Source organism: Ruditapes philippinarum, unplaced genomic scaffold (genome assembly GCF_026571515.1).
Source record: "Ruditapes philippinarum isolate M1 unplaced genomic scaffold, ASM2657151v2 ctg2424_1_1_1_1, whole genome shotgun sequence".
Taxonomy (NCBI): domain Eukaryota; kingdom Metazoa; phylum Mollusca; class Bivalvia; order Venerida; family Veneridae; genus Ruditapes; species Ruditapes philippinarum.
In genome coordinates, this window is record NW_026861130.1 from 219,204 (window position 1) to 336,497 (window position 117,294).

Genomic DNA, 117,294 nt, shown 5'->3' on the forward strand with positions numbered 1-117,294 from the left:
CAACTATACATGCTAACTAACATTCTTGTAGTTTCATGGCTCTATGTCAAATATTTTTTGAGCTATGTGTGACACATGAGAACAGAGGGAAGGACCGACGGATGAACCTGGCACGGTAACTTTTTATCTAAATGCCCACAAAAAGGACAATTATAAGTTTAAAGGGAGATAATTCTGAAAGTATTGACACTAGTAATAAACCTTGGCATATTATTATGATTTTGGAGTTAAATTTATAAATTCATTAATAAAATCTTCAAAAATATTTATTAACACAACCTATAATTCTGGAAATATTTGTGTTAAATATTGAATCTGTCATACTTTATGTTGGGTGATGATTCAAAACTTATATTTCAAGTTCAAAGGGGATGGGGATGGGATTATTTGAGTTCTGAACCATGGTCACTTATGGTGTAGTTGATGATAAGAGACATATATTTTAAGTAGATCCCTAATAATTTACAGAAGTTGGAGTAAAAAAAAAAGTATTTTTAAAGGAAATTCTATTATCAAAGGGAGACAATTCTGGAAAAATTGCTTCTACAGATGTCACATTTGATGTGGTTGATGATTAGGAACATATACTTGATGTTTGAGGTAAATACCTTAAGAAGTATAGAAGTTGTACAAAAACTAAAATCAGAAATATGGACAAAGACATGCCGTTGCGAGTAAGACAACTGATCATATAGTCTAGCTTAGAACCCAAAACATTCTTTATAAATGGATCCTATTTTAAAGGTGTTTTTACAGAGAGAGAAAAAGCTGTGATATACTTCTAATTTTACTTCTTAACAATACCACTATTAGCAATACAAACACAACATAACCACTGCATTAAATAATTACATAATTCTGTTATACATGTTTAGCATGTAATTCATTGAACATTCCAAAGCACAATATTTTCTATATTGTTGAAAACTGTAAAATCAATTATCGCTCTACAATCTTATGTGGCTTTCCTGTTACAGCAGAAATTTAAACTGACAAAAATAACAAATACACCAGATAAATCTTAATAACTTGTTTTATATGAGCCATGTCTAGTCATTCAAATTTTGATTTAATGTCCCTTACCTTGTGTAAACACAAAAAGAAATAGTTCCATTATAAGGATGTCTTCAAAAAAAGTAAGAAATAGTGACAGTAACCATAATTATATTTATACATCGAACAAGTGTTTGTAATTTTGATATCTATAGTTAATCTCATGTCCTTCATAAATTCATTCTAATTTGTATTTTCACAATGAAATTCATTTGATATAATTCATCTGGATTATTAATACCTTACATCTTCTAATAATGATATTTGCTGAGAAAATCCTTTCATTATAATTATCTATGATACTAATTCTTTGCAAGCATCTTGAATAGTTGCATATTTATAAGTGAAGCCGCTCTCAAGTGTTCTTGATGGTTTTACTTTTTGTCCTTGTAACACCACCATAGCTCTTTCAGGTCCAAACGCAAATTTCATATAAAATTCTGGCACAAAGCCAAAAGCCGGTCTTCTACATGCTGCAGCAAAAGCTTGTGTAAATTCTGCATTTTTAACAAGATCTGGTGCCACTCCATTCAACACTCCTGAGACACTGTCAGTTTTTATAGCATATGTTATCAATTCTGCCATGTCATCAACATGTATCCAAGGCAACCACTGCTGTCCTGAGCCAATTTTTTGTCCACCAAATAATTTAAATACTGGCCTCAACATCTCAATCATTCCTCCATCCTTCCCGAGTATGACACCTGAATCAAAGATGATAGAAGCACTTATATTATGATAAAACAGACATCAGCAGGAAGGAAAGCAAAATGCTTCACTTCTTTCAAAAACATAAAACAACAAGTTATTGCTAAGATCATTACTTTCAACTCTTTTACAAGATAAACTTGAAAGAATGAAGAAACATAAATGTTATAAAATGAATACATACAAGAACGAGCAGTGATCACATGTGTTACCTCATGATAGCCTTAACTCGGCAAATAAATCATTCAACCTAAAAACCTGTGTAATATGCACAAAGATGACCTATCAATCAATCCTGTAAAGTTTCATTTAAATTGCATAAGTGTTATTACAGGAATAGTCCAGACAAATTCCAAAATTAAAATCATGTTTGTTTGATTGGCTTTTATGTCATACTGACAGAGAATAGGTCATATGGGGATGTTCCTGCTTTACTGGTGAAGGAAGACCTCATGTGCCCTTCCATGCATTATTTCAGGCACAAACAGGTACCTGAGTAGAACCACCGACGTTCTGTAAGCTAGCTGGATAGCTTCCTCGCATGAAAGAATCCAAAGTCCCTTTCTGGATTTGAACCCACAGCGGTGAGGGGCAAGTGGTTTGAAGTCAACGACCCTAAACATTCGGCCACGGATGCCCAATTAAAATCAAGAAAGGGCAAAAAATTGACAACAGACTTGGTAGACACCCATAAGAAGATGTTTCATGCTAAACATCTAAGTTCTAGCTCATTGGGTTTTTTAAAAGAAGATTTTTTAAGTTTTTACTATACACAAAGAGTTAAAAACAATGACACCCCTGGGGCAGGGCCAGTTTTGATCCCCGGGCTTTTATTTGAACAAACTTTGTAGATATTTACTGAAAGATGTTTCATGCTTAATATCTAAACTCTAGCTATTTGGGTTTTTTCAAAGAAGATTTTTAAGTGTTTGCTATACACAAAAAAGGAAAATCAATGACCCCCGGGGCAGGGCCAATTTTGACCCCAGGGCTTTTATCTGAACAATCTTTGTAGACACTGATTAGAAGATGTTTCATGCTTAATATCTAAACTCTAGCTTTATGGGTTTTTTCAAAGAAGATTTTAAAGTTTTTGCCATACACATATAAGGAAAATCAATGACCCCCGGGGCGGGGCCAATTTTGACCCCAGGGCTTTTATTTGAACAAATTTGGTAGACACCCATTAGAACATGTTTCATGCTAAATATCTTAGCTCTAGCTCTTTGGGTTCTTTAAAAGAAGATTTTTTAAGTTTTTACTATATGCATATAGGGAAAATCAATGACCCGCTGGGGCGGGGCCAATTTTGACCCCAGGGCTTTTATTTGAACAAACTTGGTAGACACTCACTAGAAGATGTTTCATGCCAAATATCTTAGCTCTAGCTCTTTGGGTTCTTTAAAAGAAGATTTTTAAAAGTTTTTACTATATGCATATAGGGAAAATCAATGACCCCCTGGGGCGGGGCCAATTTTGACCCCAGGGCTTTTATTTGAACAAACTTGGTAGACACTCACTAGTAGATGTTTCATGCCAAATATCTAAGCTCTAGCTCTTAGGGTTGTTTAAAAGAAGATATTTAAAGATTTTTCTTTCGGTTGCCATGGCAACCAGAGTTCTGCATGGAATTAAATTCTTTGAACAATTTTTAAAGGTGACCACCAAAGGAACATTCCTGTGAAGTTTGGATGAAATTAGCTCAGTGGTTTATGAGGAGATGTCATTTAAAGCAAAAGTTTACGGACGGACGGCCGGACGCCGGACGAAAAGCGATCACAAAAGCTCACCCTGTCACTTTGTGACAGGTGAGCTAAAAATCAATCAATCGAAAAATGTTGATGAGATGCACAACTAGACATGGTACTGATCATTCTTGTTAAGTTTTGATGAAATTGCACTGGGACAGTAATTTATGAGGAGTAGTCAAGAAAAACTTCTGTGTAGCTGGTAAACAAAAATCACCTTTTTTAATCAAGGGCAATAACTCAGCCAAAAATCAATACAGCGAAAAACTTGTGTATTATGCACAAGTACTTGACCTACCAATTAATCCTGTAAAGTTTCATTGAAATTGCATAACACAGTGTATATCCAGTAACACTCAGTGGAATGTGAAAAAAAGGCACGATTTGTGCATTTAGTAATGCAGAAATTGTGCAAGAAATGATTCGTCTAAAGCAGGTTTTCCTAGCACCGGTGTCAACAGTATCCTGTCTGATATGCATGAAAAAGTGATCTGATGTTTATGTATGTCAAGGTAAATCTGATTTTGTAGTACATACATGTACTAAGAGATATCACATAACAGTTTCTCCCTCACACCTACCAGATCTAATTATAACTCTTCTTGTCGGAACATTATCTGGTAAATCACCAGCTCTCTCCCACTCCAGTGCTAACTTTCCTAACCAATCATTTCCTGGTTCAGTAACTGCTTCTGTGTATTCCGCTGTCTTACTGGGCGGATAAATACCTAAAATACAAATATCATAAATGTCTTTGCCCATATACATAGTGTATTGATAAATAAGTTGTGGTGAAAGTTGACTTTAATGGTAGTACTAATTAAATATTATAATAAGGGTCAAGGTCACATTATTTAGATATATTGTGTTGAAAGTATATAGCAGATATAAAGGATAAAATGTCAGACTTCTTACTGAATCTTGAAATGCTTAAGAAACAAACAGAAAATTTGCCATCAAATGCCGATAATTATATATTTACTCCAGAGTGAAGTGAGGAATATAAGGAAAGAGCAAGAAGATAAAATCAACCAACAAACCTTACCAGCCTCTAAACCAATACAGAGCAATGAAACCTCAGTTACAGAGACAACCCAAGATTCATACATCAACATGCAAGACATGAAAGTACAAACTGGTGAGCAAAACACAGAAAAACAGAAAACCAACACCAATAGGCAGTTAAAAACCCAGCAAGGTATGAAACAAGTATTGATCCTTGGTGACTCTGTGACTAAAGGATTACGTAAAGACAAAATGAGCACAAATTCAACAATAGTAGATATCAAATCCCACCGTGGGGCAACTGTTAAAAGCATGCAGGCAGCTATAACTGACCCAAAAATGCAACCCAAAACAATTAAGAATGCAGATATAGTCATCATACATGCTGGTATAAACAATATATCAAATGCAGACAAACCAACTGATATCTGTGAGGAGTTTCTTAATCTTACTCATGCACTTCAAGGAATCAACTCAAAGGCAAAAGTAATGATTTCGTCAGTTCTACCAAAGAAAAGAGACCTTACTGAAAACATATCTGTCACCAATAACCTTCTGAAAAACATGTGTACAGAAAAAGGATTCATATTTATTGACAATGACAGTATAATGATAAAGGATGGAAAAGTGAATCAAACTCTCTTCTATGATGAAGTCCATCTTAACACTGAAGGATCAATTGTATTAGGGAAACAACTTAACAAAGCTATACGCACATCCCTTGGATTGCAACAGAACTCATCACGGAAACCCGTAAATTTTCAGAAGGCTCAACATCACCAAAAACTGGATCCAAACCGAAATTACAATACACGAAACAGGGGCTTTCCAGCAACACCAAGATATTGGCCATGGAATCCCTGGATGCATCCAAAGTGGTAGCTGACACTGTCAAATATTTCAAAGAAAGTGATAATACTACACATGAAATTGTATCAAATAATATTCAATACAGTGTATATAATGTAGATAACATCAATATGAAAAGGAACAGTACTGAAAAAAATAGTGATAATTACACAGATCCAAACCCCAACCAATCAGATGTCAATACCGATTCACCACAAGCTGATATGATGCTTAAAGACGTAAAATTTGACAGAAATGGCATTAACTTTATGCATCTGAACATACATTATCTTTATCCAAAGTTTAGTGAAATTCAATTCTTAATTAATAAATTTCCAAATATTGACATACTAGGACTGCAAGAAACTTTCCTTAGTGACAAATTTTCAAACAATGAAATCCATTTAAATAATTATCAACTTTTCAGACGTGATAGAGAGTCTAACGGGGGTGGAATAGTTTTATATGTAAAGTCAAACCTACCATGTGAACTAAGAGCTGATCTTGATTCTAGTGATATTGAGGCTATATGGGTACAAATGAAACTTGACAAACAAAAACCCTTTATTGTAGGATACATTTATAGGCCCCCATCATCGCCAGCTTCTTGGAATGACCAGATTGAAAATATTTTAGATACACTTTATGTTGAAAATAAAGAAATTATTCTATTAGGAGACTTAAACTACAATTTTATAAATTTAAGCCCACTTAATTCTAAATGGAAAAAAATAATCAATACTTTCAACTTACAACAACTTATAACACAACCCACTAGAGTCACACAAACAACGTCTTCCATTATAGACCACATATACACCAAATCACCAATCATCCACAGAATATAAGCTACACAGTTGTTCCAGTAATGTCTATTAGTGACCACTACCCTATTTGTTTTACAAGGAAAACTAATGCAAAAATCAAAAAAGGCCCATTACATATAACTATAAACTACAGGTATTTAAAAAAATTCAATGCAGAAAACTTTTTAGTTGACTTATCAAATCAACCATGGTCATTAATTGATGTGTTTACAGAACCTGATGATGCCCTTGACACTTTCTACGATTTATTTCTAAAATTTTTTGATTTACATGCTCCGTATAAACAAAAAAGGGTAAAACGCAAAAACCAAAATGAATGGTTCACAGATGAAATAGCTAATGCAATAAAAGAACGAGACTTTGCAAAAAAGAGAAATAACATTGAGGAATTTAAATACTGGAGATCGCAAGTCAAGGTGCTTTCTCACAGATCAAAAAAAAGAATTCTTTAATCAAGAGATATCTTCAAACAACAAAAATCCTAAAAAGCTATGGAAAAATTTAAAAGACTTGAGTGGAAAAGCTGAAAACCACCAAACTAATTACATTAATGACGACAGTGGAAATCCAGTCTATGACCCTAAACAGACATCAGAAATTTTTAATACATTTTTTTCAAATTTATTCAAAAACGCAGAAAATATTACAAAACTAACAAGTGCAAATGAATACAAACTCAAAGAAATGTTAAACAGCAAAATTGACCAAAATACACCAAAATTTGATATTCCACCTATAGATCCAAGTTAAGTCAAACAAGCATTAGATTCTCTTGATGTTACAAAGGCTACTGGACTTGATGGCATTAGTGCTAAATTTCTAAAAACTGCATCCCCTGTTATATGTAGACCAATTTCTACTATTATCAATTTGAGTATATCAACAGGTAAATTTCCTGAAAAATTAAAACAGTCTAAGGTCACACCATTCTTCAAACAAGGACACAAATCAGATAAGAATAATTATAGACCTATATCTGTTCTTCCAATACTTTCTAAAATATTTGAAAAACATGTGTCTGATCATTTAAAACAATTCCTAGAATTGTATAATTTCATTTTCAACACCCAATCAGGATTTAGAACAAAACATTCATGTGAAACTGCATTGACAAATATTGTTGACAACTGGATTAAGGCAATAAATGATGGAAAGCTAATTGGCACAATCTTTCTTGACTTGTCAAAGGCATTTGACCTTGTAAATCATAAGTTACTCATCCAAAAACTTTATTACTATCATATTTCTTCTGGTGCAATTACCTGGTTTACATCATATCTTGAAAATAGAACACAGAAGGTCACTGTATCTGGCAACCTATCAAAATCAGCAACAGTCATATCAGGGGTACCTCAAGGATCTGTCCTTGGACCTCTGCTTTTCATCATGTACATAAATGATCTACCACTCCATTTGAAAACCTCAGAGGCAGATCTTTTTGCTGATGACACTACTCTCACAGCATCAGGTCTCTCTACACAAGATTTACATAATAAACTTCAAACTGACCTTGACAATATTAATCTATGGTGCAAACAAAATGCAATGATGCTAAATGCCCAGAAAACAAAAGCAATGAACCTGTCATCCAATAGAAATAAACAACAATTACAACCATTACATCTGCAAGAACATGAAATTGAATTTTCTGAGACAGAAAAGTTACTAGGTATTCATGTTGACAATAATCTTAAGTGGAAAACCCAAGTAGACAAGACATTAAAGAAATGCAATACACAGTTGTACCTTCTTCTCCGAATTAAACAATACCTTGATGTAAATGCAAGAAAACTGTTCTTTAATGCTTATATCTTACCACATTTAGATTATTGTTGTACAGTCTGGGGGAATTGTAACAATGAACAGATTTTGGATATCATAAAATTTCAGAAAAGAGCTGCAAGAATCATTCTTGACAAAAGCTACGATGCTCCATCTGCTGAGTTATTTAATGAATTAAATTGGATAAAATTTGATGAAAGAATAAGATACAAAAAAGCTGTCATTATGTATAAATCTTTAAACAATGCCTCATTTCCACAGTACATGAAAAACAAATTTCAATTTATTCATCAAAGACATGAGCATAACCTTAGGTCAGCAAAAAACTCAGATTTATTTGTGCCACAACCTAAAAAAGAAATTTTTAGAAAATCTCTGACATATTCAGGCCCTAATCTATGGAACAATATCCCTTATTCTATTCGTAAATCTGAAACTATTAGAAAATTCCAAGCTTCCTATATCAGTTGGAATTTCACATAAGTACCTTGGTCTTGCATAGATTAAGTATTAATAATATATGTACATGCATTGTGTTTTGAATATGTATTTTGTTTGAATGTACATTGTTTTTGTTGTGTTTTCATGTATATATTATGCATTTTGTGTCTTCATGTATGTTATTTGAAAATTTTGCTGTATAACCATTATGTAAATTATGTATATTTTATGTATATTTATGTTTTGAGGCCCACATGGAAGATTGGGAAACCAAATGTGTAGCCTCAGTAAATAAAGACTTTACTTACTTACTTACTTACTTACTTACCTACTAAAGTATAAAAGCTTGTAGTGTGTTCATAGCTTTCATCAAAATTTAAGCTGTCATCAGATACACATTAAAACAGATAATTTTGTGAAATTCTACTTATAAGCACATTGTCTTACTTAAAAGCTTCTCATATATAAACAAGCATAATTCTTCATTGAATATATTCCTCAAAGTGTGATATAAATAACTTGATTGAAGATATTTAGTTTTTTGTACCTCAAAATATGAATGAAAATGACAAATTTTCACTTATAATGATACCATGTCTGTAAAATTGAGCAGAGTTTTATAAGTATATGAAATCCTATAAGATATACTTGTAATGACATTAAAACATTATTATGACACTGTGGTGAGGCATTCAAGTTTGAATATTGGTCATCTGCGGTCAAAAACTAGGTCACACAGCCCAAATATGGAAAGTCTTGTTTACACTTGTACTATTTCAGATGCAGATATAAATGTTATGATATTAATTCAAGATTAAGAACTTATATTCACTTTTTATTCATAGTTAACTTGTTCCTAATAATCATGTGAGTGGTATAAGGGCTATTAAAGCCCTCTTTGTTTGTTTGGTTTTATGATGCACTAGAATACCGGTAGGAAAGATGATTTTGTCAAACCTCGGGTGTAACAAACTCCAAAGCAACACCAGGGTCAAAACCACCTTGCCTGCCAGAGCTAAGAGATGCATAGACTCCATATAAGATGTTGCCTACTACAATCACGCAGGGATAAATGGTGGCTGCAATTCAAATGCCTCAAACATTAAAGGCAACCCCTCAGCCAAAATGGGCTCATGGCCAAATGGTCAATATCCAAGTACAAAAATCTATCAAAGCAATTAAATATTTGGCATGATTAAAAATTTAAAAAAAAAAGAAGATATTTCTAAGTTGTAACTCAATAGCACGCAAACGTTGTCTGTTTATGTGAATAATTCACTTTATGCCAAGACTAGCACTTCAGTATTTAGACCAGATACAGTAGACTAATATTATAAATCCCTATTTTAGAGTTACAAAGGGTAATAACATCAACAAGAGAGCATCAAGGCCTTTGTTTGTTCACCTGGGTCTCAGTGTTTCAAGTTAATATAAACATATATACATTCTTATAAAAATGAAGTAGATCCAAATAAAACAGTGACTTCTAGAAGGATTGCATGGTCTGTCTTGCACAGATTTGACATTGCGACCTAGTTTTGACCAAAGGTTACCAAGTTTTAATCTTGTATAAACTAAATACTTTTTACACATATACATTTACATACCAACTCCTGACATGGTAACAAATGACTCTGGTTTCTTCTCGGCTTCTTTGATAGCATTAGCCAGAATTTTTGATGTGCCAACTCTACTCTTCCAGATCTCATCCACATATTTTTTATCTGAGTACCTTTATAAATAGGAAAAATTATGTTGTATATTTACTTTTACTGGTTTTGTTTTTCTTAGCAGTCAAATAATCATTACTAATCTGCTCACCTTTGATTTGATCAAAGTTGATATATGACTATATAAAATACCTTTCAGTGCTAGGCTTAAAAATTAAAAATGTTTGAAGTGTCATGTGTGGAAATTATAATTTACTAATGTAGATTTTACACACTTTGATGAGTAATGGTAATCTAACCATTTAAATGTGAATTGTATATTATGATACTTGTAAAATATTTGTAATATAGTTCTTTTTAAGTGTGACCATTTACATGTTTTGTAAGTTTTATTGAATGTGCATTTTTATCATATAATTATGTACATAATTACACATTGTATTGGATGAGACCTAATTATACTAATATGTATTGGCTGACTTTACAGTTGTGTTTTCAGATAACTCCTACCAGTTTTCAACTAGACTTTGCAATCTCAGAAATCGTCTGTAAGTAAGTCTACTGTTTTCCTAGCAGTGTCTGGCCCCAAATTGCACTTTTTAACAAATAAAACAAGCAATTATCATAGTATTGCAAGCAATCCATAAGTCCGATACCGGTTAGAACCCCAGCAACATTCTGATTTCAATTTTACCAGTGAATAAATGACACGAATGAATTTAAATCCTTTGAGTTCTAAGTTTGTCTATTTCACAGTAATGTGTTAAGTTTCCCTGCCTAGTAAGGAAATTATGTTTATACAACCTTGTCATATTATTACGATGTGGGATTTTAAAGTAAATCCTATAAGGAATGAAGAAGTTGGAGTAAAAAATACCAATTTCTCAAAAAAAATCTAAGTTCAAGGGGGACATAATTCTGGAAATAGTCTTGCTAAAGTATTTAACCTTCTCAAAAATGTTGAGTGATAATAAGAAACATATATATATGAAGTTTGAAGTAGATACATTAGGAAATAAAGAAGTTATTTAAAAAAGACGTTTTTTTTCATAAAAATTCTAAGTTCAAGGGAGGTAATACTGATAATTTTTGTGCTAGAGTTGTAAACCTTGTCACATATGATGTGGTTGATGACCAGAAACTTATATTTAAAGTTTGAAGTAAACACCTTAAGAAATAAAGAACTTTTAGTGAAAAAGCTGAAAAATTTAAATCAGAAATCTTGAAATTCAGGCTATTTGTTGCCATAATAACCAGAATTTTTAACATACGAAGAAAAGAAAAAGATGTGCATAATCTGCAGACTGCCATCTATCCATATTTCAAGTTTCATAAAAATATTTTCAGTACTTCGAGTTATCACTGGATCCAGTTTATGTGTTAAATTTGCCATATTTTCAGACTATTTGTTGCCATAGCAACCAGAATTTTCAACATAGGAAGAAAAGAAAAAGACGTGCATAATCTCCATACTGCCATCTATCCATATATCAAGTTTCATAAAAATATTTTCAGTACTTTTTGCGTTATCGCGGGATCCAGTTTTGTGGACGGACGGACTGACAGACAGACGGTTAAACCGGTAGGGGACAATAAAAATCTGTCTATGGACGAGTACAAAACTTTGACAGATCAAACTTAGGTACCTGTCCAGCTCTAAGATAACTTTAAACAACAGACAAATCTTTAAAACATACAGTTGCATAGAAAACAGATGTCTCTCTGATTTAATGAAGTAACATAGATCCCCTACCGGTTTTGTTTGTTTGGGTTTTTTCGTCACATCGACACAGTATAGGTCGTATCGAGATGTTCCAGCTTTACTGGTGGAGGAAAACCTCAGGTGCCCTTCCGTGCATTATTTCAGGCACGAACGGGCACCTGAGTAGAACCACCGACGTTCCGTACGCTAGCTGGATAGCTTCCTTACATGAAAGCATCCCCTACTGGTAAAAATAGACCATACTGGACGAAAATTAGTAAGGGCCAGAAAAATGCTATGGGCCGGAACTGCTAGGAATCCAGTAGAGCAATTTTTAGAAATACTTGTATAATGAAGCAAATATTAATTGCACAAAATGACTCAATTTGGTGAAGTTTCTTAATAATTTAATTATGAAAGCAATTTAAAATAGACTGGTACATGCCTTAATTGGATACTTATTGGTCACTTCGTATAGCTGAGTAAGCACATTGTGTTGTGGTATTAAAAATCCAGTCTTGTATACATTCAGTGTTAGTAATCAGTATCATAAAGGTCAGGTTGTGTTAATCTGCTGAAAACCTCTGCAATATATCTTTATTTTCAGTCTGGTAGTGTTACTTTAAAACTGCATGCCTCCAGATGAGCCGAAACATTTAAAGAAAATTTAATTTGAGGAAAATGTGCTAAAATTTTAAGAAAAGTAAAATGTTTCAAGATTCAAGTAATGATTTACATGTTAAATGCGATTAAGGGCTGATTTTGCAGTATTTATCACCATATTGCTATTGTGTGACTAATGTAGAAAGAGCTAATTTTGCTTATTTTGACCTCTTTTTGGAAATTTATGTGGATTGCAAGAACTGTTGGCAATGTGTAAATTATTTTCTATTTTCACTTCACAATATTTTACTTTTAAATACATTTTTTAAATTTTCATGAAAATTAGCATGAATCTGGTGGCATGCTGCTTTAACTTATAATTCAAGTCATAAGAATACATTACAATTAAAATAAGACAATTATTTTAATCTTTTGATATTCTACCACAAATTTCTAGTATACAAAGTTTTGTGTTACTCTATGCCAATTAAGAGTTTGACATGTGAGACTGTTTATTTAAGTGGGCTACACTGACTGACAAAATTACATGCCATATTCAAAATATTTAAAAGAAACTGAAAGTATTGAACAAATTTTCAATATTTATTTATGTATATAATGTTTATATTTATATACATATTTTTTTTTAAATTTGGAATCATGAGTTTAAGATCAACAAAAACTTGCTATTAAATGCTATTTGAAAGAAAATTTTATGCCAGTAAAATTGAATGGTTTCACAGTATTTCAAATCAGCCCATGAATGATAATATCTTGAAACAGATAGGACCTATTCTATTATTCACTTATATGACTGAACATACAAGTGTGACCTTGTCCTTTGTGCTGCTGATACAACACACAGTTATCTTGTTGAAACACATTTATGTCAAGTTATTTAACAAGAGCTGTCGGTAGGACAGCAACGCTCGACTATTCTTAGTGCTTGATAGTAAACAAGAACTGTCGGAGGACAGTAAAGCTCGACTATTCGAAAATTTGTCACAAGGGTGTTTCATTGAGTATAATAATGCTTACCTATATGAATACATAAAATTGTCCGAAAAGGTACAAACTCTTCAAGTTTCAATACATTCCCTTCAGTAGTTATGGAGATACAAGCTTACATACAAAAACTTAACCAAGATTTTCTAAGTCGAAAAAGGGGCATAATTATGAAATAAAACAATTCAGAGTTATGGGACTTGTACCAATCACCTTAGATAATCAAAGAGACCAAGTGTGTGAAGTTTCAATCCATTCCCTTCAGTAGTTATGGAGATACCAGCTTACACGCAAAAACTTAACCAAAAATTTCTAAGTCGAAAAAGGGGCATAATTATGTTAAAAAGCAAATCCGAGTTATGGGACTTGTGCCAATCATCTAAGATAATCAGAGAGAACAAGTGTGTGAAGTTTCAATCCATTACCTTCAGTAGTTATGGAGATACCAGCTTACATGCAAAAACTTAACCAAGAATTTCTAAGTCAAAAAAGGGGCATAATTATGTAAAAAAGCAAATCAGAGTTATGGGACTTGTGCCAATTATCTTAGATAATCACAGAGAACAAGTGTGTGAAGTTTCAATCCATTCCCTTCAGTAGTTATGGAGATACCAGCTTACACGCAAAAACTTAACCAAGAATTACTAAGTCGAAAAAGAGGCATAATTATGTAAAAAAGCAAATCAGAGTTATGGTACTTGTGCCAATTGTCTTAGATAAACACAGAGAACAAGTGTGTGAAGTTTCAATCAATTCCCTTCAGTAGTTATGGAGATAACAGCTTACATACACAAACTTAACTAAGAATTTCTAAGTCGAAAAAGGGGCATAATTATGAAAAAAAGCAAACCAGAGTTATGGAACTTGTGCCAATCATCTTAGATAATCACAGAGAACAAGTGTGTGAAGTTTCAATCCATTCCCTTCAGTAGTTATGGAGATACCAGCTTACATACAAAAACTTAACCAAGAATTTCTAAGTCGAAAAAGGGGCATAATTATGAAAAAAAGCAAATCAGAGTTATGGGACTTGTGCCAATCATCTTAGATAATCACAGAGAACAAGTGTGTGAAGTTTCAATCCATTCCCTTCAGTAGTTATGGAGATACCAGCTTACATACAAAAACTTAACCAAGATTTTCTAAGTCGAAAAAGGGGCATAATTATGAAATAAAACAATTCAGAGTTATGGGACTTGTGCCAAACATCTTAGATAATCACAGAGAACAAGTTTGTGAAGTTTCAATCCATTCCCTTCAGTAGTTATGGAGATACCAGCTTACATACAAAAACTTAACCACAGGGACGCCGACGCCGACTGCATTAGCTCGATTATTCTGCGAATAGTCGAGCTAAAAAATGCTTGATACAGTTACCTCCTCCTGTTTACAGGTTGGGGTCATGATGGTGAACAAGTGTGCAAAGTTTCAAAGCCATATGTCAATGGACTTTGAAAATATTTGAACTATTACAAAAACTTTAACGTAAATTCTAAGTCGAAAAAGGGGCATAATTCTGTCAAAATGCTTGATAGAGTTACCTCCTCCTGTCTACAGGTTGGGGTCATGATGGTGAACAAGTGTGCAAAGTTTCAAAGCCATATGTCAATGGACTTTGAAAATATTTGAACTATTACAAAAACTTTAACATAAGTGGTTACGCCGACGCCGACGCGGACGCCGACGCTCGGGTGACTGCAATAGCTCTACTTATTCTTATCAAATAGTCGAGCTAAAAATCCATCCAGGAATGACAGAACGGTTGACCTTTCACCACAATCAAATTGCACTTTCAGGGCCTTTTTACCTATAGGGCTGCTTCCCCAAAGAAAATTTCTTTGAAATCATGCAGTTTTCCCCAAAAATTGAATTTGCATTTAGTTTTTTCTTCCCCTTTTGCAAATATACCATGTAATTTTTCCCCAAAATTAAGGGCTGGGCTGCTTCCCCAAACTGTGAAAAAAAGCCCTGACTTTTATAAAAATTTCATAAATGACTTTGAACTTTTAAAAAAAAAACTTTGAGCAAGGATACCTGATTTTTGTGTGACATGTTGTCATCATGTCTAACACATTTATACTAAGTTATTTTACAAATCATCCAGGAATAACAATATTACTGACTCGACATGGCCAACAATTGTCAATAAGCTGTTAATAAAATGGCATTTCATGATTTGATATTTTTGTGCGTGACATATCTTTATCATATTCAACACATTTATGCCAAATTATTTTAAAATCCATTCTGGAATGACAGAATTAGTGACCAAAAACCCACCATCAATGAACTTTTATGAAAATTTCTTTCAAGTCAAAGTGTGACCTTAACCTTTGAACTACAGACCCTGGTCTTGCTTGCGACAAATCATCTCAATGTGCTTCACAGTTATGCAAATTATTTCAAAATCCATCAATATATCACCACAGTTATGGTCCAGACAAAATGTAAACAGATACACAAACAAAAAGATGGAGAGACAATTCTAAAACTATATGCCACACTGCCCTTTGGGGCATCATAATTATCTAAATGGTAAGAATAGAATAAATACCTTTTCAACATATTGAGAATGTTTTCACCAGCAACATTTACCACTGCTTTACAATCATTTGGTAGTCCATTCCTTTCCACTTCTGACTAAAAATAGATTAAACTAAAAGTATAAATAACTGAGAAAAAAAAAACAACATGTAATATGACTGCTTTTTATATTATTATTACAAACACTAAACATTTAAAGTGATATAATTGCCTTCATTTGTGAAATTAACTTACTTTTCTATAAATTATTAAGTGGTCATTGTTTTTTCAAGGGTTGTATTTTTTTAATAGAAAAAAATCTTAAATGGTGCAGTCAACAGCATATAGTGTGGTGGTGAAACTGCACATAATTATATGTAGGTAAAACTGGCTTTAATTAGCGCTATATATAAGGACAGTCCTTATTTCTTTGTCGGCATTCAGAGGGTTTATATAGACACATGTTACTTGAGGAAATAAATAAGAACTATTTTGATGTATCTTTCATACCCATGTTATTTGACCTTTTGCTGCCTGCCTTGAAATTATTGTCACATCATATCCATTATTTTTCAAAACTTTGGTCAAATGTTTGCCGACAAATCCTCTACCTCCTCCTGAAAACATAGTATGTACAAAAGATGATTTTGTGAAAACTTACATTTATTTTATATTCTATATGAACAATTGAACATGAATCTTTTTTTTTAGATTTGAGCATTTCGCTCCTCATCCTTAACATGGTTATAAATTATTGTGTCAAAGTCAAACAATAAAATATCTATATTACAATATTGAAAATAACAGTATCTGTTGTACATATGACAAAAGAATTAAGGTATAGAATATATATCAGTATCAGTGTAAGAAATTAGGATTTGAATCGACTAGGCTGGTCGGACTACCAGATTGGAATATTCACTAGCCCAAAAGACATTTCACTAGCACGATTCATTTGTTCAAAACAGTTGTTTATATTGCCTATGAAAATACAGTAGCCTGGTCGGGCTTTTTACTGTGAAAAGTTGGTAGCCCCAGGCAAAATTAGTAGTCGGGGGCTATAGGACTACTGCTAATTTCGAACACTGCTCAGTATCATTCAACTTTTATAATTGGTGACTTATTTTGAATACATTTTTTTCAAAAGTGATAAACTGCTTTAATATATAAACTGAAGACAGAGGAGGAGTAAGAGAAAGCACCTAATAGGTTGATATTAAATATAAATTAATAAAGTCTACTAGTTTTGATCATTACAATTAATTAAATTGATCTTCATCAGGACCAATATAAGACAACTTTATGATATAATATATTGAAACAAAATTGTGATGTTACGATGATGTATATTGAATTTAAAATTAATGCATGATCCGCCTCCTCTCAAACCTCAGTCCGCCCTGTCTTGATCTTCTGTCCACCCCCAGTGCCGTTGCCTGACAAATGGCGCTCTGTCTCTAAATCTTACATGATGCAAGTTTACACTTTTAATAGTCAAAATATATTGACGTGCCAAGCTAGATATTTTCGTTCTGGGTCAGAATCTTGCTTCTAGACAATATATAACCCAGGCACAAAATCGCACAATTTTATCTTGTCGTGCAGTACAATAAGCTGGACTAGATTACACTTATGAACTGCATTAATCAGTTGTTAATGCAATTTTTATGAAACAAGTATTATATTTTTCTGCATCCAGTCGAATTCAAGAGGTAAAAAATTGAGCCTCCCAGTTGGGATTTAATTGGACTATAAGGATGCAGAATCCTGCATCCTGTAAATATCTGCCCAAGTACGAGTACGAAAGTTTGATGGGCGAACATAATCCTATTAGAGTGAGTTATGCAACACTCAAAATAAGTAATGGCACTGCAAAAGCCTTAAATACTAGAACAATAAATAACATTGAAATATTTTTAAATGTATGTGAACTTATAATTACCAATTAAAACAGTCATGATTTTAGCATTTCATTTAAACCGGCTTATCCTTACACTCGGTAATCCCCGGTTCTGTCCGCCTTATTCCGTAAGGTGGTTAGTATGGTTCCTGACATGATATCTGAATGCCAGCCTCTTACAATTTAGAAAATATATTGGGCAGGGAACCAGTTAAATTACGTATATTTCCGGTATATGACGTCATGGCAAATTTCCAGTTTGTTGACAATTTAGCTTGACATAAAATACTGCAAACAGTTAATTACCTGGGTCCTACTAAACACTGCTAAGGACTGCTAAGGACCGCTAAGGACTGCTAAGGAGCCACAAAGGACTACTAAAGAGGCACAAAGGACCTTCAAATACCTCCTAGGCCATTCTTATATTACATGGTATTATTTTTAGTGGAAAAAAAATTATAATTTTAAGAAAAAATATGATTTTGGTGAAAATTTTATGAGTTGTCGGACCGCTAAGGACTGCTCAGATACATAAAAGACTGCTAGGGAGGCACAAAGGACCTTAAAATACCTCCTAGAACATTCTTATAATATATGGTAGTAAGTTAATAGACAAAAATGTATTATTGTAAGAAAAAAATATAATTTTGGTGATAGAATTTATGCTTTCGATGAGTTGCAGGACCGCTAAGGACTGCTCAGGTGCGAAAAGGACTACTAGGCAAGCACAAAGACCTATAAATATTTCCTAGGGAGGCACAAAGGACCTTAAAATAACTGTTGGGGGCATTCTTATAATTCATGGTAGTATGTTTAGTGACAAAAAAATGTATAATTTTAAGGAAAAATATCATTAAAGTGATAAAATTCATGTTTTTTGAAGAGTTATCGGACCGCTAAGGACTGCTCAGGTGCACTAACAACTGCTAGGGAGGCACAAAGGACCTTCAAATCCCTTCTAGAACATTCTTATAAAATATGGTAGTAAGATTATAGACAAAAATGCATTATTGTAAGAAAAAATATAATTTTGGTGATAGAATTTATGCTTTCGATGAGTTGCCGGACCGCTAAGGACTGCTCAGGTACGAAAAGGACTGCTAGGCAGGCACAAAGACCTATAATTTTGATATTGCCTAGGGAGGCACAAAGGACCTTAAAATAACTGTTGGGGCATTCTTATAATTCATGGTAGTATGTTTAGTGACAAAAAATGTATAATTTTAAGAAAATATATCATTTTAGTGATAAAATTCATGTTTTTGAAGAGTTGTCGGACCGCTAAGGACTGCTCAGGTGCACTAACAACTGCTAGGGAGGCACAAAGGACCTTCAAATCCCTCCTAGAACATTCTTATAATATATAGTAGTAAGTTAATAGACAAAAATGTATTATTGTAAGAAAAAAATATAATTTTGGTGATAGAATTTATGCTTTCGATGAGTTGCCGGACCGCTAAGGACTGCTCAGATACACAAAAGACTGCTAGGGACCTTAAAATATTTCCTAAGGAGGCACAAAGGACCTTAAAATACCTGTAAGGGCATTCTTATAATACATGGTAGTATGTTTAGTGATAAAATTCATGTTTTTGAAGAGTTGTCGGACCGCTAAGGACTGCTCAGGTGCACTAACAACTGCTAGGGAGGCACAAAGGACCTTCAAATCCCTCCTAGAACATTCTTATAATATATGGTAGTAAGTTAATAGACAAAAATGTATTATTGTAAGAAAAAAATATAATTTTGGTGATAGAATTTATGCTTTCGATGAGTTGCAGGACGCTAAGGACTGCTCAGGTGCGAAAAGGACTACTAGGCAGGCACAAAGACCTATAAATATTTTCCTAGGGAGGCACAAAGGACCTTAAAATAACTGTTGGGGGCATTCTTATAATTCATGGTAGTATGTTTAGTGACAAAAAATGTATAATTTTAAGGAAAAATATCATTAAAGTGATAAAATTCATGTTTTTGAAGAGTTGCCGGACCGCTAAGGACTGTTCAGATACACAAAAGACTGCTAGGGACCTTAAAATATTTCCTAAGGAGGCACAAAGGACCTTAAAATACCTGTAAGGGCATTCTTATAATACATGGTAGTATGTTTAGTGATAAAATTCATGTTTTTGAAGAGTTGTCGGACCGCTAAGGACTGCTCAGGTGCACTAACAACTGCTAGGGAGGCACAAAGGACCTTCAAATCCCTCCTAGAACATTCTTATAATATATGGTAGTAAGTTAATAGACAAAAATGTATTATTGTAAGAAAAAAATATAATTTTGGTGATAGAATTTATGCTTTCGATGAGTTGCAGGACCGCTAAGGACTGCTCAGGTGCGAAAAGGACTACTAGGCAGGCACAAAGACCTATAAATATTTCCTAGGGAGGCACAAAGGACCTTAAAATAACTGTTGGGGCATTCTTATAATTCATGGTAGTATGTTTAGTGACAAAAAATGTATAATTTTAAGGAAAAATATCATTAAAGTGATAAAATTCATGTTTTTGAAGAGTTATCGGACCGCTAAGGACTGCTCAGGTGCACTAACAACTGCTAGGGAGGCACAAAGGACCTTCAAATCCCTTCTAGAACATTCTTATAAAATATGGTAGTAAGATTATAGACAAAAATGCATTATTGTAAGAAAAAATATAATTTTGGTGATAGAATTTATGCTTTCGATGAGTTGCCGGACCGCTAAGGACTGCTCAGGTACGAAAAGGACTTGCTAGGCAGGCACAAAGACCTATAATTTTGATATTGCCTAGGGAGGCACAAAGGACCTTAAAAATAACTGTTGGGGCATTCTTATAATTCATGGTAGTATGTTTAGTGACAAAAAATGTATAATTTTAAGAAAATATATCATTTTAGTGATAAAATTCATGTTTTTGAAGAGTTGTCGGACCGCTAAGGACTGCTCAGGTGCACTAACAACTGCTAGGGAGGCACAAAGGACCTTCAAATCCCTCCTAGAACATTCTTATAATATATAGTAGTAAGTTAATAGTTAGTGCACCTGAGCAGTCCTTAGCGGTCCGACAACTCTTCAAAAACATGAATTTTATCACTAAAATGATATTTTTTCTTAAAATGATACATTTTTGTCACTAAAACATACTACCATGAATTATAAGAATGCCCCAACAGTTATTTTAAGGTCCTTTGTGCCTCCCTAGGAAATATTTATAGGTCTTTGTGCCTGCCTAGCAGTCCTTTTCGCACCTGAGCAGTCCTTAGCGGTCCGGCAACTCATCGAAAGCATAAATTCTATCACCAAAAATTATATTTTTTCTTACAATAATACATTTTTGTCTATTAACTTACTACTATATATTATAAGAATGTTCTAGGAGGGATTTAAAGGTCCTTTGTGCCTCCCTAGCAGTTGTTAGTGCACCTGAGCAGTCCTTAGCGGTCCGACAACTCTTCAAATTCAAAAACATGATGAATTTTATCACTATAATGATATTTTTCCTTAAAATTATACATTTTTTGTCACTAAACATACTACCATGAATTATAAGAATACCCCAACAGTTATTTTAAGGTCCTTTGTGCCTCCTAGGAAATATTTATAGGTCATTGTGCCTGCCTAGCAGTCCTTTTCGCACCTGAGCAGTCCTTAGCGGTCCGGCAACTCATCGAAAGCATAAATTCTATCACCAAAATTATATTTTTCTTACAATAATACATTTTTGTCTATTAACTTACTACCATATATTATAAAATGTTCTAGGAGGGATTTGAAGGTGCTTTGTGCCTCCCTAGCAGTTGTTAGTGCACCTGAGCAGTCCTTAGCGGTCCGACAACTCTTCAAAAACATGAATTTTATCACTAAAATGATATTTTTTTCTTAAAATAATACATTTTTTGTCACTAAACATACTACCTTGTATTATAGAGAATGCCCTAGGAGGTATTTTAAAGGTCCTTTGTGCCTCCCTTGCAGTCTTTTGTGTATCTGAGCAGCTCCTTAGCGGTCCGGCAACTCATCGAAAGCATTAATTCTATCACCAAAATTATTTTTTTTCTTACAATAATACATTTTTGTCTATTAACTTACTACTGTATATATTATAAGAATGTTCTAGGAGGGATTTTGAAGGTCCTTTGTGCCTCCCTAGCAGTTGTTAGTGCACCAGAGCAGTCCTTAGCGGTCCGACAACTCTTCAAAAACATGAATTTTATCACTAAAATGATATTTTTTCTTAAAATTATACATTTTTTTGTCACTAAACATACTACCATGAATTTATAAGAATGCCCCAACAGTTATTTTAAGGTCCTTTGTGCCTCCCTAGGAAATATTTATAGGTCTTGTGCCTGCCTAGCAGTCCTTTTCGCAACTGAGCAGTCCTTAGCGGTCCGGCAAACTAAATCATCGAAAGCATAAATCTCTATCACCAAAATTATTATTTTTTCTTACAATAATACATTTTTGTCTATTAACATTACTAAACCATATATTATAAAGAATGTTCTAGTAGGGATTTGAAGGTCCTTTGTGCCTCCCTAGCAGTTGTTAGTGCACCTGAGCAGTCCTTAGCGGTCCGACAACTCTTCAAAAACATGAATTTTATCACTATAATGATATTATTCCTAAAAAAATTATACATTTTTTGTCAACTAAACATACTACCATGAATTATAAGAATGCCCAACAGTTTTTTTTAAGGTCCTTTGTGCCTCCCTAGGAAATATTTATTAGGTCTTTGTGCCTGCTTAGCAGTCCTTTTTGCAACCTGAGCAGTCCTTAGCGGTCCGACAACACTTCAAAAACATAAATTTTTATCACTAAAATGATATTTTTTCTTAAAATAATACATTTTTGTCACTAAACATACTACTTTGTATTAAAGAATGCCCTAGGAGGTATTTTAAGGTCCTTTGTGCCTCCCTAGCAGTCTTTTGTGTATCCTGAGCAGTCCCCCTTAGCGGTCCGACAACTCATAAAATTTTCACCAAAATCATATTTTTTCTTAAATTATAATTTTTTTTTCAACTAAAAATAATATCATGTAATATAAGAATGGCCTAGGAGGTATTTGAAGGTCCTTTGTGCCTCTTTAGTAGTCCTTTGTGGCTCCTTAGCAGTCCTTAGCAGTCCCTTAGCGGTCCTTAGCAGTCCTTAGCAGTGTTTAGTAGGACCGCCACTAAACATACTACCATGAATTATAAGAATGCCCCAACAGTTTTTTTTAAGGTCCTTTGTGTGCCTCCCTAGGAAATATTTATAGGTCTTTGTGCCTGCTTAGCAGTCCTTTTCGCACCTGAGCAGTCCTTAGCGGTCCGACAACACTTCAAAAACATAAATTTTATCACTAAAATGATATATTTTTCTTAAAATAATACAATTTTTTGTCACTAAACATACTACCTTGTATTAAAGAATGCCGCCTAGGAGGTATTTTTAAGGTCCTTTGTGCCTCCCTAGCAGTCTTTTGTGTATCTGAGCAGTCCTTAGCGGTCCGACAACTCATAAAATTTTCACCAAAATCATATTTTTTTCTTAAAAATTATAACAATTTTTTTTCACTAAAAATAATATCATGTAATATAAGAATGGCCTAGGAGGTATTTGAAGGTCCTTTGTGCCTCTTTAGTAGTCCTTTGTGGCTCCTTAGCAGTCCTTAGCAGTCCTTAGCGGTCCTTAGCAGTCCTTAGCAGTGTTTAGTAGGACCGGTTAAAACAATGCCTGTCATTTTATTAGAAACGAATACCTTTGCCGAGCCTCAGAGCATATACAGGATTTAGCGTGATTCTGTTTAGCATGTGCTGTTTTTTTACGCCCACCAGGTTGTTCAGACGGCCCAAACCGATGGACTTCAGATTACTGAAAATCCAAATGATGAGAATGACAACCACAAGTACATGAATGTATCCCTTCCATATGAATCATCTCATCTGGAATATGGTATAATGTCCTTACAGCAGAGGCTTGGTGTGTATGGGTGAGTATTTGCCCTTGTGCCAGTCCAATAATCAGTAAGATAGTCAAAAGCCTTGCCACAATACAACTATGCCTTATTCTCATCGATTCGTGCCTTCTCATCGATTCGTGACCTAAATGATTGTCTGGTATGAATACTGTCTGCATACACCTCCAGAAAACCTATTAGCAAGTTTTTAGAAATGCGATTTTGACAATTCAAATATCCAATCAAAATGCGTAATTGAACAGGTGTAAATGACCCTTATCCCTACCAATCAGCTGGCGACCTAATTAACTTAAAAATATTCGATTATTAATTTTTAATTGAATCAAACACACTTACACTAAGCCAAAAAAATATTCATTATGCTGTAAGAATTTATCTTAAACTTTTGAAACATACCTATTGAATCAGATCGGCTGGAAAATAACCTGCCCAACATTTAGTGGTGTGAAGCCACCTATATTTTGATGACGTCACAGGGTGAATCGGAAATTTCAACGAAATTCGATGGGTAAGCGTCCAGCCTGAGCAAGACAGTCCATGGTTGACAATGTTCAGTTGCTCTAATCTTTGAGCGGTTTTTTTAGAAGTAATTTAAATTTGTGAACTTTTAGATTAATGAATTTATTTAACAAAATGCACTAATTGAACTGTATTGTATGTCTGATATTTGTTGTGCAAGTTTCAATTTTTTCCAAAATAAGAGTCACGAATCGACGAGAGAAAAGCATATTGCTCAAATATCACACATATGTATATCCCGTATAATGGGTATGAACTAAATACCGAATAAATTCGAAAATATGAAGAGAATACCGTAATATTATTTTCATAAAATTTTGGCGTAGGGTCAATATTTACACAAGAATTAACATAAACCAGTGTAGCTTAAGGTCTTCAGCGTACCCGTTTATATACTATGACAATGACGTGAACGCTGAAGATAACCCCGTAGGGAAAGTCCACCAATAATCGTGCCAGGAATCTGACACGCTCGTATTTATTCATCAAACATGCCATGAAGTAAAGTGAAGCATACCTTGATAAAACTATATATATAATCTGTTTGATAAGCCAAGGATGGATAAATAAAAATCTTATTACAAACAAAACTACCAAATAGTTTCCGACAGGTAAAATTTTCGGCACTTGGCCGCCATATTGCCAAAATGTTTGATCACGTGATTACGAGATTGACCTTTATGAACACATGTGCCTCCAATATTTTATAAATTACTTTTTTTTAAAGATATTGAAAAAAGATGATTTACTGACTTTTTATTCAATAAAATCGTATTTAAGGTACTAAAAAATTAATGAAAATAAATAAAAACATTATCTTGAATAAAAAATATCGAAATCATGTCAACAAAAAGTTCTAAAATATAGTACACGACTCTATTCAAATCTGTTCCGCGAATGACGTCATACATTTCTCGCGTGGCACCTGAATGTCAATGGCCGACAGTAGTCGGCGTAAATTGATATTTACAGTTAAATAGGCAATCTTTTAATGACGATATTAATATTTTGATACTTTTAATTGGTATAGAACGATATTAAAATGATTGTTTTATCGTAAAATGCACAAGAATTGATTGGGTCAAGAGTATTTGCAAGTGAAAAACACAAATATATATCATCTTATGTTATTCTGGTTAGGTTTCGTAACGGGTCTAATCCAAAACTTTAATGCCGCATCAGATGAAAAACAAAAATGTTAGATAGCGGCTTATAAAGTTTTGGAAGCCAGAACTAAAATCAGTGTTTTTTCCCCTACTTTGGGAGTGGTGCCGGTGCCGGACAGATTAGGAAAAAAAATCATCGGTTTGACTCAAATTGGGAATTTTACATAAGATGCAAAATATTCTTTGGGAATTTTTTTTATCCAGGGAGACATGAAAATTATGCATAAAAATTACTTTAAAACCATGTATTATTAACTTTATGCTTCTTGAGTTTGAATAAAGAAAGATAATCATAACAATTGTACATAAATAATATGTTATGTTTTGAGGAAATTTTCAGTGTTATTTTGGGAATTTATCAGTCATGAATTGGGAAACTTGTTGTCTATTTTCTATTGGGAACGGTGCTGTTTTCCCGTATGATATCAGTTATATAATGAAAAAAACCACTGTAAACATCAGTGAATATTAATTTTGTATATTAAAAAATTAAGTATAAATAATAGTATTTTATAAGTGTTTTGTTTTTTATATACATGTATACATGATCAAAATAATGTTCATATAATTTGGGTATTCTTGTGAATTCTGGTATCTTTCTGGTCACAATAACTTGCAACCAATTCAATAAATTGATTGAATTTCATTCAGTGACATGATGCAAGTAAATACATGTAATAATAGTCTTTATTACGAAACTTATGACAAAGTTCATTCATATCCATTTAATATTCATATTCATTATCTTTGTTCTTGTTCAAGAATATGAATTAAATCTTTACAGTATAGCAAGTCACAGTAACTACAGCAAATTTAAACTGTCATAGATCTATCATCTATGTTAAAACAAGGTTTCTTTTCAGGCTTTTATTACTAACCGAAATATTAACAATATAGCTCAGTTTATTTACATATAAGGTTAGAAATAAAAGAAAAAACTTTTGTATTCATATACAGTATTTTGGCCATGGTGGCTTAAAATTATACACAATGAATCTTATGTCAAATTTTACCCAGCAAATATTAACCATCATAAATGAAAGTTATAGTTTGAAATATCTATTTTTTAATCTATACTTTTGCGATCTATTTTATACACTGCATGAATTATAAGGTTCATGTTCCTCATTCTCGTTCATATTCGGGTATCTTTCCAGCAATGGTAAATTGGCAATGTTAAAATCCCATTCTTTGGCAGATATTAATTTAATCACCTATTAATTAAAATTTCCACCCGACCCTGCAGTAACAACTTACATGTTACATGTACATTGTATTTATAATACATCATGATTGAAATTAATTGTTCTTTCAATTACATGTACTTTATATTGTCTGTTGTAAAAATGCAATATATTAACAGACTAAAATATCATTGTACAAGAGACTGATATCTTTTGCAGACGTTGGTGAACACCGCATATTGCTGTCTGATTCTTCTTGGAAAGTTAGTTCAGAAAGTTGTGTTTGGCGAACTTCGTGTCAGTGAACAACAGGTACTTATTTAAGTTTTCTTTGCTGGAGATGTATGTTTTACTCTACACAGTTTAAATTAATGTTCATGTCAAATCTTTCTTTAATTTGTTTAATCTATAGATAATTGGTATGCTTTAACTTTACCAGGTGTTGGTCCTTGGCTGTTAAGTTCACTGACCAATTATTTCTAAAAGTCCAGAACTGTATATTTAGAATGAAAATATAAAAAGATGACATCAAGCATTAATTTTAAAAAAAAAAATGAGTTTTATTCTGACCTGTAACACATACATGTACACAACATGTACAATGCAGTTTTTGCAGCAAGCAAACAAATTAAGGATGGGGATGGCCATGTCAGTATTGTGGCTCTGTTTCAAGAAGAAAGTAGTGATGGTTCATAGTACATGTTTTGAATAAGCTAGAATGAGTCTAACTATACAAGTTTAAACATAATTTCTTTTAGTATTGTTAGAATATAAGAATGCTGATGTAAACAATTTTATTCTACATTTGAAATGATGAATATTCCTGGCATATCCATTTAATATGAGCTAATTAAAGTAGACTTATCAGAGTCAAATATTCTATATGAAGCTTCTGTTATAGAAGTATATCCAGGTATCTTACAAGGACATACCATTTAAGTATGTATTATATAAATTATTATATACATGTATATTAATTGATACAGTAATAGCAATAATTGTTTATTAAAAACTGTATATTCCTGAGTACAATGTACTTCTCAAACTTAATAATAGTTAAAAAAAACACATCAACTAAGTAAGTTTTAATTTTATTTATATTGCAGCACTTGAAAGATAAATTCTGGAACTTTTTGTTCTACAAGTTTATATTTGTGTTTGGTGTAATGAATGTACAGACAATGGAGGAGGTAGTATTATGGGTAGCTTGGTTCACAGTGCTTGGTTTCTTCCATCTTTTAAACAGTTGGCCAAGGATAGATTTGAATATGTAAGTTATCTGTTTTAATTGCTTAGTAAATTTAATTGTTTCTATTATCGTTTTCTACATCATCTCTATAGTGATGGGTATGTATTTGGTTAAAAAAAGCAACAATTATACCAAATCTTATATTTGGTGTTGTTTTGATATTTTCAAAACCAATAACATTACAATGTAACCTATTGTTCTGATTCATTTTTACAAATGTATTGTTAAGTTTGTACAGTGGGCCACTATATTAATATTTGTTTTGAAAATGGTCATACACCCACAAACTTTCTTTTCAGAGCTACATTGAAACAAGCGTCTCAAATGGTGTATGTTTGTGTGCATTCTGAAAATTTCATTGGGTTAATAAAAGAGTAATAATTGGTTAATCAAAAATAATCAGTATTATATAACTAAAATGCACTATTGATGTTATGCATTGCTGTATTTCAGGTATCATTTTCTCCAACTACTCCACGTTTTATCCACATAAAGTTACTGTCACTACTGTGTGTGATAGTGATATCATGTTGTGGATTACTAGCAGTGTGTGCCATCGTAGGACTTCAAATGGGCCTCACTATTTTTGCATTCATGGCTGCAGAGGTGATAATCTTGACATATTTGTTTTAGTTGCAAAAAACAGTAACATGAAATAATAAATCAATATCATTAAGGGTGATGATATAAGGAACAGTGATTAAATTCAAGAGAGCAGATAATAGGTTCTTGATGCTTTGTGCTCAGCCTGGGTGAAAAATAGAAGTAAACAGGATTTTTAAAATACTTTTCAGGCAATATTCTCTTTAGTATACTATGGGACACTTTCCTTCTTTTGGTAATTTTTCACTTTTCTTCGTAACTTCTTTTCTTCTCTAGCTGAAAACGTTGTTACATTACATCAAAATTTTACACACCCCAAAAGTAAACCCCAAAAATTTTTCCTTTTGGGAAATCAAAAATTTTAAAATTGAAAAAGGTTTTTAAAACTGCCCCATCTACATAAGAAATTATCCTTAAAAGTACTTTATGACGCGAATAATGTTATAATATAATTATTCTTCCACTGAAAAGTAAATGTTTTTAAATTTTTAAGGCACAGGGGGCCATATTTTATAAAGGGGTTATTTTTTTCTTTTCCCAATGTATGTTTTTGCTATCAAAAAACCCTTTTATGTTGTTGCCAAGGAAAATTTGGGGTTCTAGATGTTTTATAAGGGAAAATTCCCTTTTAAAAACACATTTTTTTTTTCATGCAAACCCCGAGTTTTTTTTTTATGAAAGCATAAAAAAATTTGGGCAAAAAATTTTTTCTTTTATTCTGCTTTTTAAGTGAGATATAAAATAAAACGAATGTCAAGTCTTTAGTTCTATTGAGACAGTATTAAGTTATATAGAGCTCATCAGAAGCTACTAAGTATAGGTTAGTGCTTTTTAGTAAGCATTTACAGCATTAAATTGTAGTCATTCAACTAATTTAATTTGGTAAATGCTTACTAATGTACATTTGGCAATTTTGTGTTTTGAAATTATTTTATAAACAGTTAATTTACTAGGACTAATTAGTAGCCAATTTAGCAAAGTAGATACAGTATGCTATGATTCATTTAAAATACTGCAATCCAAATGGACAAAAACTAATTTTCCAAACACCCAAAAACCAAAATTTGTTTGTTTGTTTCATAATAAAAAAATAATATAACAAAATTAAAAAATCCTTTCAAACCCTTGTTATAAAGTTGCATTTACAAATAAGATTGTATATGCATAGCAGTAGTGAAACTTGTTAACAGTTTTATGAAAAGTTCAATTTTTTTAAATGAGTTACATTTTCTCGAATCTTTGTAGGTATTGTCTTCACCTCATAGATATGAACTTGGAAGGTGTATGGGAGAATAGAGCCACTTATGTTTATTACACAGAGCTCATCTTTGAACTTGCTGCTCTCTCCATTGACTTTGGGCACCATCTTCACATGCTGGTATTTATTTTTTATTTGTTTGTTTTTATAATTTTTATATAATAAAAAAAATGTTGTGAGTACAAGCACAGTGTCTTTAACTATGTCTGTAAAATTGTCATAATTTGATCTTGAGAAAGAAAGTGCATATTATTTAATAACTCAGAACTGTTAAAGGTAAATCAAACAGAGAATAAATTCAGTTACTTCAATTTCCCCCAGAGCAACGAAAAAGTCAAATTTACTATGAAAAAGGTTTGACAGATATGCAGTACCTTTTTGTGTTGAAGGAGTCATAGCATTCCTTAAATCACTTTTGAAAATTCTGACATGGCCAAGAGGTTAAGATAGCTGACTTCAAATAACTTATCACTCAAAGCTGTGGGTTTGAATCCAGTCCCGGACTTTGGTTTTGAAGGCTGGTCTGGTTTAATACTGGTAAGCTGGTAGCATAGACTAACCATTACCGCTGGCTAGCTATATGTAGCAATTTAACCCTATATCTGCTAATCTGCTAAATCTATGCAACAGATTTTCCCTGCATTGAATCTGAGGGACATAGTTCGGCAAAGTCCATTTGAATTTCAATAGCAAAATACCAGAATTGAGCTACCAATAGTGTAGAGCCGGGTCTACACAAATTTGCATGCTGGTCTGTGGCTATATACTTATGACAATGGCTTCCCTGTTTTGTTATCAGTATGGATAAAACATAAAACAATATTTTATGTTTCAGTTATGGGGTAATATCTTCCTCAGCATGGCCAGTTTAGTGATCTGTATGCAGCTAAGATATCTGTTTTATGAAGTCAAGAGAAGAATTAAACGTCATAAGAATTACAGAAGGGTCATTAAAAACATGGAAGAGCGGTAAATAAAATTTTATTTTATGGTGATTACTTTCATAAGAAAATTTGTTAACATTATTCATTGTAAGTATTTAGGAAAATAGGGACATACAAAATTAATGTCAAATGTAGCTGAATTTCAGCTAATTCCTTTAGGAAAGGTATGTAAACATGATCAAAGGAAAATATAGAAATGTTGTGTGTGAAAGCAGAATAATTCTATGCTATTGTAATAGAAGAAAACTTTGAAGTAGTACTAAACTTTGATTCTACTTCTTGTTAGTAGGTATAGTTAGTTTAATATGTTTTTGCTCTTTGAGTAAAAATTAAGAACATTATTTTCACATAACAACAATTTTAACAAAGGGCAAAAGGGTTGGACAGAAAGTTATGGCAATATTAACAACTGTCCTTCCCTGAAGCATTATAAGATATTGAAACAAAAAACATGTTTCAACACTATAAGCATGAGCAATAACAAAGATTAAGACAGATTCAAAAATAAAGCAGCAAAAAGAAATAGACATAAACTTTAAAAAAAAAGAAGAAATTGAACATTTGCTATCAATTTTAAAGAGTAGGTATAGTTAACAGGATTGGTGAGAACTTGGTTATAATATCTTACTTTTATTGACACATGTTTTATGATCATGACATTATTGCCAGTCAATTGATTAGAACAACAATAGGCTTTGCAGTATTTTGCTTGTTTTTCATATACATAATTATTATTAATACCAATAAACAACAATGATTTTAACTATGATTCACTTTAAGGTTTAGCATGGCAACAGTTGAGGAACTGAACAACAATGATGATGACTGCGCAGTGTGCTGGGAGAAAATGGAAACTGCAAGAAAACTTCCTTGTGGTCATCTTTTCCATAAGTCAGTATATAATTATATTTCATAATTGATGTGAATTATTTATAAGAATGAAGTAGAATTAATACTGCTATAAAGTCTGTGTTTCCCAGCCCAAAACAAATGCCAACATCAGAAGAAAAGTTGCAAGCTTCTTATAAATCCATTTTGATAAAACTGCAAATATTGTACATAAGGAAGCAGTAAAATTTGAGTTTACACCTTTTAGAAGTGACTATAAGCCAATCTAAGGTCATATAGTGAGTGCACAGGTGAAAGAAGTTTTGTATGCTATACCCGGTATCAGTTTTCAAAACAAATGATGGTATTGACTTGGAACATAATTCATGTTTGTAGAAATATAATTAAAGGTCATTTTCCAAGACCCATGTCGGGATTTTGAATAAAATAATTCCCTTTGAGAAATTAAAAAAAAAAATACTTGGTTGATCACATGATGGATTTGATTCAAATGAAATATCATTTTATGTTAATTCCTACATTATCCAGGCTCTAAATTTGCTGTCAAGCTCTTAGAATAGTCAAGTGTGCTATTTTACGGACAGCTTTTGTTGAATTCATTGTAAATGTTATGAAATAACAAATTAAAGTCTGTAATCCCAAAATTACATTATTAAATCAAAACGTACTTCAGATAATTCTGTTCCAATTAAAAAAAAAAATGTCTGGAATATTTCTTTTCCAACTAAATGTTATAATTCAATACTGTTTTAAACAAATGTTATTTTGTTTTATAACAGCTCATGTTTACGATCATGGTTAGAGCAGGACACATCATGTCCGACCTGCCGTCTCTCACTAAATGAACGTCCGACAGGTGTTGATCCCAATGGTAACATACCAGATAGGCCAGTCCTAAATGCCAATATACCTCCAGCAAACACTCCTGGCAATATGATGACCAACCACTTCTTTCATTTTGATGGTAAGTTTTGTCGATTTTTGTTTTTCACAAAAAGTCCTCTAGTCAATAAAACTAGCTTACGTTGGTGGTTCTACTCAAATGCCTGTTTGTGTCTGAAATATTGTATGGAAGGGCACCTTAGGTCTTCCTCCACCAATAAAGCTGGAAAGTCGCCATATGACTTATACTGTGTTGGTGTGACGTAAAACCCAAACAAACAAATTACAAAAAAACATGACCTGTTTTGGTATAGAATTTTGTCATAAATGTTGAAGTTTTTTTCTGGGAGTGGGTAGGGGAGATTACAAGAAATGCTACCCATTCAGAAACTTGTGCCTGAAACAAGATTGGTTTTCCACTACAAGTGAAGCTTTGAAGTTGCTATCAAAACCTGACCATCAAATTACATTGTAAAACTGAACAGAAATAAAAAGAAAACATTCAAAAAAAAGGAAACTGAAAGATCTATGAAAAGTATCAATGCTGGGGCTCTCTCCTAACATTGTATTGTTAGGGGCTATGTATAATGAAATTCGCTCTTGCTTGTTGATCTAGGTACAGATATTGTGGGACTATGTTACTCAAACAATCTTGTCTAAAAGCTTCCTTTTTTAATAAAAAAGAAATACGAGTTATAACATGTTATAGAATTATATTAATTCAAGTTGTTGTTTTTTTTCAGGTTCTCGGTATGTCAGTTGGCTGCCAAGTTTTTCGGTGGAAGTCACACATACCAATATGTTAGCTAATAACAGACCTACACCAGCACAGTCTTCACAACTTGATAATATGGTAATATAATAGCTTTGACGCTGTTTGTTTGTCGTTTCGTTTTTGGTTTCTTATAGCAATGATAATTTAACTTATGTATAAAAATCTTGCTGCTGTTGAAGGAAACTTAAGACCAAATTGATAATTGGTGAGTGAGGTGAGATCAACTTTCATTAGAGATTATGAAAAATAGGTCAACAATTTTGGTTTTATAAAATTCTATCAAATTAATTGTGTGTCTCACAACATCAGCACTTTGTAACTGCAAATTAGAAGAAACATTAATTAAATAGTGCAAGATTACTACATAATTAGATCATGTTAAGTGTCCTTTCAGTACAAAAACTGAAAAGTTATGCAACTCTTTGAAATCATTCAAGATTAGAAAGAAATTATTTATTATAAAATTTCAGGCCCGTCAAGTGTTGCAGGTGTTTCCACATATGCCACTGAATGTAGTGATGGATGATTTACGCATAACACGATCTGTTGATTTCACAATAGAAAATATCCTAGAGGGTAGATTACAGGCGCCACCTGTAAGTACGAACCTTTTGTTCTGAATTTGTCTGGATATTTGAATTATTAAATTGAACTTATTTATGATATATTTTAATAAAAATTGGTTAGACATTTTTTTTTTCATCTCTAGAACTTCTCTTTGCAATCAGAATGTGGTATTAAGTCAATTATGGTCAGGTGTCAAAAAATGTCCATGTTATAAACTTATGCTTGTACTTTCCCATAGATTTGTAAATAAATTTATGTTTAACAATAATTTTCTAGTGTAAAATTTTGACATGATATTTCAATATAATGTTAATATAATTTTCAGCCTGGGAGCATGATTTCACGAGCACTGGAGGATGATGATTCGCACTCAGATGATTCAGAAAATTACCAGGTAATAATGTTCACTATATTATATGACTTAGTCAAATCTGATCGTAATTAATTAACTTTAATGGTCAATTTATTCATTCATGTGCCTTTTCAGAATTTTTGTATGGTTAACACATCTGTAATCATTTTGAGACACACTAATTACATGTAAACCTACCCTTTTATTTCTTTTCTTCAAAGAAAGTAAAACATTTACAAAAGCAAGTCTGAAGTAGAAATAAAGAAATAGTCATGAATTATAAAACAACATTTTCTTTTAAAACTGTTTCTAATTATCACCTCTCACTGACAAAGTTATTGTAAAGATATCCTTTGTGCGAGCATTTTTGTCAGTGTGTCTTATCAGTTGATAAGTTAGTTACTATATGTTATTTTGTTATTATGGTGATATTTTAGATTGGGTCAACTAGGCCGGACAGCTCAGATTTTTCAGCCGATTTTCCAGAATATTTATCTATACCAAATGAAACAGGGGACAATAATTCAACAGATACAGCTGATAGAAGGTATGAATATGAGCCGTGTCACGACAAAAACCAACATAGTGCGTTTGCGACCAGCATGGATCCAGACCAGCCTGCGCCTCCGCGCAGTCTGATCAGGATCCATGCTGTTTGCTTACCAACTCTTTTACAAGTAGAGAAACCGATAGCAAACAGCATGTGAACAGCAGGTCTGGATCAATGCTGGTCGCAAACCCACTATGTTTGTTTTGTCGTGATGTGGCTCAATTATAATTTATATACAATATTCTAACACGCTTCACATCTGTATTCCCCTCTCAAACAATTGCATTATTACATGATATGTGCACAGCATAAAAAAGAATGCTTACATGTCATATGACGTTAATAAACCAAATGATGTCAGGAAAATTACTTCAATGCTCAATGTAGTTCAACAAATTTTTATCAATTCTCTTTTTAGCTCACCTGTCACAAAGTGACAGGGTGAGCTTTTGTGATCGCTTTTCGTCCGTCGTCCGTCCGTCCGTCCGTAAACTTTTACTTTAAATGACATCTCCTCATAAACCACTAAGCCAATTTCATCCAAACTTCACATGAATGTTCCTGTGGTGGTCACCTTTAAAAATTGTTCAAAGAATTTAATTCCATGCAAAACTCTGGTTGCCATGGCAACCAAAAGAAAAAACTTTAAATATCTTCTTCTAAAAAACCCAAAGAGCTAGAGCTCAGATATTTAGCATGAAACATCTTCTAGTGAGTGTCTACCAAGTTTGTTCAAATAAAAGCCCTGGGGTCAAAATTGGCCCCGCCCCAGGGGGGTCATTGATTTTCCCTATATGCATATAGTTAAACCTTATAAAATCTTCTTTAAAAGAACCCAAAGACCTATAGCTAAGATATTTAGCATGAAACATCCTCTAATGGGTGTCTACCAAGTTTGTTCAAATAAAAGCCCTGTGGTAAAAATTGGCCCCGCCCCAGGGGGTCATTGATTTTCCCTATATGCATATAGTAAAAACTTAAAAATCTTCTTTTAAAGAACCCAAAGAGCTAGAGCTAAGATATTTAGCATGAAACATGTTCTAATGGATTTCTACCAAGTTTGTTCAAATAAGAGCCCTGGGGTCAAAATTGGCCCAGCCCCGGGGTCATTGATTTTTCTTATATGTGTATAGCAAAAACTTAAAAGACCTCTTTGAAAAAAAACAAATAGCTAGAGTTTAGATACTAAGCTTGAAACATCTTATAGTGAGTGTCTACCACTTTTGTTGTCTTTAAAGCCCTTGGGTCAAAATTGGCCCTGCGCAGGGGGTCATTCATTTTCCTTATATGTGTATAACAAAAACTTAAAAAATCTTCTTTGAAAAAGCTCAAATAGTTAGAGTTTAGATATTAAGCACAAAGCATCTTCTAGTCAGTGTCTACAAAGTTTGTTCAAATAAAACCCCTGGGGTCAAAATTGGCCCAGCCCTGGTGACATTGATTTTCCTTATATGTGTATAGCAAAAACTTAAAAATCTTCTTTGAAAAAACCCGAATAGCTAGAGTTTAGATATTAAGCATGAAACATTTTCTAGTAAGTGTTAGAGCTGTCATTGATTCAGTGCAAAGCATATCAACGATATATCGATATCAAGTGACTAAAATCAACGATACACCGATATATCGATAATATCCTATACTCACTTGTCTGTCATTCACTTTCATACCTGTTTCAATGATTTCAGTCAAAAACATGTTCTGTACAGTGTCTTGTCCACTGCTTGATTTTTTCCAGACAATATTTTTGTCACCATTGCTATGAAATAATTCCACTATATAACAAAAGCATAACATTAGATATAAATAACTGTTTCTGCATATATTTTGGGTGAATTGTATAATTTCTAGACATTTAATATATAAGTCAAAAGTATCGATTTTTTAAAATGTGTATCGATTATTGATCGACAAAAAAATATCAACGATACAACGATATTGTCGATATCGATGACAGCTCTAGAAAGTGTCTACAAAGATTGTTCAAATAAAAGCCCTTGGGTCAAAACTGGCCCTGCCCCAGGTGTGTCATTGTTTTTAACTATATGTGTAAAGAAAAAACTTGACCAGCTAGACCTTAGATGTTTAGCATGAAACATTTTCTAATGGGTGTCTACCAAGTTTGTTCAAATAAAAGCCCTGGGGTTTAAACTGGCCCCGCTCCGGGGGCCTATATACAGGTGAGCGACTTCAGGGCCATCATGGCCCTCTTGTTTATATTAGCATGTTAGAATGGAAACAGATATAAATTTTTCTTGCATTATAGTAAATTAAAGCATGTTTTATCGTTCAAATGTTTGGTAATTAGTCACTCAGACCTATCTACCTTCTTGACTTTCTTTCTATGCATTTGAACTCGATTCATGCATTATTGTACAACAATGCATTGAAAATTGATATCTAAATCCTAAGAAAATAGAGATAATAATGCACTTTCAGAAGCAGAATGTATGCAATTATCATGTGAGTTTTACTAATATAAATAAGTTTTTAACAAACCATTGTGTTTTCAACATTTTTTAGCTCGACTTTTTGAACAATAAGAAGAACTATTGTACTCACCTTGGCATTAAAGTCACACTTTGGTTAAGTTTTTGCGTGCAAGTTACATGTATCCAAAGTTTACTTAAGGGAATGAATTGAAGCTTTGCACACTTATTTGTGAACATAAATAAAGGTTATTACTTTTTGGCCTTTTTGATCTTAGAAACCAGGTTTTTGTTTTACTGTCAAGCCATGAGAATATTCTAGCAAACTGTCCTACTGTCAGCTCTTGTTGTATAATTGTAAACTTAAGTGAGGTCAGGATTGTATTTGAGGTTTGTTTTCTGAGCTAACTTTCAGTTTGTCTTACTATTCTAATATTGTATACAATTTGGTTGTATTCTGGAATTGGCCCAGGGTTTCCCCAGCAAGGTTGGCTACAATCAGCCAATGCTGTATCAAAAAAAATACCTTGCTACCTACACCTACAACTACACCTGTACAGGTTATTCTTTTTAAGTTTATATTATGTTAGGTATTTGACGGTATTTTATTTGTATTTCAGTGACAGTCTTGCACAGTTCAGTGGGAGATTCTCTAAATCAGCAAATGAAAGAGAGTCTATGTTGGAGGATAGGAAAAACAGCATGTTAGAACAGGCAAGAAGGTAAGGCAACTTAATTTAGAAGATTTGAATAGTATAATCCTTTAATTATACATCACATCCTCTGCCAAGCAAGCACGCCCCGTTTGGAGGCAAACATTCTGGATGTTTCTGAAATAGGTTGTTCTAGAGAGGTTTAATTGGGACAAAGTGGGTTTTAGAGAGGTTTAATTGGGAAGAAGTGGGTTGTTCTAGAGAGGTTTAATTGGGACGAAGCGGGTTTTAGAGAGGTTTAATTGGGACGAAGTGGGTTGTTCTAGAGAGGTTTAATTGGGACGAAGCGGGTTTTAGAGAGGTTTAATTGGGAAGAAGTGGGTTGTTCTAGAGGTTTAATTGAGATTAAATGGGTTTTAGAGAGTTTTAATTGGGAAGAAGTGGGTTGTTCTAGAGAGGTTTAATTGGGAAAAGTGGGTTGTTCTAGAGAGGTTTAATTGGGACGAAACGGGTTTTAGAGAGGTATTTTTGGGAAGAAATGATACTGTTTATGTAAAGAGGTTGCTGTAAGAGACACATTTTAACTGTTGTTTTAATAAAGTACAAAACAAGTTGAATTTCAGCCATAATTAATTGTAGAACCTAGCAGTTGGCTTCAATACACTATTTTATTATAGACAGAAGTGTAAGGCCGGACAGCTACTTCTAGCACAATAAAGATCTCATAATCTGATATATTTTTAACTTTTATTTTATTAGAATATATGTAAGCTTCAATTTGTGAAGAATTTAAATAAAAAGTAAAATATTTTTATGCCACCGCAGCATCTGCGATGCGGTGGCATATAGCGATTCACCTGTGTGTGTGTTTGTTTGTGTGTGTGTGTGTTATATAGATTATATAGTGAACTTAAAAAATCTTCTTGTGAAAAACCACTTGTCCAATTTCAACCAAACTTGGCAGGATTGATCCTTGGGTGAAGGGCTTCCAAAGTTGTTCAAAGAATTTCATTCCATGCAGAAATCTGGTTGCCATGGCAACCAATAGGAATTATAAGAATAAATTTAAAAAATCTTCTTGTAAAGACCCAAAAGGCCTAGAGCTTAGATATTTTGCATAAGGCATTGTCTGGTAGACCTCTACCAAGATTGTTCAAATTATAACCCTGGGGTCAAAATCGGCCCCGCCCCGGGGGTCATTGATTTTCACTATATGTACATATAGTAAAAACTTAAAATAACTTCTTGTAAAGACCCAAAAGGCCTAGAGCTTAGATATTTTGTATAAGGCATTGTCTGGTAGACCTCTACCAAGATTATTCAATTTATAACCCTGGGGTCAAAATCGGCCCCGCCCCGGGGGTCATTGATTTTCACTATATGTACATATAGTAAAAACTTAAAATAACTTCTTGTAAAGACCCAAAAGGCCTAGAGCTTAGATATTTTGTATAAGGCATTCTCTGGTAGACCTCTACCAAGATTATTCAAATTATAACCCTGGGGTCAAAATCGGCCCCGCCCCGGGGGTCATTGATTTTCACTATATGTACATATAGTAAAAACTTAAAATAACTTCTTGTAAAGACCCAAAAGGCCTAGAGCTTAGATATTTTGCATAAGGCATTGTCTGATAGACCCTTACCAAGATTGTTCAAATTATAGCCCTGGGGTCAAAATCGGCCCCGCCCCGGGGGTCATTGATTTTCACTATATGTACATACCGGTATAGTAAAAACTTAAAATACCTTCTTGTAAAGACCCAAAAGGCCTAGAGCTTAGATATTTTGCATAAGGCATTGTCTGGTAGACCTCTACTCAGATTGTTCAAATTATAGCCCGGGGTCAAAATCGTCCCTGCCCCGGGGGTCATTGGTTTTCCTTATATGTATATAGTAAAAACTTTATAGTAAAAAAATTTCTTCTAGCAAATGCTAGAGGTTAGATATTTTGCATGAAACATTGTGAAGTGAACTTCTAGCAAGATTGTTCAAATTATAGCCCTGGGGTCAAAATTGCCCCTGCCCCGGGGTCATTGATTTTCAATATTTACATATAGTAAAAAGTAAAAAAATCTTATTGTCTTAAGGTACAAGGCTTAGAGCTTGAATATTTGTTAAATGATATCATCTATAGGTACTCTACCAAAGTTGTTCAAATTTTGCGTCTTGTGTCAAAATTAGCCCCGCCCCATGGGCCATAGGTTTTCCTTATGTGTATATAGTAAAAACTTAAAAAATCATCTTCTCTAAATTTACAAAGGCTAGAGTTAAGATATTTGGCATGAAACATTATGTAGTGAACCTCTAGCAAGAATGTACACATTATAGCCCAGGGGTCAAAATTGGCCCCACCCCCAGGAGTCATTGATTTTCACTATGTACATATAGTAAAAAAAAAGAAGAAATATTTTTGTCTGAAGGTACAAGGCATAGAGCTTTGATGTTTGCTCTATAATATATTCTATGGGTTCTCTACTAAAGTTGTTTTAATTATGCCCCTAGTGTTAAAATTGGCCCTGCCCAGGGGCAGTGATTCTCATTATGTTCACATAGTAAAAACAGAAAATAAAACAAATCTTTTCTGAATAGGAGAAAGCTACAGCTTAGATATTTGACTTGAAATGTTGTTTGGTGGACCTGTATCAAGATTGTTTTGAATTAAATCCTTGGGTCCAAAATTTTGCCTTGCCCAAGGGGACAGTGACCTACTTTCTTGTCCTTTGATGTACAGCAATGAAATTTTGACCATGTGCACAGTTTTAGTTGTAAAATTGAACTTTGATATCAGGTGAACTAGATTTTGATGATGTGACCTTCTTTCTTGTCCTTTGATGTACAGCTATGAAATTTGAACCATGTGTACAGATTAAGATGTTAAGTGAACTTTGATTTCAGCTGACCTAGATTTTTGACAAAGTGTCTTACTATGTTGTCCTTTGATGTAGTCATGAAATTTAGGCTGTGTGAAATATGACCTTCACCACCAAATTCACTAGACTCAAGTGCATTGATATATTCCTACTCTGATCTTTTATTGAGTTTAAACAACAGATTTAACCACTAATCTGATAATAAGAATTAGATAGGTCAGGGATCTATGCATTATGACAATCTTCAAAATTGTATAGAAACAAAGAAAATCTGTTCCGACACTACTATTTAGTGTTGTATTAATGCGGTGGCATAGCATTTTTCTCAAATGCAATCTTGTTTTTTTTTTAATATTTTCAAATTGAGAAAAAGGAAATTATTTCCCTTGAGAAAAGATGTATATTAAGTATTTATTGTTAATTGACATAATAGTGCACATGTATTATATATTGCAGGAGATTATTAGCAAAAGAAGGCATTTCTACAGATTCTATTGAACAGACACTTACTTCTAACACATCAACAAACACTTTAAATACAGTGATAAATCAGCCTAGTACAAGTGCTTTACTAACTGACTCTACTAGTGATAGTGTTCGACAAAGACGAGAACTGGCTTATATGGCTGCCACACGGCGACAACAACAGGGCATGTCGGATACTTGAACCTGAGCAAGTCTTACAAGATGGACATTATCCTGATAAATAAGAAGGAAAATGGCTAGTTTGAGATCTGGTGATAAATGATGGCATTATAATGTACAGTGTAAATTGTTTCTTATAATATGGTGCCTTTTAAACCAAAAGAATGGGTGTTATATGGTAATAAGGCAAAGTATATTTTTGTTTCTTGTTTATGTTTTATTTTTGATACATTTCCATATCATGTTTTAACTGTTGTATTAATTCAAGGTTAGAGAATTTTACTGCTCAAAGTCAATTTTTTTTTTTCTTTAAAGCTATGATTTAAATTCAGCCATATATGAAATTGAAAATTCTTTTTCAAAATTTTATGTACTAATATTTATTTTCATGTAATTATCTTAACAAAGGAATCATCATGATTTCATTTACTTTAGGGAGCCCAAATATCTTACCATAATGATGTATTGATTTGTATTTTATGTTCATAAACGAAAGACAATGTTTGACTATTTTGTGCATTCCTCATGGAATGAACAATACAAAGGCTTGAATTAATCAAAATTTTATTTTCAATATAAGAGGTGTTTTAATTTAATTTATTGTTCTGTATACTATTTATGACAGAATACTTTTTATACCCCATTAATAATCTAAAGATCTTTGGGAAATATATTTTTGTTGGCCAGTATGTCTACAGACATTAACAAAACACCTTATTTCTTTGGCATAATACACCTTGGAACAAGATTATATTTACCTCTTGACATATGACCTTGAATTTGAAGATTTTCAAAACTTTAGAAACTTTTACCACAAATTCGTAATGATTGTGTTGATGGCATTTGAGTTTTACAGTCGCATCTGGTTTCTTTCATTTTACAAAATGTTCCGAGAAAATAACATGTTTGTTCCATTGTTTATTTGTTTGTGTTTTTCTAGAATCATTTTAATACTATGCCAAATGTCATAAATATCGCATGAAGATGTATGAATTACATGTATCAAGGTGTGACGCCTCAAATTTTAAATGCAAATGGCTTTTTGAATAATATTTACTGAGTTTTCTAAAAAGGTTTGGTGTTATGTTCCTGATCTATACCAGTTACAAAGCGATATAGTGTTGAGTTGGTCTGTGCAATAGAAGAATGTATAAATGATTATGTTCCAATGCAAAGTTGAATCAATGCAATTTAAATGTATGATATTGTACATAGTTGTATAAAGTTAAATCACAAGACGTACAATTGTGTAAATATAAATTGTAGATGCAGTCTTGTGAATTTAAGCTTAATACATTATATTATAAAGAAGACATTTATTTTGTATATCCTGTTGTGTATTCATAATATTCAAAGAAGACTTGTTTTTATGAAGTATTTAGTGTGATATATATCTTGATTTGCCTGTGTTTTTGTTTAATTAAGAATTGTTTTTGTTTAATTAAGAATTCAGGCTTAGTGTGTAAATTTAAGGTGCAACTACTAAAGCCTTTCTCTGTACAACAGAAAATAGTAAAAATTTAAAAACATGATAAATTATTTCATCTCGAAAAAGTAATAAGAATTTACTTTGAAGAAAAAAACATTTTGCTTTAATGGACACCAACGTTTGTCTTTGACTTGTCTTTAAATATTATTTTAAATTTCAGGTTGCAGAACAAAATCTATTTTATTACAAAAAGTAACAAAAATTAAAAAGTAATAATTGAATTGTTATAATTTCTGTGATTTTTCCAGACGCTTATGTTATAATGCTTTATGTCCGTTAACATTTTGCGAATCCATCAAGTTTTTTTGATAGTTTGATCATTTTTACTAATTTTTTCAACTCATTCTTGTTATTATAGCAGTGTACCATTAATTTCATGTTTAAACACAAGTTAGTTATTATACTTCATATGTTTAAACACAAGTTAGTAATTATACTTCATATGTTTAAACACAGGTTAGTAATTATACTTCATATGTTTAAACACAAGTTAGTTATTATACTTCATATGTTTAAACACAAGTTAGTAATTATACTTCATATGTTTAAACACAGGTTAGTAATTATACTTCATATGTTAAAACACAAGTTAGTAATTATACTTCATATGTTTAAACACAAGTTAGTAATTATACTTCATATGTTTAAACACAAGTTAGTAATTATACTTCATATGTTTTAACACAAGTAATTAACTATACTTCCACACTTTCTGCATAACCACAAGAGCTTGTTTTGAAGTTATGTGCAGTTATCAGAAAAGTCTCCTAGAATTTGTTTGTATTATTTGCAGATATGTTTAAACTAAGTTATGCCTACATTCCTCATATTCTAGCCATATGTATAACCAGGCATTGCTTACAGTTCTTAAAGTAATACTTGAACCTATTACAATGTTATTTCTATGTATATTGGATCTGAATAAACAGATTTATTAACCTATAGAAAAACTTCAGTTTTTTATTAGACTTTGCAACATGAAATAATTTACATGAATTTTCTCAAATGTTTTAACAAGCTAGAAATGTGTGGTCACGCCACAGATGTTTGTTTCATTTTTACGCCTTTTCCCAACAGTATTTCAGTCGTATAGGCGGGTAGTTTCCTAACCATCGTTCCTGGAGAGTTACACCAGTACTAGACTACCTTCCTCTTTGCTTAACTACCAAAGCATCTCCCGGGGATCGAACCCATGCCAGAGAGGTAACTGGATTAGATTAAAAGTTAAGAGCAGAAACTGTTGTGTTTTTTTTTAATTTTCTAAGTTCAAGACAGATAACTCTGTCAAAAATCATCAGACCAAAACCAAATTCGAACTTGACTTGACCTACTTTCTTGTCCTTTGATGTACAGCAATGAAATTTTGACCATGTGCACAGTTTTAGTTGTAAAATTGAACTTTGATATCAGGTGAACTAGATTTTGATGATGTGACCTTCTTTCTTGTCCTTTGATGTACAGCTATGAAATTTGAACCATGTGTACAGATTAAGATGTTAAGTGAACTTTGATTTCAGCTGACCTAGATTTTGACAAAGTGTCTTACTATGTTGTCCTTTGATGTAGTCATGAAATTTAGGCTGTGTGAAATATGACCTTCACCACCAAATTCACTAGACTCAAGTGCATTGATATATTCCTACTCTGATCTTTTATTGAGTTTAAACAACAGATTTAACCACTAATCTGATAATAAGAATTAGATAGGTCAGGGATCTATGCATTATGACAATCTTCAAAATTGTATAGAAACAAAGAAAATCTGTTCCGACACTACTATTTAGTGTTGTATTAATGCGGTGGCATAGCATTTTTCTCAAATGCAATCTTGTTTTTTTTTAATATTTTCAAATTGAGAAAAAGGAAATTATTTCCCTTGAGAAAAGATGTATATTAAGTATTTATTGTTAATTGACATAATAGTGCACATGTATTATATATTGCAGGAGATTATTAGCAAAAGAAGGCATTTCTACAGATTCTATTGAACAGACACTTACTTCTAACACATCAACAAACACTTTAAATACAGTGATAAATCAGCCTAGTACAAGTGCTTTACTAACTGACTCTACTAGTGATAGTGTTCGACAAAGACGAGAACTGGCTTATATGGCTGCCACACGGCGACAACAACAGGGCATGTCGGATACTTGAACCTGAGCAAGTCTTACAAGATGGACATTATCCTGATAAATAAGAAGGAAAATTGCTAGTTTGAGATCTGGTGATAAATGATGGCATTATAATGTACAGTGTAAATTGTTTCTTATAATATGGTGCCTTTTAAACCAAAAGAATGGGTGTTATATGGTAATAAGGCAAAGTATATTTTTGTTTCTTGTTTATGTTTTATTTTTGATACATTTCCATATCATGTTTTAACTGTTGTATTAATTCAAGGTTAGAGAATTTTACTGCTCAATTTTTTTTTTACTTTAAAGCTATGATTTAAATTCAGCCATATATGAAATTGAAAATTCTTTTTCAAAATTTTATGTCCTAATAGTTATTTTCATGTAATTATCTTAACAAAGGAATCATCATGATTTCATTTACTTTAGGGAGCCCAAATATCTTACCATAATGATGTATTGATTTGTATTTTATGTTCATAAACGAAAGATAATGTTTGACTATTTTGTGCATTCCTCATGGAATGAACAATACAAAGGCTTGAATTAATCAAAATTTTATTTTCAATATAAGAGGTGTTTTAATTTAATTTATTGTTCTGTATACTATTTATGACAGAATACTTTTTATACCCCATTAATAATCTAAAGATCTTTGGGAAATATATTGTTGTTGGCCAGTATGTCTACAGACATTAACAAATCACCTTATTTCTTTGGCATAATACACCTCGGAACAAGATTTATATTTACCTCTTGACATATGACCTTGAATTTGAAGATTTTCAAAACTTTAGAAACTTTTACCACAAATTTGTAATGATTGTGTTGACGGCATTTGAGTTTTACAGTCGCATCTGGTTTCTTTCATTTTACAAAATGTTCCGAGAAAATAACATGTTTGTTCCATTGTTTATTTGTTTGTGTTTTTCTAGAATCATTTTAATACTATGCCAAATGTCATAAATATCGCATGAAGATGTATGTATTACATGTATCAAGGTGTGACGCCTCAAATTTTAAATGCAAATGGCTTTTTGAATGATACTTACTGAGTTTTCTAAAAAGGTTTTGTGTTATGTTCCTGAAATGTACTGTATAGTATCTATTTTGATCTATACCAGTTACAAAGCGATATAGTGTTGAGTTGGTCTGTGCAATAGAATAATGTATAAATGATTATGTTCCAATGCAAAGTTGAATCAATGCAATTTAAATGTATGCTATTGTACATAGTTGTATAAAGTTAAATCACAAGACGTACAATTGTGTAAATATAAATTGTAGATGCAGTCTTGTGAATTTAACCTTAATACATTATATTATAAAGAAGACATTTATTTTGTATATCCTGTTGTGTGTGTATTCATAATATTAAAAAAAGACTTGTTTTTATGAAGTGTGATATATATCTTGATTTGCCTGTGTTTTTGTTTAATTCAGAATTGTTTTTGTTTAATTCAGAATTCAGGCTTAGTGTGTAAACTTGAGGTGCAACTACTAAAGCCTTTCTCTGTACAACAGAAAATAGTAAAAATTTAAAAACATGATAAATTATTTCATCTCGAAAAAGTAATAAGATTTTGCTTTGAAGAAAAACAGCTTGCTTTAATGGACTATGTCATTTTTCAGCAATTTGTGTCTTTAAATATTATTTTAAATTTCAGGTTGCAGAACAAAATCTATTTTATTACAAAAAGTAACAAAAAAATAAAAAGTAATGATTGAATTGTTATAATTTCTGTGATTTTTCCAGACGCTTATGTTATAATGCTTTATGTCCGTTAACATTTTGCGAATCCATCAAGTTTTTTTTATTGTTTATCATTTTTACTGATTTCAAAACTCATTCTTGTTATTATAGCAGTGTACCATTAATTTCATGTTTAAACACAAGTTAGTAATTATACTTCATATGTTTAAACACAAGTTAGTAATTATACTTCATATGTTTAAACACAAGTTAGTAATTATACTTCATATGTTTAAACACAAGTTAGTAATTATACTTCATATGTTTAAACACAAGTTAGTAATTATACTTCATATGTTTAAACACAAGTTAGTAATTATACTTCATATGTTTAAACACAAGTTGATAATTATACTTCATATGTTTAAACACAAGTTAGTAATTATACTTCATATGTTTAAACACAAGTTAGTAATTATACTTCATATGTTTTAACACAAGTAATTAACTATACTTCCGCACTTTCTGCATAACCACAAGAGCTTGTTTTGAAGTTATGTGCAGTTATCAGAAAAGTCTCCTAGAATTTGTTTGTATTATTTGCAGATATGTTTAAACTAAGTTATGCCTACATTCCTCATATTCTAGCCATATGTATAACCAGGCATTGCTTACAGTTCTTCAAGTAATACTTGAACCTATTACAATGTTATTTCTATGTATATTGGATCTGAATAAACAGATTTATTAACCTATAGAAAAACTTCAGTTTTTTATTAGACTTTGCAACATGAAATAATTTACATGAATTTTCTCAAATGTTTTAACAAGCTAGAAATGTGTGGTCACGCCACAGATGTTTGTTTCATTTTTACGCCTTTTCCCAACAGTATTTCAGTCGTATAGGCGGGTAGTTTCCTAACCATCGTTCCTGGAGAGTTACACCAGTACTAGACTACCTTACTCTTTGCTTAACTACCAAAGCATCTCCCGGGGATCGAACCCATGCCAGAGAGGTAACTGGATTAGATTAAAAGTTAAGAGCAGAAACTGTTGTGTTTTTTTTTAATTTTCTAAGTTCAAGACAGATAACTCTGTCAAAAATCATCAGACCAAAACCAAATTCGAACTTGACTTGTATTTTCTGGTAAAATACCTGCACATGCAATTTCAAACTTATACATACATTTCTACAAGAGTGCGGAAACTGAAAATTTCTAATATTTTCCAACGTTCAAGAGGGATAACTTTGTCCTTAATCATCAAACCATGACCAAATTCAAACTATGATGTATCTATATATCAAATTGAGTTGAATGTGTACAACTGTTTGGGAGATAATGAATGGAAACTAAAAGTTTCTTACTTTTTTCAAAGTTCAAGACAAATAACTCAGTCAAAAATCATTGATCCATTACCAAATTTAACTTGGATCTGCAAATTCCTATGATATATCAATGTCTTAAATTTGAGTTAAATGTGTGCAGCTGTGGGAGATAATGAACGAAAACCGAATTTTTTTTTTTCAAAGTTAAAGGGGCACAACTCTGTCAAAAATCATCGAACCACAACCAAATTCAAACTTGACCTGCGCATTTCTATGACAAATTTGTATATCAAATTGAGTTGAATGTGTACAACTGTTGATGAGATAATGAACAGAAACTAAGTTTCTTATTTTTTGAAAGTTCAAAAAATCATCAAACCATGACCAAATTCAAACTTGACCTGCACATTCCTTTGACATATCCATATGTTAAATTTGAGTTGAATGTGTACACTTTTTGGGGAGATAATGAACTGAAACTGAAAATTTCTTTTTTCTAAGTAAAAGGAGCATAACTCTGCCAAAAATCATTGAACCATGACCAAATTCAAACTTGACCTGCACATTCCTTTGACACATGAATGTTTATACTTTTTGGGGAGATAATGAATGGGAACAAAGTTTCTTCTTTTTTTCAAAGTTAAAGGGGCATAACTCTACCAAAAAATCATCAAACAGTTTTACTTAACCTGCAGTTTCTTATGATATATCCATATGTCAAACTTATATGTGCAACTGCTGCTAAGATAATGAACGGAAACTGTTGATGATGGAAAGGGGTAACACTTATGAGTTAATTTATCAACCTCTTCTAAATGACTGGATCAATTTCTGCAAAGTCCATTTCCTCTAGTGAACTTTCAAATTTGTTAAAATATTGTATGTTATTTAAAACTGGATTATACAGAAATCGTCCTGGGATGACAAACTACAAAGACTGTTCAAATAATTTCTAATTGGGTGGATCCAATTCGTTTTATTTATATAGACAAACCTTTCTTTGAATATTCTCCCGACAAGGAGCTTCAGTCACAGCTTAAAACTGGTTGTTGTCAGGAAGGCATATGACCTGATAGCTTAATTCCTTCAATATTTTACTTAAATATATTCCTTAAACTTGGGCAAAGGTAGGCAGCAGTTTGAGCAAACACATATTAAGTTCTGTATAAACTAAAACTGTTTTGCCTTATTTTGACTGGAAAAAATATCAAATAGCTCCCTAGATCAATTTCTAATGTCTTTTATTTTCTTCAAATTTATTTTCTAAGTTATTGTAATATTGTCAACATGACCAATAAGAATCAATAAATTAAACTTTGTAAATCAGAAGTGTGATCCAAAATCCAACTTTGTTACTATGGCTAAATACATTCTTCCACAATTTTTTTCAAATAATGTCAAACTGAGTACTAGTAACCAGAACACTTGTCTTCCACCAATTTAACTTACAAGTTCCTATCATGGTTCCTGTCATGCCTTTATTTCATTGTAATTTCTCAAAACTAGACAAAAAGTTTCTTATTCAAACTTATTAGTTTCTTATTGTTGTAAATACAAACAAACTCATGTTTACATATAACACATTAATTTATTCTAAAAGTTTACAGTCACATTCATTCACCACATAAAACACAACAGCTGTACTTGAACACACACACTCTGTACATGATGGTGGTCCTAAAATAAATAAATAGCATGCATACTACAAACGTAATAAAATCAATATAATTAGGTACATAGGAAAGTTATTCAAATTTGTATGACAATGTAGTAACATATTAAATTGGCTTATAAACTTGGCAATTCAGTTGCAATACCAGATGAAGGTAGCAATATCATTTCTCATTTTACAGAGTTACTTGAGAAAGTGACCTCAATGCCTTTCAGATGTTATACTCGACCAAGTTTAAGCTCAGCTGAGACATTAAGAAAATTTCCCTCAGTTGACCTAGAAACCATAGCCTTTGACCCAATCTTCAAATTTGACCTATAAATTCATCAAGGAAGCAATAATATTAGTTGGATGTACAATTTTGGATGTACAATCTGGCTTCCAACTGGTCAATGGTTTCAATGGGAGAAGATCTGGTTGGTGTAAATGTGAAAAGAACCGATTGTTAACTCTTGGGACTTGATCCCCAAAGTGTACATCATAAGTTTCCTTGCTTCAATTATTTTCCTGCCATGAAATTATACAATTTTTATAAACTCAGTTTAACTGTTATGATATTAAGGAAATAGTGAAATACATGTAAAACAATCATAATCACTACAAAAAAATTTCCTTGAACTATTATAGAAATATGAATATTTAACCTTTAACTATTACAGAAATATGAATATTAAATATATCTTTTTACAACTTAACTTTATATCTACGGAAACCAAGCACAGATTATCAAACAAGTTTACAGAAATTAAGTAAATAAGATAATAAATAAAATAAGAAACATACCTTTCAACCAATGAAGTTCATAACAACTAAGTGTAGAACCAAATTTGCAAAGACAAAATCAGCAAATGCTCTTTCTGGACTGATGCCGGAAAATTCTGATTTATTCTGTGGATTGACTTGTAATCTTAAACATACTGAAAAAGAGAGTAAAACATTCGAGCATCTGTGAGATGAATTTAATGATGAACATAAGAAATTATCAGAGTGTACTTCTTTGTTTTTGTAACCATATTGATAAAGTGTTCTTGGATTAATAGAACCAGTACTGACTGGATATTGCACCCATAAATGGACATTTTGTATAATTCTCCAATAGCAATGGAGAACGAATTTTATTTCATGGTGTACTGCTGTAATTAGTGAAATATATATATACACATATACTCTATATGTCACTGTTTAGAACTGTTCACTAAATTGGAAAGAAGATGTGTAAGCAGTCAGATAGCTCAGTAGAGCTGCAGAACAGTGTTCACATATCACATATTAATACTGTATACATAACATAGTGTAAGATAAGAAGATAAATATGTGATTTATGAAAATAAACAAACTCCTTGATGAAGAGGGGTTTAAACTTTAACCCCTCGAAACATTGGAGCTTAAAAACTTTGTGGAGAAGATAAATATCATATTTTGTGGTTTGTTTATTTTTTCTCAATTATTCAGTGTCTTGTCAATAAATTATAATAATTATAAAGATTTTGTTCCCTGCTGACATCAACAAAATGTACATTTTTTTAAACAGTTAAGTGCCAAAGGTTGAAATGAACTAGAAATGTGTCCATAAGACACGGGTGCCCCCACACTCCACTGTTTTGTCAATCATATGACTTTAGGTCAAATATTTTTTAGGCTACATGTGCCACAAGTTAAAAACTAAATATTGTTTACTAAGTCAAGGGCAAGACTTTTACAAATAATGAATAAATCCACAAGTTAACCCCAAGGTGCAGAAGTACATGACTGACCAACATTCTTGTAAACTTTCAGACCTACAGGTCAAATATTTTTTGAGTTATGCATGAACAAGTTGAAAATTGCAAATTTATACTAAGGCAAAGGCAATAACTCTAACAAAACTGAAAAAAATCCACATGCAAAACCCCAGGTGCAAAGCTTCACAGTGCAGGGCCAAAAAACCCTTCTTTGTAGAGCCCGAATATAGGCTGCTTCCCCAACCAAAATAGCCTCTTTTTTTCCCCCAGTTTGGTCCTCAAAATTCCCCAGTCTTTTGAAATTTCCCATAGAATTTAGCAAAAAATTAAATGATGGTGTTGAATTAAGGTCTTTTACTGCCTTATTAGTATTTCCCAGTGCTATTTGCTTTTCTATTTAAAAGTTTGTGTTAAATTTGAGACCCTATTTCCGAAAATATACCAAAATCATGCATATTTTCCCCAAGATAAAGGCTGAGGCCCCTTCCCCAGAAATGGTGTTTTGGCCCTGCAGTGATGTGATCATTATTCCTATAAAGTTGGTTGATTCTAACTCAAGCACTCGTGGAACAAATAACACTACATAATGGAACAGTTTTCACTAAGTCAAGGGCAATAAATCTGACAAAACAGAATAAATCCACAAGTGAAACCCCAGGTGCACAACTTCACATGCTGAGCAACATTCCTGTAAAGTTTCATGACACTAGAACAAATACTTAAGAGTTACGTGCGACACAAGTTGAAAATCGTAAATTTTTACAAAGTCAAGGGCAATAACTCTAAAAATACTAAACATTTGCATATGGAAATACCCAGGTGCACAACTTCACATGCTGATCAACATTCCTGTAAAGTTTCATGACTCTAGGTTAAATACTTTTTGAGCTTCATGTGACACAAGTTGAAAATTGCAAATATTTACTTAGCCAAGGGCAATAACTCTAACAAAACAGAATAAAGCCACAAGTGAAGCCCCAGGTGCACAACTACACATGCTGAGCAACATTCCTGTAAGTTTTCATGACACTAGGTAAAATGCTTTTTGAGTTACGTGCGACACAATTTGAAAATTGTAAATTTTTACTAAGTCAGGGGCAATAACTCTAAAAATACTAAATATATCCACACGAAAATACCCAGTTCTATAAAGTTTCAAGACTCTAGGTCAAACACTTTTTGAGCTAAAGAGAATGGACGAACAGACAGGACGGACAAGGGTAAATCTAAATGCCACCCCCCCCCCTAAAGTGGGGGCCCAAAACTCCTCAAAACTGAATTTTGATAGCATTTGGACAAAGAAAGGATTACTGTGTGCATCAAAATGCTATACATTACATCATTACGTAGTGTGACCTCAATTTTTGCATATGCAGTGCTGAATATGTCACCACAGAGTTGATACATGTAACATTGTATGAGTGCATTTGGAATATATTTATAATTTGCATACTCTCCCATCTCCATGACTAATGTAAACCTGGCTTTGTTGCTAAAAGAAAAGATTGCCACATGCAAATGATGTTGTGCTCATAGCAATCTGGTTGCAAGATGATGTGCTAGATCATTTTATTGTTGTTGTTGTGGGTTTTAAATCACATCAACACAGTATAGGTCTAATGTGACTTTCCAGCTTTACTGGTAGAGGAAGACCTCAGGTGCCCTCCTGTGCATTATGATTGATTACAGTCGAGACTGTCATATGTGACTTTCCAAGGGACCTTCAGAAAAAGGTCGCATATGACAGGGAGTCTCTTAATACAGTCTCAATATCATCTAACTGTCTATATACCAATGTGACTTAAAGAACCTTGATATTGTTACTGTGATCACCTATCTTGCAAAAAATATATATGGATATAATTATGCAAATAAAACCATTTTCAAACATCAAAGAATATGTAAAATGTTTATTGCAAATATTTGTGCACATTATATTTAATCAATAAATTACATGCACTGATTTCTTATCGGAAAATTTGACTTAGAATTTATAGAAAATAAAGTTCTAATTACCTCCCTTTAATGGCCTTTATTTACATGAAATGTTAAATTGGGTGATATCTTTCTAAATTATGCTTATTTGAACTTACAATATTGACAAATCTTAATTTGAGCATCATATTTATGAAATAAAACCGTGAAAAAATTGTGTTACAGGATCTTTACTGTAAACATATCCATATCCAAAGCTTTTTCTGGTTTGGTATCAATATTTTTTCCGTATTAATTATGCAGCCATAGAAAGGTAAATTAAAAAAATGCTGCCTAAAAAATCTTCCATGGGCACTCTATAATTAAAAAAAAATCTAACCCAGTTTACTCAGGTAGTACATTACACACACATGATTCCCATGAACCGACGCTACGTCACTTGGTACCTTCATGCTAACTGTGTAATTGAGATAGAGGTGTGTAGACTTTGTTTGCTACAGTGCTGGATTATAATTGGACTTAATTAATTTGGCCCTCTGGGTGTTATAATAGGTAATCTTTATCTGATTAACGGACAATTAAAAGGTGTGAAAGTCGTTTAAATCAGACAAAACATTGCATTGGGACCAGACAATTAGGGTCGCTTGTCACATATGACAGGGAGTCGTTTAATTCAGACCATTTATATAGGAAAATACGTTGGGAGTACTGAAACAAGGTCGGATAAGACAGGGAGTCGTTTAAATCAGGGGGTCGCTTAGGCAGTCTCGACTGTATTTTCAGAGGAGAACCACTGACATTCCACAAGATAGCTGCATAGCTTCCTCACATGAAATAATCCAGTCCCTGTAAGGATTCAAACCTACAGCAGTGAAGGACAAGTTGTTTCTAGTCAACATTGGCCTTAACCACTTTACTAGGGACGCCCCTTATAAACGGGTCATTTTGAAAAGCAGTTGCATAATTTTCAATGCTAATGACAATATACGTTATAACAAGAACCATGTTAACATGGCCATTCCCCGTCAAACTCAAAAATTATAAAGGGAAGAGTTATCATTCTTGTGCACAGCATTCCACCTCAATAAGATATATCCACCTATGAAGTTTAATGTTGACATCTCAAAGACTTTTTGAGATATGTTCCACTCATGTGAAAAGTTAAGTATGAAAAATAACAAAGGGCAATAACTCAAAAAATATGAAGGGTAGAGTTATCATTCTTGTGCACTGAACACCCCCTGAGTGAGATCTATCCACCTATGAAGTTTCATGTTCATATCATAAAGGCTTTTTGAGTTATGCTTTGGACAAAAATTCAGTTTGAAAAATAACAAAGGGCAATAACTGAAAAATTATGCAGGGTTGAGTTATCATTCTTGTGCACCCATTCCTCCTCAATGAGATCTATCCACCTATGAAGTTTCAAGTTGATACCTCAAATACTTTTTGAGATATGCTCCATAAAAAAATGTCAGACGGACGGAGACTATTTCTATATCCCCTGCCGCCTTTCATACTTTACAGTCAGTACTGCAGTTCTACCGAGCTTTCCAGTATAAACACACAATCTCCCCTTATAAGTGAACAGTTCAATACCGTGACATACTGCTCCATCATATTGAAATACGTCCTTGGTTTCTAATTGCCCATGGGTGCTGAGAACAATTTGAGATTTGACTTTGTGCTTTATACAACACCCGGACGAAGGACGTCAAAGGGTGAGGAGATGTGCAGTCTGACGGGGACTTGAACCTAGGACCCTCGGAATACTGTTATAACTTATGTGGCTCTACCGACTTGGCTATCCTGCTGCTTACACACTATCTCGCCTAAACTAGTAACTGGTGAACAGTTCAATACCGTCACACATGTATCGATATATTTACAAGAATAAACTTACTAAGTGTAAAGTTTTCATTTTTGGTCAGTGTCATTTAAAAATAGATTACAACCACACACATGAAAAAATAACCGATACATTGTGAATCCATTTCGTATATATACTATACCTGCAATGACAAAAGATCCTACACATGAGATGAACCCTGACAGGAAGGAATTGAAGGGGAAAGTTCCAACCAATGCACAGTAGCAGAACTGAAATACTCCCGTCAGGAAAATGTAAAACAAGTATGCGTCAACTATTTTAAGTCTTTTTGGAGTACTGTTTATATACTCGTCATAAAATTTGAAAATGACGCCCGTAAGCTTTTCTGGCATTGTTAAATGTAGTTGTATCTTGCAGTCGAATAGCAAAGTTGAACGTGGCAGATTCCCGGAAGTGGACACCGATGGCTGGTTCTCAGCAGTTTATGTTTTTATCAGAGTTTAGGAACCAGTTAAATTGATAGTTTTTTGCTATTAATGCAGCATATCGGAATAAAATTAAATATAAATATATATTTTACTTGAAAACCATCATTTCTAATAACTAGTTTGACTTTTTCCCCTAACAAACAAAAAACATCAAGCAACCACGCATAACGTTGTTTTAGAACATGTGACTTTGTCTGGTGTACAAGGATAGTCACGTGACATTGAATACCGCCATCTTGTATACAAAATGTGAATATATGTTTAAGAAACTATATCTTGTTGCTATGGTAAGATAATAATTCGCAACTTTTCACCTATGATTCAATAGAAATAAGTTTTACTACGATATGGAATGTACATGCAGTCATTTAGCTCTAATTTAATAGCGCAAAACATTCCAGAATCTTGAGCGCAGTGTATGTCCCTTTCGTATAAAAATTATGTGAACAGTTTGGCGGCAACGAATCAATTCAGTTGGCAAGAAAGTTGAATAAACTTTTGTATATACAGGTTTCTTGTGGATTGAAAGAGATATTCAATTGACGATTTAACTGCACGGGATACGCAAGCTTAAAATATGTAATTGGGTTTTTTGTTCAAACATGGAAAGGCAATGTCACGTGACTGATTAGCATATATCGGAACCACGTGTGTACATTGGCGTAGCCGCGTGGAGATGGTTTATGATATTGATGTCACCCTTTCAGCATTTTTTCCCACACCAGAGTTCGATGTCAAATTTGATTTAAACGATTTTGATTGTTAAGCTGTTATTTCAAAGGTAACAAACAAGTTACCAAAGTTAAGTTATTAAGTATCAGAGCCCCACCAGGCACTCTTGGACCTTCTACTACCCAAATATCATATTACCCACATAAACGACCCCCCCCCCAATAAAAAAAACAATGTTAACATTCAAAATAGTGTAAATGTCATTACGAAATAAAACAAACAAATATATATATAACTATAATATAAGCAAGTATATATGATATACCTGAGATGCTTACTTTTAGAGTTATTCCCCTTCATTTTATGTACTTGAAAAACTGTACATGATGGATGTTTTTTCAAATTTAATGCGCTGACATCATATTATCAAGCACATTGGAAGGGATTGCAGTGTGCAAGAACAGTAATTCGGCCTTGCCTACTATTACAGTTATTCCCCTTTATCAGATTTACTTGAAAAACTTTGTCTGAAGTATTATTCCTAAAGTACATTGTACTTAAGAGATTTTCTACAAATTTAATTCAGTACACAGACATAGCACATTGACTGGAAGTACAATGTGGTAGAACAATAACTCTACTTTGCCTCCTTTAGAGTTATTCCCCTTTGTCAGATTTACTTTAAAAGTTATGTCCAGAGCATAACTCCAAAAGTACTTTAGTAATTGTCTTCAAGCATATGATACACTGACATTGATAAAACAAAGAAAAAATAAATATTTGGTAGTAAGATTATGATTTAAACTAAAGTATTTAGTTTATTTTTTACTTGCAAACTGGTATCTAAAAACTTAACTGATGATTATGAAACTTCACACACTTGCATGAGAGCATAATATAAAGTCGCTGTCCAAGGCCCATAACTCTGATATGATTTTGACAGAGTTATAACCTTTTTTGAACATAAAAGTTTTTTTTACATTTTTCAGGCTCTTGCTAAGAATTGTCAAACAGACTGTCATAATGACAGCTCTTCTGTGTTGATATTTTTTCTTGAGCAATCTCCCTATCAATTTCATAATTCATTGGATGTATAACTTTAAAAATCTACTCCACTGAACTGACAAACTTCTACCACAGATTTTCCTGGAGCAAACACAGCCATTGTCTATAATTATTATGTCGCCCAAAATTTTTGGGAGACATATTGTTCTTGCCTTCGCTGTCTGTCTGTCCATGCGCATTGAGCTTGTCCACCCTTCACAGGTCAAACTACTAGTGGGATTTCATCCAAACTTTACAGGAGTGATCAGTACCATCCCTAGTTGTGCACATCACCGGCACGTTCTGCTTCGCTGCACAAAATGGCCACCAGAGCTAAAAATAGAAAAATCTTGTCCGCCCTTCACAGGTCAAACTACTGGTGGAATTTCAACCAAATGTTACAGGAGTGATCAGTACCATCCCTAGTTGTGCACATTACCGGCATGTTCTGCTTCGCTGCACAAAATGGCCACCAGAGCTAAAAATAGAAAATCTTATCCGCCCTTCACAGGTCAAATTACTGGTGGGATTTCAACCAAACTTTACAGGAGTGATCAGTACCATCCCTGGTTGTGCACATCACAGGCACGTTATGCTTCGCAGACAAAATGGCCACCAGAGCTTAAAATAGATAAATCTTGTCCAGCCTTCACGGGTCAAACTACTGGTGGAATTTCACCAAACTTTACAGGAGTGATCAGTACTATCCCTAGTTGTGCATGTTACCTGAATGTTCTGCTTTGCTGCACAAAATGACCGTCATCTTGTCTGGCTTTCACAGGTCAAGCTAGTGGTGGGATTTCAATAAAACTTCACATGAGTGACCATACATAGTTTTGGGAGACATATGTTTTTGTGACAAAAACCCTTCTAGTTAACCATTGTCTTTTAAAGCCTTTATAGTCAGGTGAGCCATATAAGGGCTGTCATGGCTCTGCAGGATTAGTTATGCTCCTTTTAATTTGAAAAATATCCTGAAATTTACATTTACTGTAAAAATTTGCAAGTGGCCAAGTTTTGTAAATCTTAAATTTATGCATTTCAACATGGTTATGCCTCTTTATAAACTTCAAATTGCTTTTGTTTGTTCTGGTATAAATTGACACAATCAAGGGCTATTGTTGCCTGTTCAAACTTGATTTGGCAATCAAAATTTATCAATATTATTGATATTATTACAAAAATCTTATTCCCTTTTAAATAATATTCATTTTTCCTAGAATTGTAGTTCCACTTACATATGTATACTAAAACCCAGAAGTATTAAGTTTAAAAGTGTTTATCAGATTATTGCTAATTGTATGTTATGTATATATTTTAGATACAGAAAGACGAGGGGAGAAATGTGATTATCATGGTTACAACAGGATGACTGGAAAATGGCAGACAACCAACCAGATCTGGTCATAGATGAGTCTAGACAAAGTGTTGAGAGCTCACATGATGAATCTCAACAAAATCTCATTCCAACTAAAGGAGAGGTCATCTCAGATGATCAAGAGCTGTTTCTCAAAGTTTTGGAAAACTTAAAAAATGCTGTTACAAAGCCAGAGAGCCATGTTGCTTTACAGAGGAGACCAGCAACATATCCGGGAGAAACAAGCACCAATTCCAATTCCTTAAATTTAGTTGCACAAATTTCTGAAAATGAATCTCAAAATTATATTATAAGATCTGATGTTACTGAGCCGGGAACCACTACGGTTACTGTATCTGACATTACAAAATCTCGTATTCTACAGAAACTAGCTTGTGAGAAAACTGTTAATTCTGTCGAGAAGCAATCTGATGAACACACTAGTTTACCTGTAATAACACCTTTACATGTAAATGTTTCAAAGAAAGAAAGTGCCAGTAGTTCAAACTTTGGAAGAGTTACAAGTGAAAATGATGGACTAGTGCAGAAGTCACTGTATTCCGAAAGAGCTGTTTCTTTTGTAAAGACAAGTTTGTTAAAACCAAGCGAAAAGTTGGAGAGAGGAAGCCAAAAACAGAATAGCCCATCTGTGCAACTTTATCCATGTAATTACTGTGACTATTACAGTGATAACAAAAGTTATCTCAAACAGCATGTAGATTTCGTGCATATTTCTGATCGTCCATTCAAATGTCCATATTGTGAATATGCCGGAAAGAGAAGTCATGCTCTCCGTGAACACTTGATTGTACATACAGATGAGCGGCCATTTCAATGTACAGTTTGTAAAGCAACATTCAGAAAGAAAGGTCATTTAACCAATCATGTGAAACTTCATAATTCTAAAAGGCTTGTGAAATGTCCATTGTGCAAAGCTCTTGTTTATGATACGGGTGAAAACGGACTAGACGCTCACCTGAAGAATGACCATGATACAGAAAGGTTATACGGATGTGATCTATGCGAGCATATTGCGGCAAATGAACCAGATATTATAAAACATTTACGACAGACTCATAAAACTAAAATTGTCTCACACAAATGTGACAAATGCCCATATGAAACAGCAAATAGTGTTGATTTTATTGCGCATGAAAATGCTCATAAGATGGCTGAAAATAAGGTACATATTGGAGAAAATGCACCTACCAGTGTGCTTGGAGTTGCTACATTTATGAAAGGTTCTGAACACATGGGAGCTGCAAATACTATTGTTAAAATGAATATTGGAGAATCAAATCCAACAACTGTGCCAAAGCAGCCAGCAGTCATTAAACCTGTATGGATAAAATGTTCAGAGTGTGGATTTACTGGTCAAGATTCTGAAGTAATTCGTACTCATATGCTTGAACATCTGAAAGAACAAGGCCTTGAGGTCATACCAGAGAGTCATATACCAGTCACATCATCCAGCAGTGTCAGAGAACAAATTGTTACATGTACCACAGAGCCAAAACAGACTGTAACTGAGTTACCCAACAGGTCTGAAAGTAATACTAACTCCCAACAAACACCAATTCTAGTGCCTGTGACGAATATGGATTTCTTGCAAAAACATGCAAGCAGTTTAGACATGACCTCGCCAATACTAGTACCAGTAACTGATACGGAAATGCTGAAGAGATTACAGCAATCTGCCATTCAGCATATTGGTGCAAAATCTAATGCCATAACAGTGGTTGCTCAAAATAATTCACAAATGCCAAAGTCAACAGCCACTGCTACAAGTGCAAGTGAAATATTGAAACAGAAAAACTTGCTTGCATTTCCTGGAGATAAAGAATTCAAGTCAGTCACTCGCCTAACCACACCCTCTAAGCCTTTTCTAATTGTCTCCAAGGCTAATAATGTTCCTGAAAGGGCAGCAGGAACCTTTTCATCTCAGAGTATTGAACAAATAGTACAAAACTCAAGTGTTAAGGTAATACCAATGTCAAATACTATCAGTATGACTTCTTCTGTTAGACCATCCATACCTATAATTACATCTAGCACTGTGCCATTAATTACATCATCTTCTCATTCGTCATCCTTGGTGCAGGGAATGAAAGATGATAGCTTACTTGTTCCAGGGCAGCAGCAACACGTACAGCCTATTACCTTGACCCAGATCCCTATACCAAGAACAGATGCTCCCACTTCACCTCCCAAATTACCCCCAGAATTAATAAACACAAAGACTCCTTTTGATGAAGCTCCTGGTGCTAAAAAGCCTGAAATAGTGAAAGTGCCAATCCAAGGTGCTAATGTATCAACAAATGAAGAGAAACTTCTTTCTCTGAAAGAGAGTTTAGCAAATGTACAACGTCTTATTGAACAACAGGAGAAAATAAGCAAACGCATTGGTGGCGGTTCCCTAGTGAAGGATGTTGTCAGTGGTAAGTCTGGTGGTAAAAATGTTATTTTCTATGTTGAACCTGTCTCCAATCAAAATTTGCCTGTGAAATCATCTGTCAGCTCTGAATTTACACATGACAGTACTGTAGGTAAATTTAAGTGTACACTCTGTGGATACTGCTGTGACCAACAAAGAACTATAAAAGCACATATTTGGAAGCACTCGGGCAACAAGAACATTGACTATCCCATGTTTCAAAATGGGCCTCTTAGTGTGTATGATGATGAGTTACCTACTAAAGTTGAAAGAAATGAGAATATTATTGAAATTATAACATCTTCAAGTGAAGTAAGCAGCAAACCACCTGTGACCCAAATTCCACAGTTGATTAAAAGTGTTGCAGATGTTGAGCCTGCTAAAGTACCACCATTCATTGTTTACGAAAACACTAAAATAAGTAACGTTGCTCCAGCTTTAGCCCACCTCATTGCTGCAAGAACCATGGCAGGTATGAAGAAAAAGGACAGTGATATTGATTCAACTTCAGTAGAAAATTCTGTGTCTGAAGATCTAACTGATGTTGATACACAAGAAAGGAACAACTGTGATCAGATTGGCCACAATGACAAAGAAAATAAGCCTGTATCGTCTGATTCTGTTGGTCATCTTAAAAGTATTATACCTACTTCTGTACCAGACACAGTGCCTAGAGTTTCACAAAATGTGGTTGTGGAATCAATAGTGGATGTCTCCACAAGTGCTGGATATACCGGTTATACTGGGTTACAGAGTCAGCAGAACAGTCCACGAGTGGGTGCTAGGTCACCTGATTCTGGTATCACAGAGATGACTGTCAAGACGGCAGATGATGCTACTAGTGGAATGTCCAGTGAGTTGATATCGCCTGTTTCAAATGCTGAAAATGTTAATTTTGAAATGGGCACATTGAGAAGTGGGAGAAAACGTGGTGTACCGCAACAATCGTTGAATATTGATACAGATGACAATACGGACAACCTTGAGGACTCATTTCAAGCCTCATCATCAAAGAGAGTGAAAGTTTTACACGCACATGAAGATTCTGCAGTAACATTACTCTCCCTTCTGAAGAAAGGTCCTAACTTTAACCCAGCATGTCCTCCCATGACAACTCCGGTTGCTCAGCAACCATTACCTGATTACTCTAATGTATCATCTCCAGGGCAGGATGATTCCAATAGTATTGGAGAATCAGAAATGAGTGGATCAAAACCAAAGTCAGGAATATCTACATCTCTGTTAGCAGTAATAGAACAACTTCGGGAACGCTCTAAATCTGATGCTGATGATGATAAACCAGTTCCCCCACAACCTCCTCCAAAGAAAATGTCAAAACGGCGCAGCAGGAAAAGTTCACAGGAAGACAATACACCTGCCTCAGGTATTGAAAATGTTGAAGAGTTTTTTATTGACGGTGAAGTTAGATTCAGGTGCAAACTTTGTCATTATACAAATGAAAGCACGGTTCTTTTACGTCAGCATATGAGATTACACAAACCGAAACAGGAGTTTGAATGTTCCCTGTGTGATCTGATTGCAGAATCAAGTGAAGCATTACAAGATCACATGATTCAACATTGTAAAGTTAGAACTTACCAGTGTAAGTTATGTAACTCTACGTTCAATTATAAAAGTCAGTTGCGTGCACATATGCGTATGCACAATGATCAGGACATTTTATTTTGCGATTATTGTGACTTTGAAACTCGAAATTTATCAGGTATGAAATTGCATATGAAAAGTCATTTAACAAAGCCACCATATAAATGTGACAGTTGTCAGGAAGATTTTGTTTCGAGCTACAATCTTAGAATTCATAAACGTGATGGTTGCAACTCTAGTGCTGATAAAAGTAATACGAGTTTTAAGTGTGATGAATGTGACTTTGTGTTTTTTGGTCGTCGGGAAATGAAAAACCATCAACGTCTACATATGGGTAGAAGTAAGTCAGTTTTTCCTATTCGCTGCCCATACTGTGAACATTCTGACTCGAGTATCGAAAACGTTCAAAAGCATGTTGCTGAAGTTCATGGAGAATCAAAACCATTACGGTGTGACATGTGTGGGTTTTTTGCAGTGTCAATTAGAAGCCTTAAGTCTCATATGAAACGTCATGTTAATGATCAAAGATTTGTTGCCCAGCCACTGGAACAGTATAAATGTAATCTATGTGGCTATGTTTGTCATCATTTACCGTCATTAAAATCACATATGTGGCGCCATGCTGCTGACCAGCATTACAGTTACGAGTTCACAAATGATGTCATTAATGCTGCCATTGACTTTGATGGTCAGACCGATGTTTCAGAAACAACTAAAGATCACGTTGACAAATTTAAAGTGCTTATATTTGATAAAATGAAAGCTAAGGGACTCGAAAATACTCACCCCACACTTGATGAAAGTGCCATGGCGTGCTGTTGGGTAACTTTCCGTTGTTGTCAGTGCGGGTTTGAAACTATTAATAAGGCAGAACTTAATATGCATATGAGCGATCACAGTGATGTGATTAAGATGACACTAGAGATTGGCGATCAGACGGTCATTATCGATAACCAGGGTAACGAAGTCGAGGTTTCGTGAATATTCATGACATAAATTTGTTAGACTTTACCAGTAGTTGAACAGTTATAGATTGTTGTATTTTATTTTTTATTCCTTTTTTTTTATTCTCATGTTAAAATTTAATTTACAACCTTAATAAAAGGTTTAGTTAGAATATAAAGACTACAGTGTATATGTATCAGATATTCACTTTTAGTTATACAATTGTTAATGGTGAATTATTAATCTAATGGTAAAGTAAGCATTCTATTAGATGTGTACAATCTGCAAGAAAATGATTCCTTCATTACATTACAATTATATACAAACAACAATTCTTCCTTTCTGTATTTATAATTGTTTTCAGTGATTTTGTTTATATCTTAAAAAAAATTTAAATTATTTTTTAAGTAAGTTACTTATTTTGGTTAAACAAAACAAAACTTAGGCAACTGTTTATTTCAAATAATGCAGAAATGCTTGTTAATGACAGGAACACTTAGGATACAAAATTACAACAATGTTAATGTTAAAATGATATTTTAAGACCTATTCTTAAAGCAGCATGGCTCCAGATTCATGCCAATTTTCATGAAAATTTTGAAAATGTTTTAAAAAGTAAAAAAAAATCAAGTGATGTTACAGTAAGAAAAGTAATTTACATATTTGCAAATGGCACTTTCAGTCCAACTAAATTGCAAAATAAATTTTAAAATATGCAAAAAAGCCGTATGTTTGTCATGCATTAGAAATGATAAATTCTGCAAAATCAGTCATTCATTCCATATAACATGTAGATTTTTACTTGAATGGAAAATATGTTTACTTTGATACTTTTCTTAAAATCTTAGTACGTGGTAGATGGGTTAAAAAAAAATAATTTTTTTTTGCTCATCTGGAGGCATGCAGCTTTAATGAACATTACATTATTATTCATGTCTTTACAAACAATTATGGTTGTGCTGCAATTCAATTATTTTTTTACCCTGCATGTCAGTGATTTTCCTGCTTATATATAACTCTGATAAAGGGCTTCTTCCCATCATGCAGTTTTCCCGAAAATCTGAACTTAAACCTCCTTTTTTTACTTCCCAAATTAGGAATATTTAAGCGATAATTTTTCCCAAAATCAAGAGGCTAAAGCCTTTTCTCAGTTATGTGAGAAAAATCACTCTATTGAAAAAGTACATAATTATATTTGATTACTATTTCTCATGCATTTATACAGCTTATTATTATATCTATATTAAATTTGACATTTCATTATATACGGTTAAATGAACATAACTATGTAATATGTAACAATTAAACAGCTGACTTTTATAAACATATATTTACCATTTTTACATATATACATGTACTTTAATGATCTGATAATGTCCCTCTGTCTGAATAGAAAAGGAAGTACTTAGTCAAGTGTATTTTCACTAGCTTTCAATGATTCTATCTATCGGGGAAAATAAGTGAAATGGAAAAGAAAAAAGATCTTTCATTGATTATATTGAAAGTAAAAAGTGATAAGAATATTTTCAGTCGGTAGTTTCTAACTTGTCTAGAAAGTAATTACTTAGAAAAAAGTAAAAGGTGTATTTTCAACTGATCTTGGTCTGCACTGGTGACATGGGTAGACTAAGTTGCCACTTGCAATTAGAAGGATAAAGAAATTTGTCATAGATAAGAAGCCATACCTGTGCATTATTAGTATTTTGAATTTAATTTGTTTTGTTTTTTTTTTTTTAAATCTAGCCGAGTAAGGTTAATTTTTGAGGTTATCACTTAATTTTCAGAGAAAAAATTGCCTTAATCTTTTGCTTCAAGATTTATTACAAGTTAAAAGTGTAATACCAATTGTTATTGTTAAAATATATTTTAAAACAATTTTCAAAAAAAGTTTTCCAGTTTTGTTTTCTTTTCTGTATTTTTTTAAAAATTTGTTTTATGATAATTAATTGTATTTATATTCATAGAAATCAATAATAAAAATTGGTGTTTTTACATCATTCTATTTTTTAGGACAAAACAGGGTACTAGTAGTTTAAAAAGTGTGACAAAATATCAGCAGACCCCTTAATGAATATTTTAACTTCATTGATGTTTTTTGTTAAAGTGTTATCATTTTCAGTATATGTATATTAAGTTTTGGCAATTCATGTGCTGGTATACATGTAGTTTTAAGTAAGCCATAAAGTTATCACAGTAATTTTTTTTACATCTTTAAGGCCATTGGACTTTCAATATTGATGCAAAGTTATAAAAAAAAAAATATTGACAATTTTCTTTTATTTATATAAAATAGGGTTATTTTGACTTGTCTGCATAAGAGTGAAATTTATTGGATCAAGATTGCTGTAAAATGTGATACCTTGAAAAAATCAACAATATCCTAATACAGACCAAAAGGTCGTACAAGAAAGTATTCTTTCTGCAATCATATACTCTGTGACCATTTTATAACACACCTTAATATAACCATTGAATAATTAAAATTAAACAGTTTCCAGTAATGGTCATATTTAAGAGAATCACACTTTTGTGTTATACCTATTATTGTTTCTATTTTTTTTTATTTTTTTTTTTTACAAAATGAATATATATAGCAAAATATACTAGAATTACAAGTGTACAATTCCTAATCTTTAATGTTAACAGCATGCGATTATTCAGAACTAGTTTTACAATGTCATGTATGTTTTCAGTGTTTGGATAGAGATCTGCTCATTTTACCTTATATTACTTAACAGTTTTGATGACTAAAAAAAGTGTTATTATGAACTTATTTAAACCTATGGAAACCAAATGTTAAAAGTGCCCTATTTGAGGGCCTTTTTAAAAGGGAAACCCTTTCTAAAACCCTTGGCTAAAACCAAATTCAATCCCGGGGTATAGGGTTTTAAATTAAAAAAAATTTTGGGGGTATTTTTTTTTTTCAAAATTCTTTCTTTATTAATCATATATTCGGGTTGGAGGAAATTTGTCAATTTATGTAACAATCATAATGTTATATTGTTAGATTACTACAGATTTGAGTTAGATGTAAAGATAATTAGCAATAGATTAAATTGTAAAGTAACATGCAAATTGAATGATGAAAAATGATAGTCTCATAAATAACAAATGGAAAAAACAATATTATCTAATCAAATTTTTTTTAACATTGTTAATTTGGATAATAAAATATAGTAAATTTACTTTGGTTATCAATTACACGTCTCTTGAATGAATGATGCCATATTGAGATGTGTGGATTTTTTTATTAAAACACAATCTGACTAAATTATAGATCTTTTTAGCTCATCTGTCACAAAGTGACAGGGTGTGCTTTTGTGATCGCTTTTCGTCCGGCGTCAGTCTGACCGGCGTCCGTCCGTCCGTAAACTTTTACTTTAAATGACATCTCTTCATAATCCACTAAGCCAATTTCATCCAAACTTCCTAGGAATGTTCCTTTGGTGGCCACCTTTAAAAATTGTTCAAAGAACTTAATTCCATGCAGAACTCTGGTTGCCATGGCAACCAAAAGAAAAAACTTTACAAATCCTGTTTTAAAAAACACAAAGAGCTAGAGCTTAGATATTTGGCATGAAACATCTTCTAGTGAGTGTCTACCAAGTTCGTTCAAATAAAAGCCCTGGGGTCAAAATTGGCCCCGCCCCAGGGGTCATTGATTTTCCCTATATGCATAAAGTAAAAACTTTAAAAATCTTCTTTTAAAGAACCCAAAGAGCTAGAGCTAAGATATTTAGCATGAAACATCTTCTCATGAGTGTATACCAAGTTTGTTCAAATAAAAGCCCTTGGGTCAAAATTGGCCCCGCCCCAGGGGGTCATTGATTTTCTTTATATGCATATAGTAAAAACTTAAAAAATCTTTTTTAAAGAACTCAAAAAGCTAGAGCTAAAATATTTAGCATGAAACATGTTCTAATGGGTGTCTACCAAGTTTGTTCAAATAAAAGCCCTGGGGGTCAATATTGGCCCTGCCCCGGGGGTCAGTGATTTTCCTTATATGTGTATAGCAAAAACTTAAAACATCTTCCTCGAAAAAACCCAAATAGCTACAGTTTAGATATTAAGCATGAAACATCTTCTAGTAAGTGTCTACAAAGTTTGTTCAAATAAAAGCCCTGGGGTCAAAACTGGCCCCGCCCCAGGGGTGTCATTGTTTTTAACTATATGTGTATAGTAAAAACTTAAAAAATCTTCTTTTAAAAAAACCAATGAGCTAGAGCTTAGATGTTAAGCATGAAACATCTTCTTATAGGTGTCTACCAAGTTTTTTCAAATAAAAGCCCTTGGGTTAAAATTATAGTCCCTCGTCTTTTTTGAATAAAGAAGGGGGATAATAGAAATGGCCCCATTTATATCCATCAGTCTGTCCAGCTGTCACACTTCATATCTGATCCATAACTCTTCCATTCTTGAATTTCTTCAAGTGATTTTTGAAATAATTTGGCAAAAATGTTCTTCATGATACAGACATATGCAACACCCAGACCCCTAACTCCAAGGTCAAGGTCAAACCTTAATATGGGGAAGATCTTGCTCTTAAAGTCCTGAAACCATACCAGATAATACTGTTATGTGCTCCATGTGATACTTTACTTGGGGTGGGGGACATTGGTACCTCAAATTCTTGTTTTGTAAAGCATCTAACTTGTTGATGTACAGATATATGACTCTTGTATGATAACTTTATTGTTATTTCTACCAATATCTGACAAATTTCTGGACTTGCCCACTTTTTTTCTTCTTTTTTTTATCATCAAAAAATGAAATATACCTGCTCAATCAACCATTTTTGTTCTTTTCAGATACTAGTATGCTTAATTATTTACCTGCTATAAAAGTTTAACTTTAACTATCAATATTTTTTTTCAAACAAGATGATAAACCTTATTTTTTATTTGTGCCAAAAATATGATAAAGTTTGATAATGTAAAGTTTATAGATGGTTTTTGATACATTGTCATTTATACATGTGTACATCTAATTGCTTAACTAGTTCTCCCCATAATCCTTGTTCTGTTATTTACATTAAAAGCATATACTGTTGCTCGCTGACTTAATGTTAGAAAATGCTGTAATAAGAGGTCCAAACTTTGTTTTTATGTGACCATTTCCTATTACAGACATTTTTATCTTTTGTCACAAACCTCAGAATCAAAACTTATTACAATGTTCTTAGAATTAAAACAATGACATTGTCAAATTTAAAACAAACTTGTATTGCCTCATTAATCATCATTTGATCTTGACACTGCTGGGTTTTTTTTCTAGTATACACATTGTACAAAGAATTTCGAATTTTGATCTTGCTCCATTGGTTGTGAATGTTTTTTACATGACTTTGTATACATGAAGTTTTCTTTACATCTAGGAGCCTTTGAACTCAAATGTTTGAAGAAAAGTTAGGCTACTCTAGTCACCCCATTGTTAGTGCCTGAATTTACTTTACACTTAGTTAAGGTTTTTATTTGATACATGACTCCTCATTACTCTTGTAAGTGTTCACTTGAAAATTTAAAACATTAATTAGGGATATGTTCAATGATTGTTGGTCACTGTCCAAGACCCATAACTCAAGCATGAAACTTCATACTTCACTTACCTTTAGTAGGATTGTCTAGAAACTTAAGGTCTGTCTTTGGATTCACAGTTTTATGTCACTGACCAATAATGGCTGGCCCCTGTTCAGAAACCATAACCCAAGCTTGAATTTTTTGCTGAATTATTTCCCTTTGTTAATATAGAAATCCTGTATATTCTATGATTGATTATGAAGCTTTCAGGATAATCAAGCCTGCTGGCCAACTGAAAGTTCTTTTTATATTGCTGTCTTCCTTCAGGTATAGGCATATATCATTACTGATGCTAGTATTGAGAAAATTAATGAATGTACATGATATAACATGTGTATGTGGATAAATGTTTTGTTCAAATAGCCCATCCTGCCATTTTATAGTTCAGTATTTTTGTTATGTATTATTTTGAAGTGTATTTGTTCTTAATCTCCTGTATTACTGGTTTGATTAAACTAGACTTTTAATAGTGCTACCATTGTGTTTGTTCACTTTTTTATGGTTGACTGTATTATTAAAACACATAATATGAGCCGCGTCATGACAAAAACAACATAGTGTGTTTGGGACCAGCATGTATCCAGACCAGCCTACATCTGCGCAGTCTGATCAGGATCCATGCTGTTCGCTTACCAACTCTATTTCGAGTAGAGAAACTGATAGCAACAGCATGGATCCTGATCAGATTGCGCGGATCCATGCTGGTCGCAATCGCACTATGTTGGTTTTGTCATGGCGCGGCTCATATATTGGAGAAAGCTTATTAGCTTCTTTAAAGACATAAATACCCAAATGAATTTCAGATGTCCCATTAATTAAACATTAATTATGCGCATTAATTAAACATTAATTATGCGTGTTTGTCATTAAACTATTTTGAGTCGATTTTATGGAACTAAACGGCAATGGTGTCATAGTAGGGGATAAGGTGATTATGGTCGATATGTCGGTTATATGATTTGTGACGGTCTAACGTACCATAATATGGCAAAAAAATGTTGACAGAATTTTCTTGAGCCATTTATATGATTATGACATGTATATGGCTCGAACCTATAATCCCTGTGTAGAGGGATATATATTCATAGCCGTCAAAACTTGTCTGACAATGATTTTACATGTAAGCGATATATTATGGCCATTCATGGCTGTCTTGTTAACTGAACTGTGAGTAGGCCCAGAATTGTTACTGCTCTCTTGGTAAATGCACGATAACAATACAAATGTACTAGTAACGTAAAACTAGCTCTCGAGAATAAGGAACGGGAGAAACACAATCATATTAAAATAACATTTTTCTTAAAGGGACTCTACTGAGATTTTTAGCTCACCTGAGCTTGCTCAGGGTGAGCTTTTAGGATCGGTGAATGTCCGTCGTCCGTTGTCCGTCCGGCCGTCCACAATTGCTTGTGAACACTCTAGCGGTCGCATTTTTGCCTCAATCATCATCAAACTTGGTCAGGATGCTTATCTAGTTGAAAGCTCGGATGAGTTCGAACATGGTCATCTCGATGAAAAACTAGGTCACAAGAGCTAAAAATAGAAAAACCTTGTGAACACTCTAGAGGTCACATTTTTGACCCAATCATCATCAAACTTGGTCAGGATGTTTGTCTAGGTGATAGCTCGGATGAGTTCGAACATGGGTCATCTCGGATGAAAAAGTAGGTCACAGGAGCTATAAATAGAAAAAACCTTGTGAACACTCTAGTGGTCACATTTTTGAACCAATCATCATCAAAACTTGGTCAGAATGCTTGTCTAGTCAATTGCTTGGATGAGTTCGAACATGGGTCATCTCTGATGAAAAACTAGGTCACAGGAGCTAAAAATAGAAAAACCTTGTGAACACTCTAGTGGTCACATTTTTGACCCAATCATCATCAAACTTTGTCAGGATGCTTGTTTAGATAATAGCTCAGATGAGTTCGAATATGGGTCATCTCGGATGAAAAACTAGGTCACCGGAGCTATAAATAGAAAAACCTTGTTAACACTTTAGCGGTCACATTTTTGCATCAATCATCATCAAACTTGATCAAGATGCTTGCCTAGGTGATAGCTCGGATGAGTTTCGAACATGGGTCATCTCGGATGAAAAACTAGGTCACAGGAGCTAAAAATAGAAAAACCTTGTTAACACTCTAGTGGTCACAATTTTGACTCAATTGTCATCAAACTTGGTCAGGAAACTTGAATAGGTCATTGCTTGGAATAAATCGAACATGGGACATCTCGGATGAAAAACTAGGTCACATGAGCTAAAAATAGAAAAATCTTGTTAACACTCTAGTGGCTACTGTTGTGATCCAAATATTCTGTTAATTGGTCTGAAAGTTTTTTTTGATGATTTCTAAGTCAAGATCAAACATGGGTCATCTTGGATGAAAAACTAGGTCACATCCGCCCAAATATGGAAAAACCTTGTTAACATTCTAGTGGTCACATTTTCGACTCGATTATCATCAAACTGTTGGTCAGGATGCTTGTCTAGGTAATTGCTTGGATTAGTTCGAAATCGCATGTGAAACTAGGTCACCGGAGCTAAAAATAGAAAAATCTTGTTAACACTCTAGTTGCTACTGTTTTGATCCAAGTATCCTGGAAATTGGTCTGAAAGTTTGTTTTGATGATTTCTAGGTCAAGTTTGAATATGTGTCACCTGGGTAAAAAACTAGGTCGCACTGCTCAAATATGGATAATCCTTGTTAACACTGTAGTGGTCACATTTTTGACTCACCTGTCATGAGACTTGGTCAGAATGCTTGTCTAGGTAATTGTTTGGATGAGTTTGATAATTCAGGTGAGCGATCTAGGGCCATCATGGCCCTCTTGTTTTGACATAACACGACCGATATTTGTGTACCATTTGCTGGAAGTCTGGACCAATAACTTATGTGCAAAGTTTCAGATCAATTCCTCGCACTGTTTTCCTTAATTTATCATTTGTACGAGTATTGTACAAAATGATCCCCCCAAAAAAAGAAAGAAAGAAAAGTTATGCAATGCTTATCACCCAAATAGGGCTAAGAATCTAGAAAAATATTGATATTCGATATATGCTTTATCATCCTTTGAAGAGTTTTCAATTTAAGCGCAACTCTGGATCTACGTAAGAATTTCAAATTTTATGTTTTTAGGCTTTCTGACTGAATTCATCAGTGGAGAACCTTAATTTAAAATATCATGCTAAGTATCGACTGTTGTAAAGTCGATTATAAAAATCGCCTCGTAATTATACTCCATTTAAGAACTTTCTTACACTTGTTCCAAAATTGACCACTTCATGCTGCCCGACTGCCCTTTGGATCATCACGTTCCTCTGCATTATGGTTATTCTTACGTACGTGAACAGTAATTTAGACAATCATGAGTGAAACATGACAATAATTTATATATATGAGCTTTCTTATATACTAGTGCAATGTATGCACATATATTTATCGTGTTGAGTTAATAAACATAAACCGCTAGAAAAACTCAAAGAGTTTATAATCGGTCTTGAACGTAAGCACGAAAACCAAAGAAGATTGTATCTTTCTAGACAAAAAAATGTTCTATACTTCGTTGCATCTATTCATTTGGACTGAGTTTTAATTATTGCTCTTAATTAGTATGTTTACCTAGACAATAAATTAAGAACTTCACAATTATGTGCTAGAATTCAATACAATGTAACGTGTAATTATGTGAAGTGCAGTTAGACGATCACTATACATGTTGTCGTGTTAAGAATACACGAAACACATTTATATATATTCGCAATCGTTATAACATAAATTAAACGAATGCATATTTGACAAAACTTTAATATATTGAAATTCATTTTAGCTGATGTGTTAGGAAATATTCCAAAACATCAGATTATCAAATCGTCATAGTATATAACACATATACAAGTGCTAGAATGAAAAACGATCAAATATATTTTATAATATTTCGATTTCCTTAAATTCCAATGTTAATATTTTAAGCTGTTTGCCTAAATATATTACCTATTTATGATGGAAAATGATTTTCCTATAATTCATGTACGTTACACCAAGGAAAAGTGTCTTTGTCCTACGCCAGATTTTTATTTCGCTTAAAAATTCTTCCGCAACAATGGAAGAAGGTAATGTCAGTCCAAATCAGAGTTACATGGCACTTTTAAAGATATATTGTAATGTGGTGTCAGTCATCTTTTGCATCCTACGTGAATGTTGAAATGATTGTCATGTTTAATATGAAATCCTCGACAGTCGCTTAAACACAGCACTTAAACCATTAACACAAATCTTAAAGCAAATCATCTCTTGAGATATATGTATCGCTAAACAAAGTACCTATCAATAATTGAAATTGTAATTATTTTGCTGAAGGTATACCATAGTCTGTGCATTTGGTGTACTACAAAATATGTATTTATGGATGTCTGTCAACAAGAATTCACTGAAGAATGGTTTGCTTTTTAAAAAGTTACCACGGTAAATGATTTATTCACAAACTGTGGTTTACAGTTCTGTTTCACATACTAGTACACTTTCTGGTGTATTGTTCTTTGATAATCCTTCGGAATGGCCTTTATTCATGAATCTTTTAACAACCCTCAATTTTACCATTGCAGAATTCACGATACTTTTAAACCGTTTGGGTTTCCTTGCGTCAGAAATTAAATTTGTTGGATTGCCATGCATTGGTGACGATAACATGCGCACGTATTCCTTTTTGACGTTTTCAGTAGTTGTATTTTGAATGGTATCCGGGCGAATGGTAAACGATGCATCAGGTATAGCGATTTTGCGTTCATTTACCTCTGCGACTGGACTTTGGTGATGCATACAGGTGTTTATTAGCGGGTCATGTATATCACATGTGCTTTTCTCTACTGTTATTTCTGGAAAAAAGTGTGTATCTTCTTGTTCTCGGCTAGAAACGGAAGACCTATGGCAAATCTCTGGCTCACTCGCGAGGTCCACATCGCTGCTTATCACAGACTCTGAACTTTCTCGTGGGTAGTATGACGTATTGCTATCATTTGAAAATGTCCTGTTTTTGCTTTGTGTTATGACCAAATTATAGCTTGAGCATGTACAGAAACTTTGAAAGCAATTATTATTTTTAAACAGTTTCCGTAGACTACTGGTAATGTGCGAGTAATGTCCTGTTCCATCTAGTAATTCAAGCAAAAACTCAGCTACATTTTGTTGGAAGCATGACTCGAGTACAGCTTCCCATAATTCATCTTGTTGGCCGACGCTTTTGTTACTTGAATTTATACTTCCATAAATATGCTCATTTATGATATTCTTGCTGAATAACACGTCTATGATAATCTCCACATCAACGCTGTTCTTTAACTGACAAATTGGGCACCGTCTGGAAATTATATGCTTCGGTCTCAACCTGAGACCTTTCTCATAATGGTGCCATATTTGTTTGGAAAGGTCGGGGTAAGCAGGTTTAAGAGCATCAAGAAATTTGATCATTGTTTCGTAACTTCTTTTAGTTATGATGAGCACGACAGACCGCACTTGCTTTTTTCTGTCGTCACTTTTGTATATCAGCCTACGGTCATCCTCTGTAATACATCCATTCTCAATAGCGCTATCTTCAATCTCGTGCACTGTAACATCGGCTGTTAGATTAGGAATGCAAGATTTTATGGCGTCTGCTAAAGTATCTGGAAACCGCAAAAAGTGAATATACATACCGCCTTAATTTTTGCGTGTAAGTCATTATAAATTTACTAAGATATAAAAAAAAATGAAATCATCAAACACCTTCAAGAAATAGCATCCATGCAACTGACATCAAATTACATGTATTTGTATAGACTCAATATGGAAGAAACGATAAATACTTAATACATATACATCGATAAATTTGTAATTTTAGATAGAAAAGCCTAAAGTTTAATAATATTTTATTGCTCCTTGAATACATACAATTTATGAATATTATTTTCACATAACAACATTTTTTAACAAAGGGCAAAATGTTTGAACAACAAGTTGTAGCAACATTAGTAACGTTCTGTCCTTCCTTTATAAACATAAAGACACTAACATCATTCTTTCAGAAGTACTAGAAACCCTACAAACGGATAAATATTTGCTTCTGTATATGTTTACCTCTTTCTCGTCTTTTCCGAATTTTCTTGCGAGGTTTGTGAAGATGGCAGCTGTTCATGCGCTTCCTGCCTGTATAAATATTATGGTCACTCATTATGTAGAAGCACTAAAAGTCTCTATTTTCAATGGAGCACTTACATCTGGATATAATTCTTCTATACTAGTTTAATGGCATTGGACACTTTCTGTTATCTATCTGATTCCCTGGAGATATTCAAAACATTTTAATACAATTTAAAACTTCAATTTTCAAGTGACGCACAGATTTAAGGGATTTTTAAAACAAAGATCTAAGAAAAAAAATCAAAATTATCATAAAAAATTCTCCTTTTTTATAAAAGTTTAAGTAATTTTAGATTATGAATTTATCCCATTTCATTTTACGATTACAAAATATCCATATCAAACTACCGGTATATGAAATATTAAAAAATTGATGGTGCTAGCGCCTCGCTCAATATAGGTTTGAGAGCTGTGGATTCGGCCAGTAGAATTACAGAACAAATGTCAACATTTACTTGTATCATACATTTTTTGTACTTCTTTGAGGTATAAAAAATGATAGAAAAGTAAATTGTTAAAAATGCTGTAAACTTTCGTCCTTTCAGCCTTCTTCAGCGGCATTTATTATACATACAAATTATATATAGATGACATATACATGTAAATTTTAATATATTATACCTACATTGTACAATTGTAACTTAATGTTTATTTTCACATATAAATGTACAGTGGATGTGTATCAAATTTTATTGAGTATTGGCCTTGTACATTAAAATACGCTGCCATTAATTATAAATATATAATTAAAAGGCTATTATATAAATTAATATTGCAGTTTACGGTTATTAATAAAATTCGACTTACATGTTTCATATCTAATCCGACAGACTGTAGATACCAATAACTTGTCATAATAAACACACTTATCTAGACTATATTATGTTCATATTAATATGCTGACCAGGTTTTACATACATGTTGTATTACTCATATTTAAATGTCGGGCAGTTATCTGATAGGAGCCGTAAAATCGTGCAATGCTTTGATTAGTATAATTTTCAATTCTGTTAGAGATATTTTTACCATAAAGGCTCTTCTCTAATGTAGTTTTTGCGTTGATACTAAAATGATTTTAACAAATAGTTTTTCAAAGATAGTGCTCACGTTGTGAACACCTTCGTAACCAATGGATTCGGGGCGTACTACAACAGCAGTCCAATTATTTAGGCATGAAGCTATCTGGATTGTTACAAAATAAATCTAATCAAGCGTAAAGAGAACACTAACTTGTTTTGCCCCTCTTGGAAACGTGGTTAATCTGTCTGTATATACGTACTGTTAACTTTATCAAATGGATTTCACAAGAAGAGACAATGCCCATGGCACAATCCTTGTTTATCTTGAAGTCATTAGATCAAGGTCATGGTAACATTATGTATAAAATCCTTTAATGCATGTGCATCTGTTGGCGATAAGCGGAATAACTGTACTAGTATGGGGAGAGCCATAAAGGCAACTGAAAAAATGGGCAAAATTATTGTGCCATTACAAAGCCTGCAATGTTTTTCCTGGTCATCTTGGTTGAAGCATATTAATTTGGTATGTTTTAAAGGGTCTCTATGGAGGTCTGATAAAATGGGACAAAAAAAGTAAATTATCACAACCTGTATTTTTTGTTACCTACCGGTTATAATTTATTATTTTATTTTACAATATATGTAAACTTGTTTATCTAAAACCTGCAATTGGCAAGTGGTGTAATTTGTTTCAAATAAGGTAAAATATATATATATATCTTTAAATAAAATATTGGTTTTTCTTCCCGTATATCATTTTCATGTCCACCAGGATCTAAATTCTGATTGGCTCTCTTTTAGTATCGTTTTGAACATATACCGTGCTATTTTGATACATAATGGTGCAATACAGTTTTCCGATACACTGGCTTACATATCAAATTGTAAATACATGTACTGGGGTCACGATTATAAATGGTTATCTATAAGTAGGCTGTTTAATTTTAACAAATTTCAAGGATATGTTATACTTCATATCAACTACATGTATCATATGATTAGTTAGTCATCTGAGCTTATGCAGAAGGAATCTTTTAACACAGGGATCATAGGTTCGAGCCCTAATCAGGCCATGACATTGTTTCTTCATATGACACTAGTACTGGTTGGTTCCAGGAAGTGGACATAAAAAATAATTAATATATGTTGCAAGAACTTGTTTCGCAATCGAGCTTAAATAAAAATATTTAAACCATATACAACATTATAATACACCTTGCTCAATTATGACTAAAATCATTTTTGCTTTAGAGTAATTTAGAATTTCCCCAATTAGAAATAATTTAAGATTCATTCAGTGCATGTATTCACGCTATTTGTAATGTGAGATTATCTCAGAACACTGAATAATTCATTAAACTTTGGTACCAAACATTCAAGTTGAGGTAGACAAACACCAAATACCAAGGGCAACAAGCAATTATCATAGTATTGCAAGCAATCCATAAGTCCCCTACCGGTTAGAACCCCATCAACATTCTGAAGGGCCATTGGCCATTCACTAATGTTTCAATTTTTCTCTATTTTAATTAAATTTGTTGGAAAAGTTCTTTAAAAGTGATCACAGGAAACAGTTTTTATGAACAGACTGACAGACGGACTAAAGTACACTCTAAAGTTAATATTTGAAACATCCCTGTTACCAAAATATAACATTTTTAAAAGCAAAATTCTTAAAGAGAGGATAACTCTTGAAATAAAGATGCAATTTCATAAAAAATTTCAGCTCTTTTTGACTAATCACAAATATTGTTATATTTGCCATGTTTTAAGCCTATTTGTTGCCAAGGCAACCAATATTTTTTCAAAATAGGAAGAAAAGAAAAAGACGTGCATAATCTCCAGACTGCAATCTACCCATATTACAAGTTTCATAAAAATATTTCTATTACTTTTTGCGTTCAAACTGGATCCAGTTTATGTGTAAAATTTGGCCATATTTTCAGTCTATTTGTTGCCATAGCAACCAGAATTTTCAACATAGGAAGAAAAGAAAAAGACGTGCATAATCTCCAGACTGCCATCTACCTATTTTTCAAGTTTCATAAAAATATTTCCAGTACTTTTTGTGTTATCACTGGATCCAGTTTATGTGTAAAATTTGCCATATTTTCAGCCTATTTGTTGCCATAGCAACCAGAATTTTCAACATAGGAAGAAAAGAAAAAGACGTGCATAATCTCCATACTCTATCCATATATCAAGTTTCATAAAAATATTTTCAGTACTTTTCAAGTTATCGCGGGATCCAGTTTTGTGGACAGACAGACTGATGGACTGACAGACAGATGGGCGGTAAACCTAAAGTCCCTTCCGGTAAACCGTTAGGGGACTAATAACTACGATATTTCCTGGAAATCGAAATGTCAGAATTCACATTACAGATAAATGAACTTGTACAAAATGTTATCAAATGTTATTGAGAATTTCACAGATATTACAATACAGTTTAAACAAGAGCGATCAGTAATCACATGTGTCGCCTCATAATGGCCAATTTCATGTTGGGACAAATTTTGTGACAGACGGACAGACAGTGCACAACTAGACTTGGTACTGATCAATCATGTAAAGTTTGGATAAAATTGCACCAGTAGCTTATGAGGAGTAGTCCGGACAAGCTTTTGCGTATCTGGCAACACACAGAAAAAAACACCTTTTTATCAAAGGGCCATAACTCAGCCAAAAATCATTCAACCGGAAAACCCTTGCAATATGCGCAAGGACTTGAGCTACAGATCAATCCTGTAAAGTTTCATTGAAATTGCATAAGTGGTATAAGAGAACTAGTCCGGACAAACTTTAAAATTAAAAATTATTAAAGGGCCATAACTCTGAAAAAAATCATTGAACCGGAAAATGCTGACAATATGCACAACTAGACTTGGTACTAATCATTCCTGTAAAGTTTGGATGCAATTGCACCAGTAGTTTATGAGGAGTAGTCCGGACAAGCTATTGTGTATCTGGCAACACACAGAAAAAAACACCTTTTTATCAAAGGGCCATAACTCGGCCAAAAATCATTCAACCGGAAAACCCTTGCAATATGCGCAAGGACTTGAGCTACAGATCAATCCTGTAAAGTTTCATTGAAATTGCATTAGTGGTATAAGAGAAGTAGTCCGGACAAACTTTAAAATTAAAAATTATTAAAGGGCCATAACTCTGACAAAAATCATTGAACCGGAAAATGCTGACAATATGCACAACTAGACTTGATACTGATCATTCCTGTAAAGTTTGGATGAAATTGCACCAGTAGTTTATGAGGGGTAGTCCGGACAAGTTTTGTGACGGACGGACGGACAGACAGACGACGGAGAAGTGATCCCTATATGTCGCCACTACTCCGTAGAGGCGACACAAAAAAGACACATGTCTAGAGTATTTAAACTGTATTCCTTTGATTTCTGACATTAAAATAATTGCTAACCTTATAATGGACTATGAACATGAAATACACAAACTTTGTGTTTCAAATAATATTTAATTGTATTAGAATTTATATCAATAGAATTAAAGACAATCACAATTCAAAACTTACAGTGTGAATATTCAAAATACACATACATGTAAATGTACATACGAAATTAATCGCAAAGTATTTCAGTGTTTGTACATCAATATAAAAAAGATTTAAATATCCTAAATGGTTGTAAATAGACGCAGATCCTCATTTTGTTTTTCTCAGTAATAATACTACAGATTCTAATTCAGACACAATCAATTTTTCCTTTCTAGGCATATCTTGGTAGATAACATACCAATAAAGAATAGCAAACATTTTCAACAATTACTATTCAATCTTCAATAGCGTAAATATATGATGAAAATCATTTCTTTTAAAACTCAGTGATCAAAAACTATCAAGCAAATGAGCCGATGTCATTTTAAAAAGTTTACTTCTACTTTTAGCTCTTTCAATCATCAAACGGAAACCATTTGAGCATTTTTGTACTGGACTATGATCATAAGTGTACACACAGGTGCTTGAAACAAACTTTTTAAAGTTTTATATGGGCTATATACTATAATATACATATATAGACGGTTATGCAAAATATTTGATTATGTGACTAGCGCCTGTGAGTGTACATGTAGTTTTATCAAAATCTACCAAGTGGGTGAGGAGATGCCATTTAAAGGTTTTCCCTTTTTTTTTTAGCTTTGAAAGCTGACTGGAATCTTTTAAGCAATTTTATAAACAATTACCCAAGGATCATTCCTACAGTTTCATTACTATTGGTCAAGCAGTAAATAAAATGTTGCTAAAATATAAATGACAGTCATAGTGATCACAATGGCTCGCCTCCAGCATTTTGTGCTCTTGTTGGCTAAAAAGTAGCATTACGTGTAACAACAGAAAAGAAATATTTACCACTTATATCCAAAGTATGCTTAACTGAATGACAAAAGATATTAGCAATGTACTTTTTTACATTTAAGTATAGCCTTCACCTTTCTAGTTGGTGATCTAGTCTTTGCACATGATTGGAATCCCTTAAAGCATATACTAGGACTTAGAATCAAGGAACTAATTGAAGACGAGTGTTTGATATTATACTAGTTAGCTGGCCTCTTAGGCTTATCACCAGCACTAGTTTATTTCATTTGGGAGAACTAAAAGCAAATGTAACTTGTTCTTGCTGTATACTGTCTAAAAACAAAAGTGACGATTGTCATACTGAGAAGTTATTGTGTCTGAACCGTAGATGCCAGTTTTCTGAACCTATTACTGATGCTGGAACTTGAACAGCCTTGCAAAGGTTCTATTTACTATTTAGATATAAGCGACTAAACTATCTTGGAGACTTGTAACTGGCATAGAATTTTTAATTGCTCGAAAGATTTTGTAAAAGCCATCAATTATTTTTTATAAGCTCTTTTGACATACTTTTGCATCAGTATGGAACCATTATGTAATTTTTGTGGAGGACCATTCCTGTGAAGCTTGGTCAAAATCAACCTTGTGGTTTTGGATGAGACGTTGTTTAAAGAAATTGTGGACAACAACTCAACAGACACTTTGCCATCACAAGAACTCACCTTTCAGGTAAGCCCAGAACTATAACAGTATGCCACACGCAATAGCATAAAACAAAAAATTTACTACTGTTACTGTAATGTATTTTGTAGAAATCCTTTCAAGATATACAATCATGTTAACATTTTCTTATATATTCTACATAAAATACATCAAGACTGTAATAAGTACAATTAAATAAAGATTAGCCAATCACCTTAAAACAAGTTCTATTAAAAACTGTTTTACTGAAAAAGCCTGACATAACATTTCAAATCATCATACATAAAATCTTAGTTTCTCAATAACATTTTATATTCTGTTTCAGAGTAATTGAAACCTAATCCAAATAAAAAAACATTTTTTTCTCTTTTCCACCCTATTTAACAGAAGTAAGTCATAATGTTTATCTCCTCTTTTTTCCCTTTCCTTTCTTCCTTTGCTCTGACCTCTTTTGTGCTCTACTGTCTTTCTTTAACCTTCCGTCAACTACTTTAAAAGGTCCTTTTACACCTTGTGGTCTACTGACCTTTTTCCCTGCAAGTCCTCTCTTTGATACAACATATGTTACCTCCTTTTTCTTAGAAGTCAACAAACCAGCCTTTTTATAAACTTGTTTTATTTGTTGCCATTTTTCTCTATCTGTGACTTCTTCAGTGTCATTAATTGCATCTGCCTTCTTTCTTGCCTTCTGCAATCTTTTCATCTGTTTCCTCTTTTTACGAGCCTTTGCTTCTGCAATTTTTTTTATAGGATTGGCATCAACTGCTTTCATTTTCATTTTGTACTCCTGTACTTCACCTTTGGTGACTGGCAACGGTATACGATGGTGTTTCCTTTCTTCCCTCTCAAACCAGTCTGGGAGATTTGTATCATTAAACATATACCTATGGTAACCACTCTCAATAATTTCCCTTCTTCGTTTCCTTGAAGATACCAAAGCAGACCCTATAGCTAGACCGTTTGTATCTAACTTATAAGCTGACTTTTCCTCAGCTGGGACTTCTTCAAAACCAGAACTTTTATTTGACTTCTTAGCTTTCCCTTTTTTTTCTTTATTAGCCTTTTCTTGCTGTTTATAGAACTCTTTAGTATCATAATCACTGTCTGAATCTGAATCATTTCCCTCAGATTCACTACTTGTCTCCGAATCACTATCATCAGAATTCATCTCGACAGCACTATCTTTATCATCACTTATTACTTTCTGTTTAACAACTTTTGTCTGATTAATATCCTTCACCTTTTCTTCAGGAATAATCATATCTTCCTCCATACCTGTTATAACTCCTCCTTTCTCTTTATATGCCTTTGCCATTTCCTCAATTTCAACATCTTCATCATCGTCATCTTCCAATCCGGCAAATGCATCTTTGCTAAACCACGTATCTGTCTTTGCTTTTTTGCCAGGCTTACCAACCAACAACGGATTAAGGTCATCTAGATCAGCCTCATCCAGTGAAATATCTGCATCTTCTTCATTGGAATCATCATCATCATCACTGCCCTGATCATCCTCATTACCATCATCTCCATCAGAACCTTCACCTGGTAGTTGATATTCTTTTATACCATCTCTTTCCCATGTAATTTTTGTTTTTTTCTTCGGCACTTCATCTTCTTCCTCTTCATCATAATCAATGTCACTCAGTTCTACTTCCTCAACTTTTTGTAACTGACTCTTGGACTTAATTCTATTCAAATCAAACAGTTCCCTATCCTCAGACATATCAAGCTTGTCTCCAGGAAGAACAAGTTTCATGTCCATTTTTCTCTGTAATCTCCCTCTTTCTCTTCTTGTTTTCTTAATTTTTCTCTTTAACGCTTTCTTTTCCTCACCTTCAAGATCATTCAACTGTTCTTCAAGTGCTGCCAAATCATCTTCACTATCCTGCTCAGGCACCTTTTCCTCAGCGTCTTTTTCATCTGGCATATCAGCTATTCTTTTCTCTTCCATTTCTTTCTTCAATTTTTTACGCCAATTTATAACCAATCTGATTTCACGTTTTCCTAATACTTTGATATCTTTCAAGCATTCTTTTATTTCAGCTGTTGTAGAAGGATGGTTTTCAATTCCTTCGTCATCAAATTTGACTTCAGAGGCGTCGGCTAATAATTCCAAATAATTGTCACTTGTTATAAATTCACTGACTTTGAGTGTATGAAATAAAGTGTAGTCCCCTTCAGGATACCCATCTCTGTGTCGCGTTTGTTTCTCCGGGTGAATCAAATTTATTGATTGGGTAGGCTCATCTTCTATGTCTTTAAACACTGATTTAGCGTCCAAAAATTTTGGATCAATTCTGTTCGGTGCCAGATAATTCTGACAGACAACAAATATTTCTGCTGACTCATTTCTAGAAGCTTGAGGTTTGGTGGCATGAACATTCTTAAAGAGCTGCTGGAAAACCCAGAGTAAAGAGTTGTAGTCTTTGGATCTAAAGACCTTGGTGATAAACCATCCACCTTTCTTCAGGAACTCTGTTGCAAGCTTCAATGCTTGAAGAGTAAGATGTGCCTACAAAAACATTATGAATTGTCATAATTTATATAATATATATATTAATATCACAGAATTATCATTTGTAAATTCAATAAACATTATTTTCACAATATTTCTAAATATTAACTGTTGACATAGGTTTCCAAAACTTGTTTGAGATTATGATCAAACTTTAATAAAATGGAACATCATATTTTCATTTCAAATATGATTCTTTTATAATAATAATAACAACAAAAACTTGTAACCTGCCTAAGGAAAGTTTTACATGAAGCACTAAAATTGTGTTATTTCAAAAGATTGAGATATCCTTCTGGACTTTTAGTGCAAAATCTTAATCAATGCTAGAAATAAATTCATTAAAGAAAAAGAATAAAATAACTCCTGTGTCTGTGTATGTGTCATTAGAATTACATTTGTATAGTTATCATCATTTCAAAACCACAAAAGTCACAAATATAAAATCAATACAAGGTATGGTTTGTTACAAGGTACATTTCCTGTCCAGTCTGTAACTTTTTCATCGATCAAGGTATGCGGGCCTTTGAGGTAGGGGTCGGGTGTTGTGCATGACACCTCATCTTATTATTGTGAACATTTGTGCCACGTAATTTCAAAATCTCTTGATCTATGAAAAAGTTATGGACTTGACACAAAATATACCCTATCACAGACCATGTTAAGCTTTGACCTTCAAGTGTGACCTTGAAGTGGGTGTTGCAGATCAAGGTGCATACATATGTGAAGTTTTAAGTCTGTGAATGGAATGACTTCTGTTTATGGCCATGATTAATATTCTATATTAAGAGGTCACAGTTACCTTGACCTTAAAGACTGACCTCTTAGTGGCTCAACATATCAATATTAAAACATCTGTGAATGGAACGACGTCAGTATATTAGCCATGGTTAATATTTGGATAGTCCCCTCATCTAGACCTCTAAATGGACCTGGCAGGCTAACCTTAAGAACAGGCATACAGGTTTTGAGCTGTTATAGCTCTCATGAAAACATGTTTATTTTATGACCAAGTTTATTACGGGCTATTTAGGGTCATGGTGACCATGACCTTTGATCCAGTGACCGTCCTCTATATGAGTCTGGTTGTAAAAGCTCAAAGCCTATATCCTTAAACCTTTTATTTTGACATTCACTTTCTTCTATATTTCTAATCTAGCTAAAACTTGTACTAAGTGAAAGAATGTGTTATTTCACCTGTTGAAAAGCATCATGGACCCAATTTTTTCCAACATTTGGAGCACCATCATTAAGAACACAATCAGCTTTCCATGTCTGAAGTTCCTTCCTCAAATCCTGTCGGCATTTTTCCGTTGTGATATCATCTACCAATGTCTTACAGTTCCTGATTGGCTTAATTCCAACCAAGTCAACACCAATGATAAGACTTGAGACAGGGCAATTTTCACTACACACCTAGAAATAAATAAGCAAGGCTGCTATCATTATCAAAGTACTTGTGTAAGGATATATCAAAATGAAATATCAAGTGAGAGTAATCCTCATCATTAGTTTACGATTTATTTAGATTAAAATCTTTGATTACATAATTATCTTCTGCCCATGCTAAACCCCAAGGCTGTTAATACAAAGAAAACTTAAACAGATTGACATCTTATATAATTATGAAATTTGAATGTTTCAAAAAGCAGGAAAAAACAAATACATGTATACATGAATATTGAAAATCTAACAAGTCATAAGTTTCAAGTAATAAATGAAATCGATATATTTATTTATCATTACATGAACATTTATTTGCAATTCAAAAGAAAAGAAATTAATTATCTATTTTTTTTTTGGTTGGGTTTAGTCAAACCAAGTAGAGGTCATATGGTGACTTTTCCAGCTTTACTGGTAATGGAAGACTTCAAATGCCCCTCTGTGCTTTATTTCAGGCACCAAATAAAATTCACCAAATTCCGTAAGCTAGCTTGATACCTTCTTCTCATGACAGAATCCAAAGGCCCTATCTGGATTCCAACCCAGAATGACAGAATCCAAAGGCCCTGTCGGGATTCCAACCCAGAGTGTACCTTCTTCTCATGACAGAATCCAAAGGCCCTGTTGGGATCCCAACCCAGAGTGGATTAGGGTCAAGTGGCATTGAGTCAACAAACTTAACCACTTGGTCACAAACGCCCCAATTTATTTTGTTGAAATTTAAGAATTACAAAAGTAAAATCAAAGATTCAAAATAACAAGAGGGCCATGATGGCCCTGAGGTCGCTCACCTGTATATAGGCCCCACCAACCCCCCCCCGCCAAACGTTGCAGGGCCAATTTAACCCAAGGGCTTTTATTTGCACAAACTTGGTAGACACCCATAAGAAGATGTTTCATGCTAAACATCTAAGCTCTAGCTCATTGGGCTTTTTAAAAGAAGATTTTTTTTAAGTTTTTACTATATACACATATAGTTAAAAACAATGACACCCCTGGAGCCGGGCCAGATTTGACCCCAGGGCTTTTATTTGAACAAACTTTGTAGACACTTACTAGAAGATGTTTCATGCTTAATATCTAAACTCTAGCTATTTGGGTTTTTCCAAAGATTTTAAGTTTTTGCTATACACATATAAAGAAAATCAATGACCCCCCGGGGCAGGGCCAATTTTGACCCCTGGTCTTTTACTTGAACAAACTTGGTAGACACCTATTAGAACATGTTTCATGCTAAATATCTTAGCCATAGCTCTTTGAGTTCTTTAAAAGAAGATTTTTTAAGTTTTTACAATATGCATATAGGGAAAATCAATGACCCCCCAGGGCGGGGCCAATTTTCACCCCAGGGCTTTTATTTGGACAAACTTGGTAGACACTTATTAGAACATGTTTCATGCTAAATATCTTAGCTCTAACTCTTTTGGTTCTTTAAAAGAAGATTTTTTAAGTTTTTACTATATGCATATAGGAAAATCAATGACCCCCCGGGGCGGGGCCAATTTTGACCCCAGGGCTTTTATTTGAACAAACTTGGTAGACACCCATTAGAACATGTTTCATGCTAAATATCTTAGCTCTAGCTCTTTGGGTTCTTTAAAAGAAGATTTTTTAATTTTTTACTATATGCATATAGGGAAAATCAATGACCCCCGGGGCGGGGCCAATTTTGACCCCAGGGCTTTTATTTGAACAAACTTGGTAGACACTCACTAGAAGATGTTTCATGCCAAATATCTAAGCTCTAGCTCTTATGGTTTTTTAAAAGAAGATATTTAAAGTTTTTTCTTTCGGTTGCCATGGCAACCAGAGTTCTGCATGGAATTAAATTCTTTGAACAATTTTTAAAGGTGACCACCAAAGGAACATTCCTGTGAAGTTTGGATGAAATTGGCTTAGTGGTTTATGAGGAGATGTCATTTAACAGGTGAGCTAAAAATGTAGGGCTTATATTATGTAGTATAATCACCCTTTATCTGATAGAAAAAAAACTTGAAGAAAATATGTAAATCAACGTGTCTATCAATTCGCTGCTTAGGCAACAATTAATAAATTTTTTTTACGGAAAGTGTCACAATGTTTCAACAGTTACAATTTGCAGTCCACAACAATCTGACAGTTGATAAAAAATATAAACCTGAAGCCATCCTCCTGGTGCAGCACAAAGATCTACCACAACTCTCGAGTTCTGCAGAAATTCAAACTTTCTGTTCAGCTGAATAAGTTTGAAAGCTGAACGAGCTCTAAAGCCGCTCTCCTTGGCTAACTGGTAGAACTTGTCACGGCGCTGTTTACCTACTTTCTTCTTGTTTCCCATGTTGTATCAGTTCTGAAGTGAAAATAATTGCTGTAAGCTGTAATTGTGTAAACAATATTTAATGTCCTGGGCCCTATTTTGGCAATTTTTGGGCAAATGCTACATACCAAATATACATAGCAATGTTCTGGCCATTGTGGATTTTCACTAAAAGGTAAGATGTGCTAACCATACATTAGTTTACACAGCGAATTGTGAATGGGTCCGGTACAATAAAAATTGTGAAAAAAAGCGTTGTTTCTTAATAAATTGTGAATTTTTTACTTAAGATTGTGAATATCTTATTAAGCAGTAAGAACAAATAATTTGTGACTGAATTAACCATACTTAATGTCTAAAGCTTTACTGTTACAAGACATTTTGAATGATGTGTACTGAAATTGCCAGACGCTTGTTTCGGTATTGATTCGTCCCTAGAAGTTTCGTATTTAAACAATAGGAAAATTTTAAGGGCGAATGCAACAGAATCATGGTCGGCTAAACAACAACACTGACAGGCAAAATTTTAGCATCATTATGCTAAGAGAGGAAATAATACATTATTAAAGGCTTAATTAAGGCCATCCTTAAAAAAATGTTTGTTTGCAGTAACGCGACCGACTCACAAAATTTGCCCCTACTCAAAATTTTTTTTTCATGGTCTGGATAAAAAAATTTTTTTGGAATCAAAAAATTATGCCTTGTGCTTTGTTTTTGTTCTTTTAAACAGGGTTAGAATTTAGCAAGATTTTCTACTTGCAGATTTTTGCAAGTGATCAAATGTTTAACTGGCAATATGAGGAAGTCAACTAGCATTTCCATGATAATGTATTTTATTATTATTATTACATGTATTATTATTATTATTATACTTTATAGACAATCATGAATGACAATGTATTTTGATCATCTGATATGACAAATGATAATAAGCTCGATGTCTATTGAATATCAGAAACATCTTTATCACTAATATACACAGACCTCTTTTTGTAACGAAACCATAGGAACTATCTAGGAACACCCATCTTGGATGCTCTAATCAAAAGTGTTTAGCTGCTATAAAAATTCCATCAAAATATAGTCACAGAAAAAAAATAGAGCAATCGAAAATTGATTTATATAAAATATAAGTTTTTTAAGGTAAACATCATCAGTTACAGCAGGGGGCAGTTGCCAAGCATCATCATCAGCTCAGAAGATAAAAAATTATGTAAACGTACAAATTGAACAATCACTTGCAAATAAATGCCAGCTAGAGTAATTTTTACTGGCATTATTATATTTTAACTGGCATTTTGCCAGTATGCCAGCTTAAATTCGAACCCTGTTAAAGGTTAATAGAAGAAATAAAATGTAGGTCTTATTAAATTAGAATTCAGTTATCAATTTATTAATTGTTACCAGATTATCAAAGCATATATTGTCCAGCATTTTGAAATTCCATGTTTTTTTGGGAGTACAGTTCATTAAAAAAAAAAAATCGACCTACCTACCCACCTTGAAAATTCTGGGTCGGGTTACTGCAAACAAACATTTTTTTAAGGATGGCCTAATTGAAATTGTGAAATTTCATTACAATTGTGAACGGGTCCGTCGGACCCAGTCTGAAAATTGAGAAGGTCTTTTTGTGATTGTGAATGGGTCCCTTATTGGGTACCACTTATATAGTGAAAAAAATGAAATACAGTCAAACTCAGAGGGCCTATGCAAATTTGTTCGTGAGATAGGTAGTTTGAGCCAACCAAGGTTGAGCTATTAACACCTTGGACATAGGCCTAAAGGGTTTTCAGCTTACATCAGTTGGATGATTAACCTTTTCCCTCATATAGATGTGTTTTGACGGCTTTTTGTCCCACCCCCCTTTTTTCTAAGGCCTCAAACAGTGAAAAAAATGCCCTATTTAGGACCCAAACACTGTTTTTGACCACTTTTTCGGTGCCGTCCCCCATCCAAATGTTACAAGAGGGTTGCCAGAAGGGGGATGTGCCGCCATACAGTGCATAAAATCTGATTTGCTAATTCAAATGCAAGTGTTTAACTGAGTCCGAAGATTCTGACGGAATAAAATATAATTGGCTATGCACCATCAGCGTGTTCAAATATATTTTTCAGTTCTAAAATTTGTAATCAATTGGTAAAACACCTTACTTAACCAATATGGCCGATAGGGACAAATAGACTGGTATTTATGTTTTATTTTAAACTGCTAAGTACATTGTTTGAGAGTTTTGGTTTATGATTGAGCATGAACAGGTCTAGGATTTCATGATATTTACGGACAGTCTGTAAATTTTAGGACAATCCATAATTTTACAAATTTTTATATCTGTAAATTTACAGACAGTAAGTAAGAAAATAGTATAAGTTGCATGAAATTTCAAAACCGCAGGTTAAAATTAATAAGGTTACGTACTATATGATTAAATGTAACAGTATAGTAAGATTCTGAACAATTTGATGACTTTCAATTGTCACTTTTAACAAAAATTTCAAAATCATCATACAATGATGAAACTCACCCAATTACCTTTTTAAATATAAATAATCAATAAAACAACTTGTCAGAAGCTGCGGGTTTTAGTGTAAAACTAAAACAGCAAATTTCACATGGAATGTCTGTAGTCCAATAGATAAGACGTTACAGGCTTGTTATAGTTTTATGTTGGTCAAGCCCGACGTCTAATAGTTATTGCTCATAAACGCGTAGCATTTTGAAAAATTAAAAAAATGTCTGTTGACTTGCCTTTCAAGCTTTATTTAATCTTTAAGCTAATCTTCTGTTCTTTCAATTGCATGGTCTATCATTAACAAAAACTTTCAAACAATGTACTTATCAATTAAAAATAAAATATTAATATCAGTCTATTTCGCTCATCGGCCATACTGGTTAAGTAAAGCGTTTTACAGATTGATTCCAATTTTTTTGATCGGAAAAATATATTCAAACACACTGACGGTGCATGGGCAATTATTTCGTTGAAAAAATATTCCGTTAGAAACTTCTGGACTCATTTAAACGCTTGCATTTAAATTAGCCAATCAGATTTCGTGCACTGTATGGCGGCCATTTGTATATCAGCTGTACAAGGAATTTAATTAAATGAGAGGATTTAATCATGACTTTTCGGATGTGACAGTTCAATTATTTTGTTAAAAGGTATTTTTTTTTTAGTTTTGTTCATAAATAGGTCAAAATTAATGTTAATACACGCTGTTTTAATTGTTTAAATTCATTAGATCTAAATCGATGTCTAATGTCAATTTTTTTGATACACGATTTTGCAAAGATCTGTTAAGACCTAACATAACATGGAAAATAAAAAATGTAAAATATCAGATTAATGAATGATAAATATGAAATAGGTTACGTATAGGTCTTATAATTAGGACTAGGAATGTCTGTAAATTGATGGATTGAAAAATCTTTAAATTTCTAGCATATCCATAAATTTATTGACAGTCCATAAATATCATGAAATATTAGACCTGATGAAATTGAAAGAAAATAAGGCATAAGCTTTTGAAGAAAGCTTTAAAGGCAAGACAATAGACACTTTTTTTTAATTTTTTATGATGCTATGCGTTCAAGAGCAATAATTAATAGACGTCAGGCTTGACCGACATAAACTATAACAAGCCTGTAACGTCTTATATATTGGACTAATTGTGTACTGTCCGAATACGGGCCTACTTATTTCAATAACCATAAGTCAACTAAAGTAAACACTAACAGAATAACTTCACATTGATGGATTTTGATTAAACTTTGATTTTACTTACATTATAAGTATATTTTCGCGGTATATATAAAGTGACTACCTGAAAAGTTCCGCTTTTATAATTCTGATTTATGCACGTGTGTATTCCACCGGAAGCAGTTTTCTAAATAAAGGGAGGTAAATATGCAAATGTTGCCATTCTATCACAACCGTCCATACGGTCAGGCTATTGTATTAATTTTCCACCTCATGCTAAAGATGCCATTTTTCTAGATGAATGATCTGCTTGACACATTAAAATAATCTTGTTACATAGGGTTGATCAGCCAATTTTGTAGAAAAATATTCCCAGATGACTACCACCATTGTTGATCACAGGACTGACATACTTTAAAAAAAATATGCAAATAATGATAACTTATCCTATATATAGACTTATAAAACAGTTCATTTTAAGCAAACAAATTGCAGTGTTAGTTTTTATAATAATTTTCATACTTGTAACCATTAAAATTTCATCCTTCACCTGATGTCCTACGGTTTTCTCTGCACTTTTTGCAGCCAAACGCTGGCCATGTTACAAAATAGTAATCTGACCATACATATAACGGCAGTGACTTGAATATTATTAAATGATATTATACAAATTAGAAATTTATATGAATTATATTTATATTGTATCATACACATTTTTCATGATCAATTATCAGTCAATGATCATTATATTAGTCTCTGTTCAAATATATTACTAATGAAATTCAACTTGACATGGAAAAAAAAGGTCGTTATGTCACTTAAGTATTAGACACACAAAAAAAGATAAATCATATTTAGCTGTTCCAGGGTCTTTCAAATAGAAGACCCTGGCTGTTCCAAGCTTTAAATATCTGCGACTGCATTGAATCTCTAGTTATTTTTATTAATCTATTTATATTTATTCGTTAACTATAATTTAAATTAGAAAACTACTCTTTAAAAATGAATTTAGAAATAAAAATATTTTTATCTTTTATTTATTTTGCTATGGCAATTAATTCACCATTATTTTTAAGTATCTAAACCTGTTAGTCATGATGATATATTTTTAAATGTAATGGAAATATTTTTACTCCTGATAAGTTTTGTCACGGATTTATATTACTATAAATCAGTGGTTTTGTCAATTAAAGTAACTCACCGGTATTATACTTCCTATGTTGCCATCTGTCACAAGCATCACAAGTGACTGCCTCCTACAGTTTCCGCACAACACTTCCACAGTCTATACAATTATCAGTCATTTTCAAGAACCAACAAATAAGTTTAGGGCTGATTTAACTAGTATTGAGGCCGATTTGTCTAGTTTCGGGCCGATTTGAATAGTTTTGGGGCCGATTTGACTTTTTAATATTGTTGTGTGGCCGATTAGACTAATTTTGAGGCTGATTTGACTAATTTTGTTGAGGCCGATTTGACTTGGGTCCGATCTGACTTGGGGCCCATTTGACTAGTTGCTTATTGAATTACTACCAAAACATGTTATTTTTTATCATTAACCACACCCCTATCAATACGGAAGCAGTTTTCTAGATAAAAGAAACTAAATAGGAAATGAACACAAGGAATATGAGCCTGCAAAGATGTTATATTTCCAATTCTTAAAGATCGTTCTACACGACATTATTTAGTGTTATGTTTATGGTATTTTTTAGCTTCAACTATTTGGCTTTCCCTATTTGGGTGGTTCCAATATCCCTACTAGAATAATATTGAATCACCCTCAGGATATGTTGCCTGTTTTTTAACTTTGTTTTTTGACGTCTTATCTGTGATATGCAGGCTTCATAACATCTTATCCCCTTTCACAATACCATTTTGTTTTGTTCCGTCAATTGTTTTCTCGTTTAAGGTGCACATTTTCTTTTCCATGGGGACTCTATGCCACTTTTCATAGAATGGCACGGAAGTGTCACATTGAAGGTTCCTTGATAATTGCCGCATGAACACATCTGTGGATGTGTCTAAATTAAAAAAATACCATTTCTTTGTTTACATGTTGAATTCTACTTAAGCTGGTGCTTGGGGTGGACTCTTTATTTTCTCTATTTAAATATAAAATCGGGCAAGCTTGCTTCGCAGTTTTTTGATCTTTCAGGCCTCATGTATAATCACCAATATTTTATTGGAAAACTGAAAAATGTGAATAAGAAATTCAAAATTCAAGGATTATGTGAGTGTTGAAGAAAAAATAACAGGAAAGAAATACTTAAAGATTTATGTTGATATATTATTGGTTTACAAATTTTTGTATTCAAAATAAAATGTAGAGGACTAACATGTGTTAAAATATAAGTAAGGAACATGAAAATTTTTACTGACCTACAATACTCTTATAAGTTAATATTTATGTATTTTGAATAATCAAGTCTGATTAATAATTATTAGTAACATTTTCATAAACTTAAATTCACAAGCTATCTCGTAGAAAAACATATTTTTTATTTAAAAATTCATATTGGTGCATAATATTTTATAACTTACTGGTGTTATATTTTTGAAAGAATGTAAGTTAGTTTTTAAATCATGTATAATAGTATATTCATGCCAATGTAATTTATATTTAGTCTCTCAACGCAATTGGGAGTAACCTTGAGTTATTGGTCAACATGATCAATAAAGAACAAGTTTTTTGTGTGTACACGTGAAATGTTAGAGTTAAGGAGCCAGTATGTGTTCATTGTTAGACATGTGTTTTACCTACGAAAAAAAGATGTTTAGGCATCTACTCGCAACCATTTCTTATAAATTTAGGTCATATTTTGCATTGTAACATGGCCAGCGATTGGCTGAAAAAAGTGCAGAGAAAACCATAAGAATCAATTGGACAGGAGATGATTGGATGAAAATGGGGTATATTTTCAAGTAGAAAGTTACAGTACATTGTTTTCTGAAGCAAATGAAATATTTCATGAGTCTGTATAATAATTTTGTGGCTTGGATATTTGCATTTATATAGGGGCGTCCGTGGCCGAGTGATTAAGGTCTTTGACTTAAAACCACTTGCCCCTCACCGCTGTGGGTTCGAATCCCGACAGGGACTTTGGACTCTTTCATGTGAGGAAGCTATCCAGATAGCTAACGGAACGTCGGTGGTTCTACTCAGGTACCTGTTCGTGCCTGAAAATGATGCACTAAAGGGCACCTGAGGTCTTCCTCCACCAGTAAAGCTGGAATGTCGCGATATGACCTATACTGTGTTCAGGTGACGTAAACCCAAAACAAACAATTTGCATTTATAAAAAGTGTATCAGCAGAAATTTTCAATGAAATTGGGGATGGGGGTAATCCTCTTTGAAGTCTTTTTGCAAAAGAAAATGTTGGCTACCCTATATAACAGGGACATTTTATGTGTCAGGCATTTCATTCTGCTAAAAAATTCACCTCTTTAGCATGAGGCAGGATTAGGGATCAATGTGTGTGTCTGACCTATTTCCGAAGTTTGACGAAAAGACCCGAGAAGATAAGATTGATCCGGAATCAATCGCAACTACTCGGTCCTTTCCGTCAGTCTTCGGATATGATAATAGCCGAGGACATTCCGATAAGACTTTTATTAGACTGGTCCCCTGCATAATTACGGGATGGATGCCAAATAAGACCACAGAGAACCAGATTAAAATTTATTTACCTGAAGATTGATTATCAAAAAACAATGTTGTAAAGGATGGAAGATCCACCGCAAACTCAAGATGGAGAGGAAAATACAGGTCCTCTAATTAGATTCGATAAAGTGCTACCTCAGATCCTGGGGGTACTGTAGCGAGGTTTCACTCCCATGTTACCTGCCCAGGCTTATAACACAATCAAAGGGCTGCAAGCTCTTTGGTATTTTCTGATCTTTGCAATCAAAATCGCACCGTACATCTGTATTATTTTTATGTCTATAATTCTTCTTGCAGGGCACCAGAGATTGATATATACGGAATTTTGCATGACTAGAGTTGCATCAAAAATCATGTATGCATACATGTATGTGAACTTTTTTCGATAGTGAAGTGGGAGATTTTAGAATTTGCTATTAACAAAGAAGGAAGTTCTTACAACAAAAATGAGGAGATTTCTTTAATTTGTTAAAATATTCCTTATTTAAAAAAAAACCTTTCAAAATATGGCTGCAGAAAGTGGGAGTCTCGATCCGCTAAATGTGGGAGAGTTGGGTGAGAGGGAAAAGAGTCAACTCGGCCCTATACCAACTCGGCACGGGTCAACTCGGCACGGGTCAACTCGGCCTACTTTACAAAAATATATATAACATATTAACTTTGCTTTGCATGTTGTTAAGGTAATGCCGATCTTCCTAAAACCCTGTACTTCGTTCGATGGAGGAAAGACAATACCGGAAAAGCATCAAGTTCCGTGACAGCTGCAAACAGGCGGTTGACATAAAACAGCTCTTGTTAGCGCCACCCTCCAGAGTTAGTCAGGACAGGTCAACCAATCACCTCTGGTACTTGAGATGACTTGACCTTGACCTGCCATGTGCCTTCTCCACGACGTGCACGCCTCTGGAGGGATTTGGAGAAGACAGGTTGTGGTTTCGGCGAACTTAATTTATATAGTGCGAACAATATCTATTGTATAATGGGCATGTCAATTATCTCGGGTCTTATTAATGTGTGGTTTATCACACGTTTTCATGCAATTAAATACAAGATATTGAAAATTTAAACGGTTTAAATTTTCAATATCTTGCCTTTAATTGCATGAAATTAGATCTACTATTATACTAAAGAAAAGAACAAACAATAAGTTTAAAACCTATTGTTTATTCTTTTCTTTAAGTATAATAGTAATATTTACATAAAAGAATAACACAATACAAAAGATCTCAGTGAACAAACAACATCATAGAAATATATACATGTGTATAAAATTACAACCTGAAAAAACTAATAATCTGTCAAAATTTACACACAAACTATATACACAAATAGTAAAAGCTGAAAAGATTTAGAAGAAACAATGTTTTTTATCAGAATAAAATCGATATATATACAAAAAAAAAACCTTTAAGAGAAAGAATTAACAATGTATTTTATAATCTTAATATATACCAAAAAAAAAATAAAAAAATAACACACATATAAAAATCCACGTATGTAATAAACTATTATAAACAACACATATTACAAATACTTTATTCTTCTCTATCAGGGCTTTTTTTCACAAGTTGGGGAAGCAGCCCAGCCCTTAATTTTGGGGAAAAATTACATGGTATATTTGCAAAAGGGGAAGAAAAAACTTGATGTAAATTCAATATTTGGGGAAAACTGCATGATTTTAAAGAAATTTTCTTTGGGGAAGCAGCCCTATACCGGCCCCTGTAATAGAGGGTAAAAAGGCCCTGTCTATATAAACAATTGACACATGCATATTATTTAAGAGAATGCATCATGATTTCTATGTAATAAACAACAACAATCTGTTTTAGTCTTTATGATTTTCACCACTCTATAGTCTATAGATATAAAACTTTGATTTAAATGTTTCTTTTATAACAAAATATTGTTGATTAAAACACATGATATATATGAACCATGTCAACATTGCCTTTAATTACTATATAATATAAGGTTGACGAAACCACTTTCGCACCTCTTCATAAATCAAGTTCGCCAAACTGGTAGTTCGACGAAACCACCATAATTCGGAGAGAGAACATAATTATATGTTTATAATGTTCCTTTTTTAATGAAAGCCACACTTTATCCTTGCATATCGTGGCTACTTCCTTAACAAAGAAACTTAAAAAAAAAAATTGCCTTGATCAATGGGATTTGAACCCCAGACCTCTAGCTGACACACTATACAAGTGCTTTACCCCTGCACCACGGAGAAGTTATACGAAGAGAGCCTGAATAAAATCAAGTAATACTAAATTTAGAATTTCCATTGCATTTTGGGTTTGTAATCCTTATTAATTTCGGGTTTTTTTGTTCACGATAAACCTGTTGTTTAACATTCAGATGTAAATAATTTAGCAAAAATCTTCTCCACTACTTGACAGTCAGATTTATTTGTGAAGTATGCTCTGATCGACATCGCTAAAATAGCATTTTCATTGATTAAAATCATTTTCATCCGCGTAATTTGTGAATGTGCATTTATTGACAATTCTATATCCCAAAGCTACTTTTAAACTTTGAATGCGTTGTAATTTGTTGAATTAAAATATTTCTTTCTTTTAAATCGCTAGTTTTAAGCTGATTTAAGAACTACTTATTGTTAGGTTTGTCGTGAAACCGCTGTGTCAGAGATTGAATGTTAGCTTTGTATTTCCTGATCTTCGTGTAGACAGTGGCCACTAATTTGTTCATAAAAGAGATACATAAACATATTGTTTCAACCACATGTCGGGGTCTCACTTTACTTGATGGAATATAGAATTGAAATTATTGGGTTAACTGTTAGTTTCAGCACATTATGCAGTCATGCTTTTTAGAACCACACAAATGTCTTTTAAATACCATAATTGCCGAATTTTTATTTATGGATTGAATTAGATGTTTAATTCAAGTGATAATGTCAATGTTTGATTTAAACACATGTATTGAATTTTTTTTCTAGACAGATAATAACTATCACATAATTATCATTGTTTTCCGAGTAACATCAACTTTTCCGAGTAACATCAAACGTCTCAAATATCAATAATTTGGAGAGAAACATCTTTACAATTAACAAAGAGGGAGTGAAACGTTAAGGTTTGCAGCTCTGGAGTGAAATGTATGAATAGTAAAATGTTTTGGGAATGAAATATATGGCATTCATTCCTGGAATATACTGGTTTCAGACCATCAACTTTTTGAATATTTTCGTGCCCCCACTTTAGGGGATGCATTTAGATTTACCCTTGTCCGTCTGTCCATTCGTACAAGCATAAAGATACTTATAGGTGGCTATGGGAACATACAAAAACGTCGTTCTAGCGCATTTTATGAATGAACAGCGTTAAAATGGCGTCATTTCGGCGCATTTTTAAAGGGAAATATGTGCTAAGGATGACGTCATTTGACGTTGTTATTAAAGTTGTGAATTCATCTGCTTTTGTCATGTTTGTAAGGAAAAAGTAATGGATGAAATGACATTAATTTCCATGAACAATTATCTTATTGAGGTAAACCATTTTATATATGAAGAATATGGTACTGAATATGCAAGAAAAAATATCTGACATATGTTTGCTTTTCAGTTCGAAATACCATGTCCCTTGGGTACCTGCCTGAGGCAAGCCTTGTTCCCTCCCAATGGGCTGGGTACCCATGGGACGGATATTCTGATCCAAACCGTAACATATGACAGATATTATTATTAAAGAGAAAAATATATATTTGTTATCTGAATATAAATAATTGTTTTCAGAATTAGCAAGAGTGAGAAGAAAATTCCTCATCCTCTTTATTGTGAAATTCCTGCTAGGTTTTCTGCTGTTACTACTAGGGGGATTGGCAGTCAAAAATACCGAAACATCTGATGGATTTGGTCCACCTTATTACATTGGCGCTTTTCTTGTAGGTTGTGCTGTAAGTATCAAAATTGTTCTTTATTTTCAAGGCTTAAATCTGTTAGTTTATTGACACTATAATTTGTTGGGTATCCAGGACAGACTGCAAATATTTAGAGATTATTATACATTGTTGAGTACAATATTGAATTTTGTTGGATGAGTACACAGCTGTCGAATCTTTATTTGATGAGGCACTTAAACCAAGTCTGATATAGGTTTTGCAGCTGTGTATGATTCCAATAGAATCAGTATTATTCTCAACAAGTGTTTTGGACCCTGAAAATGAAAATGAGGCTATATGGGGTGCAATATGCATTTGATATGTATATTTTGGACTCTGGAAATGAAAACAAAATTAATAAGATTTGATGTGGTGTCTTTCATATTTAGTAGGTAGCTAGGTACCATTGATAGACTTTGAACTTTGCTTCGTTTCAAGGTCACTTAGAATGCTTAAAATAGATTTTTACACTTTTGCTCTTACAACCTTTATTGACCAATGTCTTTCATACTTGTGAACGACATCACTTTGGTGTTCCTCTTCCGCTGAATCAAGTTAGTTATCATTTGGTCAAGGTCACCTATACTAAAAATAGATTTTTACACTTTTGCTCATACGGATTTCTTGCATTTTTCATAAGCACACATCTTGTTCCATGTAGTGAGGGGTCATTGGGTTAAGATCACTGGTGATGAAATAGTGTTTTAACACTTTTAGTCATACATTCTCTATTTTTTGATAATTATGTACATAATCTAAGTTTGAATAAGATGAATAGATTTTTGGGTTACTTGGTTTAAAGTTAAGATCACTGATGCATAAAATTGATTTTAACACTTGCTCATTCAGCCTTTATTTATTGACCAATATCTTTCATATTGGTTAAAACATTTACATGCAGCTATCTTTACTGCTTAAAGTGTATAAAAGATATATATTTCCTGTCTGTGGATTGTAAAATTATTGTTTTATATATTGTGATTTCAGAATAACTAGAATGAAAGAAATTTGTCCACTTTTTTTTGAAAGCATATGGAAATGTCTGAAATATTATTGTCATCAAATCTACTAAAAAATAACAGCACAATATTTTATTCCAGAACATTTTATTTTGTTTACATACAATGTTCATGTACACTTAATTACATGGCCATTCTCCTTCTCTCTTTTAAGGAACCACATATGAAAATTATATAATTTTACTGTTTACTTCATCAGATATAGCTTTATACATTTTAAATAGTAAATTTGGCTGTTCAGTTAAATCATATTTCTGGGTTCAAGATTAAGGTTTACCTGTCTTAGTTATAGTTCCATGCATTCGTTTAAGGTATCTAATCATTATCTCCTGTAGATAAAATCTTAAGGGGTCGTTGAAATGGTGTTATCCATCTGTTCATTAGTAATCTATATAATTATTCCAGAACAGATTTGTCCAATTTTCTTGAAATTTGGCAAGAATGCATATACACATGTACAAAATTTGAGATAAATTCAGTTCATGGCTTTATTTTAAGCTCCAAAGTAACAGTGACATATAGGGATCACTTTTCTGTTGTCTGTCCGTCCATCCAATTGTCTGTCTTCTGTCACAAAACTTTACTAGTATTCAGACTACTCCTCAAAAACTATGGGTTCAGTTGCATCCAATTTTTACAGGAAAGTTCAGTATCAAGTCTAGTTGTGCATATCAATTGCATTTTTCAGTTCAATGATTTTTGTCAGCGTTTAATATGGACATTTAATTATTTTGATACAGTTCGGACTACTTCTCTTATACTAGTAATGCAATTTGGATGAAACTACAGGTTTGATCGGTAGCTTAAGTTCATATGCATGTAACATGGGTTTTCTGGTTGAATGAAAATTTTGGTTGAGTTATGGCCCTTTAAATAAAAGGACATTTTGGTCTGTAAATGATTTTTGTTGTTGCCTACTACAAAGTAGCCATGCCATATAAGGATTACTTCTTTGTAGTTTGTCTGTCTGTCTGTCCAGCACAAAACTTGTTGAGACTTTTTCTCAAAAACTACTTGCCCAGTTTCATCCAAACTTTACAGGAATGATGAGTAAGCAAGTCTAGATTTGCATATAATAAGTTCTATGATTTTTTTTATCAGAGTTATGACCCTTTAATTTTTTGTTTGTTCTTTTATAATTTTGTCTAGACTACTTCTCTTACTCTACAAATGCAATTTGAGAGAAACTTTACAGGATTGATCAATACCTCAAGTATTTTGGCATAATTTATGGGTTTTCCAGTTGAATGATTTTGGCTGAGTTATTGCCCTTGAATAAAAAAAATGCATTTTGGCCTGTTAATATTTCAAAACAGCTGCAACATATAGAGAACAAACTAGCAAGTTACCCCTCAATACAACTGCGTAATCAGGCAGCACCTGATCACCTAAATACTGATCACTTTTTTTTTGGTTTTATTTTTGAAAAATACAGTTATTGTCATTACCCTTGGTGGGTTCAAGGTGTTGGGTAACCTATTTTAAGATTTTGTGTATAGTCAATAACTTCAGTACTACAAAGGTACTAAAAAGTTATAGAAATGGAATAACTTGATGCACCTTAAGTCCTTGATGAGTTTCACCTGCCATATCATTTTAAGGTCAAATGTCATGGTCACTTGCACCTGTAATAATAAAAGATAGAACTGGCTATTAAATTAAACTTTTAATTAAATGCACATGCCACACCATTTTTTTAGGCCCAAGGGTCAAGCTCACTATGACATTTGTTTACTTCTTTTCTTCATTTTTTGTTTATGGTCAGTAACTTCAATTATGACATTGAAACTTGATATGACATTAATTTTGTGGACAAACTTGATGAGCTAGTTCTAACTGGTCAAAACATGAAAGGTCACCATCTATGTGACCTTAAATTCAAATTATCTTTTTGCTTAGAAAATGATAAGTTTACTAGCAAGCACTGAAAAAAAGCAGAGCACCCTGCTCTTCACATAGTTCTTGTTTTGTTATGACTCAAATTAACAGCATTTTGTAATAAAAATTTCCAGTTCTAAGCCATATTGGCTCTTATTTTCAGCAGAATGATAGATTCATACAATCTATATACAGTAAGTGAAAAAATAGCTCATGATTATCTTCTATAGTGGAATTCTTATAATTCTTTGAAATTTTCAAGGTCAATACAATCATTGTGATTTTACAATAGCAGCTCTCAGGCACAGGTGCTCGTCCAGTCTTGGTGCCTATATAAAAAAAAATTGAAGTTAAAAAAAAAATAAAAAAAAATCAACACCTAAAAAAAAAAAAAAAAAAAAATCAATTTGAAATTTTTTTTTCCCCTATATACCATTACTATGAATTCATAGTAATGGTATATAGGAAAAAAAAAATTTCAAATTTTTTTTTTCTTTCACTCAACCCAGGATAGTTGTTTAGGTGTTGATTTTTTTTTTAACTTCAATTTCTTTTATATAGGCACCAAGACTGGACGAGCACCTGTGGTTTGAAATGAATATAATAAAAATTAATTGCTATATTTTTCTAATTTATATCATAAACTTTTCTAGATCACGATGTCGGGGATAGTGGATCTTTTCATCTTTCGACTTCTTACCTCTAATGACCAGTCAGTACTTAATAAGTTTGTACAATGCGTAAGTTTTATTTTTAGTATTTTAGCTCACCTGAGGACAATGTCCTCAAGGTGACCTTTGTGATGACCTGTTGTCCATCGTGCATCTGTGCATGTGTCTGTGTGTGCATCAACAATTTCTTCAAACAACTTCTACTCCTAAACCACTTTGCCAAATTAATTGAAACTTTGCAGGGATATTCCTTGAATGAAGTTCTACCAAAGATGTTCAAAGAATAAATTCCATAAAGAAAGATTTTTATGCCCCCGCCATGTAATGGCCGGGGCATATAGTGTTACCCTGTTCCATCATTCCGTCATTCTGTCATTCCGTCATCATCAGTTTCCGTTCATTATCTTAGTAACGGATGCACACATTCAACTCAAATTTGACATATGGATATGTCATGAAAAATACAGGTCAAGCTCGACTTTGGTCATGGTTCGATAATTTTTGGCAGAGTTATGCCCCTTTTACTTAAAAATAATATGAAATTTTCAGTTTCCGTTCATTATCTCCCCAACGGTACAACACATTCAACTCAAACTTGACATATGGATATGTCGTGATAAAATACAGGTAAAGTTCGAATTTGGTCATGGTTCGATGATTTTTGGCAGAGTTATGCCCCTTTTACTTTGAAAATTTCAGTTTCCGTTCATTATCTCCCCAACGGTACAACACATTCAAATCAAATTTGACATATGGATATGTCATGATAAAATACAGGTCATGTTTGAATTTGGTCATGGTTCGATGATTTTTGGCAGAGTTATGTCCCTTTCACTTTGAAAATAATATGAAATTTTCAGTTTCCGTTCATTATCTCCCCAACGGTACAACACATTAAACTCAAACTTCACATATGGATATGTCAAAGGAATGCGCAGGTCAAGTTCAAATTTGGTCATGGTTCAATGATTTTTGGCAGAGTTATGCACCTTTCACTTTGAAATAAATATGAAATTTTCAGTTTCTGTTTATTATCTCCCCACCGGTACAACACATTCAACTCAAATTTGACATATGGATATGTTTTTGGAATGCCCAGGCCAAGTTCGAATTTGGTCATGGTTCAATGATTTTTGGCAGAGTAATGCCCCTTTCACTTTGAAAATAATATGAAATTTACAGTTTCTGTTCATTATCTACCCAACAGTGTTACATATTCAACTCAAATTTGACATATGGATATGTCAAAGGAATGGGCAGGTCAAGTTGGAATTTGGTCATGGTTCGATGATTTTTTGGCAGAGTTATGTCCCTTTCACTTTGAAAATAATATAGATACATCTTAGGAATAAGCAGTTTAAGTTTGAATTTGGTCATGGTTCAATGATTTTGGACAAACTTATCTTTCTTGAATGTTGGAAAAATTTTGAACTTTCAGTTTCAGCATTCATACTTTTGTGGAAATGTATGTAGCCATTATTTTGGCTACAAATATGAAATATGCTATTTTCAAAAGGTTAAGACTGAATAATTTCAGTGCCTTGAACATTGTATGGAAATGGTTTGTGTTAACATTGAAAAGTTTTAAGGGCTTTGAACTTAAAATGAAAAAAATAATTTGTGCAAACAAATTTGGAACTAAATATTATAACATCTGAAATTTTGGCTGCATGCGGGGTCATCCGTGGCATGATGACACATTTCTAGTTTTTACAAAAATCATAAAAAAATCTTCTTTTAAAATCAAAAATGTAACTGATGATTTAATTTTTGTTATTTCTTCTAGGGTGAAAAAGGGCTCCACTGTGACCTTTTGACCTTTTTCTCAGGTGGTCGATCCAACGCCCTCTGGGCCCTCTTGTAATGTTTAGCTCAGCTGAGCTTGTAGCGATCAAGTGTGAGACAATAGGATCAGTCATTGTTCAGACTCTCTTAGAGTTCTCCCTTATTTTGAGAATGTTTACACAGTTAAGCTCACAATTTTGGTTGGATCATCATCAGCCTTTGTCAAAATGTTCCTGTCAGTAATATCAAGGACAAAAACAAGATGGTTCATCTGGGGTAAAAATGTTTAATCTAGGTCACCAGGTCAAAGAAAAACATAAAAACACTATACAAACCATTTTTTGCTTCATTTATTTTTAAAATGATTATAGCAGTAATACCTTGGACACAAGGGGAAAACACTGTGATCTGATTGTATCAAAGTGACAAGACACTGTGATCTGATTGCACCACAGGGGCAAGATATTGTGATCTGATTGTATCACAGGGACAAGACACTGCTCTGATTGTATCACAGGGGCAAACTGTGATCTGATTTCACCATAATGACACTGTGATCTGATTGTATCACTAAAGCAAGATACTGTGATCTGATTGTATCACAGGGGAAAGACACAGTGATATGATTGTATCACATGGACAAGTCACTGTGATCTGAATTTACTATAACAATGCTGTGATCTGATTGTTTCAAAGGGGAAAGACATTGTGATCTGATTTTATTATAGGGGCAAGACACTGATCTGATTGCAATTTTCATGAAAAAAATGATGATTTATTTTATAACTTCTTTATTTCATAATGTATCTATTAAAACTTCATATATATGTGTCTTATTACTCAAGTAATTTGGGAGAAGGTTCAATACTCTAGCTTGACTATTTCCAGAATTATCCCCCCCTTGAACTTAGGAGATTTTTTTTCTAGAAATTATTATATTTTACTCAAACTTCTTCATTTCTTATAGCATTTCCTTCAAACTCCCACATCATAAAAATATGACAAGGGTTATAAATCTAGCGTCCATATTTCCAGAATTATCTCCTCCTTAAACTTTGAATTTTTCTTACTCATTCTTTAACTTTCTTATTTCTCCATGGATTTACTTCAAATTTAAAAAAAGACATTCATTATCAAGACCTACTTCATATGTGATTAGATTTATAAGACATGGGTTTCCATGATTATTTTCATTTCAACTTGAAATTTACTTGAATTTTTCTTTTAATTTTCTTCTTTGTTACTATAAATGGTATATTAAAAAAATCACTTTTATTTATTTGACGATAAATGGCATCTTCTTTAATCTTGAGATAATTGTTCTTTGTTACACTCACATCATGTATGAAAATGTTCATAAGTCTAGCATCTTTATTTCAAGAGTTATCTCCTCTTAGTTTAAGAATTTTGCTTTTAAAAATGTTATATTCTGGTAACTACCAGGGATGTTTAAAGATTTATCCTCGGTGTCAGTTGGTCTGTCTGTCCGGTTCTAAAAACTGTTTCCTGAGATCACTTTTAAAGACATTGGAACTTTTCCAATAATTTACTTAAAATAGAGAAAGTTGAAATATCAGTTATACATATTCATCCTGAGAAAATTGGATCTTTTGATTACTGTTCTATAAACATAATTAGGGAAACTTAACATATTACTGAGATACAGACAAACTAAGAACTCAAAAGATTTAAGTTTATTCATGTCATTCATTCATTCATTCAATGATATAATTAAATGACCAATGGCCCTTTAGAATGTTGCTGGGGTTCTAACCGGTAGGGGACTAATGGATTGCTTGCAATACTATGATAATTGCTTGTTAAACTAATTATTTCTTTATATGCTTTCAGACGTGCTTTGAAGTTGGGTTAACTGTTGTTGCCATATTGAGTGGATTCATAGGAATTTTCTTCGTTGCTATATTTGGCGTACCAAAATGTGATCCTTCCTCATTCTTTAGCCATTGTAATTATAACATTAACATGGGAACGAATCGAAACATTGCAATATCTATCCTGGTATTTTTGATAGCTGGTGAAATTCTAGGTATAGCAAGTATTGTGATGAATAATCTTGCATGTAGGGGTGTTGGCGTTTCCAACATATTTAAAGCAAGGCCACGCAGATATAATACTGCCCAAAATGTTTACATGGCAGGTGGTGGAGGTACTGTTGTCATGTCAACAGCTCCGGAACAAACACCAATTATTGGAGGCTTCGGTTATGGTAATTATAGAAGAAATGACAATTATAGTGCAGATACTCAAATAGTAATAGGTGGACAAGTTATAGATAAAAATCGAGGTGGTTTTTCAGGGGCTGTCATACACCCACCAGAAAATACAACTGTTCACCCATTCGTAGGGTATTATCCAGATAACCAGGGTGCAACAGGCCAACATCCCACATTTCATCAAGATGAATCCGTAAACCAGTTACAGGAACAAAACAGATTATTGAGAGAGCAGATTGCGTTACAACAACAACAACTTCAATTAATGCAGCAGCAACAACATCAACAACTGGATGCATCGTCCACAATGCCACCTCCTCCACCTAGTTATGAGTCATGCCTACAAGATCCTACTCAGGTAACATAACAAAATTATCAGAAATGGCACCTTAAAATAGCGCTAGTTGATTCTTAAATTTTGTGTGTTGAAAATGTATTAATGGGCATTTCTTGTTGTTAAAACAAAATTTAACAATTTTTGTTTAAGCAAAACTTAACAAACAAATACCTCCATTGTTCAACATCCTTGTTTCTTAGACATAATACTTGAGTGCATCTTATATTTACATTATGCCATTACTTTAACATTGTTTCTATTTCAAAGAATAAAGCAAAAAATTGCTTAGTACTGGTTGGTTCCAGGAACAGATTCAAAAGTGTTTCAATTATAAAGCTTATAGCTTCCAACACAATCAAACTGAAATAATTTGGATTAACTTAAAAAAAAACAAAAAATGAATTAAATAAAGGGTTATTGTAAAGATGTATTAGTGCTATTCTTGCAAAAAGTATATATTATCTTAATGTGTAATCATGCATTTTATTATCTGTATTTCATATAAAGAAACCATTTATCAATGCTTTTCATGTGCTAGCTTGATGCCTAGTGTTAATTTCACTATCAGGGTAATCATGGCATGAAACTGTTTTAACATTGTGCCCTGAGTCATGCATATTAAAAAGCACTTGACCACAGTGATGTCATGTGAATTTGTCTATTAATGCATGTTTTTTTTTCTGTTAATGTATACCAGTATTAAATATTTTATGCAAGAATAGAATTCAAGATAATGATGACAATTTATTGCATAGAATGTGACTAGTAGATGATTGATGTTCTTATACATGTTTTATATGTTTTCTATATGTTTTGAGTACTTTTGTCATTTTATAGACATACTTATTTATAAGATTCTGGAATAAGGTTTTAATGACAGTCCATCAATTTTTTCCAATGCTTCTTGTAGTTCTCTGAACTGAACACAAATTCATACAATTCAGAATAAAACTTTAGAATTTTTCTTCTTTTCAGATTAAATTTCTTCAACAACAAAATGAGGAATTGCTAAACAGATGTCAAACCCAGCAATATCAAATATCTGAAAAGACACCAGTTGTTCATGGGACACACCCTAATCCTTCGGCACCACCTATGTGAGCCAGAATTATTCATTCTGTTTATCTGCTGGTCAGGTTTCTATACAAAGGCAATTTATGACAGCGGCTAATGCTAAAAGGGCTATTGAAGGATTTTATATCAGAGATTTTTCTTAGATGTGGGAAAGATTGTCAGTGGATTTGATGTTAGTGGACTCATAATGATTTTTAGTGGATTTAATTGTTAATGGATTCATAATGATTATTAGTAGATTTAGTTGTTAATGGATTCATAATGATTATTAGTAGATTTAGTTGTTAATGGATTCATAATGATTATTAGTAGATTTAGTTGTTAATGGATTCATAATGATTATTAGTAGATTTACTTGTTAATGGATTCATAATGATTGTTAGTGGATTCTTGGGAAGGAAAATTAATGCATAGATGTTCTTTATGGTATTCAAACAATGATATCACATTGTGTCAAATATGCTGATACAAATATACCAGAAAGTAAGAAAAATTGTATGTTATTATCCCCCGCCGATGGAATCGGGAGGGGGATATAGTTTTGGCGTTGTCCGTCCGTCCGTCCGAGCAAACATTTGATTATTATGAGCTTCATTCCGTATTTAAATAAAGAACGAAAACTCATAAAATTCAAATTAAGAGCTATTTTGTTTGTTTTTATGAGCTTATTTTGCTTATGGACGTTGGTCCAGGTGGTGTTTATGAGCTGATTTGCCTCATAAACATCAAAAGTTGGTACGTCTGTCCATCCATCCGTCCGAATTTCGTTTCCGGAGTAGTTCTCTGAAACTAATGGCTGGAATTCAACGAAACTTTATGGGAATGTTGATCAGCATGTGAAGTTGTGCACCTGGGTATTTTCGTCTGGATATTTTTAGTATTTTTAGAGTTATTGCCCTTGACTCAGTAAAATTTTGTCCGAATTTCGTTTCCGGAGTAGTTCTCTGCAACTAATGGCTGGAATTCAACGAAACTTTATGGGAATGTTGATCAGCATGTGAAGTTGTGCACCTGGGTATTTTCGTCTGGATATTTTTAGTATTTTAAGAGTTATTGCCCTTGACTTAGTAAAATTTTGTAATTTTCAACTTGTGTCGCATGTAACTCAAAAAGTATTTGACCTAAAGTCATGAAACTTTACAGGAATGTTGATCAGTATGTGTAGTTGTGCACCTGGGTATTTTCGTCTGGATATTTTTAGTATTTTTAGAGTTATTGCCCTTGACTTAGTAAAATTTTGTAATTTTCAACTTGTGTCGCATGTAACTCAAAAAGTATTTGACCTAGAGTCATGATACTTTACAGGAATGTTGATCAGCATGTGTAACTGTGCACCTGGGTATTTTCGTCTGGATTTATATAGTATTTTTCGAGTTATTGCCCTTGACATAGAAAATGTTTGCAATTTTCAACATGTGTCGCATGTAACTCAAAAAGGATTTGACATAGGGTCATTAAACCTTATTGGAAAGTTGCTCAGCATATTTAGTTTGTTCCTGGGGTTTCGCTTGTGGATTTATCCAGTATTTGTAGAGTTATTTCCCTTGACTTAGTAAAAACTGTTTCATTATGTTGTTATTTGATCCTTGAGTGCTTGAGTTAGGATCGACCAACTTTACAGGAATAATGATCAACATCACTAAATTACAGGAATGATGATTCACCTCACTGTGATGCTATGAACCTGGGACTTTGCATGTGGATTTTTTTCAGTTTTGTTAGAGTTATTGCCCTTGAATTACAGTAGTATAAATTTGCAATTTTCAACTTGGGGTTTGCTTGGGATTTATTCAGTATTTGTAAAGTTCTTGCCCTTTACTTAGTAAAAAGATTTTTAGTTTTCAAAAAATATTTGACCTTAGAGAGTCATAAGATTGACAGAACAGTGGCGCGGTGGGGGCACCCGTGTCCTATGGACACATTTCTAGTTTTTATTAAAGAAGAATTAAAATAATTTGTTACAATAACATTTAAAAATATTTGAAAATTGTGAGATCCCTTCTTGATGCCTTGAAAATGGCAATGAAGTCTGGCGATTAAGATGTTTTTACATCTATGTGAGCTATTGTGATCCCCCACCGTCCGTCGTCGTGCGTCGTCAGCAATTTCTTTAAACAACATCTCCTCAGAAACAAATGACTGCACAGCAACCAAACTTTACAGGAATGATCCTAGGGTGGTCCCCTGCCAAAGTTGATCAAATGGTTCCGGTCTGTTGCATAAGTAGGTCACAGGGCCAGAAAAGGGGTTTCAAAAATGCAAAATTAAAAAATCTTGTCTGAAAGTACAAGGCCTAGAGCTTTGATATTTGGTATATGATATAACCTATAGGTCCTCTACCAAAATTGTTCAAATTTTAGCCCTGGGGTCAAAATTGGCCCCACTCCAGGGGGTCATAGATTTTCCTTATATGTATTTAGTGAAAACTTAAAAATTCTTCTTGTTTGAAGGTACAAGGCTTCAAGTTCAAAGAATATTACAGTTTATGCCATGATTAATATATAAATAAAGCCTTATGTCTTCAGTTGTTGTGTTAATAATAACCAGTACTCGGCGGGGGATATAAATTCAACGAATTTGCTTGTTTTCTTACTAAAGGTGGAACCGTTCTGTGTTCAACTAGAATAATTATGACTGTGAAAATCTAGATAGTTTAAAAGTGAAAAAAAAAATCTCAATTGTTAAGGTTAGTGTAAAGAATCTATACTTTTTGATATTGTAATTATTATATATATTAAAGAAAAAATCTCATGTTGTCATGTAACATGTTTTCAGTTTATCTGTTGTCTGAGAATGAAGTTTCATTTTATTAGTCCCCTACCGGTTTACCAGAGGGGACTTTAGGTTTACCCTCCATCCGTCTGTCCGTCCGTCTGTCCGTCCGCACTCACAGGAGAGTAATTATGTGGCTAGAGGGACAATAGGTAACTGTTCTTTCTCTTTGATGTCATTCATTCTGTAATGCTTTTATGTGGCTATTTTCTTTTGTGTGGCTAAAAAGAACAATAGAGAGAACAATAGAGTAGCCCCATAATTACTCTCCTGTTAGAACTTCCGTCTGTCAGTCCGTCAGTCTGTCCGTCCACAAAACTGGATCCCGCGATAACTTGAAAAGTACTGAAAATATTTTTATGAAACTTGATATATGGGTAGATGGCAGTATGGAGATTATGCACGTCTTTTTCTTTTTTTCCTATGTTAAAAATTCTGGTTGCTATGGCAACAAATAGGCTGAAAATATGGCAAATTTTACACATAAACTGGATCCAGTGATAACGCAAAAAGTACTGGAAATATTTTTATGAAACTTAATATATGGATAGATGGCAGTATGGAGATTATGCAGGTCTTTTTCTTTTCTTCCTATGTTGAAAATTCTGGTTGCTATGGCAACAAATAGGCTGAAAATATGGCAAATTTTACACATAAACTGGATCCAGTGATAATGCAAAAAGTAATAGAAATATTTTTATGAAACTTGTAATATGGGTAGATGGCAGTCTGGAGATTATGCACGTCTTTTTCTTTTCTTCCTATGTTGAAAATTCTGGTTGCTATGGCAACAAATAAGCTGAAAATATGGCAAATTTACATATAAACTGAATCCAGTGATAACTCAAAAAGTACTGGAAATATTTTTATGAAACTTGACATATGGGTAGATGGCAGTCTGGAGATTATGCATGTCTTATCTTTTCTTCCTATTTTGAAAAAATATTGGTTGCCTTGGCAACAAATAGGCTTAAAACATGGCAAATATAACAATATTTGTGATTAGTCAAAAAGAGCTGAAAATTTTTATGAAAAAAGCATCTTTAATTCAAGAGTTATCTCCTCTTTAAGAATTTTGCTTTTAAAAAGGTTATATTTTGGTAACAGGGCTGTTTCAAATATTAACTTTAGAGTGTCCTTCAGTCCATCTGTCTGTTCATAAAAACTGTTACCTGTGATCACTTTTAAAGAACTTTTCCAACAAATTTACTTAAAATAGAGAAAAATTGAAACATTAGTGAATGGCCAATGGCCTTCAGAATGTTGATGGGGTTCTAACCGGTAGATGACGTATGGATTGCTTGCAATACTATGATAATTGCTTGTTTAATCTTTTTTACCATTGCTAATTAACTGCCTTTTTAGCCCACCTGAGTGTTGAACTAGTGTGATAATCCCTGTCTGTTGTTGTAAGTTGTCAATAATTTCTTTAAAAACATCTGCTTTGAACCCAATGACTGGATATTAACCAAACTACACCAGAATGATCCTTGGAATGATACTTGACAAATGTGTGCAAATGGTTAGAGTCTGTTGCATAAGTAGGAACTTTTATTGGATGGTCCTTTTACTTAGGGCAAAGTAAAGGGTCTCTGAGTTCAATGTAAAGGTCACCAGCGCTCAAGACAAATTTTTTACCTTTTTTGTCATAAAAACTATTTATAGACTAATGTGTTTCATATTGAGAAAGAACATATCTAATATTGATAAGTTGTACCTGCCACACACATTTTTAGGTCTGGAGGTAAAAGGCCAATGTCACTGTTACATGTACCTGTAATAAAATAAACAAAACCAGCCATTAAGCAAAGTGAATTTTGAATGTAAATGCACCTTGATAAGTTGCACCATTTTAAGACCAAATGTATAGGTCTTTGGGACCTGTATTAACAAAAGATAAAACTGGCCTTAAAGGCATATAGCATTGACCAGGAAGCTTTGTATTTAGAAATTTTAGATGCACATTGATAAGACATATCATCCACACATATCAAAAAATTAAATGGTGCAAGGTCAAAGGGAATTATGAAATTAAACTAGCCACATCCATTTTAAGGTCAAAGGTCAAGGTCATTAGTACCTCTAGTTTTGAAAACTTTGAACTTGATAGGTACACTGTAGATGTACCTGGATGCTGTCTACCCACCTCGCCTATTTTCACTCCAAATGATAAAAAGTCAAGGTCACTTGGACCTGTAATAGTAATATTTTAACTGGCCTTTAAAACAAAGTGCATCAACCCAATATATGCATATGTACCTTTATAAGCTCTACCTGCCACAAATCAACCTTTTTCAAGTCAAAAGGTCAAATGTTAAGGTTACTGAGACCTATAATAGCAAAACATTAAATTGGCCACATTGTGCATTTACTGAGAAACTTCAATTTTTTGAACGTAGATGCACTTTGATCGGTTCTACTTGCCATTCTGATTTTAGGTCAAAGTTTAAAGGTGAAGTAAAAAAAGGATGTAGTTTTTGCTTATGGTCAATAACTGCAATAATGACTTTGAAACTTGTTATGTGGATGCATCTTTATGAGTTCTGCATGTCACACACAAATGGTCAAGGTCTATGTTACCTTCAAATTACCTCTTTAATGAAAAAATGTGCAGTTTACTATCCAGGCCTGAAGCATGCTACCCCTTAGTCAGTTCTTGTGTATTGACCAATGTCTTTCATATTTGTTAGGTAAATAAATAAATTCCTTGAGTGGTCCTTTAACTTTTGGTGGAGTTTGGACCCACTTGGTTTTAAGTCAATGAACACTCGTGTGTTAATATATATTTGATGTATGACTTGCCAATTTACATTTTTTCTATCATGAACAAAAGGTCATAACTTTTTGAAGTTATATAACTGTGTTTACACTTTTTCAACTTGAGCGAATGTGGGTATACCTTTTTGGTAGATTGGTTATTGACCAAAATTATGTCTGGGAACATGTGCCTAAAAACACACTTTGTGCATTGAGTAATATGTTTTAAATGTATATTCCACAAGTTTACACATGTTTTTATTATATTACGTTTTTACTATTGATATACTCTTGATATACTCGTATACATGTATTTGAAATTAAAAAAGGATATCCATTTGGCTTTGTTTCCTTAAAAATTTTGCTTGCAATTTTTTCATCCATTTAATGAATTAGTCATCTTTTACGATCAGGCAGAGATAAACGGTGGCTGCAATTATTATGCCTCAACCTTTAAAGGCAACCCCTCTGCCACAAGGGGTGACTCTCAGTTATGAACCATGAATAAAGAGACCATTTTATGCATCATACTAAAATGTAAAATGTTGATAAATTTGCCAAAATTAAAACTCGGACCCTGTAAGTTCATTATCATATCGGACTATCAGACGTTTTAGTTTAGAACCTCAACAATAGTAGAAAAAAGTTACAATACCAGACAGTCCATACTGTATCCTGTTTTTAAGTTTTAAGCCGGTGCTAGGGGGCATGGTAAGTTTGCACTTGACAGTACTGTCCATGAACAGGCTCAATCAAACCGAGCCTGCAATATATAAATCCGTGTTTCAAGTTATGAAAGGAACAGGTTTGTTGCCAGAATTATAACCTAAGCAACTTTCGTTTGTCATTGTACAGAGTCATTGTTGGTAAATACAAATATAAATAAATGTACGGATAAAGTCAAATGGTGCAATAATTTATAGACAATAGAAACACTTAATTATAAACGTGATATTTTACGGAAGTATTATTTAATGAGAAAGTTGAACAGATTTGAGATAAAATCTCGCGTCAAGTATTTTAAAAGTATCTTAATTTGTATATATATCATGCATAAATTATAGACCAAAACAAGTTACAAGTGGCATTTTTAAGTATTTTACGGCATTAATTCATAATGTTCGTTAGCTATTCAGACTACTAGTAAGGTTGTTTAAATATTTTCCGATTAGCATATGAAAACATGCAATATTCGTCTTCTGCGTTAACAAGATTAAGAATCACGTTTTAGTATGCAACCTTCTTAAATATTAATGTCTTCTGATAATTCAAGATCTTTTCCGAGATCCATTCCTGTCGCCATGTAATAAAGTTTATAATACTTAAAGAACAATTAATGAGCAGTTTCACAAACAGTGAAGTTTTGAATGTCTTCCCGACACGTTTAAGAGCTTATGTTAGGTATCAATTGTAATATGAAGCCCGAGTCTGAAAAGGAAATCGTATTTAAAATGACAGAAGCTTTTGAAATGTGTTGTACATACGGGCAATCTATGTACCGATCGGTGGATAATTTATGTTTTAAAAAGTAATGGAATTTAGTGATGACAGACAGTGTCGTTTACATCATCTTGGCGAGTGGCATAAATTTAATTTCATCAATCAATTAAGCCACCTCAAACTCATTTCCAGAATGTCTCTATTAAAGAATAATATTATTAAGCTTTGTAGACAAAATACAGAATATTTAAGGTCAATTATGCCCCAGAAATGCTTTTTTCTCAGTGTTTTTTGTGTATTTTTACACTCATTAAAAATTTACCTGATCTATCTTTTTCAAATGTTACTTTTTGGCAATAATTACAGTTAATGTGATGTAGTTTTTTGAAATTCACATACTTCTTTGTTTAAAGTTTGCTACTTTCATGTCAACTTATTTACATTTAGCCCTACTTACTTCAGATAACATGCATTTAACATGAAGACTGCAAGACAATTAAGATTTTCGAAGAAAGAAATTAGTGCAAAATGTATTTTATATTTAAATGTCAACATTAAAAATTACTCGGCAAATAATATGACGAATTGGGTAAAACTGTGATAGGCGACTTCATTGTACACATGCAGTGTATTTACACAAAATTTGACAGTTCTAATGCCTCATAATGAACTTAACAAAGAATAGCTTACTAAACGAACCGTTACAAATTGTAGGGCAAATATCATCAAACAAAACCGAAAATAAGAGCTTCAAACGAACCAGAAGGCTCAGGGACATTCAGATTAAACATACACCTATATCCATACCAGAACCTGCATCAACTGGAGGGCAACCACCATCTTATGACGGAGAACGGATAATCTGCACGACCTGGAACCACATACCAGTAAATGATAATGATAAAAATGCCAGTTGCTATACAGTGATATGTTTTTTCTATAGAAACCTTTGTTATACAAGTACAAATGTTGCTGCAATGCAGAAATTGAGAAGATCCGCGCAAAAAATGTGCTCATTACAGATACCTTAGCAAATCATTTCTACGCACAGGTTATGTTATATTCAGATTAAGTACTCTTGTACATTTTTCGGAATGTTTTGTAAATCATTTTTTGCATCATAATACTTATCGCATACATGTACTGTCCATAAGAGAGGGGCCATATATTAAATTAAAAAAAAATAATATGCTTTTACTGATGCCTACCTGGTTAGGAAAGTAATTCCATTGAATACAAACAAGACTGATAAGACTTGTAAATGTTATGTGACATGACTGTAGTGCAACAGTGTTCTGTTTGTATCACTACTGTAGTCAGTAACATAAGATGATAAAAATATCAAAGCATGTACATTTTCTTTGTACCTATAATCCTACACATTTTCTACAAATATGAACAACTAATCATGGTAACAAATAAAAAAATCCATATGTTGATATGCCAAAACACAAACTTTCATTGACTTTACTTTTCAAAATGTCCTTTGCATGTTTCGCGGCAAATAATTATCATGATTTAACAAAAAAAACATTGATGCAAAGCATCAAAGGGCATCCAAGCAAGAGATAGAGCAAATTACTCTATCTCAATCCATTGAGAAGTTGCAGCACTTTGAAATCAGTTTAGATGGAAAAAAAGCAATGCAAAATAGTGATTTTAGGCAATTTTGAGACGTCCCACGTTGCCATGGTAACAGGAAATTTAAGATCGAGCATGCTGTTACAGAGTCTATAGTCCAGTTAACATTTGTGCCAAGTTTCACCAGTATTGAAGCATTTTTCATATCAGTTTGAACTTGTAACGGGAGGCTTTTCGATGAAAATGTCTTTCATTTAGAACTCTATGCTTGTATGAAAGCATGATAATTAAATCAATTAAAATAAAATTATGCATCATAATTATATACTAGCAAGAGTCTCAAAGCAAATTAAACACTTAAACTGCAACAGCTCAACTCAAAGAACCCCAACAAAAATCAGCTTATTAATGCTTTGTTTTTAAGTATTATAGCCCACTTAAAAACCCAATCAACGATGACCTTGTTTTTGTATTTAAAATTAAAATCTGACCTTTTGATTGACTTCTTCTGTAGTCATTCGTCGCTAAAGAAGTCATTCAAAAAGAAGATCAGATTTCAATTTTGAATCAAAAACAGTGCAAAATAGTGCAGCATATACTTGCAAAAAGTAAATATAAATTTGTATTATTTATGCTATACAAGATTGAGATACGAATGCGTTTCCGATGCAGTTATTATAAATAAAAAACTGATGCAGAAGTTGTCTCAAATACAAAAAAAAAATGTTGTTTGCATGTATGATGTTTGTAATTTTATTGTGTGCTGTTGTTTTGCAATTATGGGTTTAAAATATCTGTCATTTCTTCCTTCTTT

General features: G+C 33.1%; 5 protein-coding genes and 1 pseudogene across 7 annotated transcripts; 3 read left to right on the forward strand and 3 right to left on the reverse strand.

The window, feature by feature from the left end:
- Window positions 1–774: 774 nt before the first annotated feature.
- LOC132714640 (epimerase family protein SDR39U1-like) lies at window positions 775–18,007 on the reverse strand. Its single transcript, XM_060697542.1, has 6 exons — window positions 17,859–18,007; window positions 16,427–16,533; window positions 15,948–16,033; window positions 10,021–10,145; window positions 4,091–4,237; window positions 775–1,757 (listed from the first exon to the last, which is right to left on the reverse strand). Exons 1-6 carry the CDS (start codon window positions 17,872–17,874, stop codon window positions 1,348–1,350), a joined length of 891 nt encoding a protein of 296 aa, XP_060553525.1. The 5' UTR covers window positions 17,875–18,007; the 3' UTR covers window positions 775–1,347.
- Window positions 18,008–23,516: 5,509 nt separating this feature from the next.
- LOC132714641 (E3 ubiquitin-protein ligase AMFR-like) lies at window positions 23,517–42,338 on the forward strand (annotated as a pseudogene).
- A 13,218-nt stretch (window positions 42,339–55,556) lies between these two features.
- Window positions 55,557–66,368, forward strand: LOC132714642 (uncharacterized). The gene is made up of 2 exons (XM_060697543.1): window positions 55,557–55,836; window positions 58,587–66,368. The coding sequence occupies exon 2, from the start codon at window positions 58,645–58,647 to the stop codon at window positions 63,640–63,642; it is 4,998 nt and encodes a 1,665-aa protein (XP_060553526.1). The 5' UTR covers window positions 55,557–55,836; window positions 58,587–58,644; the 3' UTR covers window positions 63,643–66,368.
- Window positions 66,369–72,875: 6,507 nt separating this feature from the next.
- Window positions 72,876–76,282, reverse strand: LOC132714647 (uncharacterized). Its single transcript, XM_060697550.1, has 3 exons — window positions 76,166–76,282; window positions 75,296–75,499; window positions 72,876–74,844 (listed from the first exon to the last, which is right to left on the reverse strand). Exons 2-3 carry the CDS (start codon window positions 75,387–75,389, stop codon window positions 73,676–73,678), a joined length of 1,263 nt encoding a protein of 420 aa, XP_060553533.1. The 5' UTR covers window positions 75,390–75,499; window positions 76,166–76,282; the 3' UTR covers window positions 72,876–73,675.
- A 5,438-nt stretch (window positions 76,283–81,720) lies between these two features.
- LOC132714643 (pre-rRNA 2'-O-ribose RNA methyltransferase FTSJ3-like) lies at window positions 81,721–91,592 on the reverse strand. 2 transcript variants are annotated; one of them, XM_060697544.1, is made up of 4 exons: window positions 91,486–91,592; window positions 87,505–87,696; window positions 85,122–85,340; window positions 81,721–83,921 (listed from the first exon to the last, which is right to left on the reverse strand). In XM_060697544.1, exons 2-4 carry the CDS (start codon window positions 87,682–87,684, stop codon window positions 81,810–81,812), a joined length of 2,511 nt encoding a protein of 836 aa, XP_060553527.1. In that variant the 5' UTR covers window positions 87,685–87,696; window positions 91,486–91,592; the 3' UTR covers window positions 81,721–81,809. The 2 variants fall into 2 exon arrangements, with proteins under 2 accessions (XP_060553527.1, XP_060553528.1); XM_060697545.1 differs by having other exon boundaries at window positions 91,447–91,542.
- Window positions 91,593–94,973: 3,381 nt separating this feature from the next.
- On the forward strand, window positions 94,974–108,432 carry LOC132714644 (uncharacterized). 2 transcript variants are annotated; one of them, XM_060697546.1, is made up of 5 exons: window positions 94,974–95,131; window positions 98,787–98,947; window positions 102,483–102,569; window positions 106,137–106,877; window positions 107,832–108,432. In XM_060697546.1, exons 1-5 carry the CDS (start codon window positions 95,089–95,091, stop codon window positions 107,955–107,957), a joined length of 1,158 nt encoding a protein of 385 aa, XP_060553529.1. In that variant the 5' UTR covers window positions 94,974–95,088; the 3' UTR covers window positions 107,958–108,432. The 2 variants fall into 2 exon arrangements, with proteins under 2 accessions (XP_060553529.1, XP_060553530.1); XM_060697547.1 differs by lacking the exon at window positions 102,483–102,569.
- The last annotated feature ends 8,862 nt before the right edge of the window (window positions 108,433–117,294 follow it).

Excerpts from the sequence above, each read along its gene's own strand:
- LOC132714640 (XM_060697542.1), bottom strand. Across the intron at positions 16,034-16,426 it reads CAAAAGGTCAAATAACATGG|TCAGAAGTGGAAAGGAATGG; the intron begins GTATGAAAGATA and ends ATCTATTTTTAG. Across the intron at positions 10,146-15,947 it reads ATTCTCAATATGTTGAAAAG|GTACTCAGATAAAAAATATG; the intron begins GTATTTATTCTA and ends CTATTTATAAAG.
- LOC132714642 (XM_060697543.1), top strand. The coding sequence starts at position 58,645 with ATGGCAGACAACCAACCAGATCTGGTCATAGATGAGTCTAGACAAAGT.
- LOC132714647 (XM_060697550.1), bottom strand. The coding sequence starts at position 75,389 with ATGAGTGACCATAATATTTATACAGGCAGGAAGCGCATGAACAGCTGC. Across the intron at positions 74,845-75,295 it reads TCGGAAAAGACGAGAAAGAG|ATACTTTAGCAGACGCCATA; the intron begins GTAAACATATAC and ends TGCGGTTTCCAG.
- LOC132714643 (XM_060697544.1), bottom strand. The coding sequence starts at position 87,684 with ATGGGAAACAAGAAGAAAGTAGGTAAACAGCGCCGTGACAAGTTCTAC. Across the intron at positions 85,341-87,504 it reads CACCAGGAGGATGGCTTCAG|GTGTGTAGTGAAAATTGCCC; the intron begins GTTTATATTTTT and ends ATTTATTTCTAG. Across the intron at positions 83,922-85,121 it reads TCCATGATGCTTTTCAACAG|GCACATCTTACTCTTCAAGC; the intron begins GTGAAATAACAC and ends ATGTTTTTGTAG.
- LOC132714644 (XM_060697546.1), top strand. The coding sequence starts at position 95,089 with ATGGAAGATCCACCGCAAACTCAAGATGGAGAGGAAAATACAG. Across the intron at positions 98,948-102,482 it reads CTTTTCTTGTAGGTTGTGCT|ATCACGATGTCGGGGATAGT; the intron begins GTAAGTATCAAA and ends AAACTTTTCTAG. Across the intron at positions 106,878-107,831 it reads GCCTACAAGATCCTACTCAG|ATTAAATTTCTTCAACAACA; the intron begins GTAACATAACAA and ends TCTTCTTTTCAG.